General features: G+C 44.6%; 6 protein-coding genes across 7 annotated transcripts; 2 read left to right on the top strand and 4 right to left on the bottom strand.

Annotated features, from left to right (window-relative positions):
- Positions 1–1,737: 1,737 nt before the first annotated feature.
- Positions 1,738–10,253, bottom strand: PGB1 (pepsinogen B1). Its single transcript, XM_021690178.1, has 9 exons — positions 10,168–10,253; positions 9,478–9,634; positions 8,193–8,310; positions 7,575–7,693; positions 6,696–6,895; positions 5,426–5,548; positions 3,259–3,406; positions 2,267–2,365; positions 1,738–2,041 (listed from the first exon to the last, which is right to left on the bottom strand). Exons 1-9 carry the CDS (start codon positions 10,221–10,223, stop codon positions 1,889–1,891), a joined length of 1,173 nt encoding a protein of 390 aa, XP_021545853.1. The 5' UTR covers positions 10,224–10,253; the 3' UTR covers positions 1,738–1,888.
- A 4,395-nt stretch (positions 10,254–14,648) lies between these two features.
- On the bottom strand, positions 14,649–27,265 carry OVGP1 (oviductal glycoprotein 1). Its single transcript, XM_021690125.1, is given in 12 exon segments — positions 14,649–14,800; positions 14,803–15,309; positions 16,278–16,413; positions 20,413–20,529; positions 22,088–22,273; positions 22,369–22,477; positions 23,930–24,054; positions 24,563–24,728; positions 24,946–25,002; positions 25,998–26,202; positions 26,615–26,644; positions 27,241–27,265. Coding segments are annotated over 12 exon segments (1,815 nt in total).
- Positions 27,266–31,630: 4,365 nt separating this feature from the next.
- On the bottom strand, positions 31,631–40,557 carry WDR77 (WD repeat domain 77). Its single transcript, XM_021690008.1, is given in 11 exon segments — positions 31,631–33,112; positions 33,743–33,811; positions 34,349–34,457; positions 35,011–35,082; positions 35,559–35,613; positions 35,746–35,816; positions 38,187–38,236; positions 38,766–38,907; positions 39,918–40,103; positions 40,356–40,452; positions 40,454–40,557. Coding segments are annotated over 11 exon segments (1,029 nt in total). The 5' UTR covers positions 40,472–40,557; the 3' UTR covers positions 31,631–32,952.
- Positions 40,558–40,699: 142 nt separating this feature from the next.
- Positions 40,700–54,765, top strand: ATP5PB (ATP synthase peripheral stalk-membrane subunit b). Its single transcript, XM_021690250.1, has 7 exons — positions 40,700–40,873; positions 41,154–41,190; positions 44,922–45,067; positions 46,805–46,968; positions 47,374–47,499; positions 53,220–53,399; positions 54,419–54,765. The coding sequence occupies exons 1-7, from the start codon at positions 40,834–40,836 to the stop codon at positions 54,494–54,496; spliced, it is 771 nt and encodes a 256-aa protein (XP_021545925.1). The 5' UTR covers positions 40,700–40,833; the 3' UTR covers positions 54,497–54,765.
- A 17,281-nt stretch (positions 54,766–72,046) lies between these two features.
- Positions 72,047–76,751, top strand: C4H1orf162 (chromosome 4 C1orf162 homolog). Its single transcript, XM_021690228.1, has 6 exons — positions 72,047–72,101; positions 74,043–74,119; positions 75,130–75,196; positions 75,674–75,768; positions 76,025–76,092; positions 76,237–76,751. Exons 1-6 carry the CDS (start codon positions 72,079–72,081, stop codon positions 76,396–76,398), a joined length of 492 nt encoding a protein of 163 aa, XP_021545903.1. The 5' UTR covers positions 72,047–72,078; the 3' UTR covers positions 76,399–76,751.
- A 7,247-nt stretch (positions 76,752–83,998) lies between these two features.
- On the bottom strand, positions 83,999–98,793 carry ADORA3 (adenosine A3 receptor). 2 transcript variants are annotated; one of them, XM_021690161.1, is made up of 6 exons: positions 98,287–98,636; positions 90,278–90,387; positions 88,411–88,758; positions 86,866–86,932; positions 86,088–86,188; positions 83,999–84,069 (listed from the first exon to the last, which is right to left on the bottom strand). In XM_021690161.1, the coding sequence occupies exons 1-6, from the start codon at positions 98,634–98,636 to the stop codon at positions 83,999–84,001; spliced, it is 1,047 nt and encodes a 348-aa protein (XP_021545836.1). The 2 variants fall into 2 exon arrangements, with proteins under 2 accessions (XP_021545836.1, XP_021545837.1); XM_021690162.1 differs by lacking the exons at positions 83,999–84,069; positions 86,088–86,188; positions 86,866–86,932; positions 88,411–88,758; positions 90,278–90,387 and adding an exon at positions 95,669–96,757 and having other exon boundaries at positions 98,287–98,793.
- Positions 98,794–142,911: the final 44,118 nt, after the last annotated feature.

The raw sequence follows: 142,911 nt of genomic DNA on the forward strand, positions 1-142,911 counted from the left end.
TCAGACAGACAAGATCTTTATTAGTGTGGTGGGGACAGAGTGGCATATTGGAAGGTAGGGAACACTCCCATATTAGTAAATTTTGTCCCTGTCCTACCATGATAGACAAGGTGGAACAGACCATAAGCTGTGGACAGCTTCTGTTGGGTGCTACTTTCTAGAATCCAGGAGCAGACAGAATTGCTAGCTCTGGCTTTACGAATACCATATGTTGCTCCAGTGTCTGCGGTTTGTCCCTGCTGATGAATTTCAGGTTACTCATGATAACTTGTATTTGTTGTATTTCAGTGCTGAGAACTTTCTAGCAATTATATCTCCATCTCAAGATCTTTGCTCTATATAGTTGAGGCCATCCACCAGAGCATGAATAGAGATGATACTGAGGCAGGAACAGTGGCTGATGGAGCAGGGATGAGGATGCAGGTGAATTGGGGCTGAACTGAGCTCCCTTCCCTTTGACAAAAGAAGGCTGTATCTCCCATAAGAGAAGCACAACAGAAAGAAAAAGGAATTGTCAGAGTGCAGACATTACCCAATTCCATAAGATCAGCTCCATCGTGTGTTGGTGAAGGAGAATGATGCAATGATGTAGAAAAATGTACACCTCCATCTACCACTACCACCCACAAACATCTAGATTGAGAATTCTTTGCATCTTTCTTTCCAGGTAAATCCTTCTAATTACATTTCTTGAAAGAACTTTGGGTCCCAGAGCAATACCAGTTTTTACCTCCCTAAAGGCAGCATTACTGCATTAGAAGAACCCACTGCAGATGATTGTTCATAACCTACTGTGGAATGCAAGTTCAGCTACTGGGCTTACTTCAGACAGGAAACATGCTCAAGAGCAATATGCTGTACTTGATAGAAAATTCCTAGTGAGCCAATGCCATATCTCATTTGTAATTGCATGCCTCCATGGCTTGTACATAGCAGACTTTATCATATAGCAACACAATAAAAATATTTAATACATTGATCTGGATCTGATTTTAACACTAACTGTATGCTAACCTGTCTACACCCCACTTTCTTCCACTGTAAAATGAGATTGGGGTTCTAAACTCAAAAGCTTTCAGGTTAGGCAGGTAAAGTACATATGTGAACAGCCTGAGAGCACCCATAGTGAGTAGGGAAGAAAGGGGTCTGTGAAAATACCAGAAAAGATTAATTAAAACTGTGCTGCTTTCCTCAAGAAGAAACACCATTTTGTAATCAGAGTTGGCCTCAGAGCACCAGTTTGATATGTTCTCCAATGTTTCTTTTTCTTCTCTAACATTCAAGAATGGAGAGAAGAATGTGTTGGAAGGGAGAGTGCTGGGAGGGCTGGTCACCTCCACTAGAGTACTTTATGTAGGTACTACTGTGTCCTTAAAATCTGTGTGTGGGTCCTCACTCAGAGACCTCTGCTCTGTGTTCTTGCCCATTGGGCAATTCACAGATTCCCCCAAAGAACTGTTGCTAACTTTCTTTTTTTTATTAAGATTTTATTTATTTATTTGAGAGAGAGAATGAGATGAGAGAGAGATCATGAGGGTCAGAGGGAGAAGCAGACTCCCTGCTGAGCAGGGAGCCTGATGCAGGACTCGATCCTGGGATTCCAGAATCATGATCTGAGCCGAAGGCAGTTGCTCAACCAACTGAGCCACCCAGGCGCCCCTGTTGCTAACTTTCAATCTAGAATAAACTACTACAAGCAGAACACAAAGAAGACATTTAGAGAGAACAGCAAGGACGTTTGGAGATTCTTGATTTATTAGTTGCAGGAAGTAAGATTCTAGTGCACAGAGGAACCAGACTAGTCTAAAATGCTGCTGTCAGCCCAGAGAAACAGTAGGGCAATCCCAGAGTTCTGCTAGGAGGGTGGAGACAGCTGCCTCTTGCTAGTCTACTTAGAGAGGGCAAAACCCATCCTGCTGTTCCCAATGTCGTAGACAGTGTAATATTCCTTGAGGAAAACATCTCCTAGAATCCACAGGGGCTGCCCAGTGGGGGAGGGCAAGTAAGTGGCCTCAATCCCAAGCGTGCAGTAGCCATTATTCTGCAGACAAAGAACATCAGGATATAACCAGGTGCATGGAGAGGCCTTTCCCTACCGGAACTTCCCACCCTATATTCCTTGACACCTCTGGGGTCTCTGTCTTCTTGTTACCCTCAACCCTGCCACTAGTGACTCCCCATAGGTGCTCAGATGTGAGCTGGGACACAGAACAGCTGTTTGTGCCCATCCAATCCCATTTTCCTGGAGCCTGGAGTGCATACTTACATTGAAGACATAGGCAGAGGGAGGCAGAGGTAATGGGGTCCCGCTGATGACAAAGGTTATGGTGGGCATGCTCTGTAGGGAGTTGCAGTTGACCACATACTGAGAGAGAGGAGAAGCAGAGCTGTAGAGTGCCAGGGGACTGGGGGCCCAGACAAAGGGCCCGAGTCCCCCATTCCCCGTGAGACTCTCTTCCTGACCTTCCAGCAGAGGTTGGTTGAGAGCATGGAAGGCAAAGCCTGATTCCCAGGTACAACACCGACCAGATGCTTTTGCTTTCCCGGGCCTCCTTGGACATATCTCAGCTCTGAGATTTTGATTGTGTTGATATGGCCACAAGGAGTTAGGCTCATTCCAGAACACAGATTTCTACTCCCAGAAAGTACCACTTACAGAGAAGAAGCATGGGCACATCCTGTGTGAAGCATGTTCTCACATAAGTGTGTACCTATCCACATACTCATCACAAACACAAACACACACACACACACACACACACCCTGAGGGACCAAGATTTAGTCTGACTAAACTAGACTCTTGCATGCAGGAGGAGCAAACTACAGAAGTGGGTATAGGGTAACAGGGGTGGGCACAGGAGGCTGCTCAGAGTAAAAGCCAAAGGAGTATTCCTAGGGAAGAAAGAAACCCAAATGGAATGGAGAAATGCAATATGCCTGGCTCTGTCCATAGAGTCAAATGACAGTGCCACACCAAGGTGAGATGTGTTCCAAGGGCCTGCAATGGAACAGCCACCCCTCCTGACAATCATTCAGCCCATACTCACAGTTGGAGTTGGTGTTATTCCCTCCCCTTATGCCTCCTTGCATTGAGGGTTCATGCCTGAAAGGCCATGATGTGTCCCCACGTGTTCTGTTCCACCAGGAGCTCAGTTCTCCACCAATCCCTCCTCTTGTCTCTCATGAACTCATTGCACTCAGGCTCCTATGCTGACGCTGCCTGGATGTGCAGAGGAACCCTGGCTTCTGGTTACTCACATCACCATTCTGATCTTGTTGGGCTCCTGTTGCCTTCACAAAGGAGTCCAAGTACTGCTGGGGAACAGTCAGTGGGAAGGTTCCCGTATCCACGATCCCCTGGCAGCCCTGGGAGCACAAGCCAGTGGCCTGGTTACCAATAAGAAACCTGAGGGGCACACCAATACAAAGAGAGTCAGGCATTTCTAGGGGTAGCTGGGTGGCGCGGTCAGTTGAGCGTCTGACTCGGTTTTAGTTTGAGTCATGATCCCAGGGTTGTGAGATGGAGCCCTGCATTGGGCTCTATGCTCAGCTCGGAGTCTGCTCGGGACTCTCTCTCCCTCTGACCCTCCCCCCGCTCTCTCTCTCCCCCTCTCTCTTTCAAATAAATAAATAAATAAATCTTTAAAAAAGAGAGAGAGAGTCAGACATTTCTGCCATAAATAAGTGCCGCATCCTCCCTAATCTCCTAACCCTGCGGCTCTGAAAAGATGAGTCTTCCAAAAAGCCAGGCCATACCTTGACACTGCAATCCATGTAATAAATCTGTGTCTTTGGGACCACTGGAATAATATCCTCAGTCTTGCTCTGGTAACTACTCCAGCTCTGACTGAGCTCTGTGGGGAGTAGGGACTGTGTCTTATCCTCTTTAATCTGCCTATATGAGGCCCAACACATAGTGCCAAACATAGCTAAAGTTGGTAATCAAATCATAAATACACATTGGGCACCTACTATGTACAAGACACTCTTAGAAGAATTATGGTGATATGAAGAGGACTAACTTATATTCGCTGTTTTTAAAGAGCATATTCTAATGGACATGAGACAACACCATACATTAAGCCACAACACCATAAGGCAATAGCTGGTGATCTCCATAATGTAGTCCTATGTGATTCAGTCCCTGATCCCTCATCCAGCTTTTTCGGCTGCTCTACTCTTCCTCTTCAGTCCATTTATATTTTGGGTACTGTTGGTGAATCAAGGTACTTGGATGTAATGGTGGACAAGACAGACACCACAAACTTAACAGAAACACGTAAATGGTGTTTAATTGTAGCCCTGGTGAGTGCCATGAAAGAAATTCAAGAGGCCAGAGAGGAGGGGACTTGATCTACTCTGGCCGTGAGAAGCAGTTGGTCAGACAAGGATTATTCTGAGAAGAGATGCTTAAGGGGTGAGTGCAATTGGTCCAAGTGAAAAGACCCCTCTACTCCAGGCACAAAAAACTACTTGTCAGACATCAGCTGCTTACCTCTCTACTCATGCACATTGGGGTGATTCCACTGTGTCTACCCACAGATGGAGAGAGACATGTTGGGACACAAGCCAGTAATACTATGGGACTGAAAGAGAGATTGGGTCCCTGAGAGGTCTTTTGGGGGGAGGTAGGAATTTATCTGGTCTCCAAAGGATGTGCACAGGACATGAGGGGCTTCAGGTGATATAGTCAAAAGAGAAGAGGCAAAAAAGTCATGGCAAGGTGCAAGGACGTGGTGAAGTCTGTGCTGCACGTCAGGAAGTGGTGGGAAGGCTGTAGCGATAGGTAGTGCCCAGCTGTTGTATGGTCTTGAGCAAAGGCCAAAGAAGTGTATCTTTAAATGGAGGTGATGGAAATTTCCTGAAGGGTTGGAGTGTAGAAGTAACCGATTCATGGTACTAAGCTCTAGGAACAGATATGCTTGGGCTCAAATTTTGAAATTTGTGAAATGTGTGACTTTGGATAAGTTACTGAACCTCTGAGCCTTGATGCCTTTATCTACACAATGAAATAAACTACTGACCACCTCATAGTGTTGTAGTGGAATATACATGCTATAATATATATAAAATATTTAGCACAGTCTCTGGCACATCAAAAACATCAATGATAGCTGTTCCTTTTACTGATGAAGGACTTGGTAAGGACTGTGCTACGCGGGATAATGAAGCTCCCAGGAACAAAGGCATGGATTCACAGAAGCCTAGGAATGACCAACCTGCTGACATGACAAGTTTCAGTGACCAAGTCAAAAAGTTTAGTCAAGAGCTAGATGCCAGGGTCTGCTGAGCTCCAGGAACAATCAGCCTGAGGGTTTGCTGATTCTTTCAGAAGTGTGTGCCAGTGCAAGAACAGGAAATATTGTCACACTGCAGAACATCCTAGGGGTGTCCATAATCCATAGGAAATTTCCCCTGTACTTACTCATCGATGGCAATCTGCCAGTACATTTCCCGGGTGACAGGAGTCCAGACGATCTCACCAAAATAAAATTGGGAGTCCACACCTCCCAGGATGAGCTCCCCACCATACTGATAGGTTGGTTGGCTATGGAGAAAAGGAGAAGAGCATGAGTTCCCACAATACACATGATCAGGCAGCTCCTTCCTCCCCTCTCACCATCCCTCTCTCTTTCAGACACAGAGGAACCACAGGACGAAGGGTCTTGTCCTCTGATCTGCTCTTCAGACTCCACCAGGCTTAAGGCACGAGGGAGAGGAGCCTCCTCAGAGGAACACCCAGAGTATCAGAGAACTGGAAATATAAATTATGCCCATAAAAGGCGAGATGGAATTGGAAACCAGGCCTCTGAAAACAAAACAAAGCATCCCAGGGAAACCCTTCTGGGGACAAAGTGAGAACAAGAAGAAACACTTCAGGGAGTACCTGGAATTGGGACCTGACAGAGAGAGATCTCCTGCGTGCAGTGAAGGGGATGCTCCTGTCATGCTCAAGTTGGTAACTAAACAGTGTTAAGGGGATTCAGGTCTCTTCTGTTCCTTACGTTTGGCCTGCCACTCACTGAAGAAAAACATCTGGAATCAAGTACCCTGAGGATCATTGTTCAGGGAAAAGAATCAGTAAGTAAAGTTTGCCATGAAAGCTCAAGGCCAGTAGAGTAGGAAATGTACTGGATTTGTGACCAAGATTTTTGCATTTGAGTCATGGCTTCACACCTACCAGTGAGTTAGTAGTGACCCTGCTCAACATTGACCACCTGTTTGGGCCTGCATTTATTTTCTGGCAAAACGAAGCCAATAGAATCTTTGAGATGTCATTTGAAGAAATTACTGTGGGAACACTTTGGAAAGCCAGACATATATCGCAATAATCATTTCATTGTTGTTCTCTTTACTAGCAAATGATCATCAGGCTTGTTCTATAGCTCTACAATTGTACAAAACTAATACAATATCTTCAAATTTATTAATCAAAAGGTGAGGGACTATAGTTCATTTTTAAGAAAAGAGTCATCTTATGGTTTATGGCCTGAATTAAAAAATACTTCTAGTGCTTTTAAAATAAAATTCCCTCCAAAATGAAATAATAAATTTTCAGAGATGCGTGAATTGCATATAGCAAGTTATACTCATTGTATCAGGAAATTTTAAAACCTCGGCCCTGTCTGGTGTTGACTTGCTGAAAGCCCCCACAGTCTCATTTGCTGAGACCTACCCAGGGCAAGGGTGCTCACCGAGAGAAATAGAAGCTGAAGATGGGCTGGGTGAGTTGGCCCTGATGCATCATGTTCTGCAGAACTGTTGGGCCATTGCCCACTGCCAGGTTGGAGTAGGCCATTCCCAGAATACCGTCAAAGTTTGCATAATAGAAGGGGTTGCTGGGCTCAATCTCACTCAGACCAAATAGCTGGTTATTGATGACGATGTTCTGAACCTGGGACAAGCAGGGAAAAAAGATCAACAGTTCAGGTGGATAAAGCCTTCCCAGACTTAGGTGCCCAGAGAATGGAATCTAGACCCTTTTGGGGGGAGAGGAAGTTGGCTTCTTTCATGCTTAGCTCAATCATGGGTGGGGTATGGAAGATGAAGGGACAACAGCATCACCCAACCACGTATGTCTTGGAAAGAAGAGTGTAGGTGTTGGGGAAGCAGAGGCTGTTGTGTTCTGGAGTTAAGAGTTTCCACTTCCATGGACAGTGAAAGGACAGTGGCTGGTTTTATATTGAACAATCCATGTGCACAAATGACATAGGAATTGTGGGTGTTTGATGTAAAAGGAAAGAAAATAGTGAAAGGAAGATCTTCAAATACCTAGAGTAAAGTCATGTGCAGGAGGAAGCAGATGTGCTCCAGGTGGCCACAGAGGGCAGTAAGACCAGGGAGCAAAGTCACAGGGAGGCACAATGTAAAGAGCTCCCTGCAGTCAGGACTGCTGTGGGAGCAAGTCCTGTCTTGGGAGAAAAGTTTAATTAGATGGCCTTCGGTGTCTTTTCCAACCATCAGCTTCCGGGCATTCGTGCCTACCTAGTAATCATGGGTCTCTCTGACAGCTTTAGGCTCTAAAAAAGGGGAGCCAAAGAGCAGACCCACAGAAGGATGAGAACAGCACTTACATTAACAGTGTCATATCCCAGGAGCACAGTCAGGCTGCCACTGCCATAATACAGTGTATAGGTTTGCCCACTGTTTCTGTAGGTAGAGGAACTGCTGGGGTTGAACCTGTTGTGATTGACTGTGCAAGGATAGAATGGAAAGTTAATGTCAACACATTTTCTGAAATACTTGGAGGACACTTATCCTTGATGGCCTGAGACTGTCAGACCAAGCCTGGGGTTGGGCCTCAGCCTCAGATCCTTTGTGCTGAAGACAATCTGTAGCCCCAGAAAAGTCTGTCCCCTTGGCAAACAGATGTTGCCCCTTCCTTCCATTTCCTGAGGAATGGCTCAACTCAAAGTGACAGGAATTGGGGCCCACAGGAGAAAGCTGAGGAAAGGGAACAATGTAGAAAAGAACAGAAGCCTTGGTCTATTTCTGCTGTCTCTCTCCAGAACTGTAGCACTTGTGAAATGTAGACCAAGGGCAAGATTTCCACATGGTCTGAATTTAAGGAGGATGAGATCATGGGTATACACCAAGAACTCTGGACTTGGATGCTGAGATTGTGCTCAATCCTGACTCTGCCCTGGCCTCTGCTACTATCCATGGGTGGGTGGTGATGGTAGTATACTCACAGCAGGCCTGGCTTTGGCAGTAGGTAGAGGGCACCCACAGGTTGGAGGAGCCTGTGTCAAAGAGGACCAGGAAATTTTGTGGCGGTGTCCCAATGCTGATCTCTCCAAAGTAGTAGGACTGCAAAGAAAAGTTTGTCATGCTCATTTAGTAGCCAAGCCTTGTCCTAAGGATGGGGAAGACAGTGACTCACTAGAAACCACATTTGGACAAATTATATTTTTCTCTTTCCAGAAGTTCTCCTTCACATCTAGAGCCAGATCCCCTCGATATTGCCCATTTTTGTCCCTAATTGCAAGACTTTGACTAGGTGAGAATTGGTCTGGCAAGCCAGTCTCTTCTTCCAAAGCATTTTCCACTTTGTATCAGGTGATAACACCATGGATTTACCATGCTATGCCAGAACATGCACACTTGGAAAAGCAATCACCTTTTCTCCATTCCCAGTGCCCAAACCCCTCCCCACATCACACACACACACACAAACACACACACACACACATAAACACACACACACACATCCTTCTTTTTCTTCCAGTGTTAGATATTTCCCCACCATTCCCCTCCCTCTGGTCACACAGTAGCTAAGGTGCTAGGAAATCCATAGGAAGGTGAGACTTTGGTTTAGTAATGAGAAGTAGCATGGAAAGCAAGAAGAGAACTTCACTGAGACACAGTTTAAGTTCTAAGTGAATTCGGGCCAGTCATGTCACTTACCTGCCTCTCCTTCCACCATCTATAGAAAGTGGAAGTCGAAATAGGAGATCCCTAGGGTGGCTTCTAGATCTGACACTCATGTAACATCTCACTAAGGACAGTCCATAGGACACCAGTGTGTTGAGATGCCCTGAGCAGACACTGCAGCCTCAAGAACACTCAAATACTTGCTCTGAGTACCAGTGTATGTTTCCAAACGGGGAGATCTATGTCATCTGGAGCCACTGGAGATTTTGCCTGGCAGCTTGGCATGTGCTGTCCTTCTTTCCCCTGCAGCCCATCACTGGGACTTCCTCTGGCTCTCTCAATTGACTTGAATATGGTCACTGTGGATCTCTTAACCACATAAATGGAGCTTCAGAGAATGAGCCAGTAATGAGAAGAAGGAAGGAAAGGGAATACCATAGTGTTAAGTGGTACCAACTCATAACTTATCCAGAGACTTTCCATAGGAAGGTGAGACTTAGGTTTAGTAAAAAGTCCAAAATCAGAGCTGATGAGAGGTCTAAGTAAGTAGCCAAGAATGGTTATTAGCCAAGGGTTATGGATACCACCTCCCCTTTCACTTACATCCAGGTAGTTGGTGAAGGGTTCATAAGCAACAGCATCATTATTGTAAAGATACTTGGCGGCTGGATCAACCTTTGGGTGGTTCTTCAGGAATGTCTCTAATACACCCCGCTCTTCCATCACCTGGCGGATGGACTTGCCTTTCTTCAGAATGATTCTGCAGAGATTAGGGCAAACAAAAGGAGTGAGCTTCACCTTCCCCATTAAAGAAATCACTTCAGTGATCTGATCTGGTGTTTTTAAACCTACTTGTACCCAAGAAGAGCCTCTTGTAAGAAATCCTTCTGGATTTTAGCAAGTTCTGCAGTCACTTCAGCATTTCCAGCCTGAAAATCCACTATAACATATATTTGGGGTTTCCTGCTTACATACACTCTTTCCACAGAATAAATACCTGTTCCTTCCCAGTCCCTCCTCTAAGCTTTATAGATATTGTACATCCTTCCTTCTTGGCTAACAAAACACCAACCCACCTTTACTAATACACACACACACATACACACAGCATCATCATCATCATCATCATCATCCATTTCAAGTCTAGGGTCCCTGTGGTTTTTGGGTTCATGTACCAAGACACAATCTGCCTGCCTTTCCATGAGATCTGCAGGGGAAGGCCTTTGCTTTACCCTAGCTTGTGATGCTCCCTTAGGGCTGAAATTCACAGTGAAACTGAATTCCCATACACACCTTTCCACACCCTCTGAGAGGTGTAGACAAATCAAGACCAAGACCAGGATCTTCATGGTGCTGATTTTAGTGGCCCACAGATATACCAGGACACAGTGGCACACTCAAGGGTTGGGACACACAGAGCGAGATTGCGTCTCTCTTTTATACCCCGATCTCCCTGAACTTTTCACCTGTAGGCACGTGGGCTTCTTAGCCTTGAACCAACTTGTGCCCCTGCATATCCATGGATTCTGTTTGTTTTTCCTCCTGGCAAGAATTACGGCCTTTAATATCCACTCTGCAGTCAATTTAAAAAGTGATTAGTGGCTTTGCTGATGGAATCCAAAGATTAGGATGTGATAACAAATGTGAAATTCACTGGGGACAAAGGATCCTGGTGCCCACATCTACTGGGAAATGGGTGCTGGCAACTTCTGCCAGAACAATGGAACAATTTGTTCTTTGGCTCCAAAGTCCATGTGCTTTTTGGAGATTTACAGTAGACTCTCCACTCCTTCTTCCCCTTTTCCTTCCTGTTCCTCTCATCAGACCCATCTATAGTCTTCTGATGTGATTCTCATGGTCCATGACACTCTGATCTTTATTTTCAATTTCTTAGTTCACAATTAGCCAACATTTAAGGAATGTCTACTCTGTGCTCACTTCTGCACTAAGCTCTGGGAGTACAAAGAAAATTCAGAAATGATCCTTGTAGGCAGTCAGCATCCTGCCTAATGACTGACATATAATCTAATTATGAGATGATGTGATCACTCTAGCATCCAAATGTGTGTTGAATGAATGAGAATGATAAGAACAGTATTCATAAAGCAAGCAGAGACAAGAAATGATAGCTTGTGGCAGGGGTGGGGGGATGGAAAAGCCTTCAGAGAAGAGGTAATTTGAGTTAGGATCTTCCTGGTTGGTAGATGAGAAAGTAAGGAAAGTGGGAAAAGCCACTGGAGGCAGAAGCAAAGCCTGAGCAATGGCACCCAGAAGTGCAGTTTGTGTCATGAGGTCAGAGAACACTGTGACCAATGTGGCCACAAGAGCACTTCTCAACATGGCTCCTCACAAGCCAAGACCCACCCAAAGGACCTGCACTGGGTCTGCACAGTCCTTATCATGCCAATTGGCTCTGGAAATTATTTTCTCCTCAGAATTCTGTTGCAATGGAAAGGACTGTAATGCTAAAACAGGAATACTCTTGATTCTACAAAACTATATTAAAGCAGCATGGATTCAGTATCCACAGTATTTTAACTTCTATTCCATCAAACTATTTATTATTAAGCCTCATACTAATGGAGCACACCGTGGAGCATCTGGATCAAACTCCTGGAGCACAGTATTAAGTGTCTACACGGGGGTGACTGGATGGTGAGGTGGACCTCATATGCCATGCTAAGTACCATGGACTTTATTCCTTAAGCAGTAAGGAGCCATTAATTTGTTTTAATCAAGGAAATGACACATTTAATGCCTTCTATAGACCCTTTACTAGTTTCTAGATTGGAGCCTTCTAGAAGCATGTGATGAAAGAGGCCAGCTTACCAAATGATTCCCTAGGTAAAGTTGTAACGGGCATGAGAGAAGTTACTGGAACTTTGTCATGAATATACCTTGAAGCCTTTGAGCTATGCACAAACCCAAAGAGTTTCCAATTTCATATGCATGGTTTAATGTTTCTTTATAGAAAGAAATTGTTAGAGGGAAACTGGAAGATCTATAGAAGATCTAACTACAACTCTCACTTATCGACCTTGGACCAGGCACATATTTCATTTAACCATTGTAACAACCTTAGAAGCTGATTTAATTTCCCCGTGATCACATAGTTAATCAAAGGCAGAGCTGGGACTTCGAGTTCTGTTTGCCTGAACTCAACCTGTATCTCAGCACAGCCTCCTCCTCTAAGCCTGGGGTGTTCACGCTCTCTCTGCCTCAGTGTGCACAAAAGTATCAGCTTTAATGATAATGACAGAGATTTATATGTGATTTGATTTTCTGTAGAAAGGGATTCTAATGGCTTTTCTTCCGCTCTTCTAGTTGTCTGCTAGAAAATGTAACCCTGTATGCTGCTGCCTCCTGGTGGCAACATTCCTAACTTCACAGAAACAGGGTTTTGGAACCTTTTATGGGACTCTTCAAAAGTCGATGAGAAAGTGACAAAAGCTCCTAACATCGTGTCCACAGCTCACTTTCCTGTGTGGAAACAACTGGTGTCTGCTCATCAATCATGTCCTTGAGGCTGTGTCCTGCCTCCTTGTCCACCCCCTCCAACCTGTCATCTATTCCAAGGACTTGTCCATCACACATCTGTGCCTCTGACCTCTTGTCAATCCCTTAACACGGCAGGCTCTCTTACTGCGCTTACCAAGTTGTCTTTGCAGGAAGACATTAGTACCTAAGCTCTCTGAGTCTGCTTCCTCAGCATGAGATGACATGTCTGTGAAGCACTCGTTTTTATCAGAGATAAACAACCACTCGTTTTTATCAGAAATAAATCATTTGACTACTTGTCTTTTCTCTCCCACTAGCGTTTAAAGTCTTGTAGACATCTGGGTCCTGAAATATCACCCACTGTGCTCAGCACAGCGCCGTCCACTCAGAATCATCACTCAGAATTATCCACTAGGAGAGGGGAGAAGGTAGCAAGATACAGAGGCTTCCATCCCCAGTTATTCAAGGGGTGCTCAGGGACATTTTCTTCAAGGTACTGGGTCTATTAGGATGTCAGTGCTCTAGCCCTTTCCAGCGGTGAAAGCAGGAAATATATTTATGGATACACATATTTCTATATCCATTTCTATATCAACCAATCCATATATATTTTTAAAACCATGATTTCCTGCTGTTACTTCTGAATCCAACACCCCAGGGTTCATTCCTGCCTTTCCTTTTTCCCTATCTATAACTATTTCTCTGACTGTGAGAAACACGGCTCTTCTTATCCACAGTATGTTTCCTTCTGTGTTTAATTCTGGAATACACATAAAGCAGTTTCAGAACTGCTAACCTATATAACTATAAACAGCAAATTTGCTAGAGTACCGTATTTGTCCATAGTTCCTTTTGTCTTTAGCCTTTCAATATAGAGGCAAAATGCTATTTTCCAAAGCTGCTAAGGTTCGTTCTTTCCTTCCCTAATTCCTTCAATGTGATTATGTTGTTTCTGTATTTTTAATATAGTTAAATACGTTTGTTACTCTTTTTTTTTTTAAGTTTTATTTATTTATTTGAGAGAGAGAGCACATGGGGGGGGGAGGGTCAGAGGGAGAAGCAGACTCCCTGCTGAGCAGGGAGCCCGATGCAGGACTCGATCCCGGGACTCCAGGATCATGACCTGAGCCGAAGGCAGTCGCTTAACCAACTGAGCCACCCAGGCGCCCACATTTGTTACTCTTTGTATTTCAATTTTGAGTTGATTTTATTTATTTTGTGGGTCATGTGAAGCATTTTCATGGTTCTAAAAGTCAGAATTACACACATATGAGTACTCAGGTAAGTATCAATCCCTCCTTCCCTGGTACCCTGTTCCCAGTCTCCCATTTTTTCCACCCCATCTTCACTCAACTCCTACAGGTACCAATCTCATTATTTCATATTTATCCTCTCTGTAGTACTCGTGCACAAATGAGCAGACACGTGTATTTTCTGTCCCCTTTTTTCTTATGCAAAAGATAGCATACTATAGATATTCTTTTGTGCTTTTGTTCTCTTGACAATATTAGAGCTGCTGTTTAAGTGATGTGTTTGGATGACAACACCAAGAGTGTAAACATAAATATAGAAGAAAAGAGACCCAGAGAAGAGACTTGGAGCTCCCTGGCATTAAGCGATCACGAATGAAAGGAGAAATCAGCATAGAACACTGTGAAGGAATGACCAGTCAGGTAAAAACAAAAGCTGGAAGCACCGTGAAGAAAGTGTGTCAAGGAGGACAAAGTGACCAAGTGTATCAGTGCTGCTGCTGTCTCAAGGAAGGTTGGAACTGACACTTGGCCACTGCAGTGAACAGCATGGGCATCACCAGTGACCTTGGCAAGAGGAGTTCTGATATATTCATGGGAGCAAATGTTACACTGGAGTGAAATAAAAGGAGAATGGGAAACTGTGCTGGAAGAGATTCTGTCTCAGACCACCCGTGAGGGGAGTAGTTGTGCAAGGCAGAGAGGGAAACACATAATCCACATTGGAAAACGTCGACACAGGCTAGACACAAACTCCCTCCTTCCAAAAAAAGCAGTAGGGGAAAGTGAACTTGAAAGGCAGATGCTGACAATTGCATTGCACAGGTCATTTCAAGAAAAGAACTCCAGAGAACTCAGATGAATTCTTGTGTTTCCAGTTTATTCAAGAGAAAAGAGATGATTTCACTGGCTTTGGGGCCTGCTAGTACCCATGAATGGTTTATAAATGTCTAGGTAAAAGCAGCTCCTGGCAGGGGCCTATAAGAAAAGACGAGGGCTTTCCCCAGCTTCTGCCTTCAACAGAGCTTAGGCTCCTTGACCCACAGCAGAATTTTCCGGGTTTTCTTTTTTTAGAGAAAGAGCGCTTGTTGGAAGGGTCATCGAGTTGACAGAGGAATCATTTCCATTAATGGGAACACCGGGGTTGTCAAAAGCAGGAGGAATGTGTCCTGGGGCTAGATGACAGGCCCTGAGGATGGCCTCCTGCTTTCGGCTTCCATCTGAAGAACAATATAATCCAACAGGGGATCAGTGTCCACCTCAGAAGTCAAATTCTCTTCTAGAGTCTGCCCATCAGGAGTGACTGTCATCTTTCCAGAGGGGACAGTCATCATTTCAGGGACTACAGCCCTCTTTCCAAGGGGCATGATCTTCCCTTTAGAGGTCCAACGATCATTAGGAATCATAGTCGTCTCTCCATGGGTCATGGTCTCTCCAAGAGTCTCAGTCCTCCCTTCCAGAGCTACAGTGGGCTTTCCAAAGGACTTAGTTTCCCTCTTAGGGGTCACAATCCCACCTCTGGGCCTTGTAGTCATATTTTGAGACTTACTACGGGAATTAATGGTCGGAGACTTTCCTCCTGGGAATGAAATCCTCATGTCAGTGGTCAACGCTTTGGTTATAGTTGGTCTTTCAGAATTCATAGCAGTTGAGAGCCAAAATTTTGGTGAAGGAGTTGAGCTGACCTCTAGAGAAAATCATTGGAACAGGATAAGACTCCTACGGCTTCCTTCCCATCCTATTAATTACTGGCAGGACTACAACCACTCCAGGGCTGAAGTACCTACTCCCCAAATCCAGAGTTGAAGGATTTCATAATACACCCACTTGAGGGCATAGATAAAACCCCACTGCATGGAAGCCCTTCTCCTTCACTTCATCACGTTAACGGGACCCCAGACACCTATGGGCACTCAGCACATTTACATTTACTACATTTCTGGTGAATGACCCCGGGAAGCCTGCCAGTTTTCTATGCTTAAGCCCTCACTTTGACCTCACTGATTGCACATTCAGCAAGACCTTGCTGTCCCCAAGGCCTAATAACAGAAACCTCCTGTGTCCCCCATTGTAGGAGGCACCAGGAACAATGCCAAGGGGCAAGGAGGCCACTCTAGACAGCATTTTGTAAAGAACTGGGTTGGAGTCCCATCTCTGCCCCTGCCTAGCAGTGTTAGCTTTCTGAGCCTCAGTTTCTTGGTCTGTAAAATGATGGTTATAAACCATCTCAAAGAATGTTTCAGTTCAAGCATGCTAGGTTCCATCTCCTAAACATCAAAGAGATGTCAGAAGAAATCTGACTTCCTTTTCTGGCCCTTGTCCCATGAAAACAGGAGGAAGCAACAGAGAAATAAACTGGCATATATTGAACACTAACTATGAGCCAGTATTTTTCACTCCTTATCTCATTTAGTTCTTATAATAATGTCATAAGTATAAGGATCATTCCTGTTTCACAGATAGGGAAACCAAAGCTCAGAGGGGTCACATGGAGCACGCCTCTAAACCAAGAAAATGGACTGGCCTGACATCAAAGCTTATTCTCTTCCCTCGATGTCATGCTGCCTCACCAAAACCTTCGCATCTAACAGAAGGGACCTAGCCAGAGCCTGGTTATACAACTTCCAACCCCAGTTCCAGGCCATAGCTACTCACCAGTCTGCACCAGGAGACTATTCAACTTCTTGACAAGGGGGAAAGGGCCAGTGCCACAGAAAGCGCCCTTGGCGTCATCCAGGTCCAACGTCCACACCATGGCTCCCCCAAAATGCTCTCTCTTTATGAACATTGCCTGAAAAAGTAGTAGTCAGTCAACCTGCTATGCTGGGCATCCCCCAGACTGGGTACAATGGCAAAACACCAAAGACAGACCCTCAGGAAACACTACAGGAGCAGGAAAGCCTGTGTTTGAATCCAGCCTCTAACCACTTCCTAGCTGAGGGTTCTTGAAAAGGTCACACAAACCTCATGTGTCTTTGGGTGCCTGGGTGGGTCAGTCGGTTAAGCATCTGCCTTCAGCTCAGGTCATGATCCCAGGGTCCTGGGATTGAGCCCTGCATCGGGCTCCCTGCTTGGCGAGGAGCCTGCTTCTCCCTCTCCCTCTGCCCCTCCCCCCTGCTTGTGCGAGCTCTCTCTCTCTCTCCTGCTCTCTCTCTCTCAAATAAATAAATAAAATCTTTAAAAACAACTATAACAACAAAACCTTATGTGTCTTAGTTGCCTCATTTGTAAAAAAGGAATAGTAACATTTCCAACATTTTTAGGGTCCAAAGAATTCGTACATGTACATGCTACAGCACGGATGGAACTCGAAGACATTACACTGAGTGAAAGAAGCCAGTCACGAAAGGACAACTACTGTATGATTCCACTCACAGGGAGTACTTGGAGTAGTCATGTTTGTATAAATGGAAAGCAGAGTGGTGATTACCACGGGCTGGGGAAGAGGGGGAAGGGGCAGTCTGGGAAGATGAGAAAGTTCTGGAGATGCAAGGTGGTATAGTTACACGATGATATGAATGCGCTACTGAACTGGATGCCTAAAAATGTGTTAAATGGCAAATTTTATGTTATGTATATTTTGCCACAATTTTAAAACTGGATTTAAAAAAAAAAAAAAAGAGTTCCTACCTGTAAAATACTTGGAGAGATAACTTGCACCTAGTAAATGTTCATAAATATTAAAAACTGTTTCAGCAAGATCCCAATGCTAATCACCGTTATCATCACTCTAAATCATAGATATTGCTATATTACTTTAAAATCACTTCCATATAACTTATCTCACAGGGATGCTATAAAGAAGAGATAAACTACATTCACAGATAAGAAAATAAAGGCTTTTTTCCATGATTTCTAAAACCTCAGATATAATGACGTGGCAGGGTTTAGACTCAAATCCAGGTCCTATTACTACTTTGCTAGTGTTCTCTGTCACGGGCGATGAAAAAGACAGACTCCATCACATCCACATAGCTGCATGACTTGGCCAAGTCAGTTGGCTCCTTTCTGGGATTTGCTTTCCCCAAATGTAAAATAGGGACCCAATTAGAGTTCAGCTGAAACTGTGAAGATTCCGAGTTTTTATCCTGCTTACAAACAAACAGGTTAGACTGCCAGTTTTATGTGTATGCGTGCACGCACATGCACAATCTTTGGATCGGAGAACAGACCATTATTACTCACAGCAACGGAACAGTCAAATAGCACCTTGACTTTAGTCCTCATGCCCCAGTTGCCCAAAGAATGACACAGCGAAGGCCAGATAGCCACCTGCATGTGCAGGAAGGCAAATCAGACCCTCGTCCCCTCCGGAGAGATTGAGAGCTTCACTGGAATGTAGACAAGTCCTCTCTGGGGAGGGGACCTCTACATCTCTGAACATCAGCAAAGGCCTGGGGGAGGGGGAAAGGCAGGTTCCTATTTTTATTAGAGCTGGTCTGCTTCCTTTGCTCAGAATGCCCAGACAGTGCAGGAACACTGAGAAATCCATGGATAATTATCTCCTAATGACGATCTCTGAGGTTTCTTTCAGCTCTGGGATTCTGTGATGAAATCCTTTGATCACCCTCACACAGGGCTCTGTCTCCCTGTAGCTCTGCAAGGCACAGTGACGGCCCCTTAAAGCGAGGACACCATTCCTGGCTGGCCTCAGGCCTCCCCCAACACGTAGGTCAATGCCCTCTCCCGTGTCCTGTGGGTCATATTTTTAATTCCATCCAACTGGGTAATTCCATTGAGTCATTGAATTTTTCTGTTTGTGTCTTCTGGTCCCAAACCAGAGGAAGATCCTGGAGGCTGAAAGCCATGCTCTTTACCTCTCTCCCCACAGCGGGCTTCACTCAGTGACATGCACGGAGGAGGTACACACTGGATTCTGCCCTCTGGTGCTTTCTACCCCAAACTTCCCCCAAAGAACAGCCAACACCTGTGCTTCTCCATCACTTATAATAGAGGAGATGTGACTTCTAATAAGCCCCGATATCCAGGAAGTTGCCAAGTCCTGACAATTACTCATTCAAAAATTACCTCTTCTTCCAACCACCTGGTCGAGACCCTCATTATCTTCCCTGCACACCTCTGTGTTCCTCAGAGCTTCCAATATGCCAAACTGGTTACAGCAGGATCACATGGGGCCATACTAAGAACAGTTTCCAGATTCTTTCTAAGACGGGCTGAATATTCGGGGGTGGAGCCAAGACCTTCTACGTTTATCAAGTCTCAGGTGATTCCAAAGCAGAGGCAGGTTTGGAAATCACCAAAGCATGTCATTTCTGTTGGAATTCACTATAGAAACCGGCTCCGCTCACCTTCATTCAACATTGCTTGCACAGGGCGAGGGGGTGATCAGAGTTAGGTTCTAAAGGTTTCAAACTTGCAGGTCATATGCCTGGTCAGAAACCTGATTTTGCTTCCAAGTGTTTGAATTTCCGACAAATTTTTTCTTGTGATTGAGTTCCAGTTTTAAAGCATTATGGTCTGAGAATATGCAGGGAATAATCTCAATCTTTTGGTATCACTTGAGACCTGATTTGTGACCCAGTATGTGGTCTATTCTGGAGAAAGTTCCATGTGCGCTTGAGAAGAACGAGTATTCTGTTGTTTTAGGGTGGAATGTTCTGAATATAGCAGCAAAGTCTGCAATATCCAAACTGTGAAAAGAGCCAAGATGCCCTTCAACAGATGAAGGGATAAAGAAGATGTGGTATATATATACAATGGAATATTACTCAGCCATCAGAAAGGATGAATACCCAACTTTTACATCAACATGGATGGGACTGGAGGAGATTATGCTAAGTAAATAAGTCAAGCAGAGAAAGTCAATTATCATCACTTATTTGTGGAACATAAGGAATAGCATGGAGGACATTAGGAGAAGGAAGGGAAAAATGAAGGGGGGGAAACCGGAGGGGGAGATGAACCATGAGAGACTATGGACTCTGAGAAACAAACTGAGGGTTCTAGAGGGGAGGGGAGGTGGAGGGATGAGTTAGCCTGGTGATGGGTATTAAAGAGGGCACGTTCTGCATGGAGCACTGGGTGTTATACGAAAACAATGAATCGTGGATCACCATATCAAAAACTAATGATGTATGGCGACTAACATAACATAATAAAATAAAATTAGAAAAAAAAAGAAAGAAAGAAACCTGATTTTGTGTTAAAATGCCTGCAAGAAGAGGGCCAAACACCTTCACCAGCATTCAAGTCCCTCTATAAACTGGCTGGCACTTTATTGCCTTCTCTTACACTTTACAAAAATTCTCTGCCCCACCCAAATTCTTTGTACGTACTTTGAATGAGTTTTCAGTCCCCACTGAACCTCTCCCCATGTCATTACTTCCTCCTGCTGCTCACCTCCCTCAGGAAGCCCTCCCTGACTCTCCTATCCCGACACATATCAGTGATATTCATGGAGCGTTTAACATGATCTACCTCATATTGTATTTATCTGTTATGGAATTATCTGGTCCAAACAGAAAAGAAGAAACTTGCCAAAAATCTGTGTAAACTGAGAGAAGTCACTTCTCCCCTCAAAACCGAGATTCCTTCTCTTCAAAAGGAGAGTGTTGGATAGATGCGATTAGGAAACCCCAGGTAGGTCAGGTATGCCCGAGACTCACCTGATCTAGTCAACCTCACCTTTTTATCCTCTACCCAGGACACGCACACACATGCATGCACACGTACATACACACACACACACACACACACACTGTACAGATAAGAGCCTCATGGGAGCCAGAAGGAAACTATATGCTGGAGCAAGAAAGGACCAAGGTCTTACCTTGTAATTGAAGCTGGTGGCATCATCATAGCCAACCCACTCCTTCCCCTTGTAGGCATATGGAACATGCTGAAAATCAATCCAGCGCTTTGTTGCTCTCTGGAGAAAGGAGCATATCTGCCAGGAGGATCACCAGATTAGTTCTGGGAAGTGCCATGGAGAGAAACACCAGCAGCCACACTGCTCTTTTCCCAGTGGTGAAGAATCCAAAGGATCCCTCACCAGGGAGTGAGAAGAGACAGACCAAAGAGGGAGTGGGAAGCCACTCACAGAAGACCTTCTCTCTTTCTTGAACAAATTCCTACTAGAACATGTTCCTTTCTCTATTGTCCGTGATAGAAAGAGAGAGAGAACCAAGGAGTGGCTGACATCCTTAGAAACCAAACCAGGCTTTGCTAAATAATGACAATGCCAAACTACTAATGGTAACCTATCTGACCTTGACCAAACATGTATCTTTTCCAAAGAGTTACCATAAACAAACCTCTCCTCTCTTCATTAGCAATCAGCATGAAGGGCCAGTCTTGGTAGTTACCAAACTAGCTTGTGAACCTCTAATAAATTTAAAGTTCTCAAAGGTAGGGAGAACTGGGTTGTTACAATCAGTCGAGCAGCTGAGTGTCTACTAGGTGCCCAGCCTCGTGCTAGAAACCACACGCCACATAGAAGTCGAAGCATTCCAGCTAGTAGCAGAAGCTCATGTATGAGGCTTTTTTTCTTTCCTTTCTTCCTCTTTTTGCTTCTTTAAAGGTTCTATCAACATCTCTTTGGCCTATAATGTCTTTCAAGAACATAATTTCCATTATGACGTCACTGGCTTAGCAGGATAACATCTCCAGCCAGCCAGCAGAGAGCAGAGACTGGGGAGACCCTGCGCCTCCACTCCTACCTACAGCACCCACACACACCATGTGCCTCAGTAACTGCTGTCCTTTGCCTTCGAGACCCTTCCCTCTTGTCATTCCTGCCCATCAGGATTCTTCCTGTGCTCCAAAGCTCTGCTCCCTGAGACCTTTCCAGATCCCTAAGCCACACCCCCATGCCTCTTATTGTCCTCTCTTGTGTTTTATATCCTCTTGAGTCCGTGTCTCTTTTCTCCATTCAGTAGCGAGCTTTGATGAGATGGAGAATAAGGGAATGGAACTGGGGGAAGAAGAAAGAATCTGTAGGAGGGAATGTCTTGGAATTGCTTCAAAATAATCTAGTAGTGGGAGAGAGGGGAGTCGGGGAGTGAAGATGAAACAAGATTGGCCAGGAGTGGTTAGTGACTGAGGCTGGTGAGGGGCAGGTGGTAGTGGGGGAGGGGGAGAGGAGGTTACACTATTCTTTCATTTTTGCAAATATTTGAAATTATAAATATTTCAGGTATTAATTATTTTTATTTAGGCCAGATAGTAGTAAGTCAGGATTGACTTGTATAACAGTTAAGATTCTTTTGAGGGGTCCCCCCTCCACTTAGACTCTACCCAGCCCCTCATCCCTTATGAGGGACTCAAATACCTTCTCCTGAAGAAAAAGGAAATATCTCAGAGAGTGGATTTCTCTTGAGCTAGTAAACCACTTCATTGTCCTGTCTCCAGCCCTCACCCTTGCCTCTGCCTGGTTGTCTTTGCTCTTGCTCTGTTAAAGGATGGAGAAGCCCTAACTAATAGACAGACTTCCCTATTCCTGTCACCTCATAATAAGCCAAGAAGCCAGCTTGCTTGGTGTACTTTCCCGGAGACGCAGGTCCCACAGCTTTGGCCTGCAGTCCATTCTTAGAGGCTTTGAGAAGGCGAAAGGTACGTCCGTAGGTGGGGAATCCCATGAGGAGCTTCTCTGGGGGTGCCCCCAGCTTACGCCAGTAATTCATGGCATATGCCTGCAGGTAGGAAGAACACAAACCCCTCCGTGTTACTGAGGGCCAATGGCCTGGGCTCAGGGCAGGTGTCTGGGCCCCTTGAGATCATTCCTTACCGAAGAGCTGGGGTCTCCAGACAGAGAGAACAGGGGGCTATTGTGCCCTGTGAACTTTTCCCAACTTCCATGAAAGTCATAAGACAAGACGTTGATGAAATCCAGGAGTCTGTGAGGGAGAGAGGAGGACATATGCAGATTCGGCTAACTAGATTTTCAAGTCAGATCACCAGAGGACTAACTGGCTAACTAGCTGTGCCCTGGCCACCCAAGCTGCCTGCCCGTCTGCGTCATCGACTTGAGATGTGCCACCGCAGCAAACTGCTAGTCAGGGACAGCCGTGCCTCAGGTCCCATGCCATCCTGAGAGCTTCCATGGAGGTAGGCAGGAGTCAGACAAGAAAACACATTCGTAGGGCGCCTGGGTGGCTCAGCCGGTTGAGCATCTGTCTTCGGCTCAGGTCATGATCTTGGGGTCCTGGGATCAAGGCCCACATCGGGGAGTCTGCTTTTCTCCCTCTGCCCCTTCACCCTGCTCGTGCTCACGCTCGCGCTCTCTCTCTCTCAAATAAATACATACAACTTTCTAAAATAATTTTAAAAAAGAAACACATTCGTGCCTGACGCAGGTGCTAACAGGTTGCGTAAATTGTCATGAGGAAGGCGATACTCACAGCAGCTAAAGAGCTTCTGTCCTTCCACCATTCAAGGCACCAGTGAAACCACGTCTTCCAGAGCACTTTCAGAATGAACCAGTGTCAGTAAGCACTTACCGGGTCACAGGCGTAAAGGTGTACAAGGATTCCATCATTTAATTTTAACGTGGCCAATGGCCTCAGTGCCACAGCCGTCTCCATTTTAGAGCGGAAGACATTGAGGCTCTGACAGGCTCACTAACCTGCCTAAGGTCACCCAGCCAGCGGACGGTGGTACTCCCTCAGTCCTGCCTGCTATTAAGACCAAAGCTGGCAAACTCTATGCCCCATGGGGCCTCTCCCCTTCCGCCCCGACACTGAACCCCGGCCCCCTGGTGTGATCACACGCAGAAACACCCCATCCCCTCTTCCGTTCCACGTTGGCCTCAGCTTCTCATCTGTAAACACTCCATTCTTGAGGTTGGAGAAAATTAGCCCAGAGCTGGCATGGCCAGAAAGAGTGAGTTATGAGCTATTCTTTGTTCGGCTTTGTAACTTCTGCACAGACACCCGTGCTCGGAAAGCTAGGCCTGGCTGCGCGTGCCTATTTTTGTATTTGTGGCAGGCGTTGATTAATCATCTGCCTCTGATGCCAGCCATGGGCCGCACAGGGTATGTCTACCGCTGTCCCTTGGCACGGCAGAGGCCAGGCCCATGGGACGCTTTCCCGTGAGCCCCAGCAAAGGGCTTTGCAGAACGCCCTACCCAAGACGACGTGATTGTGGGGACACCACTTCTGATCTCCTAAAGAAAGCCCAGGCTATGTGGAGCTAACCTTCGTCCCCACCCATGCCCCTCAGCAGCCCGCCCCCAACTAGCACCTGTACGTGGACAACTCAAGGGCGGGGCTTGAGCGGTGCTGCCGTTCTGAGCATGACCGGCCTCCTTCCCTCCAACGTCCTGCCCCACCAGGCAGCACCGTCTCACCTTCCCAGAAGGCGCACATCATAAGCTGTTTGGATGATGTGCGGATCCCCAGAGACAGCCGCAGAAAGCAGCAACCGCGGACGCATGGTGAGCGTGGCCTCCTGCTGGAAGGCAAACAGGAGCTCCTACCAAGAAAGAGGCAGACACAGAGACCCAGACCAAACAGTCAGGGAAAGGAAGGATCAGCCAGGAAAGCTTTATTTACAGAGCCCCCTGAGCCAGGCTCTGGGGACACAGAGGTGAGGCAGACACAGGCCCTGCCCCCAGGCTCGTGAGAGAGGTGGCCTTGAGCCACCGTGGTAAGTGACTTAACAGAGGGGTAGAGGGGTGCCAGGCAGGGTCAGGAGCACAAGCTGCAGACTGCCTGCCTGAAGTGGGCCAGGCCGCTGCACAGAGGAAGCATTACTTAGGCTGCAGGACTGGAACAGGACCTGGATGTGACCAAGAAAAAGAGCCACAAGACTCCTGCTCTTTGGCCTGACCCTTCCAAGATGATGGTAGTAAAAGAACATTCTGCTACCACTCCCCTGCCCCGTCCCCGTCCCTGGCCTTCTGCTCCTCCTATGCCATGAGCCCAGATATGATAAAAGTAGAATCACTGCTGGATCCTGGAGCTGCCAGACTTGGCCTTACTTCAATTAAGAGGAGAAAAGTCCACCGGTCACTCTTGGGGCTGCCTCTCAGTCCAGGGTACAAGAAGAAGAGGTCCAGACCATCAAACTTATGTCTCCTCAGTAGGGATACAACCGAACCAATAAACCTTTCCCGGTTGGATAATGTGGACAGCATAGTGGTGAACCTGCAGGAGACCCAGGGTGAGGCGAGGAAGGAGGGCTTTCTGCAGAACCACAACCTCCACAAAGCCCCTTGGTTCGTGCCCTGTGGAGGGCACACAGGTATGGCTGGGGGAAAGGAAGTTAGGTCAACCCTTCTTAGAAGCCCCTCCCAGCACTGGGAGCTAAATACCTGGCGGTGATGGGGAATTCAAGCAGCAGGGAGGGGCTGCAGAGTCTCACCTGGATGTGCCAAAGTTCCACCCACCAATGGACAGCAGTGTTCTCAGCTCCCTGTTCCTGTGATGTGGGAAAGAGGGAGGTAAGCTGGGGCCCCACTCCAGTGGGTCCCTGGGGAACGGTGGAAAGTAGAGGGGGAGGGAGGAAGTGAAAGGGGAAGGCAGGTGGAGGGAGGGAGAGAGAAGAGCAGAGCAAAGCACAGGGAAGAAAAGAAAGGAAAAGAGGGGAGAACAATCAACCCATGGGTCTTCACAACCCAGGACCCCCCCCAGGCTGTCCAAGGTCCACAAAACTCCCCCACATCCCCATGATGCTCCCACATAAAGGGAAAGAAAGAAGTAGTCTAAAATGTTTCTTTTCACTGTTTTCTTAATCGACAAGTATTTATTGAGCAATTACTATGTGCGGTTGATTGCTTTAGGTGTTTGATCGAGATACAACAGAGAGTGAAAGAGACAAGCTCCCTGCTCTCAGGGAGCTTGTGATCTAGTGACAAGGATTTTTACCTTGGCCATCTATAACCATTCACGCAAAGACAGACCTCCCCTTGGACAGGGAGAGAACCCAGGAGTTGTGGGGATAGGAATACTTAAGCAAGCACTTAGTGAGCACTAGCTCTGTGCAAGGCACTCACCCAGCTGCTGGTATACAAACATATTGGAGACCCTGCTCCTTCCCTTAGGGGGCTCATTGGCTGGGGGTTGCAGGTGACAAATGGTAATAAAGATACTAGCATTTGTGATGTGCAGGCTCTCCTTGAAGCATTCTAACAGCATTAGTACGTGAACTCCACCCCACTGGCTTGAAGGATGAGTTGGGGGTTACCAGGCAGAGGCAACAAAGGCCTCACAAGGGCAAGGAGGCAAGAATTAGCTCGGGGTGTTATTCAACAGGGAGTTCTCAGGCAGGAATGCTCCCGGGTCCCACTTGAGAGGCGGCTAGGACCAGAAGAATCAGAAGAAAGTTGATGAGTAACAAGAGAAAGAGGATTAATTTTCTTCTGTCTGTAAAACCTGAAAAAAAAAAAATGATCCCCACATGCAATATGAACGCACCTCTGCTTGAGCTTGTTGAACTCTGGGTAGATAATTTTCTCATCCTGGGGATCCTTAGCAACAATCTGATTGTTGTTCATTGAGGCAAAGGCAAATATCAGGTGGGTGCAGAGAAAGGGGTCCAGGTCCCGGGGCAAGATGGAGGCAGGGCTGGGGCGACCCTGTGCCCAGCTGGTAAAATAACACACCAGTTTGTGAGCAGCACCTGGCAAGGGAGGACACACATTAGCTGGCAGAGACCAAAGGAGGGGATGGAGCTCGGCTTCCACAGAGCACCATGAACACAGTCCAAGAGGCCGGGCCACCAGAACATTCCCCATGCAAACAGAGCCCAAAGCGACCCTGAGGTCTGGTCCCCCTGCCACCCCTACTGCTGAGGCCCCAGGGGGAAAAGAATGCCTTATGGAATCCTGTTCAGAATGGATCCTCAAGCCTGGATCCTGGCACACAAAGCGACACAAGTGGCAGGACGGAAAATCCTCCGCTGAACCGCAGCGGGTCAATGATGCTGGACACAGGAGCCCGGGCAGGGAAGGGCTCCAGGGGACACACCACACGGAGCACCTCTCAGCCAGAGAAGCTCCCTGGATCTGGAGAGGAAGACAGGATTTCCTTACCATCGCGCTGTTTCAGCACAAGAACCAGCCCTGCAGGAAACAAAGGATGGAATCACACTCAGATTCCCATGCTCACCCAGAGCAACATGCCCCAGCCCCGCCTCCAGTCCTCCAGTGCACCCACCAACTGGGCCCCATAGTCAGACACAGACACACACATGGAGACTCGCTGCATTCACTGGCTTCCTCTTCTCTAAGTTGAGCCAGTGTTGCCAGATCTATCGAAGCTCCTATTTACCCCAATAAACACCACGTGGATACACCCATGCTTAGCACAGGGACAAGGATGACTTAGAAGTCCCAGCCAAAGCTCTAGGCCAGTGGTTCCCACCCTGGCTCCAAGTATAAAAAGCAGTGATGTTGTCCTCCCCTAGAGATTCTGATATCACTGGTCCAAGGTGGAACTGGGCATAAAGATATTTAATGGATAGCTGGAGTGGAGGACCACTGCTCAGATCTCTCCTGCCGGGGTCCCTCTGGCCCTTCACTATGTCCTGTCCCCCTCCACCTAATCCAGCCCCCAAATCCCTGGCTGCTTCTCAGGCACTCGAGAGGTAACAAATGTAGGAAGCCTGGTATCTCCTGGACTGAGTGACGTCATGGGGGCCGGGACCTGCCACACTCACCAATCCACAGCAACAACCTGCCCATCTCAGAGGTCTGAGAGCGGCGAGGCTAGGGCTCGAGCCCCTTTATAGGAGCTCTGGGACAGCCCTGGGACAGCGCTGGCATAGCCTGGCCACACACACACAAAACCAGGGCCAGTGATGAATGGGCTGCTGCCCGAGTCACAGTGACCCCAGCACCTCCCATCCTTCCTCTCCAGCCGAGCTGTAGCTCTCAGAGCCAACAAAGCAATAGCTCAGTCTGACCCTGGCACAAAGTGGGTGTCTGCCAAGGGCCATGGCGAGGGCAGGGCAGTACTCAGCCCTGTTCCTGGGATTTGCCCTCCATGGACTGAGTATAAGCAGTAAACAATGCATGGAGGCAGTAATTCTACTGTTACCAGGTTATTGGTTAGGGAAGCAGTGTAATACAAAGTTTAGAAGTCCCAGCTTTGGACCTAGGCAGGCCAAGGTTTGAATCTCAGTGTCATCGGTTAGAAGTTTTATAATCGTGGGCATTACTTGGATCTTTGAGCTTCAGCTTCCGCACTTGTAAAATGATGATAACAGCTCATCTCATAAGGTTTTATAGGAATTAAAAAGATAATGTATGAAAAACTGTTAGTTCAGGACTTCGCATGTAATAAGGGCTCAGTGAATGGTAGCTGTTACTAAGGATGCCACAGAGTGGGGTTCTCAAACTCACATGCTGACACTTGCCAGGTAGGTAACATAAATGGGTGAAGTGGACACAATATAATAGCTCACTCTCCACTTTATTAGAACAACAGCAGTTCAAGCCCAGTGATACACACGAACTAACATGAAGCCTCTTGGTCAGGAGACAATAGAGATTGGTATGAACAGGGACGGCACTCCGAGTAGTCACTAATGGTTACCATGTAGTGAAATATATCCATGTTGAAAGATCCCTCAATTTCCTTCTTTCTTCCTTCTCCTTCCTTTCTTTGTCAGAGAGACAGAGAGAGAGAGAGAGAGAGCACAAGCAGGGGGAGCGGCAGGCAGAGGGAGAAGCCGGATCCCCACTGAGCAGGGAGCCTGATGCGGTACTCGATCCCAGGGTCCTGGGATCGAGCCTCGCATCGGGCTCCCTGCTCTGTGGGAGGCCTGCTTCTCCCTCTCCCACTCCCCCTGCTTGTGTTCCTGCTCTCCCTATCTCTCTGTCAAATAAATAAAATCTTTAAAATAAAATACAACAATATGAAGGATAAACAAAACAGATCTGTAGCCAGATACTTTTATGATCCATCCGTTTTCTCTTCCTGCTACAGAGGACCTCAGATCATGAGTAGGTCCCATATTTCAGGGTCTGAATCTCAATCATGGAGGACTAGAAATCGGATGCTCATCTTCTCAGAGACTGGTAGTTCACCTAGTCCACGTGTCACTGAGGTACTAACCAGATGTCAACATAATAAATGACACAGGGAAATACAAGGACTGGTGGTTGAATTTGCATTCCCCTTCCAGTAGGAAGAAACTAGACAATCACTTTTTTAATCAGAAGATTGCTTAGATATCATGGAACAAAAACATTAAATGGTATAGAATGTTTAGGCAAAGGATATTTCCGTAAAACTCTAGGCAAGCCTGATGGAATACCCCACCTAAAAGAGACTGTGTCTCCATTTGTTCATCCATCTTTGTCTTCCTTTAAGTATTCAACAAATATTCATCGAGCATGTGCCAGGCCCTGCTAGGCACTCTGGATACAATGGTGAGCAAGAGTTTCTGCTCTCACAGAGCTTCTAGTCTAGTGAACAGACTGATCACACCCTCAAGAGCTAGTGTAGGTCTCCCTCTTGGAAGTATGTGTCTCATCTCTCTTGGATAGGGGCAATGGGGAAAACATGAGTTTTGTTGCTAAACAGACTTGAGATCCAGTTCTTACCCTGCACCATCACTGGGGCCACCTGAGTCCCACCTGCATGCTCAATGCCACACTCCATTCCTTGGGCTGAGAGTAACCTGAATCAGGAGATAGTTAAGCCTCCTGATAGAAACACTGGATCAGGCCAGGCAACAACTTGTACCACTGGTTACGTTACCCTGGTGTGGTTTCTAACACTAATGACCATGCTCTTACTTCCCAATTCCTAGCCTGAGTCACCTAATTCTTGTTAAGAGGCCTCTGCATTCCTTCCTCTTCCTGTTCTGTAAACTATAGACACTACAGTGGTTCCCCAGGGCTTGGGTTCTGACTCAGTCTTGCCAGGCACGTGGGGCCCCTGCTGGCTATCTTTTAAGACCCCCCTTGAAGTGAATGCCTGCCTTTCTCTACTTCTAAGCCTCCCCTCATGCCCCTTCTTCCTGTCCCCCAGATTCCATATCACTGAGATTTCCCCCTAGGTTTGTGCCCTTCCACCCCGACTCCTGCCAAAAGCACTAGTTATTAATGCTGTCTCCAGGACAGAGCTAAATCTGCCTGCCAATTTGAACCATCTTCATCTGCACATGGGTCAGTCCTCTGGGATCCTATTCTGCTGCAGCGGTAAGGCCGGATCCCAGACCTAACCATTCCATGCCTTAGGATGACTGAGGATGAAAAGAACACAAGGTAACAATGAATGCCCAGGAGTGACCTCTGCTTCATTCAGCGATGACCATGGCAAGGATGGCAACTGTGACTCCACGTGCATAGCAGATGAATAGTAAATGCTGAATGAGGGTTATGTTCAGTCACGGTGCCATGTCACTCTGTCTGCTCTCAATCCTTGAGTTCTTGCTCTCAAAAAATACAACCATTGTTATATATATTTTTTACACACCCACCCGGATACTTGAAAATACTCCTCCCTAGTATTTAGCCTGTTCTCACGAGTAAGAAGACATTTACAAACGTCTTTTAGTTGGCTTACTGAAGAAAGGCCCACAGCAGTGCACCCCCTCCCATATCTTAACAATACTCAACTATATGCAGGCAAGATCACGGAGCTGAAATACCTTGGTTTTAACAAAGCATTCAGACAAATCTTTTCTGATACTCATGTGGATAAATTGGTAAGTATGACTTGAACAAAATCAATTGGTTGAATCTAAGAGCCCAAAGAGTGTTGACTATATTGGTGCAAACTTGAAAGATCTTTATCATTTTACATCTTTAAAATGAATGGGATGGGGTTGCCTGGCTGGCTTAGCTGGTAGAGTGTGCAACTCCTGACCCCAGGGTTGTGAATTTAAGCCCTACGTGTGGTGTGTTTACTTAAAATATTAAAAAAAAAAAGGGAGGGGGGGGATAGAGCAGTGTTTCCCAATATTTGATGATTTTTGGTTGTGCATGAGGATTTTAAAAACATTAATGTATATTAAAAGTATATATTTCCCCACATCCCTAATTTCATATTGTTTAAAAATTGAGGCAATTCAAAAAAGAATATTTTAATAAATTAATAGTGCTCTTTGGATGATTTTGCTACTGTAATGTGATAGTGAATCATTAAGTCATGCCTATATAGCTATTAAAGAACTGGCCTCCTGCCGTCCTGTGGGGCAGGAGACACCTTGGGAATCAGCAATGTCTGGTGCCAAATTAAACCCTACAGAGCTCCTTCAGCATATGGCTCAGGACCCTACCCCAAAAGTGAGCCTTATGTAACCGTGGTGACTGCAGATCAGCAGTGGACTACAGTGGGTCAGGAGGATGGGCTTCAGAATAAGAATAATGAAGATGGGGAAATGGATCTACTCCAGCATTAGACATCTGAACTAGTGAAATTAAATGCAATATAAATGCCTGTAGCTTTAACAAGTAAAATGAGCCTGTTCCCAACCATCACCAGTTAAGTCCATGCTCAGGCTACTGAAACTCTCCTCAAGTCTGGGACTTACTGAACCACATGGGCTATCACATTTCTCATTGAGGAATCACTTTCTATTCTAAACCACCTTTTTTGCTCACTGTAACATACACATTCAACCCAAACTGGGACAGCCATTCCAACCTGGGATGGTGATTTTGATCAGATTTGCAAATGTCTTGGCGGCAATCATTAATAGATGTGATTACTCTCATCAGCACAGACCTGAATCCAAACCAACTTTTACAGTAAGATAATGTGCTTTTTCAAAAACTAGGTTTTCCTTCTTTGCTGTGATTTTAACCACCTTGAAACAGACATTTCCTTGGGTTCTCATCTCCACTGCTTTCCTCTCTACTATTCCTGAGTTCAGGAGGAAAAGGGCTAGGCAAATTTAGTTCCGACCCACCTCACCCCTCCTTTCTCTAAGCCATCACAACTTTGTGAAGTTTATCTCTGGGAAGAACTTAAGTGTTTCCATCCACCCACCCACCCTATTACTTTCCAAGAAGTTATGGTCCGGAACAGTGAAGGCTTTCTTCCCACCTTACCCCAAACCCAGTAATCACATGACTACAAATTCCAATGTTTTTACTCGTGGTTATTGTGATGACAGGGCTCATGTTTGGCAAGGGTGAAGCATGGAAGCTTTTCTTACAAATATTTTGTCCATATTCCTTCAAACTGCCCCAGTTTCATGTGATTTTAGCTGAGCTAAACTTGCAAAATACCAAAGCACACAATATATTGTATTTACTTTCATAACCAGTAATTGACCGTGACTTCTGGCAGTAACCAGTCCACCAACCCAAGTAACCCAATATTTAAGTCCTAACTAGCTACTCTAAGGGGTTAGGGAAGCACATACACAAAAATACGGCTATGACTGATACCCTGATGACTCACATAAGTGAGATATGTCTAACTGCACATAACACATGCTTCAAAAGACAGGCCAACAAAGCCTAAGCTTTTTATTTCACCAACTAGTATTTCTGATTCTCTGATGCTGTACTTTAAAATCTTCAGAGTCCACAAAAACAGCATTCAGACTTCCTATATCCAGAGAAAGGGGTCCAGAAGCCAGGAGAGGTCAGGCCCCAAGCTGTTTTCCGGAGAGAAACATGGCAGACATTTCTCTGTGAGTCTATGTCAGTTTTTAACTTAACTGAAATGCCTTTACGCTCTCCACCATCCCCCAACCTTTTTCCACGGGATCTGTAACAGGAAAACACTCATCTTTCATGTATATAATTCCATAGGGTGAGCGGTGGGGGGGGAGCGTTATACAGGCACCAGCCAAAATTTTATTCAGCCAGAAAATGGATTTTTGACTCAGTTTAATGGCAAAGAGATTTGCAAAACCACGAGGAGTGTCCTGGCTTTTCCTCGAGGTGAGCTGGGCGGGATTTTTGTGAATGGAAGCATTGCCATAAGAAAGGTAGATTAAGTTCTATAAAAAATAAAGTTGCTCCTATCTCCATGAGTAGTATATAAGCTGCTTCCAGGAATCCAGGGATGCCCACATCCCACACCTCATCCAGTCATGGCACAGCTACATAGGAAGCATAAAAACCCTTTTGTAAACTTTTTTTTTTTTTTTTTTTGGTGGGGGGAGGGCTTGGGAAAGAAAGATGTAAGATGAATTTTTTTAATGCCCTCCCACCACCAAAAACTATGTATCTACACACACACTAAGACACACATACATATCCAATTTTAAGAAAGTTTTTCTTCCCTATGACTACAGGATCCCAAAATCCAGCCTCCCTCAGGCTGAGACAATGCCTATTAACTGCCCAGATCTGGTGTACCAACATATGTATAAGGCTCCTGTGTGGTCTCACAGACGGAAAGGGCAGGGGCAGAGGGAGTGGATACTCATGGGGGATTTGCTTTTTGTCTTAAATCCACTCTACTCGGCCACACTCTTAGGTCCAAGGGCTGGGAGAGGCTCTGTAGGCAGGATGTGGTGGATGACCTGATGGTCCCAGCCCACTGTGGTAAGGAGAGAGTGATTGAGCGGGGACCAAGTAGCATCTCTCACAAAGTCTCTGTGGGCTCGGCTTCTAAACCTAGAAAAGAAAAAAGGTAAGTTAGGGCATGGTGAGAGACAAGACTTGGAGAAGAGAGAGAATCCAACACAACCAGGGCACCTTTGTGGATGTGTGACACAAACTTCACCGTATGTGTGGCCTTGTCACCACAGTAGCAGTGTAGTTATCCATAGAGAACTTCATCAATCATTCAATCCAGTGCCCCCATTTCATAAAGTAATGGTGGCTAGAGCAAGGGTCGTAATACAGGCCAGGATCAGAGAGCAAATCATGGCTCTCTCAGCGAGAAGGAAGTATTAATTCCAGTACTGTGTTTGCTGCCTTTCACCCCAAGCAGGTTGCATTTCATGTATGTGTTCTTTATGTGAAAGGGGTAGACTGTCCCTTTCTGGAGACAGCTGCAACACCAGACATGGAAATCCCACCTACCACCACACTTGGAAATCCCACCTACCACCACACCCCCCCTTTACCAGCGACAGAGTTGGCTGTGAGTCACCCCCAGGAACAGGGAGAGTCAGTGTCAGCCTGCTCCCACCGCCCAGTCCCCTTGAGTAAGACCGTGCACTTTGATGAAGACAGAAAGGACCCAGCCACCCGCAGCTCTTCTCCCCAATTCCTCATCAGAGGACCCCATTTCACACTTACACCTCAGAAAGGCCTGAGTCCAGCACAGCAAGTGAGCAGTCCTCACTGACAGAGGCCAGGAACGGGGTGCTAGGAGAGCAAGGGGAGGGTTGGGACAGGTAAAGCCATGGTCCCAAGATGAATCCTGCCTGGTCTAGCCCCCGCCCCCCACCCTAAAGTGACCCAGAGGAGGTGGCCTGGTCCCCACGTCAGGTTAAGGTCTGGCTACCACTCAAGTCCACATTACAAGTTCCAGGGAAAGAGGAGGGAAATGGAGTAAGCCAGGGCGGACAATCATCCTGGCAACCGACTACTCCGTCTGGTCCCTCCCTGCAGCTTTAACAAGAACCCAGAAGCTTCCCCAACTACACAGTCTCAGAAGCCCACAATATTAATCACTCTGGGTGTTGAGCAGGAGCAGGACCTTATTTTAGCCCTGTGCAGACAGAAAACCATACTACCCAAAAAAGGACTATGGTCTTCAGAGATCATTAGAGTTCTGAAGCTTCAGCTAGACCACTGTCTGCTTTAAGGAATGACCTAATCAGCTAATGCTCTGCAAACATAAGCATGCCCCAGCACTGTCCCATTCATACCGATCAGGTCCCTGGGGACAAAGGACAGTACCTGTGTGGGGAGAACACCAGCCCAGTGACACACTGGGAGTGCACAGCTGAGCTGAGGGCACACCTTGCACTCTTGGTGTCCACAAGGGAGATGGTCCCACTCTCGTCCCCTAGAGAAAAGAGGAAGCCCATCACAGTGGATAAGAACATGGGCCCTGGAGTCAGCCAGACCTGGATTTGAATGCTAGCTCCTCAACCTTTTACGAGCTAACCACTCTGAGCATCAGTTTCTTCTTTTATCAAATAGGGTAATTAGTCACTGGTGGTTGTGAAAATTAATAAACAAGGCAGTTATTATTTTAACCACAAACTATGTCACCACATGTACAGCCTCAGGCTATGAGAGCACAGGAGCTATCCCTACTCGACAACAGAATTCCCTATATAGCAATCCACTTGTTTTGTGGTACACTGACTTCTGCCCATGCCCAGAATATAGGAGCTGGAGCACACAATCAGGAATCAAATCTAAAAAGTCATCATGTTTTCCAAAGCCAAACTAAAACCACTTTTGGATCATCCCACCTTCCCACTGGCATAATTCACATAATGCCCAAGCCTGCCGCTGAGACTGAGTAGCTTGAGCCTTGTGCATTACAGGGTCAGCGTGCTCTCATCCTCCCCCTTCCCAGAGTCAAAATGCTGTGGGACAGGTTGCCTTACCAAAGACAAAGACTTCACTCTGCTGAGGATGCCAAGCCAGGGAGGTAGGAAGGTAGCCTGAGGCAGTGCAGCCTGCAGAGAGAAGAGGGATCCGAAACGAGACTCAGAGCCCAGCTCTGTGAAGAAGCTTCTCAAACAAAGTCACTCCAAGTCCCAGAAGCACCTTTATTCGCCTTCCCAAACCCTGCTAAGGCAGTTGTGTCCTTGCCCTTGACCCTCATACCCTTATTTATCCTTCGGCCTCCTGCCCTTTCTGGACACGAGTCATAGGCAGATTTCAGACATAAAGCATGAAGGCAACAATTCTGGCCCCTTTGTCCATCCTTCCCAGAAATGTAAAGTAAATCAGCCACCCACGAACCAACCCTTCCTCTTGGTACCCACGGCACAAAATGGAATCAACAGAGCCTCAGTGGGGAAAAAAGTGATTATGTCCCTTATGTCACACTGACGGAGCATCTGATGACTTTGCCTCTGTCTCTGGCCAAGGAAGCCTCTTCCAGGTGGGTTCCTAGTACCACCCTCCCACGACTGGCTCTCAGACTCACCCATCTGTGATGCTGGCTTGGGACAGCGGGTATCCCAGAGTAAAATTCTGTTGTCCTAGAAGAAGGAACAGCAAAAGAGCTTCACAGTCCAAAAAGCAGCTGCTGGCCAAGTCTCCACACTAGACTTGTGGCCAGAGGGTTGGAATGTGGTTACGAAGTGGGGAGGGAAGGAAAGGCTGTATCTCACCTCACTGCATGAAAGGAACATGGAATCCTTGTGCGGGGAGGCTGTGACACAGGTGACCTGCCCGGAGTGAGCTGTGAAGGAGAGAAAAGGAAGTATGACAGAGAAGAAGCCGGGGGCATTACCACCACGCAGCCCAGATACTACCAAGGGAGGTTTGAGAAACGGGCCTTATCTCATGATGCAATTTAACAAACTTTGTGAGAGATTTTGGATTGGACAAAACCTAAGAGAAAATGTCGATGGAGTTCTAAAACCTGGAAAGGCTTGGGGAAGAAAATGAATTAGTAAAGACAAGGAAAGAAAAAGTAGGGGCTGAGCAAGAAGAGTGAAGGGATTTACATCCCAGAACAGGAATTTTCATACGACAGTACACACACACCTCCAGATAACATACAGACACTTTCAAGGGAGGTCTGCACACTGATACATTTCGGGAAATAAACTTTTCCAAAGTTCTCTTTCCTGAAATTGAACTGAGAAGCTGCCAGAGTCTGCCAGTGCCCCTTTCCTGCCTCCGCTTTCACATTCCTCTTCTCCCAGTTGTAGAAAGGACGCACACCTCTCACCCACCCCACATCGCACCATGGTATGGTGCACAATGCCCAGGTGTATGAAACCCTAAGGTATTAAACCAAAGGGGCTTTTCCCTAAGAGCCAAAGAGCAAAAGAAAGAGCATCTGGGTAAAATTCAGTGCAGGGGCTGGCCTTGTTTCATCCTACCACAAACCACAACATACCACAAGCGCTAGAGTGATTCTGGGACTTATCTCCACCTAGCAATGAAAATTTTGAAAACTATGGGAGTTGGTTGTCATAAGGACACATGTGACAAGTTGAACTGAACTTAAAAATGGAGTCAGACTTTTTCTAATAGAAAGTTAAGTCTAACTTGGCCAGCTGACTTAACAATGCAGAGTTAGTTTTTAGCCAGTTAGGTTATTTGGTAGACACTTTTCAGAGATTAAAGGGGCTTACTCTGCAAATCCAGTGCACAATAATGATATGGCCAGAAAGTACCTCCTTTGCAACTATTTAAACTTAAGTTAGATGCCAATTTAAAAATGTATGAGAAGGTAGTTTTTTGAAAATTTTTCAGGAGGCCTACATGCTAAAAACTTTAAAGATCACTGGTCTTTGTTAATTACAGGCTGTGGAAACCACATATTCTAAAGACATTTACCCAGACTACCTGAGATAGTCCAAATATGGCTCTGCCCAAGACAGGAGGATGTAATCAAACCACCTTTTATAGTTCTTTCCTAGCCCTAGAATCCATGGAAAGCCAACACAATGAAAAGGATGATTGTGCACTTGAAAGCAAAGCTCAGAGACAAGTACCAAGGGAAAATACAAAAGATAAAGTAGTTCCTCTGCCCTCAAGGGGGGCAATTCAGTGGGGGGGAATAAGACAGAATACAAAGAACTAATGAAAAAAGATGAACGGAGGAAATGCTGAAAGAGTTAGGGCAGACCAGGAACACCCTTCATAGGCCTAAGAAACAAAAGGCATGTGTAGTAGACTCCACATTGGCATTTTAACATTGTTGGACCATTTACAAGTCTTGAACACTGAAGGTCCGAGATCTTTAGGAGTTTGTGATTTCTGCTTTGGCACATATGTGAACCATACACTTTGCAGTTAGAATTGGCAGGAGATGGCACTTAGCCATTGAGTGAACCAGGTGATCATCCAACATCTACATCTCTTAGCCACACAATAAATGCTCCAGGTATTATCTTCATGAAGAATGGCTCCCAGAATAAAGTCAGCTGCTACTGCTATTAATAAAAATGAGTTAAAAAAAATAAATAACATTAATAGAAAGTGATGGCTCTCACCAGAAAAATAGAAATTTTATGGAGGTGAATATTCAAAAGTTCAAGATTCACAAGTCTCAGGGTTATTCTTGGAGAATGTCAAGGATCTACTATGACTGGTTTTAATTAGAGCAGTATGTTTGAAGGGGGAGTGAAAGAAGGGCTTGAATGCCATGACAAGAAAATGGGATATTAACCCACAAGCCACACAAACCACGAAAGATAAGGGACTGCAGATGGACAGATGAGGTGAACGCCACCATCTGTGTGAAGTAAAACCTGAAAGCAAAAGGGAGCATCAGAAACGGAAAGGGAAATCCCTGACCAAGTGGAAAAGACTCCAAAGAACCCTGGGACCCACTGATAGTGAGGAAGCAGGAGGGGTGGAAAAGGACTGAGAGCTGGAGTCTCATGTGGCCAAGAAGATGGTGAGGCCAATACTGGAAATAGGGAAATTAAGAAAAGGCAACGGATAGATATTGGGGCCTGACTATAATTTTGGAAGAAAACTATCAGGCAGAAGGGCAAGGAACTGCTGCCCCTGATATCCAAAGTTCAAAGAGCCCAAGGGGAGAATAAAAACAATACAGCTAAGGCCAGGACTAAAAAGAATGTGCACTCACCCCGGTATGAACTCAGTACCATCTGCTGGGCAAGGTCCCAAACCTTGATGCTAAGAAGCAAAAGAAAACAGATCCTTAATTCTGACCTACAGTATCTACATAAAAACATGTGTTCCAACAAGAACTTCCTTTAACTGATTTCATTGCTCTATGTCATTGCCTACTGGGCTTCTGCTAGGGCCTATTCACAATGAATTGTAATCTCTCTACAGAAATGTTATAGACATGTCATAATTAATCACTGCGTTCTTACAACACGCCCAAAACATTACTCGATGAGGCTAATAGGATAGTAAAGACACCCAAAAGAGATCTCAAATGCAGGACTGGGGCGCCTGGGTGGCTCAGTCAGTTAAGCGTCTGCCTTCGGCTCAGGTCATAATCCTGGAGTCCTGGGATGGAGTCCCGAATCAGGCTCTCTGCTCAGTGGGGAGTCTGTTTCTCCTCCTACCCTTAACCCTGCTTGTGCTCTCTCGTGCGCACTCTTTCTCTCTTTCAAATAAAATCTTTAAAAAATAAAAAAAATTTTTTTTAATTAAAATAAAATAAAATGCAGGAGCAATGAGCACAAGGACCCACCAGAAGTCTTTGCTACCGCTGACAGCTTGTGTGCCAGAGCTCAGGACACTGACTGTAGACACAATGTCATCATGCTCATACTTGCAGAACTTGCTGACAATGAGTGTCTCGTTCTCATCCAGCTCCCACAATTCAACAGCACCTGTTGGGAGTGGGGAGAAGGTAGAGGGAAATGAGTGTGGATTACACCAAGACAGTAATTCACTTCTAGGATTCAAGTGAGTCCATGGTCACTAAACTAACAAAGTAAGCTATTTCTATAAAAGCAAAACCCATTATCACTAAAGGATTTAGCTAATTTCCAAGCCATCTGGCTTTATGCTGGCATGACTGTTTTCTTAGTAACAGTCCAGACAATTAGGCCAGGGAAAGCTTCTAGAAAGACAGAGAAAGATGGAATGGCTGGCAAAACCCATTATCTGGCTTCCATGAGAAAACACTGGAAAGTAAGTCCCAAGAGACAAGGATTAAAGTCTCAACAATCTGTGTAGTACACAGTTCAGTGTGGTTAAATCTTCCCAATTGCTTGGACATTAGTATTTGTTGAACAATTTGAATAAATGCCTTACAGCTTCTTCACAAATGTTGTGAATTACTGAATGTCTTGCACAGTGACAGGTTAAGTACAGAGAACCCCCAAAAGTTGTCTTGAATATGTTGTGCTGAAGCTCAACTGTCAGAGATGCTCAATCTTTAATGTCCCACTTTTATCCTTCCATGCAATGCCTGCCAATATCCAAATACTGATTTTTTTTAACTCCAAAGACTCCATTGCTGAACTTGACTTTCAAAACAAACAAAGCAGAATGAAGACATTTAAAAAGAAGAAAACGGGAGGAAATGGAAAGAAGCACAGACTGACTTAAGCATCATCTTTAAGCTCAAGATTATCCTTGGTCTGGGTTGAGGGGGGATACTGGGAAGGTTATAGGGAAGAAAAATGGTTCTAATCCACTTCTTAATTTTGTTAGAAATTCCCACCAGGCAATTTAGAATCTCGGAAAGGTATTTTCCCGCTACACCAGAGCTCTCCTTCGGGCCAACACCCTCAAGCTCCCCAAGCACTGAGTATGGGACAATAAAGATTGAACACGGTCCGATCTGTATCCCATGCTCCATTCCACCTGTGGCGTTGTGGAGAAAGTGACTCACCTGAATCGGAAGCCACTAGGATACCTCTGTTCCCAACCCAGGTGAGGTCAGCCACTCCGGCCTCCGTCTGGACTCCAGCGGAGCAGAAACCTTCGTTGGGGGCTGCACAAGGGTCCTTGAACAGCCAGAGGGAGCCAGCCCAGCAGCGGCCACTCAGGCTGGAGGCCCCGAGCAGGAGAGCCCCATCTAAAGGAAGTACAAGCCCTCAGCGCGGGAGGAGTGAAAGGGCTCGTCTCCATGGTGACCGCACTGAACAGCACGCGGGCCGAGTCTGGATCTGAGCTCAAGAACCCGGGGCAAAGGTGGGGACTAAACTAAGCGACGCGAGGCAGGGGTCAGGAAGGCATGCGGGGCGGGGGCGGGCTGGAAAGGCCAGTCCTGGGAAAGGGCATCCCGAGCCAGGGTGAGGGAGCGCCCAGGCCCGGGATCTCGGCTCACCGGACCGATACCGCGCAGCCTCCAACTGACGTTCCATACAGGCGGGCGCATTAGGGGGAAGGTTCCACTCGCGGACCGCCGGGGACACTAGGGGGGGGCGGGGTTTCCTTCCGCATCTCCACGGTTCCAACTCCAACCTAGACCCAAACTGGACGGCCGCCCGAGATTCAGCTCCGGCAGCCCCACGTGGTGTCCCTCTGGGCCTCCGCCCCTCTCCACAGGCTACGGCCACTCTACATCTCGCGAGAATTGCTTCTACGGTTCCATTCCTGGGTCAGCTGCGGCCCTCCGGCAAAAAGTTCTCCGAGTTCAGTGCCTCTTATCGCGAGAAAAAGAATTCGAGGCAAAGTCGGTGGACAGAGGGCGCAATGTTCTCTTCTCGCGAGAGTTGTGAGCGACCATCTTGCTCCCGTCCCTGACAGAGCCTTTTGCCCGGGTCACTGGGACGCAGACCCTATTGTGCGGACCCTGGTTGATCATGCTGTCCCGGGTGGTTTTTTCTGCGGCCGCCGCAGCGGGTAACCTATCTACACCCTAGTCCGGGCTATCAGAGTGATTGCAAAGGAGTGCGTCTAGGGTTACTGGAGGGGGTGGGAGGAAATGAGGTGTAGGAAGGCGCAGCAAGACTTGGCGCCGAGTGGGGAATGAATTGCGCCGCTCACTAGGGGCGCGCGTGGGGGTCTTGGGAGACTGGAAAGAGGGGTGCATGGCCTTAGTGGGCGGGCCCCGCGGGGACCGAGGAAGGGACAGTCCAGATTTCACCTTGACCTTGCTGACCTGCGCCTTGTTTGTGTGCAGCCCCCTGTCTGAAGAACGCAGCCCTCCTTGGTCCAGGGTAAGTAAGAGGGGTGTAATACTTCCTTCGTCCTTGTTTTATCACCTCATTTCACTTCTCTGTAACCCCCTCTTAGCTTTAGGCCCGAAATTACCTTTCTTTAGGTAATTTTGAAAGGCTTAAAGCTTCGTTCAAACACTGGTGCTCCTGTAACTGTCTGGAACATTGTGTTATCATCTCATGGCAAAGACTAAGAGGGTAAGTGATGTGTTCTAACTAAACTAGAAGCTGGTTTTGGTGTCTTCTAAGCCCCGCCCCTTTCCCTTGTGACCTTCATCTGGACTTAGCTGCCAGCTGCCACAGTGGGAATCGGGAGTTTCTAGATTGCATACCCAAAAGCAGGTTTTATTAAATAAAATAATGAAGCATGTTATTTTTAGTCTTTCTCCCAGATTCCGACTTTTACTGCCAGATCATAAGAGTCAGAGAAATCATTCATTGATTCAGTAAATATTTATCTTGCCACTTACATGACAAAAGATAGAAAAATAAGTAAGGCTAACCTGTTTTCGTGGAGCTCAGTCTCTGAGAGGAGGCAGCTGTAGAATAGTGCTTTAGAGCAAAGACTCTAAAGCTAGAGTTATACCTGGTTCCTCCACTACAAGCTGTGTGATCTCAGTTTCCTCCTCTACAAAATGGAGGTAGTAGTATATTATGGTTAGGAGAACTAAGACTTAATTCCTGTAAAACTCTAAAAACAGCATTCCATATTATAATACATAGTATGTGATAAGTGTTGACATGTGTTTTTAATGTTTCATAAATCATGTTAGTTTTCTTTGGAATTTATCTTTTTGCATCCAGACTTAGCCCTAAATCTTGCCAAAATTTGACAGCTATTTTTGCCTTGAAAAAATGGCTTTTAATCCACCTGTAATTAATTTTTATGTGCAATAAAGTGAGGCTGCAATCGCTTCCAACTTACCAGAGAAAAAAGATTCCATACAATCAGGTAAACCATTTTAATAGAAGTCATAAATAAATAATTACATATGTAAGATGTAAGGAACATACTTGATTTCTGTTTCACCTTCCATATCTAATATATGGAGAAGAGCAAGGCTCTTCCGCCAAATTATATCTGGACTTCTAACCATTCTTCCACTACCACTGCTACTGAAGTGTGAACCACCATCAACTTTCACCTGGTCTATTTCAGTAGTCTCTTAACTAGTCTCCTTGCATCTCTATTCTTGTCCCGTTATAGCCTATTCTCCTAGTAGACTTAGGGATTACTTGAGGCCCCCCTCCCCCACCCCAGCAAAACCCTCCAGAGCTCCTCATGCCACTGAAATAAAATCCAAAGTTACCATAACCCAGAAGGCCCAACATGAATTGATCTCCTCCTACCTCTTAATTTATCTCCTTATATTCTCTTTAAGCTCGCTCTAGCCATGCTGGCTTCCTTGTTGTTGCTGTGAAAAGCTTATTGTTGCCTCAGGATCTTTGTACTTGCTCTCCTCTCTTTTCCCCAGGTCACTGACTCAAATGTCGTCTGACCTATCAAAAAAGCTTTTTCCCATTCCATTGCTCCCTAGTTCCTTACCTTACCCCATTTTTCTTCATAGACTTTGAGCAGCCTGGAATTGTGTATGGACATACACACACACACTTTCTACAACCCCACTGGAATGTGAAGGCTGGGGACTTGTCTGTTGCTATGCTCCCAGCACCTGACATAAGGGTGAACGTAAGATTGGGGAGGCCTTTAATAAAAAGGATACGCTCGAGATGTTCTGAAGGCTGTTGGGGTTGGCAGCCATTTAGTGAAAGCCATTCCAGGCAGAAGGAGCAGCATGAGGCATGTTGTTCGTTTTTTTTTGTTTGTTTTTGAGAGCTGTAAGTAGTTCCATGTGGCTAGAGGATAGAAATTCTGATAGGTTCCGAATCATGTATACTATGTTAAGGAGTTTTGTGTAGGCAGGAGAGCCTGTTGAAGAGCTTTAAAGTCAAATTTGCATTTTAAAAACATTGGTACAAGTGTAGAGGGTCTAGGTTTAAAGGGGTATTTGTTGAGAAGCAGAGAGACCAGGTTTTGGATTAAGTAGTTTAGGCCAGAGATGAAGAGGGCTTGAACTAAAACAGCCAGTTCAGGAGAGGATTTGAGTTGGCCTAAAGCAAGTTCTCTAGTTCTGTGATTTAAATCAGTGGTTCTTGGAGCGCCTGGGTGTCTCCGTTGGTTGAGCATCCAACTCTTGATCTCAGCTCAGGTCTTGATCTCAGGGTCTTGAGTTCAAGCCCCATGTTGGGCTCCACATTGGGCACGGAACCTACCTAAAAAATAAAAACAAAGGGGTGCCTGGGGGGCTCAGTCGGTTAAGTGTTTGCCTTCGGCTCAGGTCGTGATCCCAGGGTCCTGGGATCAAGCCCCGCATCAGGCTCCCTGCCCCTGCTCCCTCTCCCTCTGCCTGCCACTCCCCCTGCTTGTGTTCTCTCTCTCTGTGTCAAATAAATAAAAATCTTTATAAAAATAATAAAAATAAAAAGAATAAATAAATCGGGGGTTCTCATCCTGGAGCAGTATTGCCCTCCAGGGGACATGTGGCAATGTCTGAAGACATTTTTGGTTGTCACCACTGGGTGGGGGGGGGATGCTGACTGGCAGTTAATGGCATAAAGGCCGTGGGGATGCTGCTAATCACTCTACAGTGCACAGAACAGCCTTCCACAGCAACAAAAAAATGTCTATACTGATGAGGTTGAGAAATCCTGATTTAAATGAAAGAATGTTGAGCATGATTCTCAAAAAAGTCAGTAGGCTAGGTAATACATTGGGAGGCAGAAATAATCTTCAAAAGATAAAAGCGTGAAACCAAAATCAATGAAATAATATAAGGGATAGAGGTAGAATGGGGATGTGTGGGACAAAAACATACTGAGAATTTGAAGGAGACTGAGCTTGACAGCATACATAAAAAAGACTAGAGATTTTGTTTCATCAGGATTTTAATGAGATACTATGCTGTAACTGCTAAAAATGCAGTCTTGGGCTGTTGGAATATGAGAATAGTTTACAAATCCATGGTACAATAATTCAAGCTCAGTAATGGCATTAGCAAGTTCTCAATATTTGTAGGATGAATGAATTGGTGAAGCTGTATTTAGAGTATTATCTTCGGTCCTGTATACCTCACTGTAGTAAACAGAACCAGAGGGCTCCTTGTGGACAGTCAGGATTGTGAGGGAACTGAGATGTTTAACCCAGATACATGGGCATAATGTATGTTACATAGAAAAATAAAATTAGAACTAATGGATAGATCAGTTTCAAGTATGTACACAGCAGTTCAGTTTAAAGATGAACATAATTAGAGCTATCCAACACTGAAAAGGCCTGTTTCACATGGTGGTTGGTTAGCACCCCATCACAGAGAATAACCAAAAAAGTCAAAGTTCTGGCCATCAAGGTGCTCACAACACAGTGGAGATTTAATAGCTAATTGCTTACATGGAACTTTATGCTTAGCACCATTCGAAGCAAAAATCCTCACAGCAGCCCTATAAAATCATATTCTTTATTCTCATTTTACCTAGAGAAATTTGCAGTTACAAAAGCTTAATCTACTTGCTCAAAGTCAAGTGGCTGGTCTAGGATTTAAACCCAGATAATTTGGCTTTAAAGTCTATGTTCTTATATGTTGTAATTCTAATAGTAAACATACAAAGTGCTAGATAGATGACCTTTAAGACCTGCAGAATAGCCTTTAATTTTGTGTCATTGCTGCCCTTAGGGTATTGCAGGCAACAAGGATCTTCCACACAGGGCGGCCAAGTCTTGCCCCTGTACCACCTCTTCCTGAACATGGAGGAAAAGTTCGTCTGGGGCTGATTCCTGAAGAATTCTTCCAGTTCCTTTATCCCAAAACTGGCGTAACAGGTAAGCATTTGCCCAGTGTTTGATAGTGTGTTTAGATGGTATAGTTTACGTTTACCTAGGATTTTAGTGGTCTCTTACCTCTTCCACATATACACGAAATGAAGTCAATAAAGTAAATTGTGGAAGTAATTCAGTGGAACAGTTGTGACTTGTCTTTGAAGTAAACGTGGTTGGGATTTTAACTTTATAGTATTGTCTCCATTTGTTGATACACCACATCCACTGAATGCCAGCTCTGTGCCAGGTACTCTTCTGGGCATACAGTGGCAAGCTGAGGTGGCTGCCATCACGGAACACACATTCTGTCATAGGATAGACAGTAAAGAAATGAGTAATTGTAGGATACATTGTCAGGTAATGGAAAGAGCTTTGGATTAAAATAAAGCTAGCTAAGACAATAGAGGTTATTGTATATATACATAAAAACAGAAATTGGGCCATGTTTATCAGTTTTTTCTTTTAAGAAGGCCTACACTATTCTGAAATCTTAAATTTTTATAATGCAGTCTGCTTTCACTTATATTATTTAATCCTCACAGCGGTCCTGTAAGAGATTTTTATTACCAAGAATAACTAGAAAATAAAGAATTTGCAGAGATTTATTCTCTCTTTAGTGACTGGGTTGGACTTAAACCCAGGTTCTCCAATTCAGTATTCTTTGACAGCATCCAGGGGCCTTTCTTGCTCCAGCTACTGCTGTGACTAGGGAACACTGGAAACCAAGGTTGTTGTGGGTTTTTTTAACCCTCCAGGGAGTGGCCGAAAATAGCATTTCTGTAATGGAAATTGCAAGAAACATTAGGGTCCACAGATCCCCATGGGAGATAAAAATGTACCTACGATAGGCTTTTTTGCCAGTTCACAGTTGAAATTTTTAATTTACATTCAAATTTAAAGTTTATATATTGGAGGCAAATTTTAAAAAGAGCTGCTGAAACTTTTTATGGGAAACAAGATAAAATACATTTGAGACTGTTAACCTTTTTATTCTTGTAATAATGCCGTAACATCCTTTGGTACTTGTGTTGCTCAGAAACACTGTAAAATGCTGCCCTTTAAGGGGGCAGCTTTTTCCTTGCCAATATCTTCTGAAGCACAACAGAAAATCCTAAAGAAATGTACATCATGGTTTTGTGTCCTTTCAGAACCCACAGCCTGGTATTAAAGAAAAAGATAGCTATATTTGAAGCATTATAACTATAGTACTATAGGTACTATAGGAATTGAGAATCCTGATATTGAAATCCTTTTACATACATACTGCTTTCTATTAGGGTTTTTTTGTTTGATTGCTTGCTTGCTTATTTCCAGTGTCAGGTTCCTATTCAATAAAAATAGGCAGGAGTGGATAAATTTTATCCTGACCAGTATTCCCATTCAATAAATAGTATATTTTGCTGCACAAATTACTTAAGCAGTTGTGCTAGGCACTCTACATAATTTCTCAGTTTCCTCTACCCTGTGAAGAAAGTACTGTTCCCATTTTACAAACGAGGAAACTAAACTCAGAGATAATTTATATTGTCAGTTTCTTCTGTGTTGCAGAGTCAGATTTCCTGGAGTCCAGATCCTTGTTTTTTTTCCAGCGCTACCATACTGCTCCTCAGTGCGGGATTATTTATAAATCCAGCTACTTTAAATCATTATATAACACCTTCAACTAATCAAATGTAGAACTTTCTGTCTTTCCTTTCAGATATAATGTATCCATCATAAAATAACTTTTCCTTCTTTTAGGACCCTATGTGCTTGGAACCGGACTTATCCTATATTTTCTGTCCAAAGAAATATATGTGATTACTGCAGAGACCTTCTCTGCCATATCAACAATAGGGTTGCTTATCTATGTAGTTAAAAAATATGGTGCCTCTATTGGAGAATTTGCTGATAAACTCAATGAGGTAAGAACTGTAAACCTGATTTCTCATTTTAGACTGTGTTAAAAGCATCAGTACCATCAAGTGATGTTTCTGATGTTAATGTTAGGGGACAAGCATATAGAAATGAATCTAATTACAATGATTAAAATTATAAGTGTTAATGTTGGTCACTGATTAGAGATAAATTTTTTTAAATCTACAAAACTTTGTCCAGTTTTTCCATAGTTATGTTCATTGGACAAGATATTGCGTAGCTATTATGAGCAATTATTTTTAAGGATTTGTGCATTTCTCCCTGTATGTGTATATGTTTCTTGAGGGGTGTTCTCACAAATGAGGACTGTAACTTTGAGGAAGCATAGAATGAAGCTGTTTTTGTTATCCTTTATGCTTTTGCTGATCTTTGTTGTAAAATCAAAATTGCAGCAAAAAATTGCCCAACTAGAAGAGGTGAAGCAGGCTTCCATCAAACAAATCCAGGATGCAATTGATACGGAGAAGTCACAGCAGGCCCTGGTTCACAAGCGTCATTACCTTTTTGATGTCCAGAGGGTAGGTTTCAGAACCTTCTAAGGAAAATAAAGTTACTCATTTGTGTGCATTTAGAATTTTATGAGGAATGGTTGAATATGTTGAGCATATTTTATTTAGAAAAGAGATTCGGGTGGGGCTGGCAGTTAGACAGCTATTTATATATTTAATATCTATCAAGTGAATAGTTATTCTAAAATTAGAGTAAAAGTTAATAAAAGAACATATGTTGGATCCACACAGAAGGAAAGTAGTCATTAAATTACAGCTGACTAAAAAATGGTACGCACTATCTAAGGCCATAGGTGAAATACATGCTGTGTGGTTCATGTATGCTTGCTATGAGGAAATCTTAACTTGACATACTTGCTATGAGGAAATCTGAGACCTTGTATTGCAATTCACAAAGCAAATTCAGATAGCTGTAAAGCTTTTTACCATGGTCAAGGCATCATTAGATTCTAAAATACTTCATTTCTGAAACATTTTTAGGAATATGCTCAAGTATTTTTTGTTTTAAGAATCACATTGTTGTTGACTTTGAGCCCCTGCTTCATGCCTGGTATTTACAGTGAGATGCCCTTATATTGAAATTTTATGTTACAGAAGCACATATGAAATGAAAAATGACATGCTGAGGTAAAGTATCTGAAATGGTAAAGATCTAGGCCAGTATTTCTTAGTGTGGTCTTAGTACCACCGGTATCTGTCCTCTTTGGTGCAGGTTTATGGACCCAGTCCAAGACTTCTGCAATCAGAACCTCTGTTAGGAGCTATCTAAGAATCCATATTTTTAAAAACTGATCCCTAAAGATTCTTAAGCACATAAATGTTTGAAAACCTCAGGAAACTTTAAAACCTCTTTCCATACATATTTAGATTTCAACCAGAGAATGTTTCCTATCTCATACATGATATGTACACACAAAATCTTACTTTTGAAGATGTAGCTCTTTAATAAGAATCAGATGGTAGTCTTTATGTTTTTACTTATTTATGAAATATTTAATTACTGTTGATTGAGCTTTTCCTGTGTGGAGATTCTGGTCAAGGCAGGTGTTTGGGAATAAAAGAAAGTCTGTCTTCTAGCCAGGGGTTGAGAGAAGCACAGAAAAAAAATAATTGAGCTGATAGGAATGTCAGTGGTAATAAATGCTATGTAGAACAACAAACTAGGAAAGGAAAAGAGATTTTAGAAGAAGGGAGTTAATTTTTATTAGGCAGTCTGAAAGGCCTCTAATGCGTTACTTGAACAGACTCCTGAAGTGTTTTTTGCAAGCTATGTGGACTTGTGGGGAAATAGTATTTTAGCAGAGGGAAGAAAAATCTCAAGGGCCCTAAACCTGGAAGCTTACTTGGTATAGTCAAGGAATAGTAAGGAGACCAGTTGAAGCAGAATGGGTGAGGAGAAAAATCCAAGTAGAGAGTGGTCAGGGGCTAGATTGGGTCAAGTCTTGTAGGCTTCTCTGGACTCTGATCCATCCTCTGAATAAGAAAATCATTGAAGCTTTAAGCAGAGGAGTAATACAATCTCACTTGCCTTTTGAAGGGTCACTCTGATTGCAAATAGCCTTTGGTCTTTTAGCATTGGTTTGAAATGCCTACAAGTTAGCCAAGTAGAGTTGTTAGGTTTAGACTATTGGATATATGAGTCTGGAATTTATGGGGAGAATTCCAGAATTCGAGGCTAGAGATTTGGGAGTCATAAGCTGACAGGTGGTACTTAAAGTTATAAGACTAGAACATGGTGGAGAAAAACCAGTGAAAACAAGGACAGTTCCAGTGTGTAGTCATCCTAGTTATGGTCAAGAAATAAAGGGCCTAAGAATTTGCCATGGATTTAGCAACATAGAGGTTATTGGTAACCTTGGTAAGGGCTATTTTAGGAAAGTAATGGGAGTTGGTTGAGGAAAAGGTGGAAGGGAAGAAATGGGAGTCAGAGTATAGACAACTGTCAAAATTGTCAAGGCATTTTACTCTAATGGTAGGCAAAGGAATTAATTGCTAGGAGGGGGGGATATAGGAATCGAGATTTTTTTAAAGGATGGAAAGTATAGTTACACATGTTAGTGTCTGATAAAAGGAGAGAGAGAGGAAAATTGATGCAAAAAAAAAAAGGAAAGAGGTGCTGGAGTGATGCCCTTCAGTAGGCCAGAGGGCTTGGAATATAACGTGTAGGTGGAGGGGCTGGCGTCAACAGCTCAGCCACAGTTACAGAAGGGAAGGCAAAGTACACGAGTATGGATTCAGATAGACTGGTTTATGTGGTGGTAGAAGTTTGTGGAAGTTCTCTTACTGTTCCCCTTTTCTCAGTGAACTAGGATGAAGGTCATTGCTGAGAGTGAAAGTAATCAAGGAGATACTAGAGATTTAGGAGAAAGAAGACCAGGAGGGTGAATGGACTAAAGAAATGTATTTAGAGGTATTAAAGGTCTACTTGAAATTAATACCTCTATTTAACAGGCAGACCTATAAAGATTCTCATTACAGACTAGAAGATAACATTCCTGTCACTGTTATTAATTCGATATTATTATTGAGATAGTAGCTGGATTCGAGAAGAAAAACGAATAAGAGGTATATAATTTAGGAAAGAAAAGGCAGTCATAGGTTACCTGATTATATAACTAGAAAACCTATGAGTAACAACATAATTATTAAAATAATTTTAATTTCAGTCAGGTGTCTGGGTATACCGTTAATATCTATAAGTGAAATCAGTACCCTTCCATATACAAATAACAGTCAGAAAATACACCAGAAGAAGATAAACTGTCTAGGAAAAGAGGCCTCAAGTAAATTTCACTAGAAATGTGCAAAGTTTTTATTTCAGAAAACATACATTGCTTGTGAGGTGTAAGGTGCTAAGAACCTTGTTCTTAGATTGGAAGACTCAGTGTTATAAAGACATCAATTCTCCCTACTTTAATCTCTACATTTAACACATTTCTAGAAGGAAAATACTTATAGCTTGGAGGGAGGGGATATTGGGACTTGGACAAATTGATTATTAGTTAAAAAAAAAAAAAAGGAAGAAGGAAGGAAAGAAGAATAATCAGGAATATTTTGAAAAAGAGAAGTAATGAGGAACAGTCCTGCCAAATATGAAAACCCATTATAAGATATAAGGAGTTGTTGGGGCGCCTGGGTGGTTCATTCGTTAAGCGTCTGCCTTCGGCTCAGGTCATGATCCCAGGGTCCTGGGATCGAGCCCCGCATCGGGCTCCCTGCTGAGCGGGAAGTCTGCTTCTCCCTCTCCCCCTGCTTGTGTTCCCTCTCTCGCTGTGTCTCTCTCTGTCAAATAAAAAATCTTTAAAAAAGATACAAGGAGTTGTAAATAGTATGGTGCAGTGCATGAATGGAAAGTCAGGGTGGCGCAGCACAGATCTAGAGATCCAGCTAAACGCTAAGGCATCGTAGACATGGCAGTTCCATTGTAAAAGGGAGGTAAGTGGGCACTTGTGTAGAAATAGGGTTGGTTTCTTACCTTTGACTTTCTGCTAAAATAAATTTCAAACAAATTAAAGATCTTCGTAAGAAAGGAAGCCATAAAGTAGAAAAAACACAAAAAAATACCTTTGGAGTTGGCAAGGCCTTTCTAATAAAGATAACAAAATTTAGAAACCTGTGTATGGTGATAGACGTTAACTAGACTTTGGTGGTTTCACAATGTATATGAAATATCGAATCTATGTTAAGCACCTGAGATTATACCTCAATTTATAAGAATTTTAAATTACACCTCAATTTTTAAAAATTCCATGGATCAAGAAGATGTGTTCATACACACACACACATACACACATACACACACACACACACACACACACACACGAGTACTGCTGAGTCATCAGAAAGAATGAAACCTTGCCATTTGCAATAAAATGGATGGAGCTAGAGAGTATTATGTATTATGCTAAGTGAAATGAGTCAGAGAAAGATTTCATTCATGGAATTTAAGAAACAAAAAAATGAACATGGGGGAAAAAAAGAGAGGCAAACCAGGAAACAGACTCTTAACTGTAGATAACAAACTGATGGTTACCAGAGCTAGAGAGTATTATGCTAAGTGAAATAAGTCAGAGAAAGATTTCACTCGTGGAATTTAAGAAACAAAACAAATGAACATGGAGGACAAAAAAGAGAGGCAAACCAAGAAACAGACTCTTAGCTGCAGGTAACAAACTGATGGTTACCAGAGGGGAGGTGGGTGGGGGATGGGTGAAATAGGTGATGGGAATTAAGGAATGCACTTGCTATGATGAGCACTGGATGTTGTATGGAAGTGTTGAATCACTATATTCTACACCTGAAACTAATATTACACTGTTAACTAACTGGAATTTAAATAAAAACTTGGAAGAGAAAAAAAATAAAAATTTAAAAAATCCAGAAACTATAAGAGGAAAAGTTGTTAAATTGATCTCATGAAAGTTTTACGTGTAAAAATGAGCATAAAGTTAAACGACAAACTGGGAAGAAGATGTGCATTCCATGTAACACAAAAGGATAGTTAGTTACCTTAGGAGAGACCAACATCCCAGTAGAAAACTAGGCATAGGACACAGACCATTCATAAATAAATGTAAATGGTTTCTAAATATGTAAATGTTAATACGTAATGTTTAATAATGACGTTAAAATTCCTGGGTTTTTTTCTGCTTATGAGAATAGAGAGTAAAAGGTTTTATAAATATCATTGGTCAGGGTTTGAAGTGATAGGCATTTGTGTTGCTGGTAGGAGAATGAAATAGTACAACTTTATGTGGAATGTGACAGTATTAATCACAGTTTAACAGCATGGGCTTTATAGCTTGGCTCCTTGTATTTGGATCTTGGCTTCACAATTTATTAGCTCTGTACCCTTGGACAAGTTCCTTCTGCTTCAGTTTCTTTGCTATAAAGTGAATATAATAATAGTAACTATCCCATGGTATGATTATAAGACTTAACTGAATTGACACACAGTTTTTAGAATATAGTAGGTACTCAACATGTTATTACAGCAAGTATTTTTTTTTTGTTAACTTTATTTTTTATTTACTTATTTAAGGATTTTATTAGAGAGAGAGAGCAAGTGAGGAAGTGAGCACGAGCAGGGGGAGGGGCAGAGGGAGAAGTAGACTCCCCGCTGAGCAGGGAGCCAGATGTGGGGCTCCATCCCAGGATCCTGGGATCATGACCTGAGCTGAAGGCAGACGCCTGATGACTGAGCCACCCAGGCGCCCCATTTACAGCAAATATTTACACATAAGTGCAAAGACATATACAACAGATGCAGCGTTATTTCTGGTAGAATTGGAAGCGATCTAATGTATTAATAGAGCTTAGGTGAACTCTGGATTATGGGACCCCAGTATAGTAGAATTCAATGTAACTTAAAATTGTGGGTCTAGATGTTATAATTAGTAAAAGTGATGTGTGTGCGTGTATACATGTGCATGCCTGCCTATACCTGTATTTTGTTTATTGAATATTTCTGGGAGGGAATACAAGAAATTCAGGAAGATGGTGGCCTGTGGGCGGACTAGAGGAAACTCACTGTATGTACTTTTAAGTATATTTTTACCATATGCTATTAGAATTTATTTACCACATACATCTCTTACCTATTCGTATTAAATAATTTTGCATAAAATACAAGAAAGTGGTGTTGGGGTATTCTAACCAACAGAATACGCAAAGTGGAAGTGATCCTTCAGTGATGCCAAATTTTTCATCAATTCTTAATCTTGCTTCAGAATAACATTGCTATGGCACTGGAACTTACTTACCGGGAACGGCTGCACAGAGTATACAAGGAGGTGAAGAATCGCCTGGACTATCACATCTCTGTGCAGAACATGATGCGCCGAAAGGAACAAGAGCACATGATAAACTGGGTGGAGAAGCACGTGGTGCAGAGCATCTCTGCACAGCAGGTGCGTGGTGTTCTGAAGCTTCTGGAGTTGTATGGGCCTCTGCTGGTGCTCTGTTAGGATAGGAATAGCTGGCAAGGAGTCTTTAGCCTAGAGACACTGGGGTCGCCCTGGTTCATTGTTCTGGGTAGTGGTAACCTGGAAGACCTGCACAGCTACCTTGGTGGCTTTTCTCTCCCTCAGAATTTGGTCACCAAAGGGTCTCTCGCTGTGAGACAGCAGCAGATAGTTGAGAGCACTGATTGTGGCACACTTGTATTCAAGTTCCATCATGTGGGAAACGCTAACCAACATATTTCATTTCTCTGTACGACAGACTGGATAAAGCTCTTTCTGAGTCCCTTCCATTCCCTAATTCCATGATCTCTACTCCCATTTCCGCATCCCGGCCGCTTACATGATTGGTCTTGAACTGAAAAGAAATGTGTTTTATTATTGACCTAAATTTGTTTTCCTTTTTAAAGTTTATATTTTTTAAATTATGACTTGATTTTTTCTTCCCCAAATATTTAGGATATGTAGGCATTTCTGATCATTTTCTGTATAACCATCAAGGACTAGAAGAACAGGGTCTACCAACATTTAATGAATTTTTTTTTTCCCCACTAAATTGTCTTTTACATAATTTAGAAATGGAGAAAACACTAAAAAAAGAAAATTATTTTTATTCTTAACATTTCTATGTTATTAATGTTTGTTAGGTTGCTCTTTTTCAAGCAGCTGTTAGCTGTACAAGCTAACATCAGTGGCACATGGTTACAGGAGTGTCTGGCTTCAAATTCTATATGGATTTCACTCATAAAAGCTGTGAACCGGGAGATTTTAACTAATTCCCTGGATTTGCTTAGAATAAATTGCATCTCCCCAATGGTACATAAAAAATTCTTAGTAGTCTGTCATGTCATCTTGAGATTCTGTAGGAACTTCAAGATCTTGTAGGAGCTGTCCTTTAAAATTACAGTATTTATACCTGCTTCTGTGATTTGGAGAGGTCTAACCAGATTTCTCTTTCCTTATCACAGGAAAAGGAGACAATTGCCAAGTGCATTGCAGATCTAAAGCTGCTTGCAAAGAAGGCTCAAGCACAGCCAGTTCTGTAAATGCATCTATCCCGGTGGAGACAGCTAGGAGCAATTGACTAAAGAAACTAGTCCATGTAACAAAATCTTTCTGTATTGCTGTCTACTGAAGTTACACTTAACCTTTCCTAAAAATGAAAAGTTTGTTTCATATAGTCAGAGAATTAAAACAATCTCTTGGCCAACGAGATGTTTTTCATCCTTCTTGCTCTGTATTTTGAGTTCCATGATCACTTTTGAATGAGCAGTTTGCTGTTAATAAAATTTGTTGGCTGACTAATGATTACCAAGTTATAGTATAGATTTGTAATTAATTCTCCCATCTTGCACTTTATTTATTTTTTTTATTTCATTGATTTTATTCAGTATTGTTCTATATATCCTTCCAGAAAGGGGTCGCTTTTCTGTTTGTAGAATTGCGCTAGTCTTTTCTTTGATCTCCTGTTGAGTTCGTAGGTGGTCAGAATGGTTTGATAACTATCTAGCTGAATTCCTGGGACCAGACAAAATTTAAGTCTCCTACTCCTCCACCATCTTGCACTTTATAAGTGATAAGTTGAAGCTAGGATTTTCAGGTTGCATAATATTCTGAAATATTTTAACATCATATGGGTAAAAATTAAACATGTCATTGAGCTGATAATTTAGTGGTAAGCTATTTCTGGCTAACTGACAAGTTAAGGAAATTTAAAGCTTTTTATTCTTAAAATAACTAAAGGAAATGTTGTGTATCAAATCACATTATTGGCTTTATTATTTTAGTGGTATGTCTATAGAAAATATTATGGACCCAGTGTGTCATAAAATTACCCTCAAGAGGCCAGCAGGTAAGTCAGAAAATTCTCCCTTTCCATAGGTTTATCTGCATTTAATTCTCCCATACTTGTATAAGGATGTACTTGTACACAAAGGACAACTTACATAATAGGAAATACTTGAAAATATGTACCATTTGAATAATTGCTGTTTTCACTGACTTACTAGGATTTTAATTTATGTAACAGCCGATGTCAGGTCAGTATTTATTGGTGGCTAATGTATTCATCTGCTATAGAAATCAGATTGACATCTTTACTGTTACTTAAAGAGATTTTCCTAGGTCAGCAGAGGTGTTCCAAATTATTTGTTTAACAAAGGATTTATAAATACCTAGTTTGTGCTAAGCACCATCCTGTACTGGTCATGCAGAGATAAAATTCCCTCTCAGAAAGTTAAAAATCTAGAAAGGCAGTAAGAATATATGAACAATAGAGACTTTAGCAGGGGTGCTGTGGGAGTATAATGACAAGTGCCATTTCCAGCAGTGTCACTAGCCTCATTCTTGTATAGAACTATCAGTCAGCGTTCAGTTAGAGAAGCGGAACTACTAGGGTAGAGGTTTATATGGGATTTGACTTGACACTGTCGTGGGAGCTGGTTAAGCATGGCTTTCTGAGGCTGTTACCTTTGTTTCTGATGTAGGAGCTTGAAGTCCAAGAGCAGGCAATAAAGAAGGGAAGATGGCTGTAAAGTGGGAGACACAGGAACAAGTAGAAATCGCAAGCACAGATTGAAGCCCTTGCCATTTTTATTACCTCGGACTTTGATAGTAGGACTCCTGGAAAAGCCTGGGTCCTTTTTCGCACATACCTTGTCCAAAGGTTAGAAAAGCTTGAAGGGTGATCCAGGGAAAGGTTGGGAAGTTGCAGGCCCACCTTCCAACTGGTGAGCCACAGATGAGCAACAACATGTATGAGCTACTAAATAGTTGTTGCTTCACATCTGCCCTCTAAAGTTGCTCAAGAATTGAATGCTCACTCTTAACCAAAACATTCAGGGAAGAGAATTCTGGAAAGTAGTTCAGCCTAACCCACTTGACACATTATGAACCACCACAGTAACTAGCCTATTAATAAATGTTAACCCGAATGAATAATACTTAAAGCAAAAATCTAGTCCCAAGAAGTCAATGAATTTCCAGTAAAACGGAGAGAGCAGGAAGGTGACAGGTCAGAAAAGAAAGGCTGAGCTGGCATTTGAAAGAGGAAGTTAGCCAAAAGAATGAGGAATTGGGTCCAGAAAGAAGGAGCAGCATTTGTGATTGAAGAAGAAGAAGCTAATGTAGGAGAGTAACATTTTTAAAATTCAAGAAGTTACTCGAGTGAAATACAAATAGGAGTTATATTAGGGTCCTTAAATACTGTGCTTAGCAATTGGATTTTGTTCTGAGGACAGGGGAGCCAGTGAAAGGTTTTAAGCAGAGGAATGACAACTAGATTTTTGTTTCAGAAAAGGCACTATCAACAGTAGAGGACAGCTTGGAGAGAGGCAAAGCTAGCTCAGCTTCAGGTTCATTCTAGCCAAAAGACATTGGAGACCTTAACCAAAGGCCTTGTCAGTGAGGTTGGAAAGGAGGGAATTGAGAAACACTAAAGGCAACATTAGTGGGACTTGAGTGTGCAGAATATAGAAGAAGGGAACAATCAATGTGAGTCACAGCTTTCTTGCTTGAAAGGGAAGAGAACGGGAGGTACTATTATTCACTGTGACTTCAAGAAAGAGAGTAAGTCTTGGAGCCATGAAAGAATATCAGTGTTTCAGAAATGATAGAGAATTCCGCAAAAGAAGGAATAGCCAGTTACTGGAGGAAAATTGGGAGAGAGCAGTGTCAAAAATCAAGACTTTGGAGAGTTCCATGTCAGAAGAGCCACTTTTTCAGGGAGATTAAGAGGACTCAAAGTGCCCATTAGAGTTAATAGCTTGGAAGTCTCTGGCCCTTCTTAGAGTAGTTTTGTTTGAATAGCAGGGACAAAAGATAGATTACAGTGGTGGTAAAGGATTGAAAGGCAATGAGGAAATAGACCTACACAAAATAATTTCCAGAACACTACTTACCCTCACTTGTATTGTCTACACACCTATTAGATACCTTAAAGACATTTCAAATGTAAGTTAAAAATAGATCTCTTAGTCTCTACCCCTAGCCTGCTCTTCACTAAGTCTTCTCCATCTCAGATAATGGTACCACCCAAGTTGGTCAGCCCAAAAAACTAGGAGTCAGCCTTAGTCCCTTTCACTTTTTTTTTTTTTTTTAAGACTTTATGAGACAGAGCAAGCACAAGGGGGGTGGGGAGGCAGACTAAGCTGACTCCCCACTGAGCAGGGGGCCTGATGATGATGTGGGGCTCCTAGATCCCAGGACCCTGGGACCATGACCTGAGCTGAAGGCAGACACTTGATGGAGTCACCCAGGCAGCCCACCCTTTCACTTTTCTGTCTAATCCATCAACAAGTCTTGTTTACCTCTACTCTCAAAACTGATTATAAATCTGTCCCCTCCTACTACTGCCTAATCCAAGCTGCCATGTTTCACTTGGGCTACTACATTCTCTGCTGTCACACTTGCACCCCTTTTATTATAAAATGTAAGTCGAATCCTATCACTCCCCTGCATAAAACTTTGTAATGCCCCATTTAGAATAGACTCTAATCCTTACCATTATTCACAAGGTACTATATGATCTGGTCCCCAGCAATTTCTCTGACCTCATCTACCACTCTCCCTGTTCATTCTGCTTTGGCCACCTGTTCTTTGCTGTTCCTCACACGTCTAAACTTTTCCAGTTTGCAGACTTTGCACAAATTCAGAGCTTCCCAGACAGGTTGCCACAGATGGCAAATATGCCAGGAGATACTACTCCTTAATATGTGGGGCAGCCAGGCTGATCCCCGGGCCAATGATTTCAGGCTGAAAACAGCTTCATCTGGGGCTCCTCATCAGGCCACTTGGTCTGAGCAGATTCTGAGAAGAGGCCCCACAGTCCCCAGAACCAGAGAACCGGATGACTGATGTCCTGAACTCAGCAACACTGAAACATTGCCAAGAGAGAGTGCTCTGCCACCCGGACATAAACAATAGTGGCTGGTTGTAGAGCACATGCTGCTTCTGTTGGGCAAGGGGCCATGGATGTGCTGGAGGAATTTGTTTACCTGTGCCCAAGGAGTATGGTGTCAACCCAAAGTGAAGCCAGCCAACAGCCAGAAGAGGTGATAAGCCGAGCAGGGGTCCTAGAGGCAAAACTCCAGACCCCAGCTCCAAATCTCTACCTTTAAATTATCAGAAATGTATTTCTGTGTGGTAGATGTGGTTTGGGACCTACCAACAGGCTGCGTGGTGATTGGCTGTGCAGTCTGCAGATTAGAGTATCATGATTATTTTTTAAGTACATGATATGAAAAAGTCTAATTGAATTTGAAGTATTTTTGTATTAGCAAAAGAAATAGATTACAATGTCAATGAAAAAAGGGAAATGTTAGAGTCTTGTTATAAAAGTTTTATAGTGAGCATAAAAAAATTTATAATGATGATAATTACTAATCTGAAGACCATTCCAGTCAAGTCAGTCACCCTAAGTCAGTGGCTGTTCTTAACATCCTTCATGGTGAGATAACCAGAAATGTTTCCTGATGTGATTAAATATAAAGTAGACAGTATCACCTATGATGTAATCTAGCCAAAAATAATTAACTTGAATCTATCAAGGCTTAAGATGTAAATTCCAGTTTCCAGGAACTGCAGGAGATAGAGGAACAAGGTAAATGACACTAAAGGAAGTAATTAAGGATTATGTTTCTCCATGTATTAGGTGTTAAGTGTTTTCCATTAAAATTTTTTTATGTTCTCTGTTAAGGTCTGGTACCTCTTTTATATAACATTTATTCTAAAACTCTCTATTCTTTATTAGTATTAAAAAATGTACCTTGCTTAAATTTTGTTTGTTGTTAAGAAATAAAATTAAGATGTAGATTCCTGGAACTTTGTTATTGGGGTTAAAATGCAATTGAAATGCAAAATCTTGTAACATCTGCTTCCAGTAATGATAGACTAGGTAATTCAGACCAACTGTCCGACTGAAGAAATTGTTAACATTTGGGTGAGATATAAAACATATCTTAAGAATACTAAAGCACGAAGAGGTAATGAGAAATCATCAGGCCAAGAACTGAGAGACAGTGGAAATTCAGAGAGGTGAGTTTAGGACTTGGGCCCACTTATGCCCTGGGAGCATTTGCCAGCCTGAAAGAGATAGCTAAGAGACTAAGCTATTCTTTTGGTGACCTCACAGGACTAGAGGAGTGAAAGATGGAGTTCAGGACCCATTGAGGAGGGAGACCCAAGTAAACATCACCATTGCCTACCACCAACACACACAGACTCAGCTTTTGGTGCAGACTTAAAAAACCAGCCCTTCCATGGCCAGCGCCCTGCTGTGAGCGGACGACTCCATGAACACTCAGCCCTGAACTTGGATTAAGGTGATCCCAGATTGCTGGTGCCCCCAGGTCCCTGGCAAAAGCAATACAAGAAACCTGGTTTAGAGGAACAAAACATGATCCTCGTCTTTTCTTCTACAAACGATTTTCAAACCCAATTTTACAGTAAAAGATAATCAGATGATTAGGAGATAAGGATCTGTAAGCAAGAACTAAATAAGCCATAAACTAATTATGCTTACTGTATTAAAGCAGATAAAAGTCAAGTTTGGGGGCGCCTGGGTGGCTCAGTTGGTTAAGCGACTGCCTTCGGCTCAGGTCATGATCCTGGAGTCCCGGGATCGAGTCCCATATCGGGCTCCTTGCCCAGCAGGGGGTCTGCTTCTCCCTCTGACCCTCCCCCCTCTCATGTGCTCTCTCTCTCTCATTCTGTCTCAAATAAATAAATAAAATCTTTAAAAAAAAAAAAGAATAAAAGTCAAGTTTGAAAATGTTGACAAAAAACCAGAAATAACATTTATTTTTATTTTTTTTTTAAAGATTTTATTTATTTATTTGACAGAGAAAGACACAGTGAGAGAGGGAACACAAACGGGGAGTGGAAGAGGGAGAAGCAGACTCCCTGCCGAGCAGGGAGCCCGATGCGGGACTCGATCCCGGGACTTCAGGATCATGACCTGAGCCGAAGGCAGTCGCTTAACCAACTGAGCCACCCAGGCGCCCCAGAAATAACATTTAAAAGAAAATTTGAAAAATACAAATTCTAGAACTGAAAAAATATATAGAAAAATTAGCTCAGTTGGCCACGTGTCAATAACAGATTAGACAACAGTGAATGGAGCAATTATGAACTGGAAATAACTTAGAATATCTAGAAGGAAGAAGAGAGAGACAAAGATGAAAAATACCAAAGGGAGAGTAGGAGACAGAAGATACAATAAGGTCTAATATGTAGTTGGAATTCCCAAAGAAAATGAGGCAGAGGCAATTATTTAAAGAGCTCATGGCCAGAAGATCATGACACAAAATGGTCGATCTGTGGGGGGAAATTACCTAACTAGAATTCTATAGCAGTAAAAGTATCTTTTAAGAATGAAAGAGAAAGATTTTGAGAGAACTAAAAATGAGTTAGCAACCAGTGGCACTTCATTGAAAGACTAAAAGGTATTCTTAAGGAAAAGGGGGTGCCTAGGTGGGTCAGTTGGTTAAGCATCTGCCTTTGGCTCCAGTCATGATCCCCAGGTCCTGGGATCGAGACCCGTGTCGGGCTTCCTGCTCAGCAGAGAGTCTGCTTCTCTCTCTCTATCTCTGTCCCTCTGCCCCCACCACTGCTCGTTCTCTCTCTCTCTCTCAAAATCTTTAAAAAAAAAAAAAAAAGGAAAATGATCCCACAGAAAATGACAGAAACAGGGAACAAGGAAGAAAAACATAGCTGTTAAATATGTGAGTAAACCTAAGTGAACATTGTAAGTGTAAATATAAACTAGTGAGATTTTAAAATATTTTTATGTAGAACTAGACAAATTCATAATTATATCAGTGACTAAAAAATTAATAAGCAGGTTATAGAATTTGAACAAAACAAACTGTGCTTAAAAGAGTTACATAGAACACTACTCCCAATAACCACAGGCTACACATTCTTCTCAAGTACCAATGAAATAGTATACAAGGGGCCCCTGAGGGTGCTCAGTCAGTTAAGCCCTGACTCTTGGTTTTGGCTCAGGTCGTGACTTCAGGGCTGTGAGATCAAGCCCTGTGTAGGGCTCTGCGCTGAGCGCAGAATCGGCTTGAGATTCTCTATCCCTCTCCCTCTGCCCCTCCTCATGCTCTCTCTCTCCTTCAAATAAATAAATCTTTAAAAAAAAAAGAAATAGTGTACAAAAGTTGACCATATAATGTTGCATAATGCATGCCTCAACAGATTTTAAAGGATTGAAATCATGCATAATATTTTTGCTGATCACAGAGCAATTGTGCTTAAAAGTTGTTAACAAAATGATAAGGAAATCCACATGTATTTTGAAATTAAGAGATGCATTTCTAAATAATCCATGCATCAAAGAAGAAATTAGAAAGGAAATTAGAAAGTATTGTGAAATGAATGATAAAAAAAAAAAAGATACAGAACCACAAGGAGTACAGAATCTGGCCCAAAACTTCCTGAAGTTGGGTTTGCGGTTGGAGATTCCTCAAAGAAAAGTTGTTTTGTTTTTCTCTTTATTCTCCTCTGCCCAGAGCCAAGATTGGAATAAGCCAGGGTGACAGGCAGAATTCTGCACTGCCCCACAGTGCTGCCGTCGTGTCACCCTCAGTAAAATCCCCTCCCCTGAGTGCAGATGGAATCTGTGACTTGCATCTAATGAATACAATATAGCAAAGGCGGTATGTTACAACTCCCTCCATTGGGTTACTTTGTGTGGCAAAGGTGATGAGAAGTCACTCCCACTGCTGCATTACACTGTATAAGACCATCCTAGCAGCCTGGCAAGACTCTCCTGCTGGCCTTAAAGAAGCGGACTGCCATGTTGTGAACTACCTATGAACAGGGCCATAGGCAGGGAATGGCAGGCAGCTTCTAGAACCTGACGGCAGGCGCCAGCAGACAGGCAGTAAAAAGCTGGGGCCCTCAGTCATACAGCTGAAAGGAAATGAATTCATGCAACAAATGGAGGTTGGAAGAGGATCTTCCCCCAGTCAAGCCTCTGATGAAACCAAGGTCCCAGCCAATACCTGCACTGCACCCTGGTGAGACCCTAAGCAGAGAACCCTGGTAAGCTGTACCCAAGCCTCTAACCCATAGACACTGAGAGATAGTAAATGTGTACTCTTTTAGGCCTGGAAATGTGTGATTGTTACGCTGCTGTCAAAAGCTAGTACAACAAGGATCCTTAACATTTCCACTGTGGCATGGCTTTTTTCCTAATCCACCCCCTGTGGGTCTCCTTTCAGAGGGTCTGATGCAAATTACCCCCTTTGTGCAGGCTTAAGACTTGGTTTCCTGATCTCATGGACATGGCCTTTCGACCCTAGCTCTGCGTCAACAAAAATCAGCAGCTATTCCTAGAGCAAAGACCAGCTCCAGGTCTCACTCAACATGCTTCCTTTCTACCTTTGAGGATTTCCAACATCCAGTTCAGCCATGCATTTTTCAATTCTGGTGTTTAAAATGTTTCATCCAGCGTTGGTTGGTGTTCTTTAACAAGAGGATCTCTTTAAAGATCCAGTCTATGTCCTGGGATTCGTGTTCATCGTTCAACCCACTGAAGTCTTAGTCTCCACCACTGCCACACCCTAAGCTGCATTCGCAGAAAAGATCATGATCCCTTCATTCTAAATCCAGTCCACTCTTTGCAGTCCTCGTGTTACTGGGCCTCCCTCTTGGCAGCATCTGGTGCTATTGGCCACAGCTTTCCTTCCTTCCTTTCCTCCCTGGCTTCTAATACTGTGTGTTTGCTATCACTGCTTCCTCTCAATTCCCTGAGCTGACAGCTGTCTGCCTCCTTCCTAAATATTGGTGTTCCTCAGGGTTCTGTCCGATGAATTTTTATTCCCACTCTACAGACTACCTGGACAATCTTAGCCATCCCCATGGCTTTTACTATCACGAGTATGCTGATGACTTCCTCATCTATATCTCAAATTGTATCAGGCAGGATAGGTTAGGTTAAGTGAGATAAGAAACTATCCCCAAATCTTCGTGTAACATGGAGAAGCTTATTTTTTGCTCATAGAGAATCCACCACAGGTCCAAGTGACCCTCCAGAGAAACTGTCCTCCATATGATGACACAGTGATCCAGCTTCAGAGCCTGCAACCTTACCTTCACACCACGAAATCTTCATGATCGCCCTGCAGGAGAAGGGGTCAGAAGAGGTCTTACTTCAGTGATTAAATGCTTCAACTCAAAGGGAATACATCACTTTCATTCATAGTCTGTTGGCCACAACGAGTCACATGGCACCACCCAAACACAGGTGAGGCTCTGGGCCAGAGGAGAGGAGAACTGGTTGTGAGCCAGAACTAGGACTGTCTACCACACAAATCTGGATCTCTTTCATGAGCCCCAGGCCTGTGTGCCCAGTTACCCTCGCCACATCTCTGCCTGAATGTTCCATGAGCACCCTGAAGTCAATGTGTCGAAGAATAAACACATTATTTGTCCAATCCTATACCCCTTTCTTCTATATCTGCACTATTAGTCAGTGACACAATGCAGAAATCTGGGAGCTACCCTGAGCTCCTCTCTCCCATACCTTCCTCTTACAAGTAAGTAATAAATGACTAGATTCATCACCTCTCTGTCCCATCTCTGCTTCCCCATGGCTATTGCCTCTGGTCAGAGCTCTGCAATGGTAAAGGACTTGCCACCCGCTGCCCGGCCCCTCCCCAGCCCTCCTATGTTCTGTTGCCTAAACCCAATGTGACCATGTTTCTCCTCTTCAGCCATCTCTCCATTCCCTCTTAGGTAAGATTTGTTTAGGGCCCTCCATTACCTGGTCTTGTCCTTCCTCTCCAGCCTTTCCTCTTCCATTCCCCATCCCCACCTGACCCTCATTCCCCGCTGCAGCAGCCATGGCAAAATACTTGCATTTCCTGGACTGTAACCAACATGACAAAGCATGCCTTTGCTCATGCAGTCCCTCTGCCTGGCATACACTTCCTTCCCCTGCCTGCCTAGAAAATGTGATTCATCTTTCAAGACACAACTCATACATCATCTCCTCTATGATGCTTCTTGTGACACTCAGTCTCCCTCCTTATTGTGTAAGCTCAGCCTTTTCTCTGTTGAATCCCACTCCATCCAGTGCAGATGTGAGCATTGCATCTACAACATTTCATTATGCTGTTTACTCCAGAATTTGGCAGTGCATGTGGTTCATAGTAGGTGCTCAGTTATTGTTGGATTAATTAATTAATTGCCACTCTAAGTCTTGAGCTACTACTGTTTCCCTCTCTGGCTCTTCCTCCTTCAGCCCTTTGGTAACATCTTTGATCTTTTGCCCTTCTGCCCTTCTGCACTTCCTTGTTCCTGCTACCACTCTCCTAGATATCACTCAAATTCACTTATGTATTGGGCTTGAAAAAAAACAGAGAAGACACTAGAGAATCCCTTTTTGGAGAAATAACTAAAATCTAATCAAGTTGAAATAAAAAAGGCTACTAATGAGATACAATAAAAAATGGAAGTTCTAACTGCTAGGATAAATGAGGCATAAGAGAGAATTATAGAAGACAAAATGATGGAGAATAAAGAAGCTGAGAAAAAGAGATAACTACTGGAGCACAAGGGGACAATTTGAGAGATAAGTGATACCATAAAGCAAAACAGTATCAGAGTAATTGAGATCCCAGAAGAAGAGGAAAGAGAGAAAGGAGCAGAAGATACATCTGAGCAAATTATAGCTGAGAACTTCCGCAATCTGGGGAAGGAAACAGGCATTCAAGTCCAGGAGGCACAGAGAACTGCCCCCCCCCCAAAAAAAATAAAAAATAGGTCAATATCTCAACATGTAATAGTGAAGCTTGCAAATTTCAGAGACAGAAAAATCCTGAAAGCAGCTCAGGACAGGAGGTCTATAACCTACAAGGATAGACACATTAGACTGGCAGCAGGCCAGAAAGGACAGGCATGATATATTCAGGGTGCTAAATGAGAAAAATTTGCAGCCAAGAATACTATATCCAGCAAGGCTGTCATTCAAAATAGAAGGAGAGATGAAAAGCTTCCAGGAAAAAGAGAAACTAAAAGAAATTGTGATCACTAAACCAGCCCTGCAAGAAATATTAAAGGGGCGATCCTTTAAGCAAAGAGAAAGCCCAAAAGTAACATCAACCAGAAAGGAACAGAGACAATACAGAGAAACAGTGACTGTACAGGTAATACAATGGCACTAAATTCATATCTTTCAGTAGTTACTCTGAATGTAAATGGGCTAAATGTCCCAGTCAAAAGACACAGGGTATCAGAATGGGTAAAAAAGCAAGACCCATCGGTATGCTGTCTGCAAGAAACTCATTTTAGACCCAAAGACACCTCCAGATTGAAAGTGAGAGGGTGGAAAACCATTTGTCATACTAACGGACATTAAAAGAAAGCTGGGGTAGCAATCCTTCTATCAGACAAATTAGATTTTAAACCAAAAACTGTAATAAAAGATGAGGTAGGATTCTATATCATAACTAAAGGGTCTATCCAACAAGAGATCTAACAATTGTAAATATTTATACCCCTAACATGGGGTATAAATGCCCCCACTCGTATAAAAGCCAGTTATATAAACCAATTAATAACAAAATTAAAGAAACACATTGATAATAATACAATAATAGTAGGGGACTTTAACACCCCACTCATGTAATGGACAGATCATCTAAGCAAAAGATCAACAAGGAAACAAGGGCTTTGAATGACACATTGGACCAGATGGACTTCACAGATACATTCAGAGCATTCCATCCTAAAGCAACAGAATACACATCCTTCTCGAGTGCACATGGAACATTCTCCAGAATAGATCACATACCGGGTCACGAATCAGGTCTCAACTGATACCAAAATATTGGGATTATTCACTGCATATTTTCAGACCACAATGCTTTGAAACTTGAACTCATCACAAGAGGAAATTTGGAAAGAACTCAAACACATGAAGGTTAAAAAGCATCCTACTATAAAGAATGAATGGGTCGGGGCACCTGGGTGGCTCAGTTGGTTAAGCGACTGCCTTCGGCTCAGGTCATGATCCTGGAGTCCCTGGATCAAGTCCTGCATCGGGCTCTCTGCTCAGCAGGGAGTCTGCTTCTCCCTCTGACCCTCCCCCTCTCATGCTCTCTCTCATTCTCTCTCTCTCAAATAAATAAATAAAATCTTAAAAAAAAAAGAATGAATGGGTCAATCAGGAAATTAAAGAAGAATTAAAAAAATTCATGGAAACAAGTGAAAATGAAAACACAACTGTTCAAAACCTGTGGGATGCAGCAAAGGCAGTCCTAAGAGGGAAGTATTAGCAATACAAGCCTTTCTCAAGAAACAAGAAAGGTCTGGAGCTGGAGAAAGAACAGCAAGTAAAGCCTAAACCAAGCAGGAGAAGAGAATTAATAAAGATTAGAGCAGAAATCAATGAAATAGAAACCAAAAGAACAGTAGAACAAATCAATGAAACTAGGAGCTGGTTCTTTGAAAGAATAAGATCGATAAACCACTGGTCACTTATCAAAAAGAAAAGAGAAAGGACCCAAATAAATAAAATCATGAATGAAAGAAGAAAGATCACAACCAATACCAAAGAAATACAAACAATTATATTATAAGTAACTATATGCCAACAAATTAGGCAATCTGGAAGAAATGGATGCATTCCTACAGACGTATAAACTACCAAAACTGAAACAGGAAGAAATAGAAAACCTGATAAGAAGAAGAAATAGAAGAAATAGAAAACCCATAACCAGCAAGGAAATTGAAGCTGTAATAAAGAAAATCTCCCAACAAACAAAGAGTCCAGGGCCAGATGGCCCCCCAGGGGAATTCTACCAAACATTTAAAGAAGAATTAACACCTATTCTACTGAAGCTGTTTCAAAAAATAGAAATGGAAGGAAAACTTCCAAACTCGTTCTATGAGGCCAGCATTACCTTGGTCCCAAAACTAAAGACCCCACCAAAAAAGAGAATTATAAACCAATATCGCTTATGAACAGGGATGCCAAAATTCTCACCAAGATACTAGCCAAGAGGATCTGACAGTACCTTAAAAGGATTATTCACCACGACCAAGTGGGATTTATTCCTGGGCTGCAAGGGTGGTTCAACATTCACAAATCAATCAATGTGCTTGATCACATTAATAAAAGAAAAGACAACATGATACATAACATTAATAGAAGAGACAAGAACCATATGATTCTCTTAATTGACGCAGAGAAAGCATTTGACAAAATACTACATCCTTTCTTGATGAAAATTCTCCACAGCATAGGGATAGAGGAACATACCTCAATATCATAAAAGCCATCTATGAAAAGCCCACGGCGAATATCATTCTCAATGGGGAAAAACTGAGAGCTTTCCCCCTAAGGTCAGGAACACAACAGGGATGTCCTCTCTCACCACTGTTATTCAACATAGTACTAGAAGTCCTAGCCTCAGCAATCAGACAACAAAAAGAAATCAAATCAGCATCCAAATCAGCAAAGAAGAAGTCACACTCTCACTCTTCACAGATGACATGATACTCTATGTGGAAAACCCAAAAGACTCCACCACAAAATTGCAAGAACTCATATAGGAATTCAGCAAAATGGCAGGATATAAAATCAATGCACAGAAATCAGTTGCATTTCTATACACAAACAATGAGACAGAAGAAAGAGAAATTAAGGAGTTGATCCCATTTACAATTGCACCCCAAACTGTAAGATACCTAGGAATAAACCTAACCGAAGAGGCAAAGGGTCTTTACTCAGAAAACTATAGAACACTCGTGAAAGAAATTGAGGAAGACACAAAGAAATGGAAAAACGTTCCATACTCATGGATAGGAAGAACAAATATTGTTAAAATGTCTACACTACCTAGAGCAATCTACACATTCAATGCAATCCCTATCAAAATACCATCAACTATTTTCACAGAACTGGAACAAATAATCCTAAAATTTGTATGGAACCAGAAAAGACCCTGAATAGCCAAAGGAATGTTGAAAAAGAAAAGCAAAACTGGTGGCATCACAATTCCAGACTTCAAGCTCTATTACAAAGCTATAATCATCAAGACAGTATGGTACTGGCACAAAAACAGACACACAGATCAATGGAACAGAATAAAGAACCCAGAAATGGACCCTCAACTCTATGGTCAACTAGTCTTCGACAAAGCAGGAAAGAATGTCCAATGGAAAAAAGACAGTCTCTTCAACAATTGGTGTTGGGAAAATGGGACAGCCACATGCAGAAGAATGAAACTGGACCATTTCCTTACATCGTACACAAAAATAGACTCAAAATGGATGAAAGACCTAAATGTAAGACAGGCATCCATCAAAATCCTAAAGGAGAACACAGGCAGCAACCTCTTCGACCTCAGTCGCAGCAACTTCTTGCTAGACACATTGCCAAAGGCAAGGGAAACAAAGGCAAAAATAACTATTGGGACTTCATCAAGATAAAAAGCTTTTGCACAGCAAAGGAAACAGTCAACAAAACCAAAAGACAACTGACAGAATGGGAGAAGATATTTGCAAATGACAGATAAAGGGCTAGTATCCAAAATCTATAAAGAACTTATCAAACTCAACACCCAAAGAACAAATAATCCAATCAAGAAATGGGCAGAAGACATGAACAGACATTTCTCCAAGGAAGACATCCAAATGGCCAACAGACACATGAAAAATGCTCAACATCACTCAGCATCAGGGAAATACAAATCAAAACCTCAATGAGATACCATCTCACACCAGAATGGCTAAAATTAACAAGTGAGGAAACGGCAGACGTTGTTGAGGATGCGGAGAAAGGGGAACCCTCTTATACTGTTGGTAGGAATGCAATCTGGTGCAGCAACTCTGGAAAACAGTATGGAGGTTCCTCAAGAAGTTAAAAATAGAGGTACCCTACGACCCAGTAATTGCACTACTAGGGATTTACCCCAAAGATACAAATGTCGTGGTCTGAAGGGGCATCTGCATCCCAGTGTTTATAGCAGCAATGTCCACAATAGCCAAACTATGGAAAGAGCCCAAATGTCCATCGACAGATGAATGGATAAAGAAGATGTGGTATATATATATATATATATATATATATATATATATATATATAACAATGGAATACTACTCAGCCATCAAAAAAAATGGAATCTTGCCATTTGCAATGATGTGGATGGAACTAGAGGGTATTACGCTAAGCAAAATAAGCCAATCAGAGAAAGACAATTATCATATGATCTCACTGATATGTGGAATTTAAGAAACAAAGTAGAGGATCATAGATAAAAAAATAAAACGAGACTAAATCAGAGAGGATACAACCATAAGAGACTCTTAATCATAGGAAAAAAACAGGTTGCTGGAGGGGAGGAGGGTGGAGGGATGGGGTAACTGGGTGATGGATAGTAAGGAGGACACGTGATGTAATGAGCACTGGGTATTAAATAAGACTGATGAATCACTGAACTCTACCTCTGAAACTAATAATACACTATATGTTAATTAACTGAATTTAATAAAAAAATTTAAATTTAAAAAGAGTGCTCCACTCTTTTTTTTTTTAAAGATTTTAATTATTTGAGAGAAAGAATGAGAGAGAGAGAGCATGAGAGAGGGGAGGGGCAGAGGGAGAAGCAGACTCCCTGCTGAGCAGGAAGCCCGACACAGGACTCGATCCTGGGACTCCAGGATCATGACCTGAGCCAAAGGCAGTCGCTTAACCAGCTGAGCCACCCAGGCGCCCCAAAAATGCTCCACTCTTGAACCACACTGATCTTCGGGAAAAACATCCCCTAAATCACAGCAACCAGTCCCAGGCCTGGGGCACTCCCTATGTGGTTCCTTTCTGCCCCCTCCATCCAAACCCCATCCATGCCCCAGACCCCCAGCTCCGGGTCCACCTGCATGCAGCCTTGCCCAATTTCACCAGCTCTGCCGGCTCTGCCAGTTCTTCCTTTTCCCTTGTCTGTGAGTTGCTATGCCCTCTGCCTGAAACTGTCTTCTGGGGCTCCCTGCCTGACCAGCTCTTTCCCATCCTCTGGTTCTCAGTGTCTGCTCCTTGGACAGACCATCCCCACTCATCCATTTCATCTAAAGACCTTCTGCCATCATTTAATCTAGTCTAGCATGGCACTCTGCTTGTGTCCTTCATGGCCATTAACACAGTCTGTAATGTCTGCTGTTTTCGTGTTTATGATTTCTCTTCTCAATTAGACAATAGGCCCCATGAGAAAATTTTCTGGCTTGTTCTCTGAAATATCCACAGCACCTAGTTCACAGTTTATTTAGCAAGTATATGTATTGTTTTAAGTATCTTTTTTCAAATTATAGACTGTTTCTTGTTTTCAAATACTACACCAAAAAGAAAAAAATAGCACGCATTTCTTGATTAAGAGATCCAGAGATAGTGATTCTAAATTAAAGGTGTTTTTTTCTCTATTTCAATAGTTTCTTTGAGCTACTGAGAGGATAATCTGATAAGGATTATCCAGTCTGTTCCTTTGATAACTTTGGCCTCATAAGCATAAGAATTCTTGCTTTATTTTCCATAAACTCCATAAATTGAGGACATTCTTTTGTAAAAAGAATAATAATTTCAGGGATTATTTTCTTTTGTCACACTTCTTGAATCCTTAAATTTCAGATTTCATTCTCAAGGTACTGTTTTCTTATAGGGCGTACCTATAAGAAACACAATAGAGTAACCAGGACCTCTATAGTGTTCTTAGAAATTACTGTGCTCCAAATTTCTTAAATATTTGTGAATACATGATAATGAATCTTTCACAAATTCTATTTTGGTTAATATTTCTAAATCCATATGTTTATTTTTCTAAATTCATCCTCCTTTATTTTTCACTACTTCTCTTAAGATGCAGAATACTTTATTAACATTATTTTATGGATAAATATTTATAAAGAAATGACTCGCCTTCCCTCTGAAGGGATCTCTATAACTTTTTTTTTTTAAGATTTTATGTATTTATTTTGAGAGAGAGAGAGAGCCTGAGCGTGATCGGGGAGGAGGGTCAGAGGGAGAGGGAGAGAGAATCTCCAGCAGACTCCTCGCTGAGCGCAGAGCCCCATACAGGCTCAATCTCATGACTTGAGTCAAAACCAAGAGTTGGACGCTTAACTGAGTCATTCAGGCACCCGCAGGGATCTATATAACTCCCAACACACTTCATGTCTGCCCAGCTAGTACCTCATGCTTGACACTGCTCGTTGTCCCTCCTTATCAGCCTCATCTTTCCGGCTAGAACAAGTGAGATTTGAAGATGCTTGATGACAATGATGAAGACATATTGCTGGGAACTCCACCTTATCTCGCATGGTGGTTAAATACTTAATAAATACTTAATTAGAAATAAACTTGTCTTAACCCCCTATGTTCTAGTGTTCATGTGTCAAAAGATACAAAAGAAGCTGTTCATGGGATTAAAAAATATATGCTGTTATAAAAAATAATTTATATATATATATATATAAAAAATGTTGGCCTCAAAGAGGAAGTCTGACCTCAAGTTTGAAACACACAGCTTGATGGGGTAGTAGCAGTAAACCACTATTTCGTCATCTCTGAAAAGTAGGCGTAGTCACAGAGCAAGTGAAAAGTTCAGTCCTAGACAAGTGGTGTCTTATGACCGGACTTTGTCTTAGAAGGTAAATGCATTTACCCCATGCTTTTAATCTAGATGAAATAATCATTCACCCAAAGAAAATGTCATCTAATTTTTAGTGGTTTCTATCATTTTTTTTTTTCTGTTTAACTTTATTTGGTGGGGGAAGGGTTGTATTTGAGTGGCTGCACGTAGCTGTTGGATTTTACGGCAATCGGTAAGAGTCTCCCAGGACCGGACAAAACGTGAGAAAGTATATATAGTGCTGTTTCTATCTTGATTTATGCTCTGTCAAATGTTTGGGGTGTTGTTTTCAAACGGAAATGTGTTTCCTGCTTTTCTTGGCCTGGATCTGTAAGAATTTATTTCCCTGCTGCAATGTGCGATGGTTTTGTCTTTCAGAATGGGGTGGCCCCAAAATTTTTGAAGGTGTTTCTAGTAGCATTTTTCTGTGGGATGGTTGTAAATTCAGAGCCACTGATGTGAAGGTTAAGATTTTACAGAAGCCTACGATCATCTCATCTCCCACGTCCCCAGTGGCGAAGTCCAATATAAATTCATGGGATAAGACCATGCTCTTTTTAGGGCAAACTTATATTTCGATATTTAAAAAATACTCTATATTTTATGGTGCTCTGCAAAGAGCACTGTTGACTTTTAAATTAGAAAAGGAGCAAAAATGCTAGAAAAATTGTTACCACTGATGATTCTGCTGCAGATGGTGGGCTTCCTGGTCTCATGTCTCAGAATTCTCACCAGATTTCCCTGTCAGCACTTTATCCTAGATTATGTTATTTGGTCAATTCTAAAGACTTATTATTGTTGCTATTGTAAGTGGCACATGGCGATGAGGTATCCTTCTCCTGACCCTCCCCATGTCCAAGGACTGGAAATTGATTCACTTTTGAAAGCTGAATAAATAAACACAAATAATAGATGGCATTTATTGTCTAAATAAATTACCTTAAAATACAGCAGGTATAAGCAGAGCCAAAAATTCTTATCATGGGTGTGCCTAAATATGAAGCAAAACTGTGTTTTCCTAACATGGTTTTATTCTTTAAATAAAAGTGGAGACCATTTTTATCAACAACAAAACTGGTTAAGCAAGCTACCGTTCATGGCTATAACAGAAATACTTTTCACCACTAAAAATGCTTATAGAAAGTTTTGAGTGGCATGGGAGAGATGTTTATGATTTAAAAAAAACTTAGTAAAAACAACAAAAAAGGAGATATGAAGTCTCAACTAGCTTTTAGGAAATTCATGGAAGTATAACTAAAAAGAAATACACTAAAATATTAATAATCGTTAGTAGGATTTTGGTGATTTTACTCTGCTGCTTTTAGGTACCTTATACTTTTTAGTACAAATAAATAAAAGGGAAAATACAGAAAACTTAACATAAGAAGTAGAACCATAGCCTAGATAAGGACACTGACATACTTGAAAAGACAAGTATGTGAACAGAATAAAAGTTCTGATACAGCCTAGAGGAAGGACCTTCACGAGAAAGTGGGTCAAAGGTTACCCAGCACTGCCAGGGAGGAGTGAGGCAAATACTTTAGATCTCTATGATGTTCAATATTAAAATCATCCATTCATCTTCTCCCATTCTTAGTTCAATTCAATGGCAAGCAAAACTGTGGTTTTAACTGGCTTTCTCACGTGTTCTGATAGAACACGCTGGTGACATCAACATGTTCCTTATGTCATTTCAGTTTATACATCAGTCTCCTGTGAGTTAGTTGGTGTGAGTCAGTTCTGGACCAATCAGTCAATTCTTGGTGCCCTGCTAAGATCAGATTTGTGGACCTGCAAAGCTGAGGACTGGTTGCTGAGGTGTAGTAACCACACCATGTAAAGTCCGTGACCACTGTCCTCACTAGAACACCCACCATGACTAGCCTCTCTCTCATCGATACTGCTCTGGTATTAAAATTACAGTCTCAGAGTTTGCCCCTCTGCTACCTTTCCTTTCTAGGCTTTCAAAGAGGAACATTTTTTATTCTCGGGAAGACAGCATGGGAGGATGGCGTTCCAAACCTGAACCCAACAATGGTAAGTCCAGGACAGAAACCATTACCTGCCTCATTACTGAGTTAACACGGCCTGGATTAACCAGTAACTGTACTAAAGAGCTGCATGGGACAACATTTCTGAAGTTAGAAGAATCAAATTTTATCTGATGCCAGGAAGAGTAACAAGGGGAACCAGGGAGAACAATCTATCCTCCCAAGTTGAGTAAAAGGTGTCTGTGTGCTCAGTACGACACCAGCTGGGTAGCTTAGGACAATGCATTCACTTCCCTTACTGGCCCCCCTGTTTATGGCACCAGCCTTGGGAGAGCTCACTATGGCTGCCTTTGGCTAGTCACTGTTAGAAGCCGCCCTGCAAACAAAGGAACAAACTAAAAAAGGCAGCAGTTTCCAAGGTCAAGTTCCCCAAAACTTTGGGAAATGCTAGTTTTGGGTTTTGCTTTTGGTTCTCCATTCCCTGGCCTTGACATTGTCTGCTTCTGTCCAAGGAAGCTCATCTCCCCGGGGTCCATTAAATCTTGGAGGGAGGGCGCCTGGGTGGCTCAGTTGGTTAAGCGACTGCCTTCGGCTCAGGTCATGATCCTGGAGTCCCTGGATCGAGTCCCACATCGGGCTCCCTGCTCGGCGGGGAGTCTGCTTCTCCCTCTGACCCTCCTTCCTCTCATGCTCTCTGTCTCTCATTCTCTCTCTCTCAAATAAATAAATAAAATCTTTAAAAAAAAAAAAAGATAAATCTTGGAGGGAGAGACAGGAGATGTGTTTGTTTGTCAAAGGGGCACATGGAGCGGCAGAAACACAAGGCTCCTCTTCCACGTGGGTAGCTGATTGTTTTCTCAGTTCTAACTCTAGTTTTCAAGTTAAAGGATCCAGGATGCGAAACATCATTCTCTCCTTTTGCAGGGTGGGGCCCTCCATCGTTTACCTCCCCTGGCTCCTTGGACAGGGTGGGGCACCTGGGGACATCTGAGCTGGAAAGGCCCAGGAGCCATGGCAGAGACACTAAGCCCCTTTGTGCTCTCTCATCTCCTGCAGACAGACCAAGTGCCAGCACACCGGACCCAACAATTGCCTCTGCCCCCTGCTTCCTGGAACACACCAAGTAAGCCAGCACTCTCCCGCCTATTAATTCACCTTGTACCACATGGCAGTGGATTTTGTGCTGACAGCCTCGTCTGATGAGAGTTGGGAGGCAGGTCTGGGGAAAAGGGACAAGAAACAGTTGAAGAACTGAATCGGTTTTTTATATTTAGAGTGTGGGTCTTAACCCAGAGTGCCCCAGGGAGGGGAGATCCCTCGAGAGATTCATGAATCCCCTCAGCTCATTGAAAAACTGTGTGGATGGGCTCATGAAGATTTCTGAGGGGCACAGGAGCCCACAGTTTGCATTGAGGCCTCAAACAGTTCTGGAACCCCAAAGCAGAAAGTTGAAAAGCCGTGGATAAGAGTAAAAGTCACCGAACCAGCATGAAAGCCATTTCAGGGATTCACCGCGGGCGGGAACGGTGACTCTCTGGCCTTCGGCAGAGGCCTTCAGAAAGCCCAGAGGGTCATGTGCTCCCTTTCTTTGCCAAAACAGCATACAGTATTTGGTCTTAGCCTTTTTCGCGGGGGTCCTACTGACGCTGCTGCTGCTGGTCCTTATCTTCCTCATCAGAAAGTGCTACAGGAAATGTAAGTGGTCCCTGAGAGCTGGGACAGCTCTTCTGGCTCTGACACTGAGAACAGCTGGGGGGAGTAAAAGCCTGGTCCCTTACCTTGTCTGCAGACTGAGGACCTGAATCCCTTTGCTTCTCTCCCTGCCCCCCCGCCCCTCCACTTTTGCCACCTCCAACACCACCCCTGCACCCCAGCCTGCAGAGAGAGGCTTCCCATTCCTCCAGGCCCCACTGGTGAGACTTGTCCCTCTCTTTCCTGGCATCTGTGGCAGGTCACTCCAGTCCCCAGGCCCTGAATCCTCCCCTAGACCCTCACTCCAGCCGAGATCCTCTGGCCAAGGTAAGACGACCACACTGCTTCTGGGACACTGGGCATGTGCATCTTCTGACCTCTTTGTCCTCTGTGACCCCAGCCTCCGAGTGGCTTCTAAAGAGACACCTTCCTCCAAATTGAACTCACTTATTCCTCCTTCTTCCTCTGCAGCTTTCATCCCTGGAGGAAGCACTTACCTATGCGAGCGTAGCTTTCAAAATCTCAGAAGAAAAGAGTGATCCCCTGACCAAGAAACATTCTGCACCCTTGGACCCAGTTGTGTATGCTCCAATCAAAGTGACAGACTCTCCTTGCCTTTCCAATGGGGCTTGATGCCAGTCCCTCTTATTCTCGGCTCCATCTTTATATATCACTTTCCCTTAGGACAAATTCTGGACCACAGCGTGGCCAAACTAGAGTTGGAGCTGTTTGGGTGGGATCTGGAAATGTTAGCCAGCAATTGTGAAGACCGAGGGGGAGTCCTTCTCTTGGCCTGAGAAGAGACTGCCTGCCCTCCTGCTTGGACGGACAGCCTGCTAGCCCTTTGAGGGCTGAGACAGCCTCCCTGGTCCCCTTCCAAAGTGTGTGGTACAGAGCCCAGCACACAGAGTGTTCAGTCAGTGCCACTGACCAACTTGGGAGAAGTCAGCCAAATGGGCAAGTTAGCAAGATTTACAAATAAAAGCAACCCCTCTTGCAATGCTGGCTCCTCCCGCATCATTTACTTGTCTGGTCCTGTCACGCCCAGAGATCCAGAACTCCCCACAGCCAGAAGCCTAACAGAGGTGATGGTACTCCAGAACAAGCTCAGGATTGATCGGGGCCCAAGTTGCAAGCTTGGCACCAACTAGCTGCGGTCTTTTGGTAAGTGTAACTGCTTCCTCATGAAAACAGAACTAATAACATTTACCCCTTAGTGTGAGAATAAGTGAGATGTCATCTCCTGAGGTACTTTGTACATCCCAAGAGTTTTATACAAATGTAAGATCCCTCTTGTATAAAGCGCTATTCAAATGTAGAGTCCACCTCTTTGCTATAGCGTAAAAGATACGCAAAGCGATGTTATATGGGAGCTAAAAATTTAAATGTTAACCCCCTCCAAATCCTAATGGATGATCCCACAGACAGTCCCAGTAAAAATACCAATAAAATTTTCTTTTTTTTTTTTTTTAAGATTTTATTTATTTGAGAGAGAGAGAGAAAGCACTAGCAGGGGGAGGGGCAGAGGGAGAAGCAGACTGCCTGCTGAGCAGAGCCCAATGCAGGGCTCCATCCCAAGACCCCAAGATCATGACCTGAGCCAAAGGCAGACGCTTAAGAGACTGAGCCACCCAGGTGCCCCCCAATAAGATTATTTTTCCTTCAGTAAGGTTACTCTAAAGTCCCTGTGTAGACAATAAACCAGAAAGCAAATCCAGGAAAATGTATAAAAAGAAGCAAAATAATATAGGAAGGCTAGCCCTAACCACTAACTAAAAGTACTGTTTTATCAAGCATGACTCATTAAAATGTTTTCATGGTTCATGAGTAAACAAATGGGATAGAATAAGAAGACTAGATATAGATATACATGAGGAAATTGAGAGTATGAGGAAGATGGCATATCTAGTCATTTGGGGGAAATTGGTTTATCCATAAAAGGTGTTTCGACGGTAGGCAGCCATGTGGATGAAAATAAGATCAGATCCACATCTCCCTCCTTAAATCAAAATAAATTCTAGATGCATCAAAAATTTAACTGTAAAAAGTAAAAGCATTAGGAGAGTATATGGGAGAACTTTAAAAATAGAGTGGTCCCCACCTCGGATGTATGACCCAAAGCCAATAAGCCAGAAAAGGTTGATTAACTGGACTTACAAAATACCGTTCAAAATGCCAAGCCTGGAAAATATTTGCAAAGCATCTCAGAGCCAAAGGGCTAATTTTCTTTCTTTTTTTTTCTTTCTTTCTTTTTTTTTTTATTCTTATGTTAATCCCCATACATTACATCATTAGTTTTAGATGAAGTGTTCCATGATTCATTGTTTGTGCATAACACCCAGTGCTCCATGCAGAATGTGCCCTCCTCAATACCCACCACCAGGCTAACCCATCCTCCCACCGCCCTCCCCTCTAGAACCCTGTTTGTTTTTCAGAGTCCATCGTCTCTCATGGTTCGTCTACCCCTCCGATTTCCCCTGCTTCATTCTTCCCCTCCCGCTACCTTCTTCTTCTTTTTTTTTTTTTCTTAACATATATTGCATTATTTGTTTCAGAGGTACAGATCTGAGATTCAACAGTCTTGCACAATTCACAGCGCTTACCAGAGCACATACCCTCCCCAGTGTCTATCACCCAGTCACCCCATCCCTCCCACCCCACCCCCCACTCCAGCAACCCTCAGTTTGTTTCCTGAGATTAAGAATTCCTCATATCAGTGAGATCATATGATACATGTCTTTCTCTGTTTGACTTATTTCACTCAACATAATACCCTCCAGTTCCATCCACGTCGTTGCAAATGGCAAGATCTCATTCCTTTTGATGGCTGCATAATATTCCATTGTGTATATATACCACATCTTCTTTATCCATTCATCTGTCGATGGACATCTTGGCTCTTTCCACAGTTTAGCTATTGTGGACATTGCTGCTATAAACATCGGGGTGCACGTACCCCTTCAGATCCCTACTTTTGTATCTTTGGGGTAAATACCCAGTAGTGCAATTGCTGGATCATATGGTAGCTCTATTTTCAACTTTTTGAGGAACCTCCATACTGTTTCCCAGAGTGGCTGCACCAACTTGCATTCCCACCAACAGTGTAGGAGGGTTCCCCTTTCTCCGCATCCCCGCCAACATCTGTCATTTCCTGACTTGTTCATTTTAGCCATTCTGACTGGTGTGAGGTGGTATCTCATTGAGGTTTTGATTTGGATTTCCCTGATGCCGAGCGATATTGAGCACTTTTTCATGTGTCTGTTGGCCATTTGGATGTCTTCTTTGGAAAAATGTCTGTTCATGTCTTCTGCCCATTTCTTGATTGGATTCTTTGTTCTTTGGGTGTTGAGTTTGATGAGTTCTTTATAGATTTTGGATACTAGCCCTTTATCTGATATGTCATTTGCAAATATCTTCTCCCATTCTGTCGGTTGTCTTTTGGTTTTGTTGACTGTTTCCTTTGCTTTGCAAAAGCTTTTTATCTTGATGAAGTCCCAATAGTTCATTTTTGCCCTTGCCTCCCTTGCCTTTGGCGATGTTTCTAGGAAGAAGTTGCTTCGGCTGAGGTCAAAGAGGTTGCTGCCTGTGTTCTCCTTTAGGATTTTGATGGACTCCTGTCTCACATTGAGGTCTTTCAACCATTTGGAGTCTATTTTTGTGTGTGGTGTAAGGAAATGGTCCAGTTTCATTCTTCTGCATGTGGCTATCCAATTTTCCCAACACCATTTGTTGAAGAGACTGTCTTTGTTCCATTGGACATTCTTTCCTGCTTTGTCAAAGATGAGTTGACCATAGAGTTGAGGGTCCATTTCTGGGCTCTCTATTCTGTTCCATTGATCTATGTGTCTGGTTTTGTGCCAGTACCATGCTGTCTTGATGATGACAGCTTTGTAATAGAGCTGGAAGTCCGGAATTGTGATGCCTCCGGCTTTGCTTTTCTTTTTCAACATTCCTCTGGCTATGCGGGGTCTTTTCTGGTTCCATACAAATTTTAGGATGATTTGTTCCATTTCTTTGAAAAAAGTGGATGGTATTTTGATGGGGATTGCATTGAATGTGTAGATTGCTCTAGGTAGCATTGACATCTTCACAATATTTGTTCTTCCAATCCATGAGCATGGAACGTTTTTCCATTTCTTTGTGTCTTCCTCAATTTCTTTCATGAGTATTTTATAGTTTTCTGAGTACAGATCCTTTGTCTCTTTGGTTAGATTTATTCCTAGGTATCTTATGGTTTTGGGTGCAATTGTAAATGGGATCGACTCCTTAACTTCTCTTTCTTCTGTCTTGTTGTTGGTGTATAGGAATGCCACTGACTTCTGTGCATTGATTTTATATCCTGCCACTTTACTGAATTCCTGTATGAGTTCTAGCAGTTTTGGGGTGGAGTCTTTTGGGTTTTCCACATAAAGTATCATATCATCTGCAAAGAGTGAGAGTTTGACTTCTTCCTTGCCAATTTGGATGCCTTTGATTTCTTTTTGTTGTCTGATTGCTGTGGCTAGGACTTCCAATACTAAAGGGCTAATTTTCTTAATATACTCAGAGCTCCTATAAGTCAGTAGGGAAAAAAATCAGCAACTCAGTAGAAAAAAAAAAAAAAGGCACAAAGGATGAGTCTGGGTTAGTCACAGAAAAGGAAATATAAGTGGCTTTTCAAAATATGAGGAGATACTCAAGTTTACTCATAATAAGAGAAATAGTAATCAAGACTCCAATTAGATGTTTTCCATCAATGAGATTAGCAAATTTCAGAAAGTTTGCTAACAAACCACTTGGGCAGGACCGCGGGGAACCAAGACGCACATACAACTGCAAGGCAGGCAATTTGGCAAAAGCTAACCATGTTTTAAATCCTATAGCTACAAATACATCCTGTGGAAAATCACCTGTGTAGTTTAAATTGTAGCATTCACCAAACTGCCTAAAACTTAGTGAGGCTCATCATAGTCCAAGTATACTCCAAGTGCTTGGCATGTGTTCATGGAAGGCTCACAAAACACTAGCCGGTTACAATTATTATTATTCCCATTTTAGAAGAGAAAGGGAGACACAGAGGGGCTGAGTAACATGCCCGAGTTCTCACTGTTAGTAAGTAGGGGTGCTGGGGCTCGGCTCCAGAGTTTGCCCGTTTTTCCACTATGTTCAACTCTGAAACAGTGAAAGAGTGAGAAAGCCCTCAGTGTCTATCCAGAGGGGACTAGCTAATGGAGTCTATGTTCTAGGAAGAAAAGAATCTCTAAGTTATGTTAAACGTAAGGTGCAAGCTGCTGAACAGAATTCTGACTGCTCTGCTCATGTCCAGGAGAGAATGTGTGTGTGCATGCGTGTGCATGTCCACCGGTATTTGTACATATTTAGTCTCTGAAAGGAAACACCGTCATCTGCTCTCAGTGAGTGCCCCTGGGCAGGGGATCTTGATAACCGAGGGACTGAGGGGCAGGGAGGAGAGGAGGTATTTTCCCTTAAAAGCCGTTTTGTAACTTTTGAAGTTCTTCACTTCCCATGTTGAGGATCTTCAGGGGACCTGATACCTGGTGCTCCCATCCCCACCTGAATTCTGAACCGGCTGAGAAATAAGAGGACTCGGCAGATAGAGAACAAAGTACCATATTTATCACACAGCAGGCACTGGAGAACATAGCGTGTATGTGGCTGCAGGGAACAGGCAATCTCCTCCCCTCCCCACATCCGAACCCGTGGCTCAGCTGCACCCCGGGGCGGGGGGCGGGTTGCAAAAGAGATCATGTGTACTTTGAAAGCTGCACGCACAAGGTTAAAAAAGGAAGAAGGAGGGCAGAGCAGGTTCACCCAGAGTCTGACCCATGGACTCACATCAGACGGGTCACTCCTCCGAGGGGGCATCCCTGAGGAGTGTTACCTTCATGGGGCTTAGTCTATAGCGAAGGGAGCGGGAGTGGGAGAAAAGCAGCATCCACAAATCTCTTTTAACAAGTGTATCAGGTAGTATGTTTAAAAACTGAGGTAGGGAGGGGCTCCCGGGTGGCTCAGTTCGTTAAGCGACTGCCTTCGGCTCAGGTCATGATCCTGGAGTCCCTGGATCGAGTCCCGCATCGGGCTCCCTGGCTCGGCAGGGAGCCTGCTTCTCCCTTGACCCTCCCCCCTCTCATGTGCTCTCTCTCTCTCTCATTCTGTCTCAAATAAATAAATAAAATCTTAAAAAAAAAACCCAAAAAACTGAGGTAGGGAAATTCAAGTTCAAAGAGATCAAATAATGTAGCCACTGTCTCCCAGCGAGTAGGGGGCAGAGCAACACTTCCATCCAGTCCTCTGACTTCCAATCCCCTGCATCTCACCTGCACACCAAGCTGCCCCACCCAGAGCAGGCCGAGTGGGCAGAGAACTTGCAAAGGAAAGTCAGGGGACCTGATTGAGAGAGCTCCTGACCTCTGGATTTTGAGCAGACGGTGGAAGAGTGGGCCCAGTGTGGGAGCGAACGGGCCAAGGAGAAACACGGTTTGGGGACGTGGTCTCGTGAAGAGGCCACAGCACAGCAGAGTGGCCGCGCTGGGAGTGCAGCAGAGCTCTTCTGTCGTTGGCTGGGGGAAGTGCCTCAGGGAGGCCGCTCTAGATTTCACCGGTTCCCAGATTCTGGGCCTACAGCACACAACACTACCGACCTTGAAGTTAGAAGCCACGTCAGCTTTCCAGTTGAGAGCTAGTGCTTGCTCAAGGGCTCCGAGAGGAGTAAGCATCATCCTAGGGCCACCCTCTTGGACATGAAATACCACACTAACTGCCCTTCCCTCTGTTTCCTTGAAGCTTTCTATTTTTAACAAGAGGCCTACACTTACAGAGTTTTGGGTTTTGTCTCCCTACCATGAAAACTGGTGTGCCCGTAGTCTTGCTGGAGGGTGAAATGAGTAATTAAATAATTGACCGTAGATTTAGAAGGTCTTCGCCAGGGAAGGGAAGAAGAAAAGGCTCTAGAACCCTGGTTTGTGGAATCAGAACAAACCTGTAGGATTCTCAGGGGAAATGGTTCTCCAGATACATAAGTATAAACCCTGCATGACAACTATAGGTGTCTTCATGTATCATGGAAGATTGACGCCTGCTCTCTTGCCTTGGACAGGAGCATGGCCTAAGGGAGCCCAGACCGGTTTTGCTGTTTGTAGAACCAGTGGGTTTGTCCTTCAATACGTGGCCACGGAGGAGGGACTGGACTTGTTTTGTGGCTGAGGAAAAAGGCAGCACTTTTGATGTTCTTGAATCTGGGACTCTGGGAGGGAGGGGGACTGGTCACAGGAAACAAGGAGCTGGCAGGAATGGGATGGTCCCCTCACCCCCGCCCCTTCCCATCAGGCTGCTGAGTAGCTTCGAGTTCCCCACCGATGGAGGGGTTGGCGTGGAATCTGAAGGAACCGTGTTCCTGAAAGACGCTGTGAGAGCCTAGACCAAAACGTGCAGAGCAGGTGCAGAATCGTGTCAAGAGCCAGTCTCCTTGCCCCCGCCCTGCACTGATCCCGGGGCCGCCGAGCATCCTGAGTGCTGAGACTGGCCGGGACCCTTGCTTATAAGGCACCAGAAGAGCGGGGTTTTTATGAGGGCAATAGAGGCAGGGATGGGGAGACCCTGGGAACTCTCTGAAATAGCAGGGAAGACTTCACATGGGTTGGGAAGGTGCAGACATGCAGGTGGGAGTTCTGGTGTTTACGGACAGTATAGCCTCCCTTGTACCCACAGCTGCTGATGCCTCCCTCAGTCTCGATTTGTGCTTCTGGATTTGACTGAATATTTCACTCACCTCACCTTGGTTTCTCACTGATCCAGAGCGGCATCCATTCAGTCTGGGGACAGTGTCCCATAGAGGATAATCTTTTCACCCAGAAAACCTGAGACCTGCTGGTTTGGCCTATATCCCTTGCTTTGGCAGGAGAGCAGGTAATACCAAGGCAGAAATAAATATTGCAATATTGTACTTGAAACTTTTCTGGAAATACATTCTCCAGGGATATCCCAGGAGAAGTTAGTCATACCAGAGAGTCCATTCAACACCAATCAGGAATTTATTGGCGAACCAAGGAAACATAAGTGATCTCCTGGCCCCCTGACCCAGATTCTGCCCCTCTTCTTCACTTGCTACTGCTGTTCTCAGCTAGCTGCAAGTGATCGCTGGCAAGTCAGAGGGTCCTGCAGAATACCTGAGAGGTCACAATCATGACGACTCTATTGCAGCATCACTTAATTTATAAACTAAATAAATCTTCAGTCACATCTGTTCAGGATGAGCCATTTTCTGTGGAGTCAGGACACGTGAGGAGGGCTTCAGTGACTTGTCTACTTTGTGGGGAATAGAAAAAGGAAATCGAGTTGAGATCTGTTGCCTATCTCCGCTGCGTGTTTCTGCAGCAGAAGTTGCAAACTCTCTCATGGTGGCTTTATGGGGACTAAACACCACAGCTTGTTTTCAAGACAGAAATCAGCTGTCATTACTTGAAAGCTCATCGGTCAGTCAGTAGGGAAGCTTGGTACATGGGGTTTGCATTCACCTCTCACCAAGCTTTGGTGATTTAACACCACTGGACCCCTGCAGAGCCCAGGAACGTCAAAGCCAGAAGGGTCTTTGATTCCAGCTGCCATGTTCCAATTGCTTGAGTGTAAGGAAGTAGGCCACGGCTAACCCAGGTCGCACAACTCCTTGCTCAAAAGGAATAGGGTTGGATTCCCTTGCCTCAACTTCCACAACACCATGTGCCTTTCCTGTAGAGTACTTATGCTATCTGACAATTTTTCATCTGTGTGATAGTTCGTCTCCCTCCCACTCTACATTATAAGTGCTATGAAGCCAGATGCCATTTCTTTTGCTCGTCTTTGTATCCCCAGCATCTAGCATGGTCCTTGTGCATTGAAAGAAGAGTGAATGTATGAATAAAAACTCCTGGGGAATATGAGAATGGGGTCCTCAATGTATAGAGAAGAAAAGAGGCCCAGAGAAGTGAAAAGTTACCCAAGATCATGCCTTAAAGAAGTGACAATGTGTTTTGCAAACACCTACAGTATGATTGTGTCTTGAAGGGAGGGGTCTTGGGCACAACTGAGAAAGATGTTGCTTCGTCTACATTCCCCACCTCCACCAGTTCCCAAAGCTCTTAGAGGACAAAAGGGAGCCACAACTTTAATTTCGTAGGGCTCCTGCTCCGCCATGGGGCCAAATTATCACAGGGAGAGTATGAAACCTCACAGCCTTAGCTTTGAATTCCAGATTCTTCTGGCTCTACCCTGTGTTTCAGAAGCACATGCTTCCAGGTGTGGGTGTGTGTGTGTGTGTGTGTGTGAGCACACGCTCATGTTTTCTCTCATTCTCTGAAACGTTGTTTTTCTGCACTTCCAGACCCAGAGGAGGGGGAAGTCTGTTCATAACTCTGTCTATAGTCTCTCTGTTGCCCAACATACTTCTGTGGCTTCTGAGCGTAAAAAGAAAAACATAAAAAGCTCTGCTGGTCAAACAGTGGGGCTTGTATATGGTGTTCTTTCTACCTTGTGTCCTCTTGAGAGGTTAGCAGAACCACCACATGGTGCTCTTGAGGATTTTGGTTTCTCTGATGCTGCCCTAAATGAAAGGTGAACAAAAATAAAAGAGAGAGAGAGAGAGAAAGGAAAGGTGGGCAGATCCACATAGTCCCTGCTGAAAAAATTCCTATTCTCTTTAGGAAGGGGGATCTCTAAAGATCAGGTAACTGTAGAGCCCAGGGCCCAGGAAGAGCCAAGGAGGGAACTTACCAGAGGTGTGGGATCATAGAAGAAGCTTGACTGGTTTTCTGGCTTCTAGTGAGGTTTTTACCTGTAATCACCCAAAGGCAGAAGGAGGCACAAAGCTTAAGGGCCCTTCCTCTGGTGGCTGAAGACCAGGGCTGAGGCCCATGGGCCTGTCCTCTTCCACTCTTGGCCCTTCTCAAGGAGACGTTTTTTATGTCTGCTTACCTAGGGGCCCCAGATGTCCTTTGACAGTCCCTCCAGGTGAACAAAAAGTTTCAAGCAAAGAGTAAATCTACCTCCCAAAGTTTGTGTGCTGGGGAGGCAGGTGGTCTTCCACACACTGGGACCTACAGTGTGGTTGTCTCAAGGCCTCCCTCCTTCCTAGTCTACACATACTCCTACTTACCAAGGCCACCATGCTCTCTCTGTCACCTCTCATGGGGCCTTGGTCACCATGAAGCAGAATCTCCTCCAGCCCATGGGCTGGTTGCACTGGCCTCCATGGGTCCAGGCAACAAGAGGAGGGTCACATTCACTCATTTGAAAGCTACTCCTTGGTCCCTTTCATTTTCCCTAATTCCCACTGCCCAGTGGCTACTTACCCCTTCTATTCCTTTGATTTCTCCTTCTTTTGGACAAATGACTGATTATAGTGATGATCCCCAAGGCTGTGATCAGTATGCAGATGATGAGAATGGACATCCTGGAAGGAGTCACAGACAGAGACATCATGTGGCTCGAATTCAGTTCTCTACTCAGGATCCCCTTTCCTGGGATCTGCCCCACCCTCCCACCCCCACCCAGTTCCAGTAGCTCCTGGCCACCGTGTCCCTTCAAAGTGCTCCTGTCCCCCAGCCCAAGACTGAATGGACTTGGGCTGGTGGGTAGACCAAGCGGGGCCGAGCCCCTTCCTCAGAGACTAACACAGACTTGGAGCAGGAAGATCCAGTGCTCAGATTGGCTGGTTTCTTGAACAGGGGAGACATAAGCTTAGGAGCTAGAAACGGCCAAAATGAAAAGAAGAGAGCAGTGCAGAGAGAAAGGCAGCAAGCACACACGAGAGCAGCAAATTAGAGACTGAGAAAAAGTCCCAAAGACACTCTGGACCATTTCTGAGGGCACCATGTCCCGCCCTTCGCGTGTGAGACATTGCTCTCTCCTTAGGACGGATCTTCCTTTTTAGTTAAAATACTGAGAAGACATTTTTTTTTTTTTTTTTTTGCTGCTTACATCCAAGAGTCTTAAAGTATAATCTTCTGAAAGAAACCACATGGTCACATTGAAGATCCATAGTTCAGGTGGAGAAGTGGCAGGTGCAAATCAATTGCCACGCTGTGTCACCCTTGCCCGCCTCACCCCCCAAAGCCGGTTTGTCCTCACCTGGAGTGATTGGCCTTGTGGACCACCCTGGAAGCCCGGCAGTTTCTGGTCTTGTTGCCTGATAGGTCTGCATCAGAAAGGATTTGCTGAGAGTCCAGTGAGCTGGTCCCCAAGACTGCCCTTGCCTTCTGCATCTCTGAGTCTCTGGCTGTCATTCCCTCAACCCTCAGAGACTGAGTGTTCCAGACAAATGCTGGGCCAAGGGTGCCTTGCATGGGGCAGAGGGCAGAGGGAACAAGTAGGGGCTGAAATCCAGCCCATACTCTGTTGGCCAAGCCATACTCCCCGTCACTGGGCTCCATGCACCTGGAGGCAGGACCCCCTTTCCAGATTTGCCCAAAAGCCCTGTGTGGACTAGAAGTGGCCCATGGTTAGAGAGTCCCAGGCTGAAGGCTCTGGGAGGGGACACCAGAGGCACAAGAGGGCCAGTCCAATCCTTAAGGCATGAGCCAATAGGTGACATCATTGTCACACTGTGCTCCTGACAGCCACCAAAACCCAGTGGGAGAACCTCTGCCATGGCCACCTACATTGCCTTCTCTAGCAAATCTAGCTGGGGAGGACTGGGGGCTTAAAGTAAGGAGCACATTTAGGTGAGACCTCTTTCATCCCAAGCCTAAAACTATACAGTAGAAACACGCTAGGTGTGAAGGATGTCACCCATTCAATAAGATGCTTGCTAAACAAATGACTCGTTGCTCAAGTGTGAGCAAGACTCTCTTTCCAGAACCAGGAGGCTTCCTAGGGCTTCTCTTAAGTTCTTGGTTTGTTTTCCTACCGGCATTGTGCTCTGGACTATGATAGAAAGACCATCCCTCCTAGAAATGGAAACAACTGAGAAGGCACAGAAGGAAAAAGAGAAAGGTGAGTGCTTTCCATAAGCTCTTTGCCTGAGACAGAGGCTTTCTGATTTAGAAAGAGGTTTTGGGCATTTGACAGAAGAATTTTGGTGAGCATCTGGAGAACTCAGCCCTGGCCCAAAAGAGCAGTTGACTGGCTTAGATAGACCTCCCCCTACAGCCTCCAGTCCAACCTACACCTACCCAGCAGCCTCCGGGTGTAAACTGCACTTCTGACCCGTTTGGCCATGATCTTCACCCCATTTCTGGGGTGCTCATCCAGGCACCTGGGTCATTTTTTATAGCCTCACTCACCTCTCAAGAAATGGATCTTCAAGCTTCTAGACCTACAAGGCTGGCTACGGAGCACAGACATGTGATAACAACCTCAGAGCCTTTCCTGCCCAGCAACACAAAGCCCTCCTACCTGTTAGCCGCTATGAGCCTCTTCCAAATCCCATGAGCCAGATTGCTGTGAGGGAAGGAAGGTTCCAAGAATACACACACCCTCCTCTTCCCCGAATTCCAAGTTAGTCCCCAGCCGTCAGCAACCACCCTACTTTGAAGGGAAGGAGTGACCAGGTCACCCCAAAGAACCTAGGGGGAGCCTGATGTGGTGCTCCCCGGTCTCAGCGAGGATTTACCACACCAATGAACATGAACAACGGTGGGTTACCCCTGACTGGACCCCTGACAGACTCCTTACCTTTCCCAGACCAAAAATCACTGGCGAGGCCTCCTCTGTTGTCAGTCACAACCAGCTTTGTAGAATCCATGTCATCCCTGGCAAAGTCCCGCTGGATGCCGCACCAGTACCAGCCTGCATCCTCCTTGGTCAGGCAGGACACAGTGAGGATGAGCTGGCTTCCTGTGTCCCTCAGGGCCACGCGGTCAGTACTGTTGGGTGTGAAGGCAATGATGGTGCAGTAGTCCCGGAAGTAGCCTCGGCACCAGTATTTGGGGTAGTCCTTATAGTGGGTATTGTAGCTGCAGTTAGCAGAAGCCGTGTCCAGCACAAAGCTTTCCTTGACCTTTTCGTCCATGACCATGGCATCTGTCAAAACACACATGGGCATGCATCCACCCGTACACACACACACGCCATTGTTCCTTTAAACACATCACAGCTCCTGCCATCCTCGAGAAAAATCAGTTAAAGCACAGGAAGCCGAGTTTTTTTATTTTGCCTGTTTGGGTTAGCGACTATTAGGGGCCACACAGGGTCCCCCTAAAATTCATATGTTGAGGTGTTAGCCTCCAGTACCTCAGAATGTGACTGTATTTGGGGATTGAGCCTTTAAAGAGGTAATTAAGTTACAGTGAGGTCATTAGAAAGGGCCTAATGCCACCAGACTGGTGTCCTTATGAAAAAGGAGCTTAAGATCAGACGACAGGCCGAGGGACAGTCATGTGAGGACACAGCAAGAAGGCCATGCAGAGAGGCCTCAGCAGAAACCAAACCTGCCCATACCTCGTTCTTGGACTTCCAGCCTCCAGAAATGTGAGGAAATAAATATCTGTCATTCAAGCCAGCCAGTCTGTGGTGTTGGTTCCAGCACGCCTAACCAGCTACTACCGCAACCCTGGACAGGTCTTGTGCCCTGGCCTGAGGACCCCCTCTGCACGAATATAGGTGGCCTCCCACCACTGCTTGGCAGGGGGCTTGAAGAGTCCGAGGCTTAACTGTGAGCAGATCCTCTGCCCCTACCCCCTACTCCACTGAGGCCCATTCAAAAGGTGAGAAGGTTTGGAGGCTTCTGCTGGCTGCATAGGGCTGAGAACAGAGGGAGTCAGGTTCTGCTCTTAGGAGCTAAGAACTTTCCATTTCCTCCGTACAAGGCCTGCAGAGGCAGCTCCATCATCTCAGGATATTGCGTAGTGAGGAAGTCATGCACACCACGTCCCCCTTGACTGTGGCTGGGGAAGTATCTGAACAAGGAGCAGAGAGGGGGGCAGCAGGGGCCCCCCTGTCTCTCAGCTTTCCAGAGGTGGGCTAGGTCCCTGCAGACGCTGCCTAGGACCAGCCTGCATGGCAGGCTCGCACCCCCATATGAATTGATACGACTTCATATTTTGTTCTCCTAACAACCTCACAAGGAAGACGGGGTGATGCTCAGTCTAGAGGCCTGGGCGCTGACCCAGGGAGAGACACAACAGCTGTCAAGGTCACCAGGCCAGTCCCCGGGGTCTTATCTCTGGGCTGGGGCACAGGCAGACAGCAGAAAGTCCCGGCCTTGTCCATCTGCACAAACACTTTTCGGGGAGAATGGGGAGGGGAGGAGAGCTTAATGCTGAGAGAGTCCAGAGCCTACGTTTTAGCTGAGGCTTTCAAATTCCTCGCAACCCTCTTTTTAAACACTTTTTTCTCCCCTCACTACCCTCTTATCAGAGCTAAGAACTAGGATGAGTTTGGACAGGATCTCTTGTCTCCTCCTTTTATTTTCCTATCCCACTCCTGCAGTGGTTCGAGCGACAGAACCGGCATTCCAAGTAGGAGAGGAGAAGGAAATGCAAGGAAATGCAAGGTGTTTGGGAAGTTTGGAGGCTGGAGATGTTCCTTCCCCATGTCTTACCTGAAAAGACAGTCAAGAAGAGCAGAATGAAGAACCCCATGACTGGAAGGAAGTGAACAGCCTTCAACTGGAATGATAAACCATGCCCAGGGGTCCCAGGAATCCTGGATCTGTTTAAGGGAAACCGAGATCTTTGTGCTTCAGCTGGTTTTATCCTGTTTGGAGAGACCAGGGTAAAGGGAAGAACCAGTCAATCCAAGCAGTGCTGCTATGTATAGCTATCCAGGTTGTGCACTGCACAAGCGTACCTCATCAGAGGGATGCCATTTGTGGAAATAAACTTATTTATATAATAATATAGGCAACTGAAAAAACTGTGGGCTTCCTGGCACTCCCAAAACAGCAATGGAGATTCCCCCCTTGGATAAATGCACCCTGGTGCAACAAAGCCTTGTACCCACTCAGAAGAGCACAAGCACACACACCAGTGCCGGCACATATCCAGGTGTGCAACTGTGCCTGTCCTGCCAATGGGCCAGGTGACAGTGCTAACTTCCCCGACTCCCAAGTGGACACTGAAGCCTCCCCCGGGGAATGGAGTCGGGGGGGAGAAGCACGAAGCTGTTAGGAGCAGATGCTCCTGGCATCTGGAGCATGAGTGGTGTACATGTGGGTGTTTGGGTGTCGGCAGTCAGGGCTGCCGCGCCCAGACCTCTTGAGAGCTTCCAGGGGCAGAGCTGGGACAAATCAAGATCTGTCCGTGCATGGAGAGAAGCTTCTCTTGGTTCCTATTGGGACTCCTGAACTGACAGCTGATTTTGAAAGTCTGAATTACAGAAGCACCCCTCCAGTGAATCTAGGCTGAACACTACTTATCACCCCCCAGAGTTAGCCCTCCCCATCAAGGGCCAGACGTGGATGAGTGTCCAGGTTGTTCAGCAATGTCCTCTCATGGGGGAGGGGGCCTGTCTCTCATTCCCACGCGGTCAGCATGTGGGCCAGCAGCGGGCCTGCTTCCCACGCCTGTTCTACCTGTGCCTCATTGACTCCTCATCAAACCTCTGCGAGTTCAACAAATAAATCACAAGGTGGAGAAAAAGGGGGGAGGGGAAGGGAAGAAGGAAGGAGGAATCTATCGATTAAAAGGGGCTTAGGAGAAATAATGACAAATTGCAACATATGGAACTTATTTCGATCCTGACCAAAGGTCTAGACAGTGACTAGATAGTCAATGATATTAAGAAATTATTAAGTTTTTTTCAGATGTGATAATGACATTGTCAAGAACCAGTTTCTGTCTGAGGGGTGCCTGGGTGGCAGTCAGTTAAGCGTCGGACTCTTGGTTTCGGCTCAGGTCATGATCTCAGGGTCGTGAGATCGAGCCCCGCATGGGGCTCCACACTCAGTGTGGAGTCTGCTTGAGATTCTTTCCCCCTCCCTCTACCTGCCTCCTGGTCCCTCTCTCTCTCTCTCTCTCTCTCAAATAAATAAATAAAATCTTTTTTAAAAGATTGGTGGAATTATGAGTTCCTTTTTTAAAAAATTATAAAATCAATAAAAATAACCAGCCTCGAAGATGGTTCCTGGCATTCATGTTATTGTGCAATCCCCTTCAAAACTGAATTTGGGCTGGCCTGTGTGATCAAGAAAATCAATAAATACTGGGGTGCCTGGGTGACTCAGTCGGTTGGGCACCCAGCTCTTGATTTTGGCTTGGGTCATGGTCTTGGGGTGCTGGCATTGAGCCCTGCATCAGGCTCCATGCTCAGTGCAAAGTCTACTTGTCCCTCTCCCTCCCTCCCCTCACTTGCTCTCTCTCTCAAATAATAAATAAAATCATTTTTAAAAAAAGAAAAATTAATAAAAATTACATAACAATTGATAATTCATATAGATATTGTGGTTGTATTTTTAAAAATCAGTTCTTATCTCTGAGAAAGCTACCTCCAAACGGACACTGGGAATGGCTCAGAGATAGCGCCGTGAAACCAAAGAAAGTAGCAGCCAAAGGAGAAATGGATTGGGCACAGATATTAGTAAAGTGCCCAAGACATGAAAAGTAACATTCTAAAGCAAATGAGAGGCCCAGAGTTACAGAGAACGAACCCTGTGTCTACTAGCATTCTGAGTATTTGTTGGTGCTCTTAGTTCTGCTGCTGCCTCATCAGGGTAGAATTAATTTTCACTCCTTAGATGTACAACTTAAGAAGATGAGTGGGTAATAACAATAAGCCAATTGATCATTTAAAAAATACCTTTCATTAAAAAAAAAATGTTTGCAGATGAAGTAATTTGATATCCAAAATTTCAAGATAATCAGGGGGGGAGGGGGGGGTAGGGACATTACTGGAACAACATTGGCTGTAATTTGATCATTACTAAAGCAGGATAACAGCTATCTGAGGGGTCATTATTCTGGCTTCTTCACTTTGGTGTGCCTGAAGTTTTCCATCATAAATAGTAAAAAACAAAAAAACAAAATGAAACTCAGGTATGATGAGGTTCTGTTTTAGGAAATTGCCCGAGGTCACACAGGTAGTACAACACGATGACCTGATGCTAAATCTTCCACAATAGTACTCCTCCTTCTACAGTAGTAACAACACGGCAAAAGCATAGAGACGTTAGACTTCACAAGGGGATGCGACATACACCATGTCATCTGAGCAGTCGGGGCAATAGACAGCTGTTTCCCCGTCCCCAGCATACCCAGTATGGCCTCCAAGGGCAGAGTGTCTCTAGAAAATGTGCATCTGGTTGTAAAAAACTGAATGTACCCATGGACAATGGCCAGACCATCTATAAAAATAGACCTCTGGACAGAACTTCTGGCCCAGGAAACCAGCGTCTTATCTCCAGTAACTGGCAGGGGAAGCCAGCCTGCTAGACGTCAGATTTGTAGGACATCAGACCCTGGTCTCTAGCAAAAGTTCAGAACGCCAAACGATAACCCTGTGACAATCAACCCAAAGTAGCTAGTAAAAACTGACCGCTCCCCAAATTTTTGTCCTGCTTCCACCTTGGGGCCAACCAAAGAAAGCCGAATATGCTCTCCTAACCAATCACACGGGCTGCCCCACTTGTGTGAGCCCACCCACAGCTTCCCCAGGCCACCAGCCTCCAGCCAGGGCGCAGCGAAGCCTCCCTGTTACCACCAGAGAGCTGGCCCACTCCACGGCCGCCTGTAGTCTCTGCCAAAATACGAGTGGCAGTGACTGACTCTCTTGCTATTGCAAGCTTGGGGGTGGCCTTTGCTTGTTCTCACTTGGTCTTCATTTACCCACAGTTGACTTGATTTAAAAAAAAATTAGGTATATAAACCCAGCTACTCAACATCTACCTTCGTTCCAGCAAATTCATAGGGAGAAGGAGGAAGCAAACCTCAGTATTGTCTGTGTAGTCTTTTTACATTATTCCTTGAGAACAAAAAACCGACGGCCACCCTCAGCTGTCCAGCTGAAAGGAACGAGCCAGGAGATGGGCTCGTCTCGAGGAGGCTCCAGCAATGCTAATCTCTGAACCTGAAACCAGGGTGGAACTCGCCATTTCTACCCCCGCTCCTCACCAGTGATTCTTAGTTCATCTTTTCTCAGTCCACTCCCAAAGATATTCTCACTTTAAGGGCTTCCTCCGGGCCTGTGAAACATCTTAGCCCAGGATGTTCCCATTTGACCGAAACAAAATAAAATATATATATATAAAAAAAATACAACTCCCTGCAAACCCTCAGTGGGTTTGCTAAGCAGTGGTCTTCAGAAAGAAAGAGAGAGAGAAGTGGTAGGATGAGGAGAAAAGGAGAAGAGAGGGAAAAAAAGTTTTTTCTGAGACTGAGAGACTACAGCTCATCTTATGACACCAAATGACACAGGACAGACTGCTGCTTTGTTTTGAGAAGTGGTCCCTTTAACGCAAGTTTCCCCAAAGAGCAGGTGCTAAGTGTCGCTACAACAAACACTAGAGATTGTAAACTAAGAAATGCCTCTGTTTGGGACTGAAAACTAACCAGCACTTCCCTCAAGGGTCCAACTGGGCAAAGGCAGCTTCTGGGGAAAAGCATGCACAAGGGTCACCAGAAGCCACACAGTAAACCCAGGGCATCGTCCTGAGGGGCATTTTAACAAAGCACAAAAATTAATTGATGGGTTGGGGGAAAGCCCTAAATCAAACAAGGGGATGCCATGAAGGGAAAAAATTGTGGTTTGGCGGGCGGCGCTGGGATTTTTAGAGAACAAAGATCCCCAAATGTTGAAGGGGAGACTGGCGAGATGAAGGTAACCTCCCACACTTCCAGGGACAATGGAGGCAGGTCCTAGTCATTCACCTTTAAGATACGATTGTGAGCTGCGCAGGGAAGTGGGTGGGTCGGTGACCAACTCAGTTTGGCATTAGTAGCAAAGTAGATATAAGTCTTTAAACTTTCCAGACAGTGTTCATTCTTCCTGGGGTGACAGGGATTCTCGAGAAGTGAGGACCTTTACTGAGATGAAATGTTAACTAGATAAATATGGTTATTGGGCTCTGGCCTAAGATTGCCATCAGGATAAACTTTCAGAACTGGCTAAGAATTAATGTTAAAAAAAAATCTTAAGTACACTGATTCTCTTTGAAGTGGTTTAATTGAAAGCCCCATCTTGCTGCTCTCCTCAGGCTCATATACTCATTGTCTGGGGAGAGTCCACAGCTGCAAATTTGGAGAGACCAAACCAGAGCTGTCCTCTTGAATCTCCAGAGCCACACACAACGCTGGAAGGAGGTGACTGGGACTCTGTCCCCGCCTGGTGTCAGGATTAATGAGACATCAGAGATAGTACCTAAGGCAACCCCCCCCCCAAAATCCAGCAGTTCTCCCAGCATACAAACCATTGTGTGTATCCAGGCATCTGCTAATTGTCCATTAGGCGAACTTGAGACGTTGAACTTTGGAGAAGTTACAAGTCCCTCTTTGTGTCTGAGAATAGGTGGTGGGGAGCTTGGGTTCTCCCAAAAGGCAGGGCTGAGTTTAAATCCTGGCTTTACACTACTTGTTAACTGTGTGACTATAGACAAGTTACTTAACCTCTCTGTGCCTCTGTTTTCCTTCTGCATAATGGACAGAACAATAATGGTGGCACCTACCTCAGAGATTGTCAGGAGCAGAAGAGCTCATGTATGGAAAGTGCTTAGCGCATATAAAGCACTCCACAAATAATAGCTATCCTGTGTCTCTTTTCTGCCTCTTTTGATCCTTCTCTAACAATTGACGAACGGCTCATCAAGTTGGCAAATGCTCCAATCAGCCCAGGAAAAAGGAGCGGGGTGTTCCAGGGCAAGGGATGAGGGGCCCAGATTCAAACAGGTGAACGCGGCGTGGTTCCCGGTGGCAAGCAGCTTGAGTGCCAAGAGCAGCCAGCTGGGTCTGTGAGCCCCAAGTGACCCTGACCCTCAGAAAGAGCTACACGACAGTCAGCGGTCTTTTATTTACTCAAATACAGTTACAGGTGAACTCAGCAGTTTCAGTCCCCCTTTGTGACACTCTGTTCCTACCATCTCCCCGGCGTGTGCTGGTGTGGTTCCACAATGGAGTGGAACGGAGTCACCACCACACCCATGTCCAGCGGGATTGGGACCTTTCATCAGTTAAGTCAACGGGCATCCTTCAGACTGACTTCTCCTCCTGTTTGGGGAGGAGGAACACAGGCAGTAGTAACAGTAAAACATTCTCCTTGAGTCAGGCATGCAGAACATTGAACCAGAGAAGAAAGACAAGAAAACAATTAGATTATAGGAAGGGGCTTTAGGGGAGGTACAAGTGGAGGCAGCCAGTCAAATGATCCCCACCTCAGTAGAAGAAATTAAGGACGTGAAAGCCCCTGGCTCAGGTGGATAGGTCCTCAAGTGTTTACTGATGCTGAATCCAAAGGTCAATGGGGTGAAGAGTCATCTTTCCCAGATAACTACTCAGAGGTCTGATCCTTGCTTGGGTCCAAGGAATCAGAGGACTGGCAGATCATACAGGTTTTGAGGATCAAAAGATAGGTCTCTTTGAACTTCTTTATTTTAAAAGCATAGACAATAGGGTTCATCATGGAGTTAGCATGGGAGAGCAGAATGCCCAAGTACAGAAAAATCTGTGACACCTCACCATGAAAGTAGGTGATACAGTTGATGATGGACAAAGGCAGCCAGGACAAAGCAAACAGGAAGAGAACCAGAAACAGAGACTTGGCCGTCTTGAACTCCCGTCCATAAAATGCACCTGTCTCTTTGGAACTCGAAAAGTTCTGATTGAGTTTGTTCCGGATGATGTAGAATATGTCAAGATAGATGGCGCACATGACAATCAGGGGGATTAAAATCCAAGTGAAGAAGCTGAAGTAGACCATGTAGTCCATCCTCACGACAGAACGGAACTGGCAGGAAAGGAAGGTAACATTTCTGGGGTACTCTGAGGTCAATTTCGTGTTCCAGCCAAACATGGGCGTCAGTCCCACCAGGAACGACACCAGCCAGCAAAGGCCCAGGGCCAACCATATTCTTCTTTGAGTGGTGATCCTCCTGTATCTGTTTGAATGGAAGAGAATGGGTGAGTTCATTTAGGAATTGCTAAAGGAAGGAGCGGGGGAGATGAGGATGGAGAGAGCGGGCATTCCAGCAAACTTCTCTGGGGAACTTTTTAAAAGAAATATGATGTAGAATGTGTTAGGCATATGTTGCCGCTCTCATAGCTCCATTTCCAGCCCAAGAATTCTTTGGTTTGTGGAAGGTAAGAGTTTTCTATGTCTCTTGGGATCGCCTACCCAAGATGATCTTGTTTTGTTCGGCTGCTGGGCCGAAGGCCATGAGTTCAACTCTGCCTCTCCCACACCGCCCTCCACCTGTGCCCGCCCCCGTTTCTCTATTTGCTCTGGCAACCACACTTGGTGTTCGAGTCACAGGGCTGTATGGAGGCACAGAGGTCATGCTGAAGTGTTTCCAGGACCTCAAACGACTCGTCCAACGAGAGGCACCATTCCTCCTTCCGCCGTCCTTCCTGACAACATCCACACAGGCTACAAGAAGGACACTGATTTTGTTACGTACTGACTGTGTCCTCGGGAGACTGTATCTCAGTTACATCTCACAACAAACTGAAGCTAGTTTTACGACAATCTCCATTCCCTTACCGGTGACTGGGTGAGGGAGGATAACAGTAGTTACAGCCACCATTGAGTGAGCATAGACCGTGCGCAGGCATTTTTCTAAGAGCCTGATATGTGTGACCTATATAATTTTATGAGGAAGTGGCAATTACTGTCCCCACTTTATAGGTAAAAAAAAAAGAAACAGAGGCAGGTAACCCGGACAAGCTAGAAGTGGCAGAGGTAAAATGGAAACGACGTGAGTCTGAGTTCAGAGTATCTTAACTGCTGCAGAAAGACGAGGAACCAAACAGCAGAAGTCACTTGCCCCAGCTCAGATCTCAAGATCTGGCCTTTGAGCCTGGGCTTTTTAGTATCAAAAGCTTGTTTGCAGCTCCCTCCCCATGTCTCTTCCCCAAGGCCAGAGAGGAGGAGAGCAAGCCGATTGCCATTCAGAACACCTGGGGAATGAGATGTCTCCATTTGGCGGTCTGTTCTGTTCTGGTCTCATCACATGAAACGTTGCCACTACTTTTGGCAATGGAGAACTTTTTTTGGTCCCCTCCTCAACTTGGAAGAGGAAGCAAAACTAAAATAACTTTAAAATAACCTCCATCTGCAAAGAACAGAACCATCCATTTATTTATCTCCTCCTATCCTTCTCTGTCTGCTCCTTATGTTATCCAGTAGGTCTCTATCATTTCTAAAACTCAAGAACATTTTTTACCAATTAAAGATGCATCAAGCTAGAGACGCTAATAAAAAAAATAGTAAATAAAGATGCATCAAGCTTTCATCCTCTTTAGCTGTTCCCCAGTCCCAGCTCAGCATTGTTAAACCCCTCACACACCAAATGGGGCAAAGAAACGTAGTGCCCTCTTTCAAGATCAGAGGCCAGACTGGATGTGTTTTCAGGGAAGAAGCCCCATGTCCCAGGCACCTGCCTCACTGCCCCACTCTGCCCCCTCTTACCTGACTGTGAGTTTGACTCGCAGGTATCGGTCCACAGCAATGGCCAGCAGGGACATGATGGAAGCATGAGTGAAGATCAGCAGCAAGCAGGTCATGAAAAGGCAGTTGTAAAAGTCGATGGTGATGCCCAGGCTGATGACAATGGCCAAAGGCATGACGAGCACCCCAACAGCGATGTCAGCCAGGGCCAGGGAGACAATGAAATAGAATGTGGTGGTCTGCAGGCTGGGGTTCAGCTTGACCACCCAGATGACCAGCACGTTGCCCACTATGGCACAGAGCCCGATAACAGTCTCCACGGTGATGTAGGTAACCTTGGCCAACAACAGGGCAGTGCTGTTGACAGCCATCTTGCTCTCCCCAAGCGTGCTGACTGGATCCGTGTGGCCCAGGGAGCCTAGCTCTTGCCAGGCATCTCACTAGAGGTCCAGGTGCAGCAGCAACAGTCTGAAATTCACGACGCGCTCATTCCTTCTCTTCTCTGGTGGGACACTCCCTTGGAGACCCCAGCTTTTCTTAGAGAGAGCCCATCCAGGGGCAATCACTTTCTGCCCCTTTGCGGGCCACACATCCCTGGGCTCCCGGAAGCGTGAAGGACAGTTCTATGTGGGTTGAATCTGAAAGTGCCGCTTCTCTTAGTTCCCCAGACAGACACGCTCAAGGCCTCTGCCTCCTGCCCCCAGAGGGCCACTCGGGCTCCATCCAGATAAGCAACCCTCTTCAGGGGTGTTTCAGGAAGTGAGATGGGCCAAGAGGAAGCATAAACCAGGAACACTCAGCAAGAAGATGGAAAGAGCAGGAGGGGGGTGTGAGCAGCATGGAGAAGGCTCAGAATTCATTCACTCGGGCACCGGATGGGAGTGTAGCGCTGCATGGGAGAGCAGTAGAAGCACGGACTCGAATATTCTGGCTTTCTGCTAGCTTAGCTAGCACGGGATCTTAGAAAGATCCCGTGACAAGGAGGCAAATGGGAGCCACAGGGGAACAAGAACTAGATTTTGGTGGCAGCCTTAGCCAGAATTTATGGTTTCTTAGCTCATGCTACAGATTTAATGTTTGTGTCCCCCTCCCAAAAAAAAATTTATAGGTTGAGATCTGAGCCTCAAAGTGACAGTATTAAGAGGTGGGGTCTTTGGGAGATGCCTGGGTCATGAAGATGGAGGCATCATGCATGGGATTAGTGTCTCATAAGAGACACCCCACAGAGCTCCTTCACCCCTTCTGCCATTCGTGAACCAAGGAGCTGGCTCTTGCCAGACTCCAAATCTGCTGGCACCTTGATCGTGGGCTTCCCAGCTTCCAGAACTGAGAATTTCTGTGACTTATAAGCCACCCAGTCTTTGGTATTCTGTTACAGTAGCCTGAACAGACTAATACAGTGCAAAGCAGCAAGCCCTGAGAATTGAGTGGCATGAGTTGACTCCTGGCCAGGCACAGCTGGGACCCAGCTTTTGCCTCAAAGATCCTTTGCCAAAGGAACAAGCTAAGATCCCCTGCTTAGAAGGGCAAAAAAACACAGCACTTCCCATAAGCACATCTGCTGACTCGACATTCCCCTCGTCGGCCCCGCACACCCACCGGAGGTCTCACATGCCCTCACCCCAGCAACCATCCAGTGACAAACCTCTTTGAGGGACAACAGGACGACAGGATGATTGGCCAGGCAGAAAGGAGGGAAAGGGCCACAGTCGCACATCATCACATGGCATACCCTTCCACCCCCGCCCGCAGGGAGAGAGGAACCACACTGCTTTCCTGGAAGTTGCTCACCTAGTCTGCAACTTCTGGAAACCAGACACTTACAAGCAATTATGATTTAAGGTCCATGGAGTTCAGATGCGTCTCAGTCCTGCCCAAAGGGGTGATTTAGAGGAAGGGGTGGGTGGACCTGAACCCACACCGTGGATTGAAGGGTTTATAATATTTGCCTTAAACACCAACCTATGTACAGCCAAAACTAAAATTCAGCGCTATCAACAGTGCTGTTCACATCCTCGCCAGGGCCCTGGTGAGATGCCTCAGGCTGCCACTTCCATGTCACCCTCTGCTCCCCCACCCTCATCCCCAGTTGGCCCAAGCCTGAATCCCTTGCTCATGCCTTCTAGACTTGCCACTTCTCCCTGGGTGAACCCCCCCCAAGACATGAAGGGGCAGCGCTCCCCAACTGCATCTCCGCCACCCCGGCGTTTTCCAGTGTTACCTATGCCCACATCCCTGTGCCCTGGGAGCTTGAGAAGTTTTGTCAGCCTTCAGCGTGGCTTCTCGTAAAGTTTCTACTGCAACTGCTTTCTTTATCTCTGCTTTGGAGAAGGAAGTCACAGCCATTTCTAGGAGGCTGCGTGCTACCAAAAGAAGTCGCCCTAAAGCAACCGTTGAACCTTGGTGACCCGCTGTAAAAAAAAAAAAAAAATGTACCCTCCCCGCCAGCCCCTTGCCACCGGGTAGCACCCAAACAGCCCTATGTGAGAGAGAGACCGTCTGGTGTAGGGACGAGTCGTATTGCCCGGTTGGGGCGAATGGACAGCAATGGAGTGTTTTCCTTAGGGGCTTGGCTGCCCCAGGTCTGCCTCACAGCCTTGCTCTGCATTTGAGAGCTGGTCAGATGACGGGCAGCTCCCGCACTTAGAGAGAGAGATGGGGGCCTCTGTGTGGTTATGGGACAGAAGCTGGGTGAGAGGTAAGGTGGCTGAGGCCAGGAAAGAGCCTGAGCCATGGATCCAGCCACAGGAAGTGGACCGAGGCATTGGGGAATGATTGGACAGCTGGAGTTAGAAACCTGACTGGTGAGCTTGCAGATTCTTCCCCGTGTCGTCCTCCTTTAGGACACTGGTGAGTTCTTTTGGAACCAGCCCATCTGGGCTGGGTTAGAGACACCAAGGAGAAGGCTTTGTGACCCAGCACCAGTGACAAGAACAGTGTGGTGGGCGCAGGATAGCATGTGAGAGAATAATCCAGAGGGAAAAGAAGAGGCAGGGGCCACACTTGGGACACCTGACCTACTCACCTCTTCCCACCTGGGAATTCTCTGGAAATTTCCTCTCTGTGAGCAAGGCAGGCCTGAGCCCATCCCTGCTCAGGGAAGTGATTGGAGGGGTGAGGAGAGAGGTTTCTACAGTTACTTAGCATTTTGGCCTAGGATTGGGCCCTGAGCCAACTTTTCCCTCCAGATGGAGCACCAGAAGGCAGCCTGGAAAAGGAAACAGAGAGGCCAGGGCAGACGGTCATCTTGCTTACCCACCCCCCACACACACACACACACATGAGTAGCCACAGCTGCTCTTGGGTAACTTCCCTCATCTCTCACAGAGAGACCACCTCAGCACCCCCCCGAGCCATTCCCAATGCAAGTGCCTTCACAGCCTCTGCATAGCCCTCAGGATCAAGTCCAGCCTCCCTGGAATGGCATATAAGACCGTTCGAGGTGGGGGTCTCCCAGCTTCTGCAGCCTCCTGGTGCCTGGATCTCCCCCTCCCCCCTGAAACTGCAAGCACCACTATGCTTTCACTTCCTTTCCCCTGTGCACCTGGCTCAGAAAGCCCTTCTCCCCGTGCCCACCTAGAACACAGCGCTTTTCCTTCAAGACTGTTCTCAAACAGGACCCCGAAGAGAACTTCCCAGACATCCCCTCCCCATGCTGTGTTTATAAGCCCCCTCCCCTGTTATCTCGCAAGCTTCTGAAACGTAGGGACCTCCTACAACCTGGAAAAAAGTTTATTTCATTTCTAGCCCCACCCCAATGCCTGGCAGATGGCCGTGCTCAAGTATATTTTTGCTAAATGAATGACTAGGAAAGCACCTCAGTGACCCAGAGGGCATCAGCTTGGCACTGGGTATAGAATACCACTGGGTGTTAACAGCTGGGACCTGTTAAGTACGTTCCTTTATACCATCTAGAGTGCTGAGCATTTTAGTTTCATGGTCTTATTCAACGTTCTGTGATGAAATAGATACTATAATCACTGCGGAGCAAACTAAGGCTCAGAGAGGTGATGTAATTTGCCCCAAGTGGCACGGCTAGGAAGTGGCAGAGCCCGCATTCAATCCCAGGCTCCTGGCTTCAGTAAATGAACAGGCAAGCGAACAACCATGGGCAGCTTTCGCAAGTACAAGGCGTCCCTGGACTTGATGTTGCCATATTATCAACTGGACGTCCTAACCCCACACCTGGAAAAGGAAGTGGTGACCAGGACCGTGGAAGAGAGCACAAGTGCCATGTAGGTGTGGCACCTGCTCTGAATTACAAAGACGTGGAGAAACCAGCAGGCCACTTGGTGGGGCCCCATGGGGAGCTCTGGGGCAGAAAGAAAATCTTTCATTGGACCAGAGTGCTAAAACTACTTTTTTAATAATAAAATAAATTATAAGGGAGACGTGGCTCAGGGAATTTCCCTCTCTAAGAGAAGGGTTGTGTCTGTTTCGGTTTTACTAGAAGAACCTGGACTTCACAGAGGAGGCAAGGACCAGGGAGGACCCGTCAAGCTGAACCACAGGAAAAGCATCTGGAGTCCTGGGGGGAAAGCCCTCGCCTATCCCAAACCCTGGCCTGACACACCTGGACACAGCTCAGCCACAGGGAGGCAACCTTTCCCTTGGGGTTCTGCTTGATGTCGCAACAGGCTGGCCAGAGAGCCGTTCAGCTGCTCCTTTGCAGCTTCTCAGACAAGCCCGAAAATCTCCAGCAACCATCCTGCACCGACAGCAAGATGCTATGTGGGCAGGAGCCCGGGGCCGGGGGGGGGCCGGGGAACCTTTGGAGACTTAGAACGGGTCCAGGCAGCTGCTGAGACAGGATGTCGGGCAGGCGGGAGGTGGTGGCTTCTGCCTGGGGCTGGCTCAGACTGTCTGCGCAGTTGCACAAAATCAACTTGTTCACTTCCTCTGGGCCCCATCACCACTTCCCCAAAACCTTATTACATGTTTACAGAGCTTCATGCTTGCTAGGCAGCAGCAGAGGCTTAGAAAGGACGAGATGGCCAAGAAGGTGGCCTCTCCCGGCGCCCCTCCTTTCCCTGCTTTCAGTCAGCCCGCAAGGAGGAGGCTAGGCCCTCCAGAAGCCTTCCTCCAGGGGCTGATCTGGAGCCACTGTCCCCAGGGGGCTTCCTACTAGGGCCCCGGTGACTCGGTGACTCAAGCCACATGGGTTTGGCCAAGGAGCCAGGGACTCCTGAGGCCAAAGCCTGAGTTCGGGAGACTCACTCAGAACCAGTGCAAGGGGGAAGGGAGAGTTCAAGGTTCCTTCACTCAGAGCCACAGGAAATCCTGCTCAGCAAAGGGGAACTCCTTGGTTAAACGCCCTACCCGCCAGACGCCCACCGACACCACACGGGTCAGAAGGCCTCCAGGCCCTAATGGAGAGTCCAGAGAAGCGTTCAGTTAGCTCTAAACTTTTTTCCAGGTTGTAGGCACCCAGGAAGCAAGGAGATGTTCAAGCTACAAGAGTCTTAGCGGGGTGGGGGCTTCCTGGCACCAGCTTCAAGGGCCTGAAAGGCTTATTCCGGAGCCTCTGCTGGGGCTCTATGCTCAGCAGTGACCACCAGGTGGCAGCACATTCCCACAGCTGCTCAGGACGCAGGCGGAGGAAAAAACCGAGAAGCCGGGAGCCCTTGGTGGCACCCCCTTCCAGCGCTGCTTGGCCAGCGAGCTCAGATGGGGCAGAACATGAAGGAATTGAGAACTGAGGGCAAGGGAGACAAGGACAGGTTGCCAGCTGCCCAAGTTCAAGCCTATCCCATGGCATATCTCTGGGCAGCGCTAAATTCAGTCCTCTTGACTCAGGAAGGTTGAGAAGCTGCTCCTACTTTCAGACTTGTGAGTATTCCAATAAAAACAGTATCTGCGTTTTTCTTTAGAGTGTGTGAAGCCGCTCACACGCTCCAGTTCACTCAATTAACCAAACCACCCCGTGAGGCCCATATTATTCATCTCGGCTCACAGCAGAAGAAACTGAGGCCCAGAGGTTGGAGGGGTCTGCTCAAGGCCAGAGGCAATGCGGGGAGGGGAGCCCACCACTGGCTTCCTCACTTCAGGGGAGGACAGGGAAGACCGGAAGAGGGCTTGCCACGTGAGGTCCCACTGGGGTGTTTAGCTGCCCCACGGCCCTGGTGCCTCCCTCGGCACCTGCCAAGCTCTGCCCAGTCCTCTCCCTTCCGCGGGCAGTCTTGCTGGCCTGTGCTGGCCAGCCTCCCGCCTTTCAGAGCCTGTGATTTCTCAAAACACCTTGCATGTCTTCACAACTCAGTGCCAGGCCTCTAATCACCCAGGCTGGTCGGGTGTCTCCCCAAATCCCAAAGCAGGGCAGGCCTCCGAAGCCCACTGTAGATCCTGGTGTCGACCCGCACAGCTTTTATCTAAACCCCAGAAGGTGCAGGAACGAACAAACTCTGGACAGGACAACCGCTGATCCTAAATGTTTACAGCGGGGCCATATCTTGCCCCCCACCCCGTTTTTCCAACCTTCTACCTAACCCATGTGATGACACTCCATAATGAACTGGGAGCGTAGCGGGAGATTCGTAACCTCTCTCTTCCGCTGCCGTGTGTGTCTTCCCCTCCGACACCTGCCTTTGAGAGAGCACCAACCGTCTCATAGGTAGGTATTGTTAGATCCATTCCACAGATGAGGGAACAGGCGTGGTGACAAATGAGTGACTTACTCTCGGCAACACAGCCAGTAAATGACACAGCTGGGGCCCAGACCCAAGCCTAGCCTGGCTTCAAAGCCCCAGCTCTTCCCAGTGCACCCCACGAGAACAGTTGCATAGCAATTATGCCGAAACCCAGTTTGTCATTGGAGGCAGACCCTCTTCAGGGCCCTACTGGGTACGTCTTGTGTGCCGGGTGGGGCGAGCTATTCGGGGCAGTGCGTTATCTTGTCAGTTGTCTGTTCCCCAGGGCAGCTGAAGATGGTGGTGGTTTGCGGCCCATGGCGGGCAGCCGGCTCACCCCTGCGTTCTCTGTGTGTGCTCCTTCATCTAGTCGGTGATCAAACAGCGGCAGACTGTATCACTTTAGTTCCTTGCGAAATGCCTTCCCAGATAAACCTGACCCTCTCTGCTTTTTATTAAAGGTAAATATAGAAAGCTGTCATAGGAAGTACGTCTCAGCATTTCATCACGACTGAGGAGAACGATCTGTTGCCATGTTCCTTATAGAAAGTTTCTTGGGATAAATTTCACTGAGGAGTTTAGGGCTAGCGATGAGGTTGTTTTGCTTAATAAACCAGCCTGCTTTGTGTCACTGCTTAGTGGGAGGCTTTGTGTAATCCAGCTTTGCCAGGGCAGCGAAGAGGCTTGGAGCTGGGGTTCTGTCTCAGTGGCCACGCTTTGCGTAGGCTTTCCAGGGCATCTTCAGGCTCCATGTCATCCCCGGGCTCCCGGGGTGTGAGCGACTCTGTCACGCCCTATTCTTTTACTGGGAGTGATCTCCCATCCTTTTTGGAAGTAGGCAAGGTGTAATAAATACGTACAAGTAACATGAGAAGGAGCGCGAGCATTTATTCTGAAGGCAGGTCTGCAAGGTGATTATTGCAGGCTGTTATACAAAGATTCTTGTCAGTCCCTCCCTGACTTTGGGGTGAGGTTCTTTTCCTCAACAAGTGGTCCACAGTCTTATCTTTTTTTTAAGATTTATTTATTTGAGAGAGAGAGAGGGCAAGAGAGAGCGCACGGGGTAGGGGGCGGGCAGAGGGAGAGGGAGAAGCAGGCTCCCTGCTGAGCAGGGACCGCCCCCCTGATGCGGGGCTCGATCCCAGGACCCTGAGATCATGACCTGAGCTGAAGGCAGACGCTTAACCGACTGAGCCACCCAGGTGTCCCCACAATCGTATTTTGGATGATCACTTTGGGCAAAAGAAAAAAAAATGATGAGACAGAAAATGCCCCCTGGGGTTAACTGAGCTCTCTGAGGAGAGCTTTCTGGACACGGCTTGGAGAACCACTGTCGAGCACACACTACTGCGTCATAAACACCCCCCTAGGAATGGTGCCGTATAGGGCATAATATTATTACTCCCCCAGGTAGGCTTTATTTCTATTTATGTACACCTGCCTACTTCCACAAAGCCTTGAAGTCACTAGCAGACTGAGTTAATAGCTTCCTCCTCTGCACACCCACATCAGCTGACAAGTTCCTCCCGTTGAGGACTTACTACACCGTTTGTAGGTATTTATTGACGTGACCGCTTCTCCCAGGAGCTAGTAAAGTCCTTAAGTAAACTCCATAAGAAATTATGCCTGATTCACCTTTAGATCTCCCGCCCACTCCCTTTGTCTCCGAAGTCCCAAGAGCTTAAAATAGTAGCCAGCACAAAGGGGACCTGAGATAAATTCTCACCGGGTGCATGAAGTGGTGTTCTCAGGGCCTGGCAGCTCTTTGCCCCGTGAGAGCCCTGACCACACCTCTCAACGTCCAACCAGGAATCAGGAGGCCCCCAGGGAGACCTCTTGCTCAGCAAAAATGGTTTTTTGCATCTAACTTCAATCTCAAACCAGTTCAGACAGTGACCAGTTAGGGCCTCGGGAAAGGGACCCTCGGAGAGACTGTCTGATGGTTCCATCACATTTCGCGGTTTCAGCATCTGTACATGCGACAGCCCATGGCCTTCATCTCTGTGATGTATCTAAACGTGCCTCACACACACACACACACGCACACTCACTCACTCACTCACACACATACTGGCCATCGTCTTACTCTGTTCATTTCCACTTCACAGTCAGAGCCAGTTTATCCATGCCTTACTCTTCACCACTCTATCTGCAGGACCTCAAACCACCTCTGGCCCTGGCTGGCCAATTCAGTCTGACACACGATGGCACGGGACTCACAAAGTCTGGGGTCTTGCCCCAGGTCACTGTGCTCCATTGCGGGGGAGGGGGAGTTGTTCCAGGACTCAGGATTTGGGGAGGGACGGAGCACTGGAGGAAACCGATGCCCAGAGTGGCTAGTTCAAGGTCAGACCTGGAGAAGTGGCCAGGTTTCTTCCCTAGCGGAAATGGTTAGGAGTTCCTGTGTTTCTTCAGGGCTGATTCTCTGAGTCTCCTGTTGGAGGGGCACTCTCCCTGTTCTATTTTGCTGGCTCTTTGGTCACCCTGGTCCGTATCTCTCTGAACAGCCTGGGACCCCTCGAACCAAGCCCACAGTTGCTGCGCCTGACTCCTGACAGTCTGCCCGTCGGTCCTCGCTCATGGGTGAATAGTGGGTTCAGCCGCGGCCAGACACCTCTTCGTGCAGGGGGAGGCCCGCTCCCCTGCACTCTGACCCACGTGCTTCAGGGGAGAAGTCACCTTTAGGTCCAGCCATGGGCTTCAAAACAAACCCGTCTTTCTTGTTTTAAATTGTTTCTACGTGGAAGATGTTGGACAAATTGTTTATTCTCCGTGTCTTCATTGCCCCTTTGATCGATGACAAAGATATCTGAGTGAAGCCCCAGTGAAGTGACTCTAGGCACAGCAGGTGTCACAGAGGCTGGTACATGGTGCACGGTGTGTCAGGGCCCTGGTGGGGGGGGCACGCTTCACCGTCAGGGTCCCTCCAGCTCCAGGCCCAGTGCTCCTCTCAGGAGGTGCCCCATAAATACTGAATTAAAGGAAAATTATTCCACACCTACCACCCCTCCCCAAACCACGAGATACAGGCTTGCTAGGAATCTATTAAAGACGTGCCCCCAGATCCTGTTTTCTCCAGCGCTGCCTCTCAGTCTCTCACCCAAGGGACTCTTTTCTGTTCCAATCTCCCCCAACGTGCTCCTGGCTTCAGAATTGGGAAGTGTCCAAAGGAGACTTTGGGGGGGGGGCGATAATGCCTCCCTTTCCCATCTTCGAGCTTGCCAGGAAGGGCCTTGTTGGCCCCATTCTGACTGGTTTGTATACATTGGGGGTGGCACCTGCTTGCCCAGGAAAGCATCCACAGGCCTGCTCGGTGGGCTCACCAAGTGCCACCCATGAGTCCGCTGGGGTCGGGAAAGGGCAGCCTGCCAGCTCACTGGCCCCTAGAAGCCACTTGGGCCCCCAGCCTCCTGCTGGTGAAGCCCTTCCAGTGCGGGGTCGGGGGGAACCTCAAGAGCCAGATTATCCTGAACAATAACCATAGTGTCCATATCTCGCGTGCCATTCATTCTGGAGGGCCTGGCAGATCACCCGGCACTCTTCGCCCACTATGAAGGGCCCCCCCCTCCTGCGCACGGTGTGAGGGTTGCTGAATACACAGCCGACTCCTGCCAAAACAGCTGCATGGCAAACATCCGGGGCCATGGGAGGCCCATGGTTTAATTTGCATTACATTTATTTGTATTTGCTCTAGACCTTAAACGCCAAACATCATCTAATCTTTCATTAACCCTGCAATCTTTCCTGATTTCGAAGGAACGAAGAAATAGAATTGGTTCTTGGTCGAGGTTCAGCCTCAGGGCCAGGCTGTGGAGCCAGCCTGCAGCCGCTCCCAGCCTCCAAGATAGCATCTCTTTCTGTCTTCGTCCCTCCAAGATGAGTCAACTGGCCTGCGCTGGCCCTTCCCGGAGGAGAGCTGGACCTTGCTTCAGTGACCATGACTTCAGCCGGGACAACAGGACTCTGGGTCACTGCGAGACAATCCAGCCAGCACTCCTTCCCTCCCCCAGCCCCCACCCTGCCCAGGGCCCATGACTAGGGCTTTTTGTGTTATCCTGCACTTGGCACCCTCCCCGTTTCCTGCCAATAATGCTGGCTGTTGTTTCTGAGCAAATGGAACAAATGACCACCGTGAACTCCGTGCAGTCTAGAAACTGGAAACATCTGCAGGGAGGCAAGGGCAGCCACCGGCTGGGGCAGGGCCGCGGGGAAGCAGCGGGAGAGGCCGTGGGAGGAAGATGCGCGAACTCCAGGGAGGAGGGCAGAGGGCACAGTCGCATCCGAGCAGGGCAAACAGGCGGCGGGGCCCTGGGGTCAGGCCCGAGGACTGCTGCCGGCCTCCCGCTCCTCTTCGCTTTTCCTTGCAGGAGATTAACTCCGCTGTGTTGTGACCAAGTGAAGAGCGCGTGTGCGTGCCCTTTTGTGCATACCATCTTACATGTGGAATTCTATGTTCGAGCGGAAGTGGATCTTAGAAAACGATGGGCCCAACTCCCCGTTTCACAGGTGACAGCAAAGGCCCTCAGAAGGAAGACATAGAGTGAGTTAGAAGCAAAGTCTAAACTCGGATCTGGCACAGAGGGGTGCCTGGGTGGCTCAGTCTGCTGAGCATCCGACTCTTGGTTAGGGCTCAGGTCATGATCTCAGGGTGGTGAGTTCGAGCCCTGCGTCGGGCTACGAGCTCAGTGGGGAGTCGGCTTGAGATTCTCTCTCCCTCTGCCCCTCCCCCCACTCTCACGCGCGCGCATGCACGCTCTCTCTCAAATCAATCAATCTTAAAAAAATAAAAAATAAAAAAAATACAGTAGTACCTGGCACCACCACCACTCACTGCAGGGGTGTGTGTAGTGTTGGGGGGGGGCGCGCATGCGCGCACACACACACACACACACACACACACACACACACACACTCTACCGTGTCACCTCCCTTCAAGTCAAGTTGTTGAGGAAGGAAGGGGAAAAATAACAAGTGTCCATTGCCTACTGTGTGCCAGGAGCCAGGCTGGGGGCCGGCCCGAGCAGCGGCGCAGGCATGGGGACGAGCCCTCCCGCTGGCGGCCGTGGGCCCCGCACCACGCTAACGGCTCTGTCCCGGGCTCTCCTCCATCCTTGCGGTGGCCATGTCACAGAGCCTATCGTTTCCATCACAGCTGCTTGGGCGGGTAGGGAAAGCTGACATTTCGAAAGGGTAAGGAGCTGGCCCGGGCCCTGCTCTCGAACGGGGGAGCCTGCTCCTGCCTCAGCAGCCCGTTCCGGCCCCCGGCAACCCTGGTGGGGGTTTTGCAACTCTCCACGGATGACTGACAGGTTGAGCGTCTAGAATTGTGAACTCGACAGAGAGATGGCCCCCGGGTCCGCGCGTCCCCTATAGAGGGAATCTCCAGAGTGAAGGCCTAGTTCTTGACCCAGACTCTAACCTGGAAAGGCCTTTCTGAGCATCACATGGAGACTGGCCCAGGGGACGTAGCCTGGCTCTTCCCACCTGATTTCCCAGGGGCTGCAGAATCAGGAGTTCCCCCCACTCCCGGTAAGGACTGAGCCTGGGTTCCTCTGTGTCTGGGAGAGGAATCATCAGTTTCCCAAACTGTTACATGCCTGTCCTCAGCCCTGCTTCTTTGATGGAGGAAGGAGTCACCAGCTGAGCGGCGTTTTCGGGTCCTGGCTGCAGGGCCAGCCCAAGAGGTGGGGAGAGGGCAGGGGCTGTGTGTTCCCTGGTGGGAGCGGGGGTGCTGTCAGTCTCCTCCCAGCAGACGACAAGGAAGGTGCTCCCCGGCAGAAACCGTGGCTTGCACCAGAGGCAATGCGCCCATTCTCAGGGCCGCTGCTGCTGGGCTCCATGGCTGCCACTTGAGCTGCCCGGCCGTGGGTCTGGAAGCTGGAGGAAGCCAGGGGCAACAGCCACGGAGCTCAGGGGACTCTGTGCAGGGATGTGCCTCCCAGGCGGCCCCCAGAAGTCCCCCGTGCCAGCAGCAAAGCTCCCCTCCACTATGGCGGGGGTGCTGGGGCTGGGACTGTCAGTATGACTCATCCACGACATAATCTGAGGATGCTGGTGGTACAGCCAGCCGGACACGCTCCCCCGGAACTCTGCAAGCCAGGAGGCACAGGAGGGGTGATCCCCGCAGACTGCAAGGGTGCACTGCTCTGGTCAGCACAGCCCGGCCCAGGAAGGGCCACCCCCAGTGGGATCAGCAGGGTGATGCCCAGGTTCAGGGCATTCGTACCCATCTACGTGGCCCTGGGGAGTCCTGGATGGGCAGGTTCCACGTGACCCCTGCTGGGTGACTGCTCTGGGTGCACGCCCTACCCCAGTACTTGAGCCTTAAGCCAGGAGTCCTGTGATAGTCCGTCCTGCCGTGGCCCCCCCCCCCACAATTCTCCCCCGCCCCGGGGCGTGTCCCTGCCCTGCACAGCCAGCCCCCTCCCCTCCCAGGACCCTGCACGCGTCACCGTCACTGGAGTACCAGTGGGCCTGGGCAGGAAGCTGCTCTCAGGGCCTCTGAGGGAGGAGAGCAAGGGGGAAGGCCAAGAGGAAATCACAAAGATCAGTTTAAAAATAACCCTCCTCCGTGTCAGCCATGAGGAGGAGCTTGGGGAGGAGCCAAGTTCTGATGGTGGTGGCTCAGGGCAGCCTCAGAAAGGCCCAAAAGTGAACTGGCAGAGGCCCATCTGGGAGCACACCCCATGTCCTTATCAGCCTTAGCAAGCCACCGCCAAACCCTGTCTTCACAGAGACTTCCGGCCAGCCAGCATCTGTTTCCTCTCCTATATTTAAACAACCAGGTTAGTGAACTTGGGAGAGCGTTTCTGCCCAGGGGGAAGAGCACAGCCCCCTGCAGAGCACACAGGGCAGAGGATGATGCTGAGGCCTTGGGGCCTGTGACTCGCTCCTCCTCAGCGTCCGCTGGATGAGCGGGGCCCAGAGTTTGGCGAGTGGCTGGGGAGGTCTGCCCTGATGGCTTTCTGGGCACAAGCAGGTGTGATGCCTTCCAGCCCCACATGGAGGCTTCAAGGGGACCCCCAGCAAAGCCAGAGATCCAAGAAATAACGCCTACTTCACAACCTTGGTCCTGAGCTTCCAGGTGTGTGACCCCTTCACACTGCCAGTCTTGGGATATATTCAGGCCTCTGGGCTACTTTTAGGCACTATTTCCACCTCTGTGTAAACAGAGCTGTTTGTTTAGAGGAAGGGGCACGGCTTCTACCAGGAACCTTCTTCTGGTTCTGCTGGCTCCTCAGTTCCAGGCTACTGTGGTCTCATCTTGCTGCACACAAACACGCACACACACACACACAGCACTAGCCTCATGAAACACTTAGTGAGGGGAGGGGCATCCCAGGAATCCTCTAGAAAATATCTCCTCATGGCAGAAAGTGCCAACACTGAGTAACCTAACCATCCACATCCCCCGTCTTAGGCTGCCTAGAAATAGAGGCTGGGCTTTCCATTTGTCTTCCTGTCCTAAACATGGAGAACTCCAGCTGGTTGAATGCTGTATATCCTGGAACAGTGTTTCTGAATTTCAGCCCACAAAAACACAGGCTGGAGTCATACCTAGATTCAAAACCCCAGCTCTAGCCCGAAGGCTGTGAAAGTCTGGGCAAGCTATTTTATTTTCTTAGAACCTGTTTCCATGTTTGTGAAAGAAGACCGAAATAGGTTAATAGAAGCCGTTGCGAAGAGTTGCCAAGGGGAGTCAATGAGATGATATTTATAAACATCTGGCACCTTGCCCAGCAGCAGCTGTGGGTCCTTAGCAGCTTGATGAACTTTCTACCGCTGTGTCAATTACCCATTTATGTTGGGTTTGTGTTCCCCTCCATACTTCCTATCCAAAAATTCAGTTTCTTATTAAATCAGGGCTCCACTCGGCCCTGGCTCCATATTTATTCCCCTCGGGACAATAGCAAATACTGGATGAGCAGCTGTTATGCTAGGCAGACCCGACCTTCGTGAGGCAGGTATCATTATTACCCCCATTTTATAGACTGTGGCTAAGTGACTTGCCCAAGATTATAGAGGCAGTAAATGGTAGAGCCAGGATTCGGACACAGGCAATCTGGCTCCAAAGCCACCATTTTGAACCTCTTTGCTATACCTGCAGTCACTGTTCAGTGGGCCTCGGGTACCCCTACTGGGGACTTTTCCTGAACCTCAGACAGACTTGCATGATCCTTGCTTCTCTAGAATCTGGTTTTCCATCAACGACACTGAATGATAGCTACCGCTGACTCAGCACCTACCTGGTTTATGCCAGACATTTTGCATACATTATCGCTAAACTAAGATTTCTCAACCTCAGCTCTATTGACATTTTGGACCAGATAATTCTTTGCTCTGGGGGCACTATCTATGCATTGTAGGATGTTTAGAAGCATCCTTGGCCTTTCCCACTAAATGCCAGTAGCACCTCTCACCCCCAAGTCATGACGATCATAAATGTCTCCAGGTATCACCAGATGTTCCCGGGGAGGGGTTGGGGGAAGGGAGCAAAATCCCTCCTGGTTGGGAATTCCTGCTCTAAATGAGAACTCTCAAGTTCAGAGAGGTTAAACGATTTTCTCAAGGTCACAAGGATGGCAGGCAGCAGAGACATGATCTGAACCAATGTCTGCCTGATTCCAAGACCAAGTATTTGTCACTGTATCATGCCCTCTCCTGGTTCTAAATAAGGAAGGTGTGAACTTGACACCGAAATCTATTTGCCCAGAAGCAACAGCATCAATATACTCTGACTCCCCGCCCCCGCCCCCGCCAAGAATGCTCAGATTCTGAACTTACAGCCTCGAGCTGCTACTTTGCTGAGCAGAATCCAGATCTTGGATTTTTGGAGCTAAATCAACTGAGACCCAGGCCACTCTGCTGAGCCTAGGAATTCAAGCTCTCCTTTACCGTCCTGTGTCCCCTAAGTGGGCCACGCTGCTTGGCTTGGGCATCCACTGTACCGGTCAGTTCTTCTGGAACCATGGGAGGGCTGAGGTCTTGGGACATAAGGGAAGCTCTTTCAGTTGCTTGTCTTGTGCTACCGTCCAGAAAAATGGCAGGGGCCAGAATCACAACTCCAACTTCTGCCTGAGTTTCATCTCCTTTTGGTTCCGAATTAATTTGTTAAAATCTTGACGTAAATGCACTGAATTTGCAAATGACACCACTTCCTGGGACACAGAAAGATGTGTCATTGAAGACAGACTGCCATCTACATCAGTACAAAGTTGCATGCAGGAACACTAATTCACGGCAGAGTTGAAACTACCCCACGCTTAGGTTTCTTCCATCAGTTCTCTTCTCCAGCTTTTCCCTCCTCTTTGCTGGACCCTGCTGTGCACAGACACAGTTACTTACCACTGTCAGTGTGCTATGTGTTAGGAAACAGGAGCCACTTTCCACGTGGCCTCCTTCATGCACAGGCAAAACAACAACAACTAAAAGTAAGTTCTTCAGGGAACTAAAAAAGCCACCACGAAGAGTAGGTTCATTGCCAGAGCCTGCTTGCTTTCCTTTATGAGGGAAATGATAGCTAGCAGCAGCTGCTCCCCATGCTGGCAAGATCCAGAAGCCTCGGCGATCGCAGTAACTGTGTGGTCAGCGGCTGCCCCCTCACTGTCCCCCGGGAGCCCCCCATAGTGTTCCTCCTGACTAGAGCCATCACAGAAGAATTTTCAGCATGAGATCCTAAAATCAACCATCTCCCAACAAGTCAGTAGGAAGATGGTGGCTAAAGGGTAAGAGTCGATCTCAGTCTCCAGTGCGGAATTTGAAAGCTTGGGCCTTCTACTTTAAGACTCTAATTTGTCACCACCTTAACAGAAGAGGAGGACCGTTGGTGATAAAGACACAGGAACTGGGGCGTCTGGGTGGCTCAGGTGGTGAAGCAGCCGACTCTTGATTTCGGCTGAGGTCGTGATCTCGGGGTTGTGGGATGGAGCTCCGTGTCGGGCTCCGTGCTCAGCGTAGAGTCTGCTTAAGACTCTCTCCCTCTCCTTCTGCTCCTCCCCACCCCCTCTCAAATACATAAATAAATCTTAAAAAATAAAAAAAGACATAAGAACTTACCCAGAAGGGCTTGTCAATTATAACTAAGGGACTGTTTTGGGCTCAATCCATGCATTTTTCAAACAGATCTTAAAACAGTGTTTTTCAAGCTACAGGTATCAACCTAGTAGTGAATTATGAAATCAACTTAGTAGATCGTGATCAGAGTATATTTTCAATTGAATGGAATGAAATGAAATGGACATTTCAGATGATGTTGCACATGGCAAGACTAATTTTGTTTCAGGTATAGGTTTCAGTATATGGTGGATAGCACTCTAAAATTAATTCCTTTTGTTTTATACCCTTTTGAAGTATATAATAAACATGCAGTAAACTTCACACATTTAAAGTGCACAATTCGGGGCACCTGGGTGGCTCAGTTGGTTAGGCGACTGCCTTCGGCTCAGGTCATGATCCTGGAGTCCCGGGATCGAGTCCCGCATCAGACTCCCTGCTCGGCGGGGAGTCTGCTTCTCCCTCTCCCACTCCCCGTTTGTGTTCCCGCTCTCGCTGTGTCTCTCTCTGTCAAATAAATAAATAAAATCTTTAAAAAAAATAAAAAATAAAAAAAAATAAAGTGCACAATTCGATGAATTTTCACATATGTATACATGTGTGAACCATCACCACAATCAAAATAACATATCCAGGGTGCCTGGCTGGCTCAGTCAGTAGAGCATCTCAGGGTCATGAGTTTGGGCACCACGTTGGGTATAGATATTACTTAAAAATAAATAATTAAATCCCCCCTTAAAAAACATATTGTTTAAAAAAAAGAATATATCTCTGTCCCCCAAACTTCCTTCATACTTTTTGTAATCTCTTCCCCCCTTGTACCCACTAACTACTGATTTGCCTTCTGTCATTATAGTTTGTACTTTCTAGAATAGTGTAGAAAAGGGGTCGTACAGTAAGTGCACACTCTTTTTTATCTGGCTCCTTTCAATCAGGCTGCTTATGTTGACATTCATCCACGTAGTTGCATGCATCGATAGTTTGTTCACTGTTACTGCTGAGTAGAATTCCACTCACGAATCTGTCACAAATTGCTTATGCATTCCCCTATTGATGGGCATCCAGATTGTTTCCGGTTTGGGACTACTACATTTAAAAGTGCCATAAACATTCACACACAAGTCTTTATGTGGGCAATATGTTTTCTTGGGTAAATACCTGGTTTTGGAATGACTGAATCATATGGTAGATGTATATTTAGCTTCTTCAGAAACTGCCAAAACAAATCATAAAATGATTACACCATTTTACATTTCCACCAGTAATGAAAGTTCCAGTTCCTCTAAATAGACAACTTGCCAATGCTTGGAATGGACAGTTGCATTAATTTTCAAAGATTCTGTGGCTATGTAGTCATAGCTCATTGCCTTAATTTTCATATTCCTAATGACCAAGGAGCTTGAGCATCTTTTCATGTTTGACATTTGTACATCTTCTTTGGTGAAGTGACTGTTAAATCTTTGCCCACTTTTTAATTGGGTTATTCATCTTCTTAAGGAGTTGTGGGCATTCTTTATATATTTTGTTACAAGTCCTTTGTCAGATATACATTCTGCAAATACTGTCTCCCAATTTGGCACTAGCCTTTTCATTGTTTTAATAGCACCTTTTGAAAGGCAAAGGATTTAATATTGATAATTTTTTTTTTTGCTTAGATATCCAATTTACTTATTTTTGCTTGTATAGTTTGTAGGGTTTGTGTCATATTTAAGAAATTTTTGAGCCAAGCTTAGGACCACTAGATCCTTCTCCTGTGTTTTCTCCTAGAAATTTTATAGTTTTAACCTTATATTCAAGTTTATGAACCATTTCAAATTAATTTTTGTATATGGCGTGAGGTAAGGATGGAAGTTCATTTTCTTTCACATAGCTAGCTATCTATTTGTTCTGCCACCATTTGGTAACAAGATTGTCCTTTCCCCATTCAGTTTCCTTGGCATCTTTCTTGAAATCAATTGACCATTATAGAGTCCTATTTCTGGACTCTATATTCTGTTGCAACAATCTATTTGCTTGTCTTTACACCGACACCACAGAGTCTTGATTGTTGTGGGGTTTTTGTTTGTTTGTTTTTTAAGATTTATTTACTTGAGAGAGAGAGAGAGAGAGGCAGAGAGAGAGAGAGCACAAGCAAGAGGGAGAAGCAGACTCCCTGCTGAGCAGGGAGCCCGATGCGGGGCTTGATCCCAGGACCCCGGGATCATGACCCTAGCCAAAGGCACACGCTTAACCAACTGAGCCACCCAGGTGCCCCTGACTGTTGTGGTTTTATAGTCAGTCTTGAAATCAAGTAATGTTGGAACTCTAACTTTGTTCTTCTTCAAAGTTGTTTCAGCTATTCTGGGCCTGTTGGATTTTCATATACATTTTAAAATCAACTTTTCAATTTCTTCAAAAAAGCCTTCTGGGAATCTGATTGGTGTTGCGTTAAATTGATAGATCAGTTTGGGAGTGAATTGTCATCTCAATAACACAGAATCTTACAATCTATGAACACAATCTCTCTCTCCGTTTTATTAGGCCTTTTAATATTTCATCCAGGAAGGTTTTGTAGTTTTCAGTGTTCAGAGTTTACATGTGATTTTGCAGATTGATGTAATGATATGGTTTTTATGTTTTTTAGTCTGTTAATATATGAATTATAGGTTGGGTTTTGAATGGCAAACCAACCTCCTATTTCTAGGATAAATCCCACTTGGACATAAGTGTCACCCTTTTTATGTCTTGTTAGACTTAATTTACTAAGAATTTTAAGGATTTTTTTTTTCTTTGCATTTATTTCATGAAGGATATTGGTCCACAGTTTTCTTTTCCTGCAGCATCTGTCTGATTTCAGTATGAAAGCAATACTGGTTTCACAGACTGAATTGGGAAGTATTTTCATTTGCTAGAAGAGTTTTGGTAGTATTGATATTTCATCCTTAAATGTTTGATACAATTCACTAGTAAAGCTGTCTGGTCCCAGAGTTTTCTTTACGGGAAGATTTTTTTTTAACAAGAAATTCAATTCATTTAGCTTTGATAGTCTGTGCCTTTCAAAATATTTCTTTCTGTGCCTTCTAAATTATTGAACTTACCAGCAAAGTTATAAATAATATCCACTTATTATCCATTTATTTATTTTTTTTAAGATTTTATTTATTTATTTGACAGAGAGAGACACAGCGAGAGAGGGACCACAAGTAAGGGGAGTGGGAGAGGGAGAAACAGGCTTCCCACAGAGCAGGGAGCCTGATGCGGGGCTCGATCCCAGGACCCTGGGATCATGACCTGAGCCAAAGGCAGACGCTTAACACCTGAGCCACCCAGGCACCTGACTTATTATCCATTTAATCTGTATGGGAGCTGCAGTAATGTCCCCCCTTCGGTAACTTTGTCTTCTCTTTTGTCAAGGTTTGTCAATTTTATTGATATTTTCAAAGAACCAGCATTTGGTTCATTGATTTTTCTCTATCATTTTACTGTTTTATATTTCATTGATTTCTGCTGTTATCTTTCTTATTTTCTTTCTTATGCTTGCTTTGGGCTTAATTTACTTTTCTTTTTCTACTTTCTTAAGGTAGAAGCTGAGGCCATTGATTTGACCTTTCTAGTAGAAATGTTTAGTGCTATAAATTTCCCTCTAACCACAGCTTTAGCTGTGTCCACAAATTTTGATGTTATATTTTTATTCCAAATTACTTTCTAATTTATCTTTTGTTTTCTTCTGTGACTTATGGATTATTTAGAAGTGTGTTAATTTCTAAATATTTGGGGATTTTCCTAATATCTTTATATTATTTATTTCTAATTTAATTCCACGTGGCTAGCGAACCATTTGTATAATTTAAATCCTTTTGAGTTTCTTGGGACTTATTTCATGGTTTATTGGTAAATGTTCTATGTGTACATGTAAAGAATATGTATTCTATTGCTGAGTGGATAGTTCTATGAATAACAATTAGGCCCAGTTAATTGATGGTTGTTATTCAGTTTTTCCATAGACTTGCTAAATTCTGTCTACTCGTTCCAATAATTATTGAGTGAGGGGTGTTAAAATTCCAACTATAATTGTCTGTTTCCTTTTATAGTTCTATCAGTTTTTGTTTCATTTATTTTGAAGCTTTATTATTACACTCTATTAAACTCTCACTGTTTAGAGTTACTGTGTCCTCTTGATGAATTGACCCTTTTATCACTATGAAATAATGCCTTTTATCCTTAATAATATTCTTTGCTCTGAAATCGACTTTGATATTAACAGGGCCTCTCCAGCTTTCTTTTGATTAGTGGTACCATGGTGTATTATTTTCCATCCTGTTACTTTTAACCTATTTATTTGTTTATATTTAAAGTGGATTTCTTTGGAAACAACATATAGTTGATTCTTGCTATTTTATATAATCTGACCATCTCTGCCTTTTAGTTAGCATTTAATGTAATTATCGATATGGATGGATTTAAACCTACTTTCTTGCTATTTAGTCTTTATTTGTTCCATTTCTTTGGGGTTTCCTTTTTCCTCTTTTTATGCCTTCTTTTGGATTGAGTATTTGTTAGAATTTTTTTTAAATAGATTTTATTTCTTAGAGCAATTTTAAGTTCACAGCAAAATTGAGCGGCAAGTACAGAATGTTTCCATATATCCTCTGCCCCGTATACACAGCCTCCACCACTATCAACAACCTGCACAGAGTGGTACACTTGTTATAACCAAAGAACCTATACTCACACATCATCATCGAAGTCCGTACTTTACATTAGGGTTCACTCCAGGTGTTGTACATTCTATGGGTTTTGACAAATGTGTACTGACATGTATCTACCATTATAGTATCACACAAAATGGTTTCACCGTCCTAAAAATTCTCTGTGCTCTGCCTATTAACCTCACCCTACCCCTCAACTTCTGGCAACCCAGTGGGTTTTTTGGTTTTGTTTTGTTTGCTTTTTCCAGTTTTGCCTTTTTCAGATTGGCTTCTTTCACTTAGTAATATGCATTTTGGGTTCCTCCATGTCTTTTCATGGCTTAATAGTTCATTTATCTTTAGTGCTGAATAACATTCCATGGTCTGGATATGCCACAGTTTATTATCCATTCAGCTACTGTAAGTCATCTTTGTTGCTTCCAAGTTTTGGCAATTATGAAAAAAGCTGCTATAAAAATCCATGTGCAGGTTTTTGTATAGATATGAGGTGTTTTGTTTTTTTAAAAAAACTCATTTGGGTAACTACCAATGTGTGTGATTACTGGATCATATGGTAAGATTATGTTTTGTTTCATCAGGAACTACCAAATGTCTTCCAAAGTGGCTATACCATTTTGCATTCCCACCAGCAATGCATGAGAATTCCTGTTGCTCTACACCCTTGTCAGCATTTGGTGATGTCAGTGTTTGGGATTTTGGCCATTCTCCTAGGTGTGTAGTAGTATCTCATTGTTTTAGCTTGCATTTCCCTGATAACATGAGGCGGAGCATCTTTTCATATGCTTGTGTGAAAACTAGCATATTTTCTTTGGTGAGGTGTCTTATTCATTTTGCCTATTTTTTAAATCTGGTTTTTCATTTTCTTACTGTTGAGTTTTAAGAGTTCCTTGTATACTTTGAATAACAGTCCTTTATCAGAGATGTCTTTTGCAAATATTTTCTCCCAGTTTTTGGCTTGTATTCTCATTCTTTTGACAGTGTCCTTTGCAGAAAAGAAAATTTTCAACTTAATGAGGTCCAGCATATGAATTATTGTTATAATTATTATTTCTTTCATGGATTGTGCCTTTGATGTTTTATCTAAAAAGTCATTGCCATAACCAAAGTCATCTAGATTCCCTTCTTTTGTTATCTTCTAGTTGTTTTATAATTTTACATTTTACATTGAGATCTATGGCCTACTTAAGTTAATTTTTGTGAAGGTATACAATCTGTGTCTAAATATACTTTTGCATGTGGATATCCAATTGTTCCAGCTCCATTTGTTGAAAAGACTATCTTTTCTCCACTGTGTTGTCTTTGCTCCTTTGCTAAAGATCAGTTGACTGAATCTATGCGGGTCTCTTTTGGGGCTTTCTATGCTGTTCCATTGATCTATTTGTCTACTCTTTTGTCAATACCATGCTGTCTTGATTACTGCAGCTTTACAATAAGTTGAGTAGTGTCAGTCCTCCAACTTTGTTCTTCTCCTTCAATATCGTGTTGGCTCTTCTGGGTCTTTTGCCTCTCCACATAAACTTTAGAATTCATTTTTTTGATATCCATACAATAAAACTGGGGTTTTGACTGGGATTATGTTGAATCTACAGCTCTAGATAGAAAGAACTGATATCTTGACAATATTGAGTCTTCTTATATGTGAACATGGAATATATCTCCATGTATTTAGTTCTTCTTTGATTTCTTTCATCCGAGTTTTGCAATTTTCCTCTCACAGGTATTTAATTGGGTTTATACCCAAGTATTTCATATTTATGTAATAATGCTAATGTAAATGACATTGTGCTTTTAATTTCAAATTCCAATTTTTTATTGCTGGTATATAAAAAAAATTTACTTTTTTATTTTGACCTTGTATCCTGCAAACTTGCTATAATGGCAAATTAATCCCAGGAGTTTGTTGTTGATTCACTGGAATTTTCTATGTAGAAAATCAGGTCATCTTAAAAAAGTTGACAGTTTTATTTCCTCCTTCCCAATCTGTATACCTTTTATTTCTTTTGGTTTTATTGCATTAGCTAGGACTTCCAGTACAATGTTGAAAAGGAAGGGTGAGAGAGGACATCCTTGCCCTGTTCCTGTAATTATATTTTTAATGATTCCATTTTGTCCCCTTTTGTTGACTCTAGCTATAACTCTTTATTATTTTATAACAAAAGGTTTGTAGAAAACAGTCTAGCTGCAAATATACCATTTCACACACAGCATAAGACCATAAAGCAATATACATCCACTTTCCCCTTCCTGGCCTTTGTGCTATTGCCATACATTTTACTTCTATAAATGTTATAATCATTGTTCATACTCTGGCTTCGTTACATGACAGGCAATTTTTTGATTGGATGCACAGACTTGTGAATTTTACCTTATTAGTGCTAGATATTTTTGTATTCCTTTTTTTTTTTAAGATTTTTATTTATTTATTTGACAGAGAAAGACACAGCGAGAGAGGGAACACAAGCAGGGGGAGGGGGAGAGGGAGAAGCAGGCTTCCCGCAGAGCAGGGAGCCCGATGCGGGGCTCGATCCCAGGACCCTGGGATCATGACCTGAGCCAAAGGCAGATGCTTAATGACTGAGCCACCCAGACGCCCCTGTATTCCTATAAATATTCTTGAGCTCTATTCTGGAGCACGGGTAAGTTACTTAGAAACAGTTTTATCCTTTCCAGGTTTGCTTCAAACTTTGTTTGGTGAGACCAGAGCTGCCTTTAGTCTAAGATTATTACCCCAAATCCCATCAATTATGAAGTCTTCCACTCTGGCTGAGAGGAACGTGAACCCTCCTGCTCCCTTTGGGTGGTTCTGTCCAGCTGCAGATAATTTCTTCACATGCATGTGCTGAGTGGTACTCCACTAGCCTAAAGGGAGACCCTCTGGGAGTGCCCAGTGCTTTCTCTCTCTGCCTACTGTAGCCGCCTCGGCTCCCCAGACTCCCATTTCCATTTCCTCAATCACCCGGCTCTGCCTGGCTTCCTCCTCCCTGCTTTGCAACCTAGAGACCCTTCCAGAAGTAATCTGGATGACTGTGGGGCTAACTTCATTTGTTTCCCTCTCTCAGGGAACACTGTCTTCACTGCCTGATAGTGTCCAAACACTGTTCATTACTTGTTTGTCCAGCTTATTACTTGTTTCAGCCAGGAAAGCAAATCTGGTTCCTCTTATTCTGTCTTGGTTGGAATTAAAAGTCTAAAACGTATTTTTTATGTGGGTTGTGGGGGGAAAGAAAGTGTAAAAAACATTGCCTTTAAAGACACATTTTCATGAGCAATAAAATTCTATCTGTTGCAGAGTATAGTCATGCAAAGGTCAACCAGCTTTAGAAAATCACCTCTTTAACAGAACCCTCCTGGGTTGTCTTTTTAAAAAGGAGTTAGAAACTTGTATAAAGATTGAGAACTTGAATTCAAGTAGCGTAAATAATCATTAAAATCATGTCCAAGAGACACTGGGAAATTGAGGCCAGCCCTAACAAACCGCATAGAACGGCCTCACAGAGAGGACAGACCATCAGCAGAGAAGCAATTCTCAGATACCAATCAGCTCTGACTGATAATCAATGATTCTTCCTCAGAGACCTAGCCAGAAGCACTGAAACAGTCCTCTCCTACCTCCCCTGCAGGCAGTGATGAGCTCGGAGAGCCTGCCCTTGGCCTTGCAATGGGAGAGAAGTGGATTAGCTTGGCTCATTCTACAGGCCTCTGAACACAATTAGAGCAAATCCTTTTAGCGCTTGAGTTATATCCTCTGCGTAAATGAAGAACTTTGGGGATACAGTAACCCACTTCTAGGACCTCATGGTATTTAGTAGCCGAGGAAATGTAGCTTCCAAAGCTTCCATATGCAAATGCCTTTCATACCTGGTAAGATGGAGGAGAATCTGAGACATTACATCTGACAAGGCACTCTCAGCTTATGCCATGGCTCTGGCCACCTATTTATTAGAGAGCTACTTGAATAGAAAATAGTTCCTAGGGCACCAGGGTGGCTCAGTCGGTTAAGCGTCTGCCTTCGGCTCGGGTCATGATCCCAGGGTCCTGGGATGGAGCCCTGCATCGGGCTCCCTGCTCAGTGGGGAGCCTGCTTCTCCCTCTCCCTCTGCCTGCTGCTTCCCTTGCTTGTGCACTTTTTCTCTCTGTGTCAAATAAATAAATAATCTTAAAAAAATAGTTCCTATTTGCACTTGGAAGAGCAATCTAGCATAATGTGTAATGCACAAATTTAATATATAAATTTTCCAGCTTTGGAGTTGAACAGATCTAGATCAAATCCCACCTCTGCCACAAGTGAGTGTCCCTGGATAAGGCTCATAACTTCTCTGATGATCAGTTTCATGCATTTATAAAATGCTGGCAATATTCCCCATTGCAGCATGTTCTTGTGAGAAGTGTTCAGGTATGATTCCTGGCATGTAGTAGTCACTCAGTAACTATAACTATAATTACTATTAACGTAGCTATCTGGAGATGAAACGGTGACCACATGAAAGAGATAGGAAGGTGGTACCTTTTCATACTTGCCAAAATGAAGACATGCCGTGCTCCAAAGTGAAGTCCACCCAAGCCTAAGAAAAACTAAGAAAATCTCATTTGTACTCCCGATAAATCAAAATTGTCAGAGATGTCCCAAGTGAGGATGACTGTTGTTGGCCCTGACTGACGGTCCTTTATGGGCTGTCTTTTCCAGAGATTCAGTCTTTCCAGTGACAATGCCCCACACATGAAGCCCTGGGAGCCACTCAGCCCTGTGTACAGCCTGACCTCAGTGTGTGCTAGGAACGCCCCAGTGTGAAAGGCAATAGCACACTCCTTCCTCCAGAGACCTTGGCTCTAGTTAAAGGGCAAAGGTGGGTGAGCTGATAGCAGACTTGGCAAAGGAGCTACTGGGATCTGCTGGAATGGGGCCACCTCACCAGCAGGCCAGCAAGGTGTCCCCGCTGCTAAATCTGGTCCCTGCTCTCCCACACTAGTGTGTTTGTGGGTGGTCCTGTTTATCCATACTGCTCTGTAGAAAAGAGGATCAATCCGTATTTGCATTCTTCAGAGACAGGGAAGTCACTTCTGCTTTAAAACTGCAACTTGCCTCCAAACCAAAATACCCAGTCTTAGGATGGAGACAAGTAAATGCATTATGATTGGAATTCTCCCTGGGACCCTCTAAGAATCCCCCAAAAGGACAATTACTGGTTAATTTATAAAGTGTGCAAAATACTTCATTTCTGTACCCAGAGAACATAAGTTTTCCCCCCACTGAGACTTTGTACTGAAGTATAGGTCGTTAAAACTGGCTGTGTTAGCCAGTCAAGGTCCTCGGCACACATTTATGCACAAATTTCAACTCTTTTCCCTTCTTTGTTGCCTCTTTTGGTTCCTCTGTCCTCTTCCTCCCACTTTTGTCTTTTTTTTATCCTCTTCAATTTCTTTTTTATTGTAGCAACATACACTTCACATGAAATTTACCACCCTAACCAATTTTTTAAGTGCATGGTTCAGTGGTAGTAGACACATTCACGCTGTTGTGCAACCACCACCACCATCCATCCCCAAACCTCTTTTTTAATTTATTTTTTAATTTAAATTCAATTAATTAACATATAGTGTATTATCAGTTTCATAGGTAGAGTTCAGTGATTCATCAGTTGCATATAACGCCCAGTGCTCATGACATCACGTGCTCTCCTTAATGCCCAGCACCCAGCTACCCCATCCCCCCCACCACCCCTCCAGCCACCCTCAGTTTGTTTCCTAGAGTTAAGAGTCCCACCCCTCTCTTTTAATCTTGTAAAACTGAAACTGTACCCATTAAGTACTAACTCCCGGCTCCCGGCCACACCCGCAGCAAACACGTTGCACTTCCTGTCTCCTGGATTCTGCCAGCTCCAAGTACCTTGCTCGCATCCACCTCTTCTCCTTAAGTCAAATCCTGCTCTTTCTTTTCTACTTGGAGCCAACCCACGTCTCATTTTCTCCTAGAAACAGAATCCGTCCAGATTTAATGGTTGTCTGGAGCTGCTAAAGGATTCTTAAAACCATAAACAAATCATACGATAATTTGAGAATAATGCCCCCGAAGTACAAAGGTATGTATTATAAAAACAAATTTTCCTGTCCTGTCCCTTATTCCACCATCATTTCCACTCCTCTTAGCTAACGATTGTTAGCAGCTTGCTGTGTATTTGTCCAGAATTGTTCTATGCTTACATGGCATTTATAGTACAGCAATACTGGTTAATAATAGACACTCTGGAGCCAGGATGCTGGAGGTTTGAAGTCTGACTTTGCCATTTAGTTGGGTGATCTTGAGCAAGTTCTTAACTTCTCCTTCTTTGATTTCTTCATATAAAATTGAGATAATATTAGTATCCATTTTATAGGATTGTTGTGAAAGTTAGTAAGTTAATAAATGTGAAGCACTTAGAATAATGACTGATGTATAATAAGCACTATACAGATATTACTGTTGTGCGTTATTATTGTTATTATGCCTGTATTTCTATCTTTGTTACACAAATGGGATCATACCAAGCGTCCTACTGTGCAAGCCTATTTCACCTAATAAATACACCATCGATACCTTTCTTTCCCTTTTTTAAAGCTTTATTTATTTATTTATTTATTTGAGAAAGAGAGAGACAGAGCATGAGTGGGGGGAGGGGCAGAGAGACAAGCAGAATCCCCGCTGAGCAGGGGACCCTCCCCCCCCAACCCCCAAGCGGGCTGGATCCCAGGACCCTGAGATCATAACCTGAGCCAAAGTCAGACGCTTAACCGCTTAACCAACTGAGCCACCCAGGTACCCCGTGGATATCTTTTAATATTAATTCAACCTCATTCATTGTAATGACACAGTATTTGATTGTATGGTTGTAAGAGTTGGAGTTTTTTTTTTTTTTAAGATTTTATTTATTCATTTGAGAGAGAGACACACAGAGACAGAGAGAGCACAAGCAGGGGGAGAGGCAGAGGGAGAGGGAGAAACAGACTCCCCACTGAGCTGGGAGCCCGACATGGGGCTCAATCCCAGCACCTGGAAATTATGACCTGAGCTGAAGGCAATGCCCAACCATCTGAGCCAGCCAGGCGCCCCATGAGTTGGAGTTATTTTTAAATCCAGGGTACAAGAAATTTTAGAGCACACAACAGCATATCCCACAATATGTACCAAGATATTAATCTTGGCATCCTGGGTTGTGGGCACAGGTGGGGGATGACACACCAAACCTGTGTTTGCTCTTGTCAGTGCTGAGCTCCTGAAGGACAGGACAGATTTCCTTCTATGCTCCTAGAGGTGCTGATTGCACTGTTTTACTCATAGAGGTTTGGCCTTCGCGGTTGCTATTCTTATTGATCAATTCTTATAAGTGACCCTGTCCAAACATGGTTTTCCGGCAGGCTCTTGGAGGGGAAATCATCCCCTTCCTGCCCCTTCCCATGACCTGGATTGGAAAGGGCTGATCCCTCAGGGAAGGACTATGTATAAACTGGCAGGAAAGGAGCTTGTGAGAGCACATGGGTGATGTGAGTATAAAATAAACAAATGGGTCAGCTTGTGTGTGTGTGTGTGCGTGTGAATGTGTCTGCACACGCATGCACGCATGTATGGACTCAACGTCACGACTTCTTCCCTTGCTTTCCCCTCCTATTTACTCTTCTATTACTTTCTGCGCATCTTATATCTGGGAAGCAGAGTATAAAGACAATGAATAGCTAAGACCTGTACCCAGAACTAAAACATAACACATACAACAAAACATGCATCTCCAGAACACAACACAACATGAAGCCAAGAGGCATGAAAGTTTGGGGAACACCCTGCTCACAGGAAATGGGTATAGTCTGTGGCTCTAAGTACCACTTTTGGGAGCCTGGCTCAAAGACCTCTCAGCTTTGTGATTTAATCTCTCTGTGTTTCATCTTCAGGGAGATAAAGGTAATTATAGAGTCACTTGGAGGACTAAGTGAATTAAATTCACTTAGGTGCCTCAGCCAGTGCCTGGCACAGAGTAAGCACTGAATAAATGTCAACTATCACCATCACTGTATCTAAATGCATCCACCTACCCCTATCTCTCAACTTCAGTTTCCTTTCATGCCAATTCCTCAAATTTCATCTGTTTAAAGAGAAATCACACACACAAAAAAACTATCACACAGAGTTTAGCAGAAAAAAACACAATTTCTCATTTTAGACACTTTTCCCCAAAAGAGAGCCAGAGCCATTTCAGAGACCATCTGATTAGATCCTATAAGCAGGAGGCACAGAAATCCTTCTGGACCTTTGAAATCAGATGGGCATTTATTCAACACATTCCTGTACGACGTAGTTTACAGAATTAAACTAACACAGCACAAGGACCCAGCAGTCCGGGAACTTACCTACCTAAAATGGTCGGCATAGGCAGGCAAATCATTTAGGTGAGGTTAAAGTATTTAATGCCCCTGTTCTACTGAAAAGCCTTTTTTCACATACTGCTGAGTGATTCACTGAGGCCACGTGCTAATGAGGGCCTGATAACGCCCATTCAGGGTGAGCTTCTTGTTTTCTAGGCTTTATGACAATGACTGACTGGTATTTTATTCTCCAGACCAATGTGTCCTGTGGGGTGTGTCTCCAAAAGAAGAGAATCAAAAAGGAATCAGAAAGATGCTGGCCATGGGGCTCTAGAAATCCAGCTGCCTTCTCCCGGCTTCTGGAGGCACAACAGCCCCATTGTGTGTGGAGAAAAATGAACTGAAGCTTTTCTGAAAGCATATTTGAACTTGGACCTCCGGTGCATAGATTAGCAGCCAGCTCCCAGCCAAGGCACCCCCTCCTCTCCTCTCCATCTTTGCAAGGGAATTCAGTTCCATTTAAGTCCAGGGGACATGGCAAAAACAACACTCCAAACACCACTTCCATTTTTGGCAATGGGATCCTTCAAACTGAGAAATAGCCCTTCAGCTCAGAAGCCCTTTGGATTCTCTCTGTACCACATACATCAGTTTCCTCTGCTCACTTCCCGGGGAAGGAATAAAACCTGAGAAAGTGAGGTTCATTTTCTAAGTTGTTTTACAGGAGAAAGAACACCAATATCAGCAAAAAGAACAAAGTCACTGATTTTTAACACTGGAAGGATGTTAGCTAGCCGCCAATCAACTCCCGCATTTTTCAGACCAGGAAACCAAGGCCAAAGAGGCTAGGGCCCAAGCTGCACTTCGAGAGGTATCCCCAGGACAAACCATCTTAGGACCCCGGAGAGGCTAAGAGCCATGCCCTTGTTTCCCCTACTTATTTGCATTTTTAACTTCCTATTACTTAATGCTTACTGATAAATTGCTATATACTAAGTGCCGTACTCAGAAGGAAGCAAAAGTCTACCCTACAGGAATTTACAGGAACTAGTTAATTTTTTTTCTTTGAATACACTTCATCTCTCATACTCCTCTTCCCTGTCAATGAAATGATGAGCCATTCTTCTTGTCACGTTGGCTCAAATCCTTAGAGTCAGTCATGTTTTATGTTTGCTCCCTTTTGATACATCCAGGGCTATTAGGTATCCATTTAAATATTCTCCCAACAGACATTTATTCGTCTCCCACCACGAGCCAGCCAAGTCCTGTCCCTCTCCATTCCTTCTTCTGTCACCTCATCCCCAGGCTTTATCACCCTCCAACAGACTGGCATCTGTAAGAGCTACCTGGCTCCCTCCAGGCCAACCTCTCTTGTCTCCAACGTGTCATGCCTGAGGAATTTTCCTTGAACAGCTCACCGGTCATTCTGTCCTTCTGCTCCTCAACCTAGGGTTGGCTGCAACCTATTACCCACCAATTCAGGTCTGAATTCCTCCCCTTGGTTTTCATGTTTTCCTGCAACCACTTTATCTACCCAAACTCATTTCCCCACTGTTCTCACCCAACTCTTCTTTAACTGGTAAAATTTCACTTATCCTTCAAGGCATGGCATCAAGTATCATCATCAAGTTCCTCTTTCTCAATACGAGAATAATGGTTTCCTTTCAGGTTACCCTGGGCACTCAGCTCTAACACAAGACTGCTCAGATTGCTGTATGCTTCCTTGTGCATCAGCTCTCTCCTCGCCTGGACTCTGAGCAGTTCGAACACAGGAGCCATCCTTTTTGTTTTGTATTCCAATGTCCAGCAGAGTGTAGGGGCTCAGTAAATTTCTGCACGGAATGAATGCATAGCTCCTAGCACAGCACGGAGCTCTCTGCAGGTGCTCAAGGAAGACTTGCTGAGCACCTGAAGGTAATCTGATGTCAGAGCTCATCTTCCAGCGACATAGGCAAGGATGTCAATGGCACTTACGACTTTGTTTAAAGGGGAAACTTCCTTTTTGGGGTAATGGAGGCCAAAGAGCCTCAAAGTCTGAGCAGCACTTTGAAAATTGTCCCTGGAACAAGCTGTCCTAGGACACCAGAGAGTTCCCCTTTAAGGGGAACCTTCCCTTTTGGACATGTGATTTCAAAGAATTAGAAAGAAGTTAGTTTGAACTCATTTGGAAATGCTGAGGAATACAGATTATGTTTCCGAGGGAAACAATCCTACTTTACCAAGACTAAGGAAGATATATCTAATCTGGAATTAATAAACCTTAAGGAAAATTAAAACAATATAATTAGCAACATGAAACACACGGGGTCCATGGTAACCAGGATTGAAACAGATGTGGTCCTTTTTTAAACTCTATGCCTAAGGTGGGCTCGAACTCATGACCCTGAATCAAGAGTTGTGTGCTCTACCACTGAGCCAGCCAGACACCCAAAATAGATGTGATCTTTTTTGCTGGACCATTTTAATTACTATTCATTTATTCAAGGGGATCCCCCCATCCCTGTGTCCTTACTACCAGAATGGGGCTTCTCATTTTCTTTAAGTCCTCTCCTTAAATACCTAAGCATTTAAAATTAAAGACCGCTTGTATGCCATTTGTCAGCACATTCGGCATTTTCACAATTTTTTAAAGAATGGTTGCATCACAAAATTGAGCATATCAGGATGATGTCATGGATGATACCAGCCATTAAAAATGCACTTCCTATGATATACAGACAACTACAGAAATTTCACTGAAAAACACAATGTGCTCTTCTGGAATTACATATTGTATCAAACATTTATCAATTATGTGTTATAGACAAGATACTGTGCAGAAAACTATGTTGTACCCCAGCGACTCTTTGCTCTCAAGTTTACCAAATACAGAAGGAGGGTTGGCATTGGGAAGTTCATCCTCACACCTTTCACATGGCTACACAAATTATGGTCTTTCCATTATCAAGTTCACTGCTTGGACATGCCATGTCTGTGTATGACTAAGGGTTCTGAGCAGGGCATGAGCAGGAAGTTCTTGATGAGCGTGTGTCTCTTGTTTTGGCTGCTGAATCAGCCTCTCCTGGCATCCGGCCCCACAGAGTGGGCACCCACTACTACATATTTTGCCTAAATTCATTTGGTTCATCTTTGAAGTCCCAGAAGCCAAGGGCACAGAATCTCCTTTGGGTGTAGAACCATACTGTCTACAAAATAATTGCAACTTCTGCAGTCATTGGAATGCATTTGGGGAGGGAGTCTCAAGAATTAAAGAGCTAAGGTTGAGTAAAGCATGTTTCCATCTTAATACACTGAAGAATAAAAAGCTTCCCAGGACCTCTGGCATTCCTCCAGGAAAGGACTACTGCATCACAGAGGAATTGGATTTTTGCCAAGTAGCCTTTGGAATGACCTAAATTTTATATACTTTTTCAAATAGATGCCCTGCATGATTATTTGGCAACAGGAGAGTTTTCCCAATCTATGATATGGAAGTCATCTGATACTTATATTCCCCTGCAAAATTTTGTATATTTTACATCCCAGTAAGCCTGATCTTCAGGACCAATACAAGAGAATTTGTCCTACTTGGGCCTCCCTTTGCCAATGGCAGTGATATCCCAACCTTGGCAATAGTCCCTTGCCTTGGACACACAAAATTCCTTTTGGTTCTGTCGAATTAACTTTAACAGATATAATCTATGTGCCAAAAATTGTGTGTAGCCACTGGAAGTTAAACAAAAATAGAAGAAAATCTGGTCTCTGATCCTGAAGAACTTACACGCAAGTGCTATATAATATAATGTCTTAACCAAGCAACATAGACTTGGGACCACTGGAACTCAGAAGAGCGGGTTGTAGCCCAACATGGGAGGTTGGGAAAAGCTTCTTGGAAAAGATGGCATATAATGTAATTTCTAAAGGAAGAATAAGGAGGAGTCACTCCCCAAAAGTAGGAAGGGTGCTCTTGGCAGGTGGAACAGTGTAAGCAAAGGTCCAGCAGTATAGGGAGATGGGCTGTGATAAGAAATGCAAGCAGTCAGGCATAAGTTCAGAATTTATAAAAGAAGCACAAGGTGGAAGGTGGGGACAGAGGTGAGACAAGGAAGGGTAAATCTATAGAAGACAGGATGTGGAGAACCTTGAATGGCCTGCTAAGGAGTTTGGACTTTATTCAGCACACGGTGAGGACCCATTGATGGGTTTTGCTTTGTTTATGTAGGGAGCTGTTTGGATAGATAACGTTTTATTAAATTTGCTTTTTAATGTTTTATTATCATGAAATTAATACTCATTTTATTTAAAAAAAAAAAAACCAACTAGGAACTACAACCCCAAATAGCAAAAACAATCTTAAAAAAAAAAAATGCTGGAGAAATCTTGCCATTTGCAACGACATGGATGGAACTAGAGGGTATTATGTTAAATGAAATAAGTCAATCAGAGAAAGACAATTATCATATGATCTCACTGATATGTGGAATTTGAGAAACAAGGCAGAGGATCATAGGGGAAGAGAGGAAAAAATGAAACAAGATGAAACCAGAGAGGGAGACAAACCATAAGAGACTCTCAATCTCAGGAAACAAACTGAGGGTTCCTGAGGTGGAGGGGGGTGGGAGGGATGGGGGGGCTGGGTGATGGACACTGGGGACGGTATGTGCTATGGTGAGTGCTGTGAATTGTGTAAGACTGATGAATCACAGACCTGTACCCTTGAAACAAATAATACATTATATGTTAATTAAAAAAAAAAAGAAAGAAATTCCAATTTAAAACAAATGCTGGAGGCATCACACTTCCTGATTTCAAAGCCTATTACAAAGCTACTGTAATTGAAACAGTGTGGTACTAATATAAAGACAAATATATAGATCAATGGAATAGAATAGAGTGCCCAGAAATAAACCACATATATGGTAAATGATTTTTGACAAGAATTTGAAGACCATTCAATGAGGAAAGGACAGTCTTTTCAACAAAAAGTGTTGGGAAAACTGGATATTCACACATAAAGTTACCCTTACCTTACACCATATACAAAAATTGACTCAAAATGGATCTAAGATCTAAACATAAAGGCTAAAACTAGAAACCTCTTAGAAGAAAACACAAGGGGAAAGCTTCATGACATTGGATGTGGCAGTGATTTCTTGGATATGACATCAAAAGCACAAGCAACAAAAGAAAAAATAGGTAAATTGGACTATATCAAAATTTAAAACTTTAAAAAATAATTTAAAACTTTTGTGCATCAAAAGACACTATTAACAGAGTAAAAAGGCAACCATGGAACTGGAGAAAGTAATTGCGAATCATATATCTGATAAGAGGTTAATAAATTATATATATATACATATATGTACATACATATATACTTATACAATATATATAATCTCCTAAATCCCAACAATGAAAAAACAACCAAATTAAAAAATGGGCAAACTGAGTTGAATGGTCATTTCTCCAAGGAAGATATACAAATGGCCATTAAGCACATGAAAAGATGCTCAACATCACTAATCAGTAGGGAAATGCAAATCAAAACCACAGGGAGATACCAGTCCGCATCCATTAGGATGGCTATTACTAAAACAAACAGGCAAATGAACAAGTATTGTGAGGATGTGGAGAAGTGAGAAATTCTGCTGCTGGTGGAAATATGGAAAAGAGTATGGCAGTTCCTCAACAAATTAAAAATAGAATTACTATATGATCCAGAAATGCCACTTTTGGGTATACCCAAAAGAACTGAAAGCAGAAACTCAGATATTTGTACACCCACGTTCACAGCAGCGTTACCCACACAGCCAGAAGATGGAAACAACACAAATGTCCATTGACAGCAAAATGGATAAGCCAAATGTGGTGTATTCATACAACAGAATATTATTCAGCCTTTAAAATTTTTATTTAATTATTTATTTTAGAGAGAGAAAGAGAGCAAGCAGGGAGAGTAGGGAGGAGGAGAAGGGGAGGGGCAGAGGGAAAGAATCTCAAGGAGGCTCCCTACTAAGCAGGGAGCCTGGAGAGAGGCTCAATCTTAGGGCCCTGAGATCATGACCTTAACCGACTGAGCCACCCAGGTGCCCCCAGAATATAATTCAGCTTTTAAAAGGAAGGAAATTCTGACACAGGCTATACCATGATGAGCCTTGAGGATATTATGCTGGGTGAAGTAAGCCAGTCACCAAAAAAAAAACAAAAACAAAAACAAAAAACCCCCACAAATACTGTACGATTCTACTTATGTGAAGTACCTAGAGTAGTCAATAATCAAAATCACAGGCAGAAAGTATAATGACGGTTGCCAGGAGCTGGGGAGTATCTAATGGGTACAGAGTCTCAGTGTGGGAAGATGAAAACAATTCTGGAGTTGGGTGGTGGGAACAGTTTCACAACAATGTAGGTATACTTCATGCTCCTAAACTACTGTACACTTAAAAATGGTTAAAATACTAAGTTTTGTGTTATTTGAATTTTATCACCAAAAAAAAAAACACAAAAACCCACATGCGAACACAGAAAAGCAAGGAAGTTACTCATAGCTATACACAATATCTCCCTGTTCCTACCAAGTATAATACTCTGGAGTAGTAAATGGGAGAATACAAGATGTAGTTCAATTTGTGCTTGAGGCAGTATAGAAAGAGGGATAGATTTCAGCAGGACAAAATCAAAGACAGGGAGACTGGTTAGGCGGTGATAGCAAAAAGCCAAAAGATGAGATAAGCTTAGAGTAGGGCAGTGCTAGTTCACTGCTAGAAAGAACATACACATTAGAAATATATTTAGGACCTAAAGTGAGCAAGATTTGGCGAGTGACCAATGGTGAGGATGGAAGAAATGAACCCAGGTACCCAGCTGTAGAAGTCTAGTGAATAGTGCACCATTACTTGAGACTAGATACATTGGAGATGCACAGAGAGACAGAAAACATAAATTGGAAATTTTAAGTAATTTAATCAAAATTTTAAATCATTCAATTAAAAAGTTAATAGTTGGGAATGTGATTGTGGTGGTTTGTTAATGTGTTGATTTGGTTAAAATGACTATCTCCCAGAACCCTCCTCTTCATATGTTTCTGGTTAGGGTGGACCAAAGAGACATTTTATGTGAGCTTTGGAAAGCAGAAGGGAAGAAGCAGCCATGTTTTCACGTGCGTAAGATTGGTGCAGAAGCAGGAGGCATGGATGGACCTCATGCTCATTGTCAATGATCTACCGGCTCACCTCCTTGGTGTGGGGCCGCAGGCAGTCCTGCAGCTGCTCCACGTTCTCCTGGGTCTTCCTTCACCTTTTCCGATTCCTGGGACAAGTGAGTATTTAGCTCCATAGCAAAGTAGGTCAGCTCCTCCTGTAGAAGCTGGAGGTGATAAGAAACTGATGCAGGCTCCAGTCCATCTTCATGGGCCTCCAGCTCAAGGCTCTGGGTTCCAGCCCGTTCCTGCTCTTCCTCCCCCACTTTACTTCCTCCTTCTCTTCCTGACTTTCCGCCCTGCAAACTTCGTGCTCTGCACCAGGCACAGAGAACATGACCTCACAGAGACCATGTAACCACATCTCACAGTGGTGTGAGGTCTAATCTCCAGGGGTTTTGCTTCTCGGATTGAAAATTCTCTGATAGAGAATTTAGTGCTGGATAGGATTCCAGCATCTAGGGCCCGAAGGATGAACTCTCTGAATAGGTTCTGGGTTATCTGGAATTCATTCTCTGATTTTGTTAGATTTAAAGGTAGTACTAATGACCCCAGTTTCCAGTGGTAAAGAGGACACTAGAACTATGTGGCATGAAGTGACAAAAACAGTTACACAAATTGTCATACCTTGCCACCTTTAATCAAATGCCTATAGAACAGGGTTGGCAAACTTTTTCTGAAAAGGGACCAATAGTAAATATTTTAGGCTTTGTGAGCCACAACCACTCAACTCTGTGGTTGTAGCTCAAAAGCAGCCATTAGACAGTAAGTATATGAATGGGCGTGGCTGTGTTCTGATCAAACTTTATTTACAAAAACAGAGAGCAAGCCAGATTTGGTCTGGGAGGCTTAGTTTGCCAGCTTCTGCCATAAAAGGTAAAGCTTTGGGTGAACAAGTGTCTGCTGCAATAGGATATTTTAGTGACAATACGAGCCTATAATAGGATTGATTGGTTGCTTCTAAGTGTGCTGAAGAACCTAGAGAAGGAAATGTTGAGCTCAGAGCTTTCCATTCTTACTCTTAGCTCAAGGTCCATATACGGGATCTGAAATCGTCTATGAGCACCCTAACAGAATCCTGACTGGTACAGTGATAAGAGAACTGAAATCAGTAGATAAGTTGCAGGGAAACTGAAAAAGGAGGGATAAATGTGTAGGCAAGGCAATTTGGGACATGCCAAGTTTGGGGTGCCTATGGGATCTGATTTTGTTAGATTTAAAGGTAGTACTATTAAAGGTAGTACATCACAAGTAGTGATGCTTAGCGGGCATCCACACGTACATGATGGTTATAATCACGTAAAGAAATGAGATAACCAGGAGGGGGAAACAGAGAGAAAAGCAATGAACTAAGGCAGAACCCTGAGGGACCCAACCTCAAGGGACAGGCAGGGGCAGAGGGACCCGTAAAAGAGTCTGAGAATCTAAGACCCCTAGAAGAGAGGAGCCTCACAGAAGCAAGCCATAGAAATGGAGAGTCTCAAGAAGCTGTGAGGGACAGCAATAAAACTGGGTCTGGTTGAGATTGAGAAATTCGGTGAGTCAAGATTGAAAGGGAGGAAAATGGCTCCTGCCTTCACAAGAAACAACTGGAGAGGAGAAGCAAGAGGAGAATTTTAATGTAAGAGGTTTATGTTCCCGCTAGCATTCCCTTCTTTACATAGCCGTTGAACTGGGGGATGATGCACAGAAGTCAGATAAAGGAGAAGTGGCTGTGTGGCTCCCTTCCACATGGGCAGAAGGACTGTGTGAATGGGAGGCGGGAGCTGCAGGAAGCTGCCTGGCGGCCTCCATTCTTTTGATGAAGTGGCAGGCGCCATTCGAGAGAGGAAGTGGAGGGCTATGTAGAGAGTTTGAAGAGAGAAGTGAAGTTTTGGAACAGTCACCTAAGGGTGGGGAAATCTGATTTACAGCAGTGCAGACATCATACCACACAGCCACACATATGCCCTTGGTCTTCAATGTAGGCAGTGAAGGGAGCATTTCTCTTACCCACGTACTTACCATACCAGGCGTGTTTGTCCTAGACCAGACCAGTTCTTAGACTTGCAATTTGTAATGTGTATTTCTTTCGGTAACCATGGAAGATGAAAGAATAAAATAAAAAATTTTCTGGTTTTTAGCAGCTCCAAGAGCATCCTTTTACATTCTTAATTCTCTAGGGAAATTCTCTGACCACTCATACAGATGAGCTAACCAGACCTGCATAAATACAACAGTATTGACCCCCACAATATCTTACCAAAGTATTACTTGCAGATTTCTGTTTATTTCACTATGAAACTTCTTGGGATTTGTTCTTGGAGAACTGCAACCAGCCTTCTGAAATGCCAGGTGAGTAACTGTGTAGCTGTATGTCTACGCCTTCACAAACTCAGTTTTCTCCTGATAAAAGAAAACATAAAAACCAGAATTTGGAATGCAATGGGAAACTGAAATCAAAAGTCTGTTGGTAGGTTCCCCCACAAGGTTATAATATCTAGAACGGTTCTAAAGAAATTTTGCTAACCATACGCATAGCAGAGGTACAAGTTCTTTGGTAACCCAACCGTTAAGTGCAGTTTTTAATGAGTATTTTTTACTGATGAACAAGAAAGAGAGAGAGAGAGAGAAGAGAGGAAGAGAAGAGAAGAGAAGAGGAGAGGAGAGGAGAGGAGAGGAGAGAAGAAAAAGAGAGAAAGAAAGAAACTAAGTTCTGTGTGAACTCAGGTGTACATACATTATTTGGGGAAGGGGGAGGGGCAGAGGGAGAGGGAGAGAGAGAATCTTAAGCAGGCTCCACATTTAGCACAGAGCCCAACTTGGGGCTCGATCTCACAACCCTGAGATCATGACCTGAGCCGGAATTAGGAATTGGACGTTTAACCGACTGAGCCACCCAGGCACCCCTATACCAGTTTTAAAGTGTACAATGTAGTAACTTTCTGTATATCCACCATGTTGTACAACCATCACCACTATCTAATTCCAGAACATTTCCATCTACCTAAAAAGAAACCCCATACTTCTCAATTCCCTCCTCCCTAGCAACTATTAATCTACATTCTGATTCTATGGATTTGACTATTTCTATAAATGGAAGAATAGAATATGTGAACTTTTGTATCTGAATTCTTTCACTTAATGTTTTTAAGATTCATCCATATTATAGCATGTATCAGTACTTCCTTTTTATGGCTGAATAATATTCCATTATATGGCTATATCACATTTGGTTATTCACACTGTTTACAACCATCTTCACTATCCATCTCCAGAATTATTTTCATCTTCTAAAACTGAAACTCATAACCACTGAACAATAACTCCTTTCCTCTCTCTGAACAGCCCTGGCAACCACTATGCTACTTTCTGTGTCCATGAATTTGACTATTCTAGGTACCTCGTGTAAGTGGAATCATAGAGATTAGTCCTTCTGTGACCAGCTTATTTCATCCGGCACAATGTCCCAAAAGTTCATCCATGTTGTAAGTTGTGTTGGAATTCCCTTCCTATATACCTCATCTTTTTTATCCATCCGGTGATGGACACCTGAGTTGCTTTGGGTTCTTGTAAATAGTGCCGTTGTGAACATGGGTGTACAAATGTCTGTTTTGAGTTCCTACTTTCAGTTCTTTGGGGTATATATCCAGAAGTGAAGTTGCTGGATCCTATGGTAAGTCTGTTTTTAATTTTTAAAGAGCCACTATACTGTTTTCCAGAGCCTGTACCATTTTACATCCCCACCAATGGTGCCCAAGGGTTTCAACGTCTCCACATCCTCACCAACACTTGTTATTTTGTGTTGTTCTCCTGGGTTTTGGCTTTCTTTTTGGTACTCGCCATACTAGTGGGTTTGAAGTGGAATAATGCCATCTTAACAGTAATCTATCCCTAAGTATTTCATTCTTTTTGATGGTATTGTAAATGGAATTTTTTTTAAAATTTCAGTTTTGGATTGCTCATTGCTAGTGTACAGAAATACAACTGATTTTTATATATTGATCTTGTATTGTTCAACTTTGCTGAACTGAACTGTTCTACGTGTGTGTCTATGTGTATCCCATTAATAAAAGTACCTGTTGTTATGAGGATTAAATGCGTTAACACTTGTCAAGGGATAAGTACTGGGCCTGGCACATAATAAACACTAAAAAACTGTTAGACACTAAATATTTATTAGACAGCAAATATTTATTAAAGGCCTATTACACACTTATCTGTAGGACTTGTACAGTGAACAAGACTGACAAAGGTGTCTTGGTCAATGTGGACTGCTTTAACAAATTACCACAGACTGGGTGGCTTAAATAACAAACATTTATCTCTCACAGTTCTGAAGGCTGGGAAGCCCAAGATCAAGGTGCCAGCAGATCCAGTGTCTGTTGAGGGCTATCTTCTTGCTTTGCACATGGCCTCCTTCTGTATCCTCACATGGCAGAGAGAGATCATCATCTTCTTAGAAGTTCACGAATTCCATCAATGAGGGCTCTACCTTTATGACCTAATTACCTCCCAAAGGCCCTACCTCCAAACACCATCCCACTGGGGATTAGAGCTTCAACATATGATTTTGGGGGGAGGGGACACAAACATTCAGCCAATAGCAAAAGATAAGAGCTCAGATCTCGTAGAGCTTACATGAAATATCCCAAACACTTCATACTTGGATTGCTATTTTTCAGATTACTTCTGCTGGGAAACAATTTTGCATGGGTTTCTCATGTTGCTTCCCCTGTTGCAAGCAGAGGCACAGATGGCTCTATTTTCAGCCTCTCTCCCTCTAGAGCAGAGAACACGTTTGTGTACTGTCTAGTTTAATACAGATAATATTCCCCTCCAGGCAAAAGTCAGGCAGAGGTTCTTGCAGACCACTACAAAAGATTTGAGTTTCTCAGGCCTGGGGTTCCTCAGCTGTGATAGCAAACCATGGAATATACAGCATTCACTCTGCATCATCTCTGTGGGATCCAAGGAGCAAGGAGAATGGATGCAAAACTGAAACTCACTCTGCTTGTTGTGCCACAAATAATAAAGTCCTTTGTCTCTGATTCAGGAGTCTTGCATCTTCTGCCAACATCCTCACAAGGGGCTAACTTTGTTGATTGCGGGCAGGGTAAAATGTCAGACCCTTCACAGTTTTTGATAACTTCCATCCAGTATGCTGTTACAAAGGTATCTTCCTGAAACCTAATTTCTACCTAGTACATCTAAATTTCTTTATCTGGCTTTTAGGCTCCTCCATACCTCTCCAACTGAATTGTCCATCTCTTCCTGAAGAAGACCTACTTCATGGGCCAGGATTTTCAAACATATAGTATCATGCTCATTTCTACTTCTTACATTGGGTTCCTATCTCCCCCTCTTTGGAATTTCTCTGTCATTCCCTTTTCTCTTACTTAGTCAGTTCAAATCCATTTCTCAAGACCTGTTTCAAGTCCAAAACCAGCAGGAAAAGTCCCCGTTGATCATCCTTTCTGTGAAAATCTGTAGTACTTAAAAATGTGCACACATAACATAGAATTTGAGTACATATTATTGTCTAATATTATTTTCTAGAGGTTCCATGTGGGTATGCATTGTCTCCTCATTCTTACTATAAGCAGGAAGCTGGGCACAAAGCAGAAACTGAATGTGATTGACTGAAGTGGGTAAGCCAATGTGCACTGAAGCCAGAGATCCCAGATCCAAATATCTACTACTTAATGGCTTTGCAAACTTGGGCATATTATTTAACTTTTTTATCCCCTGTTTCTTCATCTTTAAAGTGGGAATAATAATTGGGGCACCTGGGTGGCTCAGTCATTGGGTGTCTACTCTTGATTTCAGCTCAGGTCTTAGTCTCAGGGTCGTGGGATAGAGCCCCATGTCGGGCTCCGAGCTGGGTGTGGAGCCTGCTTGAGAGTCTCTCTCCCTTTTCCTCTGCCCCTCCTCCCCATTCTCTCTCTCAAAAACAAAGGGTGAGGGAACAATGATCATGATAATACCTATCTCATAGATTTGTTGTGAGAATTAACATAATACACATAAAACATAAATCAAAGATCAAGTTAGAAACATCACAGAATTTAGTGCTGTGGAAATCCATGGAAGTATATAGTGTTACAGAGGATTTCATATCTGAGAAACCTTTCTGTTCTAAACCACCAGGTAAAATTTAATAAGCCTTCTGTTTCACAAGAAAATGAAGAAGATATTCAAAGATCAAAGATGAAACCATAGCACAAACTCAAAGAGGAAGGTGAATGTTAAAGTAAGGGGCAGTTCTAGAGTTTTGCTGATACACAGTAATCTAGAGCATTTGTTTTAATGGCCACTTGTAGGAAGCACAAAAAGTCTGGAGTCCAAGTGAGTTCAAGAGTAAGATTAGAGACCCAAACATTTCTCTGAGAGTTGCAAAGGATTACACATTCAGTGAATAGTTAAAGAGACACACACATACCTCCCAAAAGAATATAGTAAATAACAATAATATCCATTGAGGTATTTGGTACAGGATCTGAAAGACTCCTTCATGAATTTTTAACCACACGTGAGACCCCAGATAAGTTTGGGGCCTGAGTTCAGATTTCCTTCATGTTCCAAAAACAAACAAGTCAAAAATTTAGTCAAAGTGGTCCAAGATTGGTAGTACCCAAGCATCTGGCAAAAGCAACCACAAATTCTCTCTACTCAGGCCTCTAAGAACTCCCACAAAGTTCCAAAGAATGTTAGCTCACAGTCAAAAATCACAAAATACGGGCACCTGGGTGGCTTAGTTGGTTAAGCGATTGCCTTCAGCTCAGGTCATGATCCTGGAGTCCTGGGATCGAGTCCCACATTGGGCTCCCTGCTCAGCAGGGAGTCTGCTTCTCCCCCTGACCCTCCCCACTCTCATGCTCTCTCTATCTCATTCTCTCTCTCAAATAAATAAATAAAATCTTTAAAAAAAAAAATCACAAAATACATGAGGACACCAAATCCCCTGAGAGGCACAGAAACAACATGTAGGGGGAAAATTACCTTCTAAGATTTAAGTATAGGTAGCAATAGTTATAGAATATTAAATAAGTTTGTATAGTATGTTTACAAAAAAGGAGAATTAACTAAAAGTATAAGAATAAGAGACTAAAAAATGACCAGACATGTGTGGAAAAGAACTAAATAGATCTTCCAAAGTGAAACAAATGTAATAATTGAATTTAAAACTCAGTGGACAGATTAAATAGTAGACTGACCCAGAAGAAGAATTTGTAAATTGAAAAACAAAGCTGAAGAAAGTATACAGAATTAATATCACAAAGATAATGGAGACAAAGAAAGATTAAGGAACATGAAGGACAAAAGAAACAAACCAAAAAAACCCATAAAGGACAGGGGTGCCTGCATGGCTCAGTCGTTAAGCGTCTGCCTTCAGCTCATGTCATGATCTCAGGGTCCTGGGATGGAGCCCCACATCAGGCTCCCTGCTCCGCAGGAGGCCTGCTTCTCCCTCTCCCACTCCCCCTGCTTGTGTTCCCTCTCTCGCTGTGTCTCTCTGTCAAATAAATAAATAAAATCTTAAAAAAAAAAACCCATAAAGGACAAAGTAAAAAAGCTAAATCTGTGTCTACTCAGTTTTCCAAAAGAGAGACTAGAAAGGAAGGAGAAGAGGCAATATTTCATGAAATAATGATTTTTTCAACAAATGGTGTTGGGCAAACTGGATTATTTCACATGCAAGGAAATGAAGTTGGGCTCTTACCTTATACCATACACAAAAATTAGCTCAGAGTGGATCAAAACTCTAAATGGAAGAGCTAAAAGTATAAAACTC

Source organism: Neomonachus schauinslandi, chromosome 4, assembly GCF_002201575.2.
Source record: "Neomonachus schauinslandi chromosome 4, ASM220157v2, whole genome shotgun sequence".
Lineage (NCBI taxonomy): Eukaryota > Metazoa > Chordata > Mammalia > Carnivora > Phocidae > Neomonachus > Neomonachus schauinslandi.

Bases quoted from the DNA above. Each gene is read 5' to 3' on its own strand.
- PGB1 (XM_021690178.1), bottom strand. From the start codon at position 10,223: ATGAAGATCCTGGTCTTGGTCTTGATTTGTCTACACCTCTCAGAGGGT. The intron at 5,549-6,695 runs GTGAGCACCCTT...TTTTCTCCATAG, and splicing joins TTCAGCTTCTATTTCTCTCG to CCAACCAACCTATCAGTATG. The intron at 3,407-5,425 runs GTAAGTACAGGG...TGTGCCCCTCAG, and splicing joins TGGCAGATTGCCATCGATGA to GTTTCTTATTGGTAACCAGG.
- ATP5PB (XM_021690250.1), top strand. From the start codon at position 40,834: ATGCTGTCCCGGGTGGTTTTTTCTGCGGCCGCCGCAGCGG. The intron at 40,874-41,153 runs GTAACCTATCTA...GTTTGTGTGCAG, and splicing joins TTCTGCGGCCGCCGCAGCGG to CCCCCTGTCTGAAGAACGCA. The intron at 45,068-46,804 runs GTAAGCATTTGC...TCCTTCTTTTAG, and splicing joins TCCCAAAACTGGCGTAACAG to GACCCTATGTGCTTGGAACC.
- C4H1orf162 (XM_021690228.1), top strand. From the start codon at position 72,079: ATGACCGGACTTTGTCTTAGAAG. The intron at 72,102-74,042 runs GTAAATGCATTT...TTTCCTTTCTAG, and splicing joins ACCGGACTTTGTCTTAGAAG to GCTTTCAAAGAGGAACATTT. The intron at 76,093-76,236 runs GTAAGACGACCA...CTTCCTCTGCAG, and splicing joins GCCGAGATCCTCTGGCCAAG to CTTTCATCCCTGGAGGAAGC.
- ADORA3 (XM_021690161.1), bottom strand. From the start codon at position 98,636: ATGGCTGTCAACAGCACTGCCCTGTTGTTGGCCAAGGTTACCTACATC. The intron at 86,933-88,410 runs GTAAGGAGTCTG...TTTCTGATGCAG, and splicing joins TGATTTTTGGTCTGGGAAAG to ACCTATCAGGCAACAAGACC. The intron at 86,189-86,865 runs GTGAGGACAAAC...GACTCCTTCCAG, and splicing joins CACAAGGCCAATCACTCCAG to GATGTCCATTCTCATCATCT.